Source organism: Pleurodeles waltl, chromosome 3_1 (genome assembly GCF_031143425.1).
Source record: "Pleurodeles waltl isolate 20211129_DDA chromosome 3_1, aPleWal1.hap1.20221129, whole genome shotgun sequence".
Classification (NCBI taxonomy): domain Eukaryota; kingdom Metazoa; phylum Chordata; class Amphibia; order Caudata; family Salamandridae; genus Pleurodeles; species Pleurodeles waltl.
The window spans coordinates 121,367,430-121,511,608 of NC_090440.1; positions in this window are offsets into that span (position 1 = coordinate 121,367,430).

A 144,179-nucleotide genomic window follows, 5' to 3' on the forward strand; every position below is an offset into this window, starting at 1 on the left:
CTTGGCACGAGCAGTCAGGCTTAACTTAGAAGGCAATGTGTAAAGCATTTGTGCAATAAATCATACAACACCATAGCATAACACCACAAAAATACACCACACAGTGTTTAGAAAAATATATAATATTTATCTGGGTATCTTCAGGTCAAAACGATCAAAGTTGCAATACGAATTTGTAAAGATATCACTGAAAAGTGATATAAAGGCCCTCATTCTGACCTTGGCGGGCGGCGGAGGCCGCCCGCCAAAGTCCCGCCGTCAGGTTACCGTTCCGCGGTCAAAAGACCGCGGCGGTAATTCTGACTTTCCCGCTGGGCTGGCGGGCGGTCGCCTTCAGACCGCCAGCCAGCCCAGCGGGAAAGAGGCTTCCACGATGAAGCCGGCTCGGAATCGAGCCGGCGGAGTGGAAGCTGTGCGACGGGTGCAGTTGCACCCGTCGCGTATTTCACTGTCTGCGCAGCAGACAGTGAAATACATGTAGGGGCCCTCTTACGGGGGCCCCTGCAATGCCCATGCCAGTGGCATGGGCAATGCAGGGGCCCCCAGGGGCCCCGCGACCCCCCCTACCGCCATCCGGATCTCGGCGGTCCGACCGCCGGGATCTGGATGGCGGAAGGGGGGTCGGAATCCCCGCGGCGGTGCAGCAAGCTGCGCCGCCGCGGAGGATTCAATGGGGCCGCGGTACACTGGCGGGACCCCGCCAGTGGTGCCGGTCCGACCGCGGCTTTACCGCCGCGGTCGGAATCCCCATTGGAGCACCGCCGGCCTGTCGGCGGTGCTCCCGCGGTCCTCCGCCCTGGCGGTCAAAGACCGCCAGGGTCAGAATGACCACCAAAGTGTCTTAAGTCTTTAGAAAGTAAACAAAGTCTCTTTCAAACACAAAGTACCTGGTTTCTGGTGGAAAATCTCCTCAGAGGGCCACAGGAGAAGAGGTACGTGGAAAACTGGTGTGTGCGTCGATTTCTCCTCAGCACACACGGACCTGCGTTGTTATTTTCCACGGGGGGAGTCGTGCGTCGTTTTCCGGCGCGCGGACAGTCTCTTACTGTGGTTTGCGGGGAGTACCAGATGTCCCGGGTCTGTGCGTGGATTTTCCTGCTTGTTTTCCGGCTGCGCGTCGTTCTGCGGGGCTGCGCGTCGAAATTTCGATCTCACGGCAGGCGTCGTGTTGATTTCTCCTGCGGAGTCGGGCGGCGTTGTCCTTGCGAGGTGGTGCGTCAAAGTTTTGATCTCACGGCAGGCGTCGCGTCGATTTCTCCTGGGAAGTCGGGCGGCGTTGTCCTTGCGAGGCGTTGCGTCGATCAGCGTCGGTGTGCGGCGTTTTTATTGCCGCGGAACAAGCTGTGCGTCGAAAAGTTCGGCGCACGGAGCGCCCAAGAGGAAGAGAGAAGTCTTTTTGGTCCTGAGACTTCAGGGAACAGGAGGCAAGCTCTATCCAAGCCGTTGGAGAGCACTTTTACAGCCAGACAAGAGTTCAGCAAGGCAGCAGGCCAACAGCAAGGCAGCAGTCCTTTGTAGAAAAGCAGACAGGTGAGTCCTTTGAGCAGCCAGGCAGTTCTTCTTGGCAGGATGTAGTTTCTGGTTCAGGTTTCTTCTCCAGTAAGTGTCTGATGAGGTAGGGCAGAAGCCCTGTTTTATACTAAGTTGTGCCTTTGAAGTGGGGGTGACTTCAAAGAGTGTCTAAGAAATGCACCAAGCCCCCTTTCAGTTCAATCCTGTCTGCCAGAGTCCCAGTAGTGGGTGTGGCAGTCCTTTGTGTGAGGGCAGGCCCTCCACCCTCCCAGCCCAGGAAGACCCATTCAAAATGCAGATGTATGCAAGTGAGGCTGAGTACCCTGTGTTTGGGGTGTGTCTGAGTGAATGCACAAGAAGCTGTCAACTAAACCTAGCCAGACGTGGATTGAAGGGCACAACAAGATTTTAGTGCAAAGAAATGCTCACTTTCTAAAAGTGGCATTTCTAGAATAGTAATATTAAATCCGACTTCACCAGTCAGCAGGATTTTGTATTACCATTCTGGCCATACTAAATATGACCTTCCTGCTTCTTTCAGATCAGCAGCTGCCACTTCAACAGTGTATGAGGGCAGCCCCAATGTTAGCCTATGAAGGGAGCAGGCCTCACAGTAGTGTAAAAACGAATTTAGGAGTTTTACACTACCAGGACATATAACTACACAGGTACATGTCCTGCCTTTTACCTACACAGCACCCTGCTCTAGGGGTTACCTAGGGCACACATTAGGGATGACTTATATGTAGAAAAAGGGGAGTTCTAGGCTTGGCAAGTACCTTTAAATGCCAAGTCGAAGTGGCAGTTAAACTGCACACGCAGGCCTTGCAATGGCAGGCCTGAGACAAGGTTAAGGGGCTACTGAGGTGGGTGGCACAACCAGTGCTGCAGGCCCACTAGTAGCATTTAATCTACCTGCCCTAGGCACATGTAGTGCACTCTACCAGGGACTTACAAGTAAATTAAATAGTCAATCATGGATAAACCAATCGGTAGTACAATTTACACAGAGAGCATATGCACTTTAGCACTGGTTAGCAGCGGTAAAGTGCCCAGAGGTCAAAAGCCAACAACAACAGGTCAGAAAAAATAGGAGGAAGGAGGCAAAAGGTTTGGGGATGTCCCTGTCAAAAAGCCAGGTCCAACAAGCACTATTTGAGTCTCAGGTGCAGTGTAAGAGTGCAGTTCTATGGCTCTCATTCACCAGAGAGACAGTCTCATTGTGATTTTGCAGTAGTGTGTCTGATGCACTGTTCACAAACTGGATGATTACCTCACTCTTCTGAAATAGTACATACTGCCATATGTTGTCCCTTAGAAGGGACAGTGATGTGATACTAACCATGGTTTTACATCCATATGTTTCAGGTGGCCCTCCCCCCTACACCATAGGCAAGGTGGGAAGATTTGAGGACCCCAGATTTATCCAGTAGATATGATGTTGTCTGCCCTGTGTAGTGTTCAAGTGTTTAGTGTGAGTAAGTCATGAGTTCTGCACCCAATGCTAGAAGTGATGAGCAGTAAAATGATCAGAATTCAAAGTAGGCTGGATGGTGACACTGTGTCACATTTAAGTGGTTCCCCATGCACGTGCAGAGAGTCATATCTTGTGAGGCTTCTGGTGTTCAATGGCCAGCACTGTGTAAACAATGTGATGACAAGACACATGTAGCTCCATATGTGACTCTGATGTGCACCATTGTGTACATGATGGCACTGGAACACACCATCATTCCCACAACACAGTGATGCACCATTTTAGACACAAATTGGTGCATCCCTGTATTGTAATGTACATGTAGGATTGCGTAGGCATTTTCCCCTCAGCATGGTGCCAATTATTTTGTAGTCCACTTACGTGACAACTATATGGAATGTAATAGGCATGCATGCATGTGCACTCATGGACCTGGAAGAGTACTGTTTCAACTCCTGTCGGTGTAGGATGTTTACCTTACTAAACACCTCTGTACTCCCCATCAATGCAGCCCCCCTTGTACTATGACACATGAGTGCAGCATGGTCATAGTACAGCTCATGTGACAAAAGTACAGGGTTGAACCTAGGGATGGGCAATATGGGTATGACATTTCTGCTATGTACATCATTTTGTATGTGACAGTGTCTGATGGTAAGTGTGTCAATGGATGTTGCTAATTCAGAGGAGTTGTACTTCAGGGCCTGAGGTAGGTTAATATTTCATGTGGATCAGTCCAAGGGGCACCTGACTGCCACTGTGTAGTTGACCACCCCCACACACAGGTGGTAGCAGCAACCATTGTCAATGTGTAATGCCCCATGGGCCAATGGCCTGGACATGGCAGGTTACAAGCAGATGACAGACTGGCTATGCCTGGAGGGTTGAATACCCTCCAGGCATAATATACCTGGAGGGTATTCAACACTACCCTCCAGGTATGTTACCAAATTTCCTGACATGGTTGTTGGTGAAGTGGTGTGGTGTGGCCCTGGATGCCCCTACACAGCCCATGCACTTGGCATGGGCAGTGCCGGGTGTCCCATACCTTTACCCTTTGCCCTTTCCACTGCCTGATTTACAGGGCTGAGTGCAGTGTGACCTGTTTCACACAATGCAGGCCATAACTGGCACAGACTTTATTTGATACATCTATAATGTCTAGTAAGTGTCCCATGGAGCTACCATGTGCAGACATATTACAACGCACCATCCCAACATGTGGAACACTGCACTGGCAGTCTTACCAACACCCGGCTTGCCCTTGCACCATCCCCCACCCATTGTTGTGGAATTAAGCTCCATTATGTGACAGCCATACCCCATGTGTGGTATATGTGTGTTTATTCCCCATTCTCATGTGTCTGACATGGTTGCACAAATAGTTGTTGGCTCAGCCTGTGACTGTTTTGACCTACTGTTTGCTATCTGTGGTACATATTTTCTGTAGTGGCACATTTCAGTTCTGCATCAATATGTGTGGTTGAACACAACTTCAGTTTAGTTGGTCTGGGTAGTGACATGTTACCAATGATACCAGTCCAGCCTACTATTCCCCCAGCATTTGTTGAATTAATTGTTCCATGCACTCAGGGGACACCCTGACTGTGTGATGTAGGGATGGCTGCCTCATGTGGATGTGTTGTTTAAGTGTGGAGGTGCTACCGGCACATGCCTGGGTGGACAGTTGCAAAGACTGGTGTGCTGTGAGATGCAGCACACATGTGTTTGGGCAATAAGGCCTGGCTGTTGCAAAATTTTACAGAAAGGGACACCATTGTGTAGTTACCACAGGAATTGTGTTGACTGACTACCTGGTCTCTGAGGTCTTGGTCTGTTTGTGGTGTTGATGTGACTACATGCAAGGGATATTGTGATGTCACAACCATTAGCACAGTGATTACGCATGCCATCCATCCCATGTGCTGCATTTGTTCATGTGGGAATTTAGGCCTGGTGTTCTTGAAAGGTCCAGGTTGTGTATGTTCCAATGGTGCATGGCACTCCCAAGGCATAGGTACAAGGGTAGGCTTACGTTGGCATGGTGCAACTTGTTTAATGTGCATTTGATCTCTCTGTGCTCCTTAAACATAAATTCTGTGAGTCCTATGTGCCTCCCCCTTCTTGCACTTGACATTTATGCATATATTTCCCTCATGCAGCTTACCCTGCATGTGTGCTGTTTCTTTGTATTCTGCGCTGTCCTGACCTTGTATCCCTGTGACGATTTCTTCCAGGATGACCCCTGCAACCATCTCTTCCTTCTCATCCATGTCCTTTTGTGGTGCTGGACTCCCACCTCCTGTTTGCAGTGCTGCCTTCCTGTTCCATGCCACTTTTACCTTGGTCCTTCTCTTGCAGTCATGCCAGTGTTTCTTGAACTCAGTCACTGTTCTCCTAACCTCTGCCACACTCTTGATCTTATCCACTATCTGCTGCCATATTGCCTTTCTCTTGCCAATTCTCAATTCAGAGGTGACGAAGAGTTTATTTTGATGCTCGTCACCTATGCACCAGTATTTCATTCTCCTTTGTGCTAAAACAACACTTCCTCTTTTTCTTCTCCCTCCCCTGGGTCTTGTCTGTGTCCTGCTGGCTGGTTCCTGGTTGAATAGAGTCTCCCTGGGGTCTCTCCCGGCTGCTGGGATCCATTTTGGGGGTACTTTGCACTGTTTGCTCTGTTTGTGTCTGTTTTTGACGATATTGCGGGCAAAATGGGGCATTTCCGTTTTGAGACGTGTTTTCATGTTGTAAACCGGATTAGAGTCATTTTTCCTCTGTTAACATAATTTTGCCTTATGACAAGCCTCAATGGTTAATGTGGAAAAAAATGACTCTAAACATTTTTTTGCGCTATCCAGCATCAAAGTATTAATTTGGCGCCCGAGTGGCGTTAAAAAATGGCGCTAGTCAGTGCTAACCTTTTTGACGCACAACTGTGCTAGCTCAGTTTTGTGTCAAAAAGTATAAATCAGGGCCTTAGTTTCCTTGCAGTGTGCTATGACTGTGATTGGTACCTCATGATCTCAGGTGAGGTCCGACAGAGTCACAATAGAGGAGGATGCACACATGTTGCCAAGCAGGGTCATAAGGTTTTTAAGTCTCTTGATCTGCACAAGTCCTGAGGCTGGCACCTCAAGGAAAATGCAGTCTGATACATGCTGTGCTGCCCATGGATTAAAACAAGTTTGACCCAGCCTCTATCGCTCCATTTGTGTTGGTGTGCAATACAGAGGTCCTCATTCACAGTTTTTGGTGACCGGTCACAAGGCCTATGTCTTTTAAAGGCATCTACACTGAACTTTACACAGGTGCTAGCACTGTGGCAATGGGATAGACTGCCAATACTGTCACCACGGCTAGCACACCACATAGCCAGCATCAGAGAGTGAAGCTAATACCACCAAGGAAGTGAGTGCAAGCAGTGGAGAGTTATCATTTTGACTCTCATCATATTACATTGCTGCCGCTTGGTGAGTTCTATCAACCATCAAGTAAGGTGGAGATAACCAAGATTGATAGGAAACTCAAACTTTGGGTGTCTGCCAGGACTGTCCTACTCTGTTCCCATTAAGAACCGATTTGACAGGCTGGCAACATTAGATGGTGTAGAATGCTCGTTATTGAATTTCCCCTGGTTTAAGGATTCAAGGGTAACTGTCCTTTTGATTCTGTTGACTGTAATGGGGAAATGTTTCCATCTACTGAGGGTCACAAAAATACATCTCCAGTGGCAACTTTTTCGCCCACACATAATCCACCCTGATCGTGACACACTGATATTAGCCCTGCTGGAACTCTTGTGCATAGGTCCACTGAGTTTTTATAGTGGAAGATGGAAAGCTTAAGGAATAAAACTGCAGTGGTTGAATAGGTTGAATTTATAACCAACTTCCACATTCTGTGTGTCCAGGAGACTTGGGCGGTGAAGCCTGTACATCTCAATGGGTACAGAATATATCATGCACCAGCTGTGCCATCCAACTCTCGGAGACTCAAGGGGGTTTTATGCATTTATGTTTTGATTTATATGTCTTTTACTAATGTGAACATGGTGGTGTCCAAAGTGTATTATCAGATTGTTGCCATCAATTTTTCCTGTTACTGCTTGCTAGCGATAGTGAATTTTTATAATAACGCTTCAATGCCTGAAATATGTACCGCCCTTCAGCAATTAAACAATGATTTCAAGACCATCTCTAATGGCAGTAAGAAGGAATTGATTATACTTGGGTGTGGGGACTTTAACATCAATTTGTGTTCAAACACTTGGGAAAAGATGTGTGGTTTAAAAGGCATTGATAACACTGATCAAATAATTTTTCCACATGAATGTTTCAGTGAAAAATTAAATGATCTGTTGTTGGCAGTTGAAGTACTCTGCCGGCTCCGTTTTATTGTACCTTTAATAGGAGAGGTGCTAATTCCATTGTAGACTCTGTGCTATTTTCCAATCAACATTCTGCCTGGGTAAAAAATGTAGTTACACATAACAACTCAACAAGTGACCATTTTCTGCAGAGTGTAAATCTTGCTCCTATTGATGATGCTAATTTAACTGTGAACCATAACTCATATAGTGGATAATATTGACATTGTCAGCATAAATGGTTATTCCCTGCGTTGGTCACAAATTAGGCCCAAAACATTTTTAGAATAACTCGTTATTACGCAAAGAGAGGGTGTGCCTAGATAATACAACTGACTATGTTAAAGTCATAGAGGCCTTCCAGCAGTTGGTTTGACTCAATATGTTCAAAGGCCCGTAAGAGATTAAAAGATTCCCTACATAAAAAGCCAAGATGTAAGCAGGAAATTCAGGTACACAGGAGGGAGTACAAGCAAGCATTGAATCAGTGGAGAAGTGGCCTGAGGGTTGAAGAATATGAGTCCCTACACAAAGCAAGCCTTAGTAATGATAATATGGCATTCTGGCATGTGATAAATGCCCCCTTTCTGAGATCAGCAGAAGGCCCCCTATTAGAGATTGCTTTTAGCAAAGCTGCAGCTCATTTCTCCGGCATTTATAAGAAGCTTATGGAGGAGCGGAGAATTCCTGGTCTCTGCATCCTCCACTTATAATATTATACCACTGTATAGTCCAATTAATCTCTAGTTTGCTTTGGAGGAGTTACCAATGCAATAAAAGTGAGCAAAGGGAGGATAGCACCAGGTCCTAATGGTATACCAGCAACCTTTTAAAAGCTAACATCTCTTGTGGGTCCGCTTACTGGTCCCAGAGGCTTGCTGCAGTGTAGGTCTCCAAACAACCTGGGCAGAGTCACTTATAGTACCAATTTATAAGGGAGACTGACTAAATCTTGCCTGAAATTGTCTAGGGACAGTTGAGCAGGGACTTAATATGATGTTCTTAATTGGGAAGTATACCCAGGTTAAGAGTGACAATTTGTTTTTAGCCAGTTTAGATTTAACATCGGCTTTCGATTGTATGGAGGATAAAAAACTGTGGGCTGTCATGATCGATCTTGTAGTTGATCCACCAATAGTACAATTTCTTAGGCAACTATATTCTGGAAGTAACACCAGGGTGTGGTATGGTGTTAAGGGAGAGTGTGCCTGATTGTTCAGCATAGAGAGAAGGGTTAGGGCTGTGTTTTGGCTCTCTTTTTATTGGCACTGTATATTAATAGTTTGGGGAGCCTTTTGGTAGAACATTGTAGAGATTTATCCCAAATTGGTCATCGCTCTATCCCTGCTCTTCTCAATGCTGACCATGCTGTGCTCATGGTCCATTCTCTGGCGGGACTGCAACACTTATTAACAAGCTTTATCAACTATATGCAGAGTCTAGATAAAGGTAAAACTTTTGCTATGATGTGTGAGAAAAGGTCTGTAAAATGTTGTTGTGATTCAAGACACTAAGAGCCAGATGCACAAAACCATTTAGCATTTTTTAACGGACTGAATTGTTATTTCATGTCATTAGCAATGGCCAAATGGGCTTTTCATATGATATGTACAAACCTTTTAAAAGGTCATAAATTGCGATTTCTAACCAGTAGAAATTGCAATTTGTGATCCTCTAAATAGGAAATCGCAAATAAGGATTACCTATTTGCAATTCCTATGTACATGTACAAAGCATTTCCTATATGCGAATTGGGTATTTAGAAAATGCAATCAACTCCAAGTCAATGTAAATCATTTGCAATTTTATAAATATCCCCAAAAGATGTTTTTCTAAAAGTACTATAGAGTAGACACAAAGCCCTAGGAAATATGTGGGCTCCACATGTGCACCACTATTTTTGGGGTGCATCACCAGGGGCCTTATGCCCATTGCCATCCTTGGTTTTGCATGATCAAAATACTGATTTCCTAGTCGGAATGCTAAATCTGCTCACTGGGTCCAATTGCATGGGATATACTATTTGAGATATCCCAATAGCGATTCCTGCTCTGTAGGAATCACTATTAAGAAATTGAATATTTCATATATATCATTTTGCATTTCATAAATATTGATTTCTTAGGAGTCAATATTTATGAAATGCAAAATTGCATTCTCATGCATCTGGCCCTTAGATTGGCTTCACTAAAACCTTTTCCTACTTAGGCATCTTGTTTAAACATGAGGGGTTTTGGAGACAGGCCATTAATACCAGGAAGTTCCAAGTTACAAAACCTTCTACAGCCCTGTGTAACTTCTTGAGGAAACTTGGTGGGAAACCACCCAAGGAGTTACTAACTCTTTATAAATCCAAGGGGCAGATTTAAGTGCCCCTAGCACCATTCTAATGTCACTTTTTACTCTAATGTGGCGTTAGAAGGCCAAAAATGCCACGCCATATTTACAAAGTGGTGCAATGCATGAATTGCCCCCCTTTGAAACCCTTTGCGCTACATTATACCTGTGCCAGGCATCATGTATGCAAGGGGAGCGTTCCCCTGTTAGGGAGGCTGAAAAAATTGCCCAAGAAAATCTAACAGATTTCCTTGCGTCATTTTATTTTTTTGCCACTTTTAACGCCTGCTAAAAGCAGGTGTTAAAAGGGGGCATGCCATTGAATACAATGGGCCCCTATGTACTCTGCAGGAGTAGTGCCAGCATTTTGGTTAAAAAAATGACACTATTGCCTCCTACCCTGCACAATGGTGCGTCGTATTTTTAATACGGTGCACACATGGTGGCGGTGGGGGCGTTAATGGGCACAAGAAAAGTGGCGCTGTACTGTGTGCTGCACTACTTTTAATAAATATGCCCCCAAGTGTTTATCAACCACCTTATATGGGGCAGGTGTTTGGGGGCACATTGATTATTAAGCCTTGCAATAGGTGGAGAACGCATTTTTTAAGGTATCAACTTTCGGTCCCGAAGAGCGGCCCTTCTTATGTATGTCACGCCGAGCTAGGGTTATCCAATTTAGCAGACATAGCTAGGATCCAACCAATTTTACTTTGGCACAATAATTGGTCTAATGAGCAAACTGTTATTTATAGTTAGGGCATTAGGAACTGCCTCAAATCACATTTGACCCTTCAAATACAGTGGCTGTATATTAAACTCTTATGGGTGATTTGGCCATCCTGTATTTTTAGACCAGCTGGAAATTCCAGAAAGTATTAGTAGAAAGAAACTCAAACCAGATTGTTTGACATTATGTAAGGAATTAAGGTTGTTCTCTGAAATGCTGAAGCCTAGCGTTCGTAACAATCACATGACTTTGTTACACACGAAATTCAGCTTTATATAAAAACTGTCCATAATGCCTAACACAGATTTGTTCTAACTCGTTTCAGGCTGGATACATTCCACCTGTTAACTAGTTTGCCCATGATAAACAACTGATCCCTAAGCATAGAAAATTGCTCCTGTGATAATGTGTCAACACAGAGCACAATGCATATTGTTTTACTTTGCAAATGTTATAGTGAACAGAGAAAGCCCTGGAATTTACCACTATTGAGGTCTTAAGGTTTTATGCAACTTCAACCTGCATATTTATTTCTGCAGTCCTTATCTACCGTTTACACTTGTTATATCATGTCAAGGTTTTTATGGGTAGTGAGGAAATGTAGAAAGTATCTGGCTACCTAAAAACTTAGAGCAGATTTAAGCCCCCCTAGCGCCACCTTAGCACTGCCATAGCGTTTTTTTACATGAAGGTGTCGGGCACTAAAGTGACATTTTCACTGTGCCATATTTACAAAGTGGCGCACTGCATGTATTGCACCACTTTGTAAACTTTTGTGCCACATTATGCCTGCGCCAGGGGAGTGAAAAAATGGTGCAAGGAAATCTAAGAGATTTCCTTGTGCCTTTTTTTGGCACTATTAACATCTGCTCAGAGTAGACGTTAAATGGTGGCATACCATTATTTATAATGGCCCCCTATGTACTCTGCAGGAGTACTGCCAAATTGTTGGTGCTACTCCTGCGAGTACATCAATAGCGTCAATCAAAATTACTCTATTGCCCTCAACCCTGCGCCATAGTGCGCCATATTTCCTTACATCTTACTTCTTTGATTTGATTTGACTTCACTTCCTGCATGCTCGTAGACTCCATTAGAAGGCCGATCAGCTTATGGTCGATCACTTCCGGTCAGCAGTGAGCCCCTCAGAGAAAGCCTACCTACTATCAGCTCCACCATCCCAGTAGAAGACAAAATTTAGCAAATTTGCCAGTGGGTGAAAACAGCAGTGGAAAGTAGCCCGCAGTGATAGGCCAGTCCATAATGAGGTAGTTCAGTAAATGACGCAGCAAGACTATATAGCTAATTAGAACATTGGAACGTTGGCAGCTCCATTGAAAACAATGGAGTGCTGTGGGCTTTTACTGGCCAGTAAAAGCCCGCAGCGCCAACATTCCAATGTTCGCTTTGTTCAAGCAACAGCTGTGAACAAAGCCTCACGGAGCCCGAGGGGATTTTAATCCCCTCGGGCTCCGTGAGGAATTTGTTTTATTTAATAGAACATTCTTCCCTGAGTGGCAGAATGTTCTAATAGCCTTAGAACCCACCGTAGCGGGCTCTACCGTCTATTAAAGGCCCTCTCCCATGTTAAAGGCCTTCGCTTGGGCCTTTAATGCGGGAGCGGGCCTTTAATAGCCGGTAGAGCCCGCTATGGCGGGTCCTAAGGCTATAATGTGGCCAGAAAACCCTGTCTCTGGGCCTTATGTTGCAGGCGCTGGGTAGAGGAGTGAGTTGCGTACATACTAAGCGTTTTTGCTGCAGCATTTAGCTAGGTCTTGACATCTAAACTCTGGTGGGGAGGAGGTGTTATGCAGAAGCAGTTGTTCTGCAGAGCAGCATGTCAGGCTACCAAGTGAGTGCACCACCCTTGGACCTTTTTGAAGTGAGAAAGCATGGAAATTACTACTTGGCTTTACTCGCTAGAAATTGTCACTCTACGTCTCACACAGTTGGCAGTAAAATGTCACTCACAAGAACACTAAAACTATGAAAATGTCAGACATAAGGCATAAGACAAAAGCCATCTGAAAGCTATGCACGTGGCCTGCTGCTGTCACTCCCAGGCCCTGCATTTATGATTTACTTAGCATCTACTTTGCAAAAGTATAATATGACTTGGGTGGCCATACAAGTATATTTGTGGGGATAGTTTTGGGCTTGAACTGACTCAAGTTCACATGATAATCCTTCTCGGCCCCTCTACCTGTGCAACCAGCCTATGGATGCCATCTGTCTTCCTTCAGAATACTTTTCTTTCCAAATTTCGATATTTCTTAGTATAACTTACTGATACCTAATATACTTTATTAGTGTTGTAAAATACTGTAAATTAGTCCATTTTTTATTCCGGGTGAGGGTGCTTTCCTTGCTCACTTGTTCCTCTCAGCATGGAGGCTTATATGAGAAAACATACCAGGGCTGCTTTTGTTTCCTAGCCCAGCCCTGGAGAGCTCATTGCAGCTTCAGAGTCACAAAAAAGGGATGTGGGAAAACTGCTTGGCGCTTTGTTACTAGAGAAGGCATGCATCACGTGGTAGCTTTATTCTGTAAAAAATGTTTGTATTTTAACTTGTCAAGTGTGTAATAGTTTTTTATCAAAGGTACGCATTTTTACCTTAAAATACCTAAACATTTCATTTTGGCCGCGGAACGCAGCCCTTCGAGCCACTGAAGGATTTATATTAATAAAAAACCACCACAGAATGTAATTAACAATAACTCTGTTTAACTGAATGCTTGCAACCATTGGAGAGCAGGTTTTTAAGCTGAGATTTATAGGGTCAACTTAAACCTGCAAATTCATTAAAATAAAAATAAGCTGTCTCTGAGATAAGACTTAGTGATAGCACAGCAATCCCCTTTTTTTCTGGTTTACAATTCATGCCTGCCATCTATTTCTCTTAAAGAAGCCCATTCCTGATTTAAACTTGAGACATCAAAGTTTTTAAGCAAAAAGATATATTTTAGCTTTTTGCAACTAAGAATGTCCTGTACTTTAAAGAAGAAATTAAATACTTCTTTGTTCCCCGAATGTAATTGACGATACCTTTGTTTAACTGAATGCTCTGTTTAAATGGAGAGCAGGTCCTTAGGCAGACATTTATAGGGCTAACTTAAACCTGCAACTTCATCGAAATAATACAAAAACTGTCTCTGAGATAAGTCTTTGTGAAAGCACAACACTCCCCTTTTGCTGTTTACAGCCAAGGCCTGTCATCGATGTCTCTTAATGTATCCCTTTCCTGATTTTCTCATTAAATCTCATTACTGAATTATTCAGTAAAAATGTTCAACAAGTTTTCACTTTCTGGGCGCTTATTTCGTGTCCTCCCAAAACCCCCATTCAGTCTGTGAAGGCTTAGATAATTGCCTGGACCCCCCACAATTTGCAGAAATCCCAGATTGTATTACTGGGAGAATAGAATATTCACATTGATGTCTCTAATGACAATGTGGTATTGCAGTTATTGTACTCAATGGGTCTGATTATGAGTTGGGTGGTTGAACCGCTGAAACACCAATATGGTGGTGGTGAGGTGGCCATCAATGCGGGAGCCTTACCACTTGTGTGTTACAATGTTTCCACCAGGCTGACTGGCGGAAATGTCATATTATGACGTTTCTGCCGTTCAGCCCGCTGGGTACAGTTCAGCCGCATTGGCCTAGGCTCCCTCATGGCAGAACCCCCAGATCTTTGGCCACTGAGGTTAGAGGTGGAACTTAGCCCAGTTTTGGAGGCCAGGTAAACAAGACTTCAAATGATATGGTGTCCCAAATGAAAGAATCTTATGGACTCACTTGCAAGGCATGTGGCACCAGGGAGCAAAGGCCAATGCCATCACACACAGCACCCTCGTAATGCACTGTCTGCCATAGCCCATGCACTGGTTGAGGGCAGTTCAGGGGCCCCCTCTGGCCCCCAACATTGACTTTCCTCCAGCATTTTCATGCAGGAAACCCACCACAAAAAGCTGATGGACAAGAAAGTTGTGATCAGCATGGAGGTGCTGTACTCAGTGCCACCGTGACTGACCATGAATTTGACAGCTGCCAACCTGTTGGGAGCATCATCTGGCAGTCGGACTGCCATGACTGCAGCAGTCCAACCGCCACCATGTGTTTTGCAGTCCTAGTCCTGCCAAAGTCGTATTGAGACCCAATGTCTGACATAAACCCTGTACATCACTTCAAGATCATTCAATAAATCAATTGGTATATTTGTAGAGTGCACTACTCACCCACGAGGGTTTCAAGGCACTTGAGGGGGGGAAGCTGCTACTGCTCGAACAGCCAGGTCTTGAGGTGTCTCCTGAAGGACAGCCAGTCCTTGGTCTTCCGTAAGTGGTTGGGAAGGGTGTTCCAGGTCTTGGAGGTGAGGTAGGAGAATGATCTGCCACCGGTTGTTGTCCAGTGGATGTATGGAACGGTGGAGAGGGCGAGGTCAGTGGAGCGGAGCTGTAGGTTCGGGGTGTAGAAGGTGAGTCGTTCATTGAGGTATGCTGGTCCGGTGTTGTGGAGTACTTTGTGGGCGTGGGTGAGGAGCTTGAAGGTGATCCTCTTGTTGACGGGGAGCCAGTGTAGGTCTTTCAGGTAGGCTGAGATGTGGCTGCGGGGGGATGTCGAGGATGAGGCGTGCGGAGGCGTTCTGTATGCATTGCAGTCTTTTCGGGAGATTGGCTGTGGTTCCCGTGTAGAGAGCGTTGCCGTAGTCCAGTCTGCTGCTGACGAGGCCCTAGGTGACCGTCCTTCTGGTTTCGGTGGGGAACCACCTGTAGATCTTCTGGAGCTTGCAGAGGGTGTTGAAGCAGGAGAATGAGACGGCATTGACTTGTTGGTTCATGGAGAGCAATGAGTCTGTGATGAAATCCAGGTTGCATGCATGGTTGGTGGGCATCAGTGTGGCTCCTAGTGTGGTCGGCCACCAGGAGTCATCCCAAGTGGAAGGGGTGGGGTCGAGGATGAGGACCTCTGTCTTGTCCGAGTTCAGTTTTAGGTGACTGTTCTCCAGCCAGTTGGCGACGGGCTTCATTTCTTCATGGAGGTTGGTTTTGGCGGTGGGGGGGTCCTTGGTGAGGGAGAGGGTTAGCTTGGTGTCCTCGGTGTAGGAGATGATGTTGAGGTTGTGAGATCGTACGATGTCGGCGAGCGGTGCCGTGTAGACATTAAAGAGGGTTGGGCTGAGGGAAGATCCTTGGGTTATGCCGCAGATGGTCTTGGGGGTTTCAGATCGGAAAGGAGGGAGGCGGAGTCTCTGGGTTCTGCAGGTGAGGAAGGAGGTGATCCAGTCAAAGGCTTTGTCGCGGATCCCTGCATCGTGGAGGCATGTGCGTAGGGTGTGGTGGCAGATGGTGTAAAAGGCAGTCGGGAGATCCCGGAGGATGAGGGCCGAGGTATCGCCTTTGTCCAGCAGGGTCCTGATGTTGACGGTTGTGGCGATGAGGGCAGTCTCGGTGCTGTGGTTGCTGCGAAAACAGGATTGGGACGGGTCCAGAATGTTGTTTTCCTCAAGGAGGTGGGTCAGTTGCCTGTTGACGATCTTCTCGATTACCTTTGCTGGAAACAGGAGCAGGGAGATGGGCCAGTAGTTTTTGAGGTCCTTTGGGTCCACCTTGGGTTTCTTGAGTAAGGCGTTGATCTCGGCGTGCTTCCAGCTTTCCAGGGTAGGTTGCGGTCTCGAAGGAGCTGTTGATGATCATCTGGAGTTGGGGGGCGATGATGGAGCTCGCTTTGTTGAAGATGTGGTGTGGGCAGGTGTCGGATGGTGAACCGGAGTGAATGGTGTTCATGACTTTGGTGGTGTCATCGTCACTGACATGGGTCCAGGAGAGAAGTAGGTTGGTGTGGCTGGGGGCCAGTGAGTCTGAGGTGTTGGCGACTGCCTGGGGGGTCTTGGTGTTGAAGCTGTTGTGGATGTCTGCGATCTTGTGGTGAAAGAGTCGCAGAGGTCCTGCGAAGGTGGGATGTTGTTGGTGCTGGAGCTGGGGTTGGAGAGTTCCTTCACGATGTTGAAGAGCTCTTTGCTGTTGTGTGCATTGTTGTTGATGTGTTCCTTGAAGGAGGATCTCTTGGTGGTCCGGCTGAGCTGGTGGTCCCTGCGGATGGCATTCTTGAAGGCCGTGTGGGTGGCCGGTGTCTGTTGGCACCACTTCTTCTCGAGTTTTCGGCAAGTCTGTTTGGAGGTCCGGAGGTCGGCAGTGAACCAGGTGGCCTTTCTGACAGTGCGGTTGTAGGAGGATTTACTGATAAAGGCGAGAGCGTTGGCGCAGTCGTCAATCCATTGCCTGAGGTTGCGGGCAGCTGTGTCGGTGTCTGTAGTGTCGGCTGGTGGGGCCTTGGGCGAGGGCGGAGATCAGCTGGTCGTTGGTGACCTTGTTCCAGCTGCGGCGATGGATCCTTTGCGGGTGGTGGTGCGTGCTGGGTTTCTCGAAGATTGCCATATCTTCTCTAGTTTTCCATCATTGCAGTCAGGACCTCATCTTTAACTCACTTAAATTGACTATTTTCTTACCCCCTCAATTAAAATGGCCACCAGGCGGTCTGCATGGACATTTAGGCTCTGATTTATACTTTTGTACTTTATACAATTGTATTTTGTAAGTTTGCGCCACTTTTGTGTCAAAAAATGACGCAACTGCATCACCGAAAAGTATAAATCAGGGCCTTAGAGTGTGGAATTCCATTCTCGAAAGGAGGCCAATGAAACTTCTCTCATATTTTAAAATTGATAAGTAAATGGGAATCAATGCTGTGGTCTTTGATGATTGTTTAGTGCCAGGTTTTGATAAAATGACACTGCTAAAAACCAACACAGGGAAAAGATCTTCCCTCTCTGCCAGTTAGTTTTCACCACGTCTCTGTGGAAAAACAGAATAGCAAAAAATTTGAAAGAAAGTGGACTTTAAGTCACAAGAGCTATAAAAAGCCAGCCTACTCTGCATCTTTAAAATTATTTAGGAAAAATACAAAAAAGTCAAAAAAATACTTTTTGCTCAACAAATTGTTGCCTCTGAAAACGCTCCTAGAGCAGTATTCAAAATTGTGAAGTCATTTTTGAAACCTGTGGCATGTAAATAACATACTCAGGGGCATATTTATACTCTGTTTGCGCCGGAACTGCGTCGTTTTTTTTTACCCAATTCCGACGCAAAACTAACTCCATATTTATACTTTGGCGTTAGACGCGTCTAGCGCCAAAGTCCATGGAGTTTGCGTCATTTTTTAGTGTGGACACCTATTTTGCGTTAATGATATGCAAGGTAGGCGTTCCCGTCTAAAAAATTTACTCCGAAGCATGTGCGCCGTATTTACACTCCCGGGCAAAATTCACGCCCGAGAGAGGGCGGGTCAAAAAAAATGAGGTACGGCCGCTTTTGCGACATTTTTTAGCGCCTGGTCAGGGCAGGCGTTAAGGGACCTGTGGGCTCGGAAGGAGCCCAGAGGTGCCCTCCCAAGCCCCCAGGGACACCCCCTGCCACCCTTGGCCACCCCAGGAGGACACCCAAGGCTGGAGGGACGCATCCCAGGGACATTAAGGTAAGTTCAGGTAAGTTTTTTTTTTTTTTTTTTGTGGCATAGGGGGGCCTGATTTGTGCCCCCCTACATGCCACTATGCCCAATGACCATGCCCAGGGGACATAAGTCCCCTGGGCATGGCCATTGGGCAAGGGGGCATGACTCCTGTCTTTGCTAAGACAGGAGTCATTTCAATGGGGGTTGGGAGTCGAAAAAAATGGCGCAAATCGGGTTGAGGCGAAAAATTTGCCTCAGCCTGACTTGCCCCATTTTTTGGCGCCCAAGCTCCATATCCCCCTACGCCGGCGCTGCCTGGTGTATGTCGTTTTTTTTCACGCACACCAGGCAGCGCCGGCGGCTAACGCCGGCTAACGTCATTGAATAAATACGGCGCCCGCATGGCGCTTCAGAATGGCATTAGCCGGCGCTAATTTTTTTGACGCAAAACTGTGTTAGCGCAGTTTTTCGTCAAAAAGTATAAATATGGCCCTCAATGCCTCCTTGGAGTTTGCAGAAGATCTATCATACTTCTTAAACAGCAAAGTGGAAAAAATCTGCACTCTGCTCAGTCATATGTACCTCTCCCCTCAAGGCTTTCCACACATCCCTCTCTCATGCAGGAGGACTCATTGTTGGAATCATTCCAAATGATCACTCTGGAAGAATCAGCAGAAATTAAGTATAGAATAAAATCCAGATCTCCTCTTGACCAATGTCCTCCCATTTGTATTATCAAAGGCAGGTTCCAGCATTAATCCACTGATTAATCTTCTTTTTAATTTACCCCTTGAACAGGGTATAATACCTCTCTCTTGGAAAAGGGCACTTGTTGTTCCAATTTAAAAAAAGGTAAATGCTGATTCACTGTCTCTCTTCGTCCTATTGTATGAAAGCTGTAGGAAACTTTGGTGAACAGCGAAATTAACAGCTTTTTTGTGAACAATAAAATCCTTCACCCTGGTTTCTGTGCCGGGTTCAGCACGGAATCTGCTCTTATCCGAATACATCTAAAGCAATCTTCATCTGGAACACAAGGCTGTGATTGTTTTATTAAATCAGTTTGCTGCCTTCAACAAGGTGTCCCACAAAATTCTTATTCAGAGATTGGAGAAGATTGTAGTAGTGGGCAGAGCTTTTGATTGGCTGCATTCCTTCGAAAGACACCAAGCTGTATTTCTATATCCTTTTACGTACCAGTTCATACCTGTTAGACCTGACAGCCTTAGGGTGGTCACCCCTAACTTTTTGCCTGCCTCCCTCCACATTTTGGACACTGTTTTTGCTGGCATTTAGACTCTGCACACTTTTCCACTGCTAACCAGTGATAAAGTGCATGTGCTCTCTCCCTTTAAACATGGTAACCTTGGATCATACCTGATTGGACTATTTAATTTACTTATAAGTCCCTAGTAATGTGCACTACATGTGCCCAGGTCCTGTAGATTAAATGCTACTAGTGGGCCTGCAGCACTGGTTGTGCCACCCACTTCAGTAGCCCCTTTACCTTGTCTCAGGCCTGCCATTGCAAGGCCTGTGAGTGCAGTTTCACTGTCACTTCGATTTGGCATTTAAAAGTACTTGCCAAGCCTAAAACCCTTTTCTACATATAAGTCACCTCTAATGTGTGCCCTAGGTAACCCCTAGAGCAGGGTGCTGTGTGGGTAAAAGGCAGGACATGTACCTGTGTAGGTTACATGTCCTGGTAGTGTAAAACTCCTAAATTCGTTTTTACACTACTGTGAGGCCTGCTCCCTTCGTAGGCTAACATTGGGGCTGCCTTCATACATTATTGAAGTGGTAGCTGCTGATCTGAAAGGAGTAGGAAGGTCATATTTAGTATCGGCAGAATGGTAATACAAAATCCTGCTGACTGGTGAAGTCGGATTTAATATTACTATTCTAGAAATGCCACTTTTAGAAAGTGAGCATTTCTTTGCACTTAAATCTTTCTGTGCCTTACAATCCACGTCTGGCTGGGTTTAGTTGACAGCTCCTTGTGCATTCACTCAGACACACCCCAAACACAGGGTACTCAGCCTCCCTTGCATGCATCTGCATTTTGAATGGGTCTTCCTGGGCTGGGAGGGTGGAGGGCCTGCTCTCACACAAAGGACTGCCACACCCCCTACTGGGACCCTGGCAGACAGGATCGAACTGAAAGGGGACCTGGTGCACTTCTTAGCCACTCTTTGAAGTCTCCTCCACTTCAAATGCACATTTGGGTATAAAACAGGGCCTCTGCCCTACCACCTCAGACACTTGCTGGAGAAGAAACCTGAACCAGAACCTGCATCCTGCCAAGAAGAACTGCCTGGCTGCCTAAAGGACTCACCTGACTGCTTTCTACAAAGGACTGCTGCCTTGCTGTTGCCCTGCTGCCTTGCTGAACTCTTGCCTTGCTGCTGAAGTGCTCTCCAAGGGCTTGGATAGAGCTTGCCTCCTGTTCCCTGAAGTCTCATGACCAAAAAGACTTCTCTTTTTCAGCTGGACGCCTTGTGCGCTGAAAAATTTGACGCACAGCTTGCTCTGCGGTGAAAAATTCACCGCACGCCGACCCGGAAAGACACCGCTCGACGCGACGCCTGCGGTGCGACCGGAACTTCGCTGCACGGCCTCGCCTGGACAACGCAGACCGACTTCCAGAGAGGAAATCGACGCAACGCCGGCCGTGAGGGAGAAGATTCCACGCAGAGCCCACCGGAACTACGCGCAGCTGGATAACAAGCCTAGGATTCCACGCACAGACCCTGGGACATCTGGTAAACCCACAGAAGGAGACGGCCCGCGTGCCGGAAAATGATGCACATCTTCCCTGAGTGAAAAAGAACGACGCAAGTCCGTGTGTGAAGGGGCGAAACCGACGCACATGCCATTTTTCTTCCTGTAGAACGATGCATGTCTCCCCGCCTGGAAAATAATGACACAAGTCCGTGTGAGAAGGGGCAAAACCGATGCACACACCATTTTTCCACGCATCTTCTCCTCTGCGGCCCTCTGCAAAGATTTTCCCTTCCAAACCAGGTACTTTGTGCTTGAAAGAGACTTTGTTTGCTTTTTAAAAACTTAAGACACTTTGGGGGTCATTCTGACCCCGGCGGTCCTTGACCGCCGGGGCCAGGGTCGACGGGAGCACAGCCAACAGGCTGGCGGTGCCCCTCAGGGCATTCTGACCGCGGCGGTTTGGCCGCGGTCAGAAGAGGAAAACCGGCGGTCTCCCGCCGGTTTTCCGCTGCCCAGATGAATCCTCCATGGCAAGCTGCGCCGCCATGGGGATTCAGACACCCCATACCGCCATCCTGTTCCTGGCGGTTCGCTCGCCAGGAACAGGATGGCGGTAAGGGGTGTCATTGGGGCCCCCGTAAGAGGGCCCCACAAAGAATTTCAGTGTCTGCTTTGCAGACACTGAAATTCGCGACGGGTGCAACTGCACCCGTCGCACCTTCCCACTCCGCCGGCTCCATTCGGAGCCGGCTTCCTCGTGGGAAGGGTGTTTCCCACTGGGCTGGCGGGCGGCCTTTTGGCGGTCGCCAGCCAGCCCAGTGGGAAAGCCAGAATAACCGCAGCGGTCTTCTGACCGCCGCCCGCCAGGGTTAGAATCACCCCCTTTATATCACTTTTCAGTGATATCTCTACAATTTCATATTGCATCTTTTATCGTTTTGACCTGCAAATATCCAGATAAATATTATTTATTTTTCTAAACACTATGTGGTGTATTTTTGTGGTGCTATATTGTGTTATTTGTATGATTTATTGCACAAATACTTTACACATTGCCTTCTAAGTTGAGCCTGATTGCTTGTGCCAAGCTACCAGAGGGTGGGCACAGGATCATTTGGATTGTGTGTGACTTACCATGACTAGAGTGAGGGTTCTTGCTTGGACAGAGGGTAACCTGACTGCCAACCAAAAACCCCATTTCTAAAATTGGTGGCAGCGGTGGGATAGGACTTGTATTTGTGCAGTGACATACGGTAGCTAAGTATTTCACTACCTACCCACAGTTGAAGGTCAACTTGATTTTTATCTCTTTTGCAAATTTGTTTTTTTCCTGACAATTTTCTAAATCTAAACCCTCACTCAACATGTCTCTGGCTGGGTCTCAAGCAGGAGATTTAAACCTAGCCATGTTGGAGACATATACTGTTAAACAGCTAAAAGGGTTCTGCAAGGCAATGAGAGTACCCACCCAAGAGGGCCTCCAAAAAGGAGCACTTTCAAGTGGCGCTGAGGGCCTGGGTAGAAGCCCATTTAGAGGAGGATGATGAGTAAGAGGAGCCAGAAAATGGCCCCTCAGAGGATTTGTTGCCATCAGTGGGTGATGTTACCACTGTAGTTGTGCCCCCTTCCAGACCAAGGAGCAGCGTCTCTGAGCAAGGCCTGACCGCAGAGGAAAGGAGAGAAGAGAGGGAGCTCCAATTGCAAATGGCAAGGTTGAAAATTGAGGCTCAACAGGAGGAAAGAAGGGCAGAGAGAGAAGCCCAAACAGCTGAGAGAGCCTTGGCTGAAAAGAAACTTTTGTTGGCTCATGAACTGAGTCTCAAGGAGCTGGATCTCAAGGCAAAGCAGTCTGAATCCAGCAGTAATGGTGGCAGCATACAAACAGGACCTGCTGGAGAAAAGAAGGTTCGTATACCCAAAAATGTGGTGCCCAGTTTTGTGGTGGGAGATGACATAGTTAACAGCTTATGAAGTTGCACTAAGGGCCATGAGGTTCCTGAAGGGCAATGGAGTACAGCTATGTGGAGTTATGTGCCACCTTTGGGGAGGGACACACTTCTCACATTGGACAAACCAGATCAAAACACATGCCCATGTCAGAAAGCCATTTTAATTGCCAAGTTTGGACTGACCCCTGAGAAATACCGTCAGAGGTTTAGGGACAGCACCAAACTATCCACACAAACATGGGTAGACTTCTTTGACTTTTCCAGTAAGTCACTGAATGGATGGGTGCGGGGCTGCAAAGTAGATTATCACATATGATTGTATAATCTGATTCTGAGAGAGCATATGCTCAATATTTGCTTTACAGAGTTGCGCCAGCACCTAGTTGACAGTAAGCTGACTAATCCCAGGAAGCTTGCTGAGGAGGCGGACCTATGGACTAGTACCAGAGTGTCCAAAAAGGTATCTGGGGGGGACACCCACAAAGGTGGTCAGGGTTCCCATCAGAAGAAAGAGGAGGGAGAAAAACTTAAAAACAAGGAGTTCTCTAAAGGCCCCCAAAATAGTTCCCAAGGGAGTAATGGTAACCAGTCCCGGTCTGATTCTCAAAAGAATGGTTTCACTGACCATAAGACAGGGAGGTTTGTACCCCACTGTTCAGAGTGCAATAAGTATGGGCACTCGGAGGGCGACTTCAAGTGCCCCAAGAGGGCACAGCCCCCCAAAGGAGGGCAGACACCTGGGTTGGCTAGCGTAGCACTCGGGGAGGAGATGGTCCCAGACAGTTTTGGGGTGCAGACAGAGGTAACCCTAGTGTCCCTGGGGGATGCTGAGATGGTGCCAAAAGCCTGCATGCCTGCCAATACTTCCAAGTATAGACAGTGGGTCACCATCAATGGGCAAAGGGTGGAGGCTCTGCGTGACACAGGAGCCAGCATGACTACTGTCAAGGGTCAGCTGGTGTCAGCAGAGCAGGTCATCCCAAAACATTTCACCAGGTCATAGTCGCTGACAATCGTGAGAGCCACCTACCGGTAGCTCTGGTTCCCTTTGAGTGGAGGGGGTCTCTGGTACTCTGAAAGTAGCTGTGAGTCCTGCCATGCCTGTAGATTGTCTGTTAGGCAACAACCTTGAGAACACTACCTGGAAGGAGGTAAAGCTAAGGTCTCACTTGGAAATGTTAGGATTGCCTGAGTGGGTCTCCATGACCACACGATCCATGGCTGACCGAGAGGGAAGTCAAGGGCGTCTGGAGCCTGGAACCATAGACCACACAACTGCCAAGAGGTGGGGCATGGGGCGCGGGAAACTGGTCCCAGAAGTTCCCGCAGTGGTTGACAGGGTTCCTGAGGAGGAGGCCCCCGGGCCAACTGGGGAAGACATTGCTACCCTAGGTGACCTACCTGAGCTTGCTGGCTGGCAAGTTGAGGGTGGACCCACCAGGGAGGAATTCTGCAAGGCGCAGAAAGAATGTCCCACTCTAGAGGGCATGAGGAAGCAAGCCTCAGCCCATGCAGCAGGTGAAGCCTCTGGCGATCACCACGTATATTGGGAGAATGATCTCCTCTACAGTGAGCCTAAAGTTCCAGCCATTGGGGCAGCGCGTGCGCTGGTGGTCCCCCAGTGTTACCGAACGTTCCTACTGGGTGTGGCTCACAACATTCCCCTGGCAGGACATTTGGGGCAAGACAAGACCTTTGACAGGCTTGTCACCCACTTTTATTGGCCCAGAATGAGGACAAAGTCAGATACGTTCTGTGGGTCCTGTCCTACTTGCCAGGCCAGTGGTAAAACAGGAAAAAGGGTTAAGGCCCCCCTTATTCCACTTCCTGTCATTGGCACCCCCTTTGAAAGGGTGGGCATCAAAATTGTTGGTCCATTGGACCCCAAAACTGCCCTAGGCAACAGGTTCATCCTGGTTTTGGTGGACCATGCCACCCGTTACCCAGAGGCAATCCCTCTGAGGACCGTAACTGCACCGGTGGTGACCAGAACTCTGATGGGGATATTTACCTGTGTGGGATTCGCAAAGGAGATAGTGTCTGACAGAGGCACTAACTTCATGTCTGCATACATGAAGTCTATGTGGGATGCGTGTGGTGTAACCTACAAGTTCACCACAACCTATCACCCCCAATCTAATGGTCTTGTGGAGAGATTCAACAAGACCTTGAAAGGCATGATTGGTGGCCTCCCTGAGGCCCTGAGGCGTAAGTGGGACGTCCTCTTACCATTACTTCTCTTTGCTTACAGAGAGGTACCCCAGAAGGGGGTAGGGTTCAGTCCCTTTGAGCTTCTCTGGGTACCCTGTCAGGGGACCCTTAAGCATTGTCAAGGAGGGGCTGGAGAAAGCTCCAATGGCACCCCCTCAGGATGTGGTCAGCTACATGTTGGCCCTCCGCAACCAGATGAACCGCTTCTGGAAAGAGGCCAAAAGTAACCTTGAGGCAAGTCAAGAGGTAAGGAAACGCTGGTATGACCAGAAGGCCACCCTGGTAGAGTTTCAACCTGGAGACAAAGTGTGGGTAATGGAGCCAGTAGAGCCTAGAGCTCACCAGGACCACTGGTCTGGCCCATTTGAAGTAAAGGAGCGGAAAGGGGAGGCCACTTACCTAGTGGACCTCAAATCCCCTAGGAACCCCCTAAGGGTGCTCCATGTCAACCGACTGAAGCCTCATTTTGAGAGGTCTGAAGTCAACATGCTTCTGGTCACAGATGAAGGAATGGAAGAGGAGAGTGAACCTCTCTCCAACCTCCTCTCTGCCCAAGAAGGTGATGGGTCAGTGAGAGGTGTCATTCTCTCTGGCTCCCTGACTCTAAACTAGAGAGAAACAGTATAATTTGGATTGTGTGTGACTTACCCTGACTAGAGTGAGTGTTCTTGCTTGGACAGAGGGTAACCTGACTGCCAACCAAAAACCCAATTTCTAACAATACCCATCAGTTGTGGTGTTCCAGAGGGCTCAGCTTTAAGTCCCACGCTATTTAACATCTATAATGCCCCTTTGGTGCAAAAATGGGGTGTGAGCATTGTGTCATATGAAGATGACACTTAATTGATGCTTGACGTTCAACAGCTTGACAATAGCACTATCCCATGAAAATTGAGGACTGGATGTATAACAAACAAACTGAGAGAAACTGAGGGCCTCATTTACGAGGCCCTAGCGACATTCTATGCCACTGGAGCTTCATTTTTTTCTATCCTCTGTAGTTGCAGTGTGGCAGCTCCTATTTACAAGGCCTTCTAAATATGGACCAGTTTCACGCATAACACTGTGTGAAAGGGGTGTTCTGTGCGAGTTGCTTGGGGTGTTCCCACACAACAACCATGGAAACCACCCTATACCGCCTATGGGGTGGTGTAAGAGTGTCACAACAGGGATAAATACCTATTATTCTCCCTGTTTTTTCCACCTTCTATGTGGCTGTATTTTGAACCACTCATAGTAAGATGAAAACACCTCTTGTGATTGTTTTTGTACAGGAAGTTACCACCTCCTACACAAAAACAATCATCCCCACAACACAGGCACCCCTGCACCATGGTGCAAGGGTGCCTGCTTTGGCCTCTGACAGCAATTTGTACACCCGCTCAAGGGGCGAGGACACAAATGCACCATATCTGGTAGATACGGTGCATTTCTGTCCTTTCCCTGTAGCACAAGGTGAAGAAAGGCACTGGCTACACAACCCTGCATCATGGGCCTTGTAAATGAGGCCCTGAAATTCTTTCATTTGGGACATGATATGCTTTAAGGTGTTCTTTACTTTTGCGTCCCAAACTGAGGGTTCTGCTGGATTATGCTTTATTCTTCAAACCACAAGTAAGGACCACAGTTGCTACTTGTCTTGGCTTTTTGAATTTTTTTAAAAAGTTCTTAAAATATCTTCCTTTAGCTTCCCAGAAGAAGATTATTCACAGCCTGATTACCTCCAGACTGGACTATGGAAATGTCCTTCATCTGGGCTTCTTTCTAGAGCTCAACTTGTTCAACATGCCACTGCTTGTCTAATACTAAATATCCCTAAAAGACTTTCCATCAGTTCTGGTCTAAAATTGCTTCTCGGTTTACCAATCCAATTAAATCCAGAACTAAGTTTAAAGGTCTATCCTATATTCAAAGTAGGGTAAAAAAAAATTCCTTCTAGGGTGCTTCGCTCTGGAAATCAAAACCTGCTTTTCATCCCGGAAGTGCGTGAAGCTAAATTTGGTGGCAGAGCTTTTTCCTTTCTTTCTCCCATTATTTGGGACTCTCTTTCATTCCACCTTCGCACTATCTCTATTGAAATTGTATTTAGAGCCCATCTGACTTTCCCTTTCCATGAACCTTAGTACCTCTCTTCTTCATTGTTGTATTTCAATGCCAGATGCTCCTCATGAAGCAGCAGGACTTTATAAATATAACTTCACTCATTAATTTTTTTTCACCTGAGACATGTAAGGTTTTAAGCAAAAAAATAGCTCTTTGCAGCTAAGAAAATCCTTAATTTGTTCCCAAATATTGGCAGATTTTTCCCTCTGTTACACTGTCTTTTTTCAAAATTGATATATATATAAGCTGTCTGTCACTCTGATGTAACTGAACTGATGTGCCGACATAGCTTGGATATTGCAACCCTCATTAGAATACAATGCGCTTCTCCCGGAAGATACAGTAGTCTCTATGCTTTTGCATGAGCACAGGACTCCAAGGGAATTTTCTATATGTCAGTAACTGGCTTTAATTAATTTAATTGCAAAATATTAACTTTTTGTATAGTCTCTCCACATTGATAAAAAGATGTTTTTTTATTACACAACTTAATCGCACATATTCTATCAACCTCAGAACATGTAAGTCTAAGAGCAGCCACGAGAATGTCAACGTGTCATTCAGTCAGTCAAATATCTTTATTCACATAAATGCATTACAGAATAAATAGAAAACACATTACAAATAATACATTAGAAATAGAACACCCCCAACCAAGCAGGACTACTAATATAGCTATACATAATTGCCTAGAGCACAATGGCTTTTTGCGGTTGCACATTTACCATCTGCCCAATAAAAGAGTCCACAGTAGCATATCAGGGGACTATGGAACTGTTGTAAGAACAACAAAGCAGGTCTGCACTGACTACATTTAAAATCTTTAAAAAAGTGGTGCAAAATCCTTCCTTCTAAGCATCTGATTAAAAGGCACAAAAGAACATAGGCCAATATTTATACTTTTTTAGTACTGCGATTGTGTCAAAAATGACACATATGCAGTACTAAAAAAGTAAAAATATGGGCCATAATATATAAGGCTGGCGGATATACCATTGCAAGGGCAAGGGCTCAAATCCATTAAGGTGCTACTATTACCTAAGTAGCCCACCAATAAGGGTAAAAGATTAAAACAAAAACTGGAAAGAACAAAACACTGTTGTCTGTTATGGATAAAAGATAGGCAATATTGAAGACCCTCATACATATGCACCAAGTGCTTTAGGATCACCTATTGTTGATGATTATCGGCAAACATCCCAACCTAGCAATTTCCGCTTATGCACAAATCTCTACAATGAATATATTGCTCCATTGGTCTACCTTATCCGGTTTTGACTATTCGTATATGGGTCATTTTTTTAGATCTAAGAGTGGCTGCCCTCCATAACTATTGTGCCTGTATTCATGTGATAAAAGGTTACCATATTGTAGTGGTTGGAGTGTTAATATAATTTTTGCAAAGCTGCAGTAAATGTATTTAAAACAGTAATGCTTGAATGGGACACAATGTGTTATGGCTGGTCCATACTGCAATTGCCCGAAGTCAGGATGTTGCAATTAATCAGGAATTCCATGATTATATAGGAGTTTATATTTCTGAGGGGGTTTCCTATATCTTTATCATGTAATTCATCTCTTTACATGACATTCTGTTGATTACAGTGCTCATAAACTGCAAGCTTCCTTCTTGCAGCTAATGTGGCCCTTGCGTTTTTATTATCCACTTCAATCTTTCTAATTTCTTTCTAATTTCATTGACCTCTGAATGATTTGAGAATGTGGAGATTCACGGGAATTTGTACCTATGAATGCAGACAGAAGACCAATTATTACAGTAGGTGCGAAACTCAATGAGCTACCTTGTCAACAATGCATGCAAAGCAAATGACAATTGCTCCACAGTGAGTCTCTTCCCACCTTAAAATATTCATTGCAAAGCCACATCGGCCAGTGTTAGCAGAAGCCAGTTACTATATGCAGGGGCATGAAGACCGCACATACCATTCTGCCAAGCACTACTGCCAAAATACTAACTTGAGGTCCAGTTAGCTTTTTTCCCATCTCGATGGATGTGCAGCTTCAGCCAGCAGCTTGTCTTTGTGTATGAGAAACAGTAATGCTAAGCAGTATTAGCCTTCTCTTGATTTCCTGCCATCCAATCAACATCGTGCTGTCCCGTGCATCTTCAAGAGAGTCAGAGAGTGAAGAAGAGTCTGTTCTAAAACTATGCATTGCAACAGCCTACTAAGGCCATGAGCCATGACCCCAAACTTTTTTGCAAGTCATCACTCTATGCCTTTTGTCTGATAATATTGGATTAGCAATCATTCCTGAAACAAATAACGCTTTTCATGTTTTTGATGAATAGCATACAAATTCATCATAATATGTGGAAAACTAAATGTAATTCCACCAGATTGGTTACATTCAATATAATTTAAAATAATTATGGTTATTGATTGTAATAATAACAATATAGCCCTCAAAATAATAACAATAAAACGTCATTGTATTCCTCACATATTGAAATAGGTCCTATGTCTAAGTTTCTCTTACAATTTAAAATAATGATAGTTGTCACATCTTACATAGGCAGTATATGCCATGAATGAACCTAAACACTATTTTACCATTAACATTCATCATCATCTTCTTCTTCTGAAAAGGTGTCATCATTCTCTGCATCTGTTTGATTTTCACAGGTGGAAAATTTGCACATGTCAGTGCACTTAAGGTCATTTAGACAGCAGACACATGTTGGTAGTTTGCAGTTCCTACTACAGATGGAAGCTAGTAGATCTAACACAGACTGAGGTGCTGGCTGCCCCTCTATCCAGGCCACTGCCAGTTGCTCTGCTCCCTTGTGTTTTTCCAACTTCCTGTCTCTTCCAATTGGACTAGGTGTAGGTGGATCATTCAGAAAACATCTCTTGCTTATAATCCGAACATTTGGCATCTTTCTTTGAATAGTCCTTGCAAGGTGGAAGTTGATGACTGTCTAGCTCACCCTTCTTTATGCAGAATAGGTGATATCTCAAATCATTGACGTGATGAACCAAATATTTTGGTGCATACAGCAACCATAAGAATTGCTAGAATTTGTCTGTTAGTTCTTCAGAGAGATACCATTTGTCTCTGAGCTGCAAAAATCTTTCCTGTGTATGTCTGTTGGCAGACAGGATTTTGAATGCACTTACTTTTCCTTTTCCTGCAAATGTACTTATTGTGTCACATCCGGTAAACATATGGAGACCTGTCATAGCTCAGCAAACATTTTCACTAAAAGTTAAAGCTATTTTCTCAATGTCAAGGACTCACCTGCATATTTTAGTACCACATTTCAGAAACTATTGAGCCATGATTCTGTCAGGAAATCCCAAACACATAAAAAAACACATTGGTGTTATCTGAGCTTTTCATTACTGACTCATAACCCACATTAGCACGTTTGCCACATGCAGTAACAAGCGACCATCTGCTTCTTTGTGTGTACTGTTGAGATTGGGCACTTTGTGGCTCCCTTCAGGTGAGATTTTGTCAACTGAATCTTTACAGTCTGCAAACAGTGTTTTATTCCCAAGTTTCACAAAATACTCAGGTTTCCTCCATTAAATAACAAGTAATGCGATGAGAGTTGTTTTATTCCTTACGTGGCTTACGAATTTCCTCCACTGTCTGATAGTCTGGGAAGGTAAGATGCTCTGTAACTGGTGCCCGAGTTCTTACCCTCTGATTATCCTTTCCCTATTCTTAATAAACGTCTCATTGTACATATCAAACACAACATCAAGACGTTGACTCCTATTTTCTTGCCACAAACCATGGACAAGACAGACATAGCCACCTCACTAAAGTTTGATTCTTGGCCTTGTATCTGAACAAGAACCATAATGTCAATCAGTGTGGCTGAATTTCCCGGTATTTCCTCAGCAACTGTAACATTTTTTTGCAAGTACATTGCTAAACAACATTGTTTGTCTTTTGCAACAAACTTTCTGGAGTTGCTACTGCCCATAGTAAAGGTCCTAAGGGATGAGAAAGCACATCCACCATTTGAAGGTTCTGATACTGTGCTGTCACAGTGATTCAACCAAAAATGCTTTGTCTTCTTTCATGATGATTGTTCTGCCATTGCTGTTCACTGCCTTCTTCTTGGAAATGTTAGTGAAGGTTTTTAGTTTGTTCATTTTGATTGGGTCATGAAACTTCTTAATAGGTGGATTATTCTCAAGTCGCTCAATTTTTGAGTCTGCATAGCACTGTTCGCCTATGTCATGCACCTTTATTATGTTGTATACTATGTCTTGAGATGCTCTTTTTGCAGTGGAGAGACTAATGAGATCATATGGCCCAACAAATGGGTTTATCCAGCTTTCAACCAGATTTACAGCTCTTGAACAGTATCTTCATCTTATGTAGGTGTGCATGAGTAAGATGTGATCTTTTGTCATGAACCTTTTCACCTATCAGACCCAAAAAGGCGCTTCTTTGCTTAGCCATCATACAATATATTTTCACAGCACCTGCTTTGAGGTTAAACCTTGTCATACCACCCGGAGTCTATGTGTTTTTGATGACTGTTACCTCCATTGCTCGATCGAGTGGAATTAGTCCATACAGATTCACGTCTGTCAGTTGAACTGAAAAGCATATGGCAATGAAGTTGTGGTGCATCTCTGGATCTTTCTCGGCAAGCAATTTCATTTCGGAGTAGCATACAGGAAGTTATCTTGCGTAGTTCATCCTGTCATACCCCAAAACACCATGGATTAATAGAGCGTATGGCAGCAAGACGTAAATGTGAATTGTGAGGTATGAAAAGGAGTCTGGGTGAATCCTGGATTCCCCTAGGTGTCTACTTTCCGAAAAAGGTACAGGTTTGGTAGGATTCCCTAGGTGCCGGCTAAGCTAGAGGTCAAAATCCACAGCTAGGCACTTTGCAAAAAACACATCTGTTTAGTTTGGAAAAATGTGATGTGTCCACAATGCGTTGTGGGGCATTTCCTGTCGCAGGCACTAGGCCTACCCAGACAAGTGAGGTGCCTTTTATTGGGAGACTTGGGGGAATGCTGGGTGGAAGGAAGTTTGTGGCTCCCTGTAGGAAACTAGCCTATTTCTAGCTTGGTTACCCCCACGTCATCCAGATCCTGAAGACTAGAATTACTGTCATCACTGTGGGCCTTTTCAGTTGGGGGACTGGATATTGCTGGCATCTCCTCACCATTGACACCTGCGGGGATGTAAATGATGTGTTATGGTTTCTGTGTCTGACATATTGTGCATCCGTGGCTTGCCCTCTTTGGTTGGGTTTGCCCTCGCAGCTTTCACTTGTGTTTGTTGATGTATAGTGGGATTGTTAGTTCTCTATAGTGTGCATGTTTTAGTGATAAGTGTCCATGCAGGGCTGTGAGTGGTGTCTGTGCATTGGTAGAGCATGCAGGGCTTGGCATTGGGATGAGTGAGATGTGATGGTAGGGTGTGTTGGAAGTGGTGGAGTGATGCACGACCAGGAAACAGTTGGAGTTGCTGGCAGGAGCTGAAGATGCAATGTTGCAAAAGTAATCTTCGCTTCTTTGTTGCAGTTGTAGAATTCCTGGAGGGTCCAGATGCAGTTTCTGTGGTAAGAAGATGAAGTAAAGGCTGCAGAGAATTCCTGCTGGAGTCTTGCAATCTGAATCTGAGGAAACACCCAGGAGAGAGACCCTAAATAGCCCTTAAAGGGGGATTGGTCAGCTAACAGGTAAGCACCTATCAGAGGAGGGCTCTGATGTCACCTTCTGGCACTGGCCACTCAGATGCTCCAAGAGTGCCCTGCAAACTTGGAATCCAAGATGGCAAACCCCAGTGACACTCTAGAGGAGCTCTGAGCAGCACCCCTGGGGTGGTGATGGACAGGGGAGTGGTCACTTCCATTTCCTTTGTTCAGTTTTGTGCAAGAGCAGGTATTGGAGGTCCCTGAACTAGTGTAGACTGGATTTTGCAAGGAGGGCACCATTTGTGCCCTTCAAAGCATTTCCAGAGGCTCTGGGAGGCTACCCCTCCCATGCCTGTAGCACCTATTTCCAAAGGGAGAGGGTGTAACACCCCTCTCCCAAAGTAAATTCTTTGTTCTGCCTTCCTGGGCTCGAGCTGCTTGAGCAACAGGAGGGCAGACACCTGTCTGTGAGGTGGCAGCAGCTGGGTCTGCCTGGAAAACCTCAGAAGGCTGGCATGGCAGTACTGGTTGTCAACTGTGGAGCTCCCAGAGTGCATGGATTCATACAACCAATACTAGAATCAGCATTGGGGTATAATTCTGAGATGTTAGACACCTTACATGGCCATATTCGAAGTTTCCATTGTGAAGCTGGACATAGGTATTGTCAGGTGCACTCTTAAAGTACCCTCCCCGCACTCACACAATCCGGGAAAACGGTCCTGGATGATGTGGGGGCACCTCTGCTAGTGCAGGGGTGCCCTCACACACAGGTACTCTGCACCCAGCCTTCAGGGTTGGAAGGCCTGGTATGTAGGGGACTTGCAAGTGACCATTTCACACAGGCTGCACTGGCAGTCCTGTAGATGCCTATGGAAATGAAATGCAAAAGAAATGCTGCAGCCCATAGTGATCCTCTGGACCCCCAATGCCCTGGGTACCTATGTAGCATATACTAGGGACATATAAGGGGTGAATAGTATGCCAATTTGGGACGAAATATTGGGTTACCTGTATGCATTGACAACATTTAGAGGAGAGAGAGCATAAGCATACAAGAATAGCATACAAATTCATCATAATATGTGGAAAACTAAATGTAATTCCACCAGATTGGTTACATTCAATATAATTTAAAAATAATTATGGTTATTGATTGTAATAATAACAATATAGCCCTCAAAATAATAACAATAAAACGTCATTGTATTCCTCACATATTGATATAGGTGCTATGTCTAACTTTCTCTTACAATTTAAAATAATAATAGTTGTCACATCTTACATAGGCAGTATATGCCATGAATGAACCTAAACACTATTTTACCATTAACATTCGTCATCATCTTCTTCTTCTGAAAATGTGTCATCATTCTCTGCATCTGTTAGATTTTCACAGGTGGAAAATTTGCACGTCAGTGCACTTAAGGTCATTTAGACAGCAGACACATGTTGGTAGTTTGCAGTTCCTACTGCAGATGGAAGCTAGTAGATTAACACAGACTGAGGTGCTGGCTGCCCCTCCATCCAGGCCACTGTCAGTTGCTCTGCTCCCTTGTGTTTTTCCAACTTCCAGCCTCTTCCAATTGGACTAGGTGTAGGTGGATCATTCAGGAAACATCTCTTGCTTATAATCCGAACATTTGGCATCTTTCTTTGAATAGTCCTTGCAAGGTGGAAGTTGATGACTGTCTAGCTCACCCTTCTTTATGCAGAATAGGTGATATCTCAAATCATTGACGTGATGAACCAAATATTTTGGTGCATACAGCAACCATGAGAATTGCTAGAATTTGTCCGTTAGTTCTTCAGAGAGATACCATTTGTCTATGAGCTGCAAAAATCTTTCCTGTGTATGTCTGTTGGCAGAAAGGATTTTGAATGCACTTACTTTTCCTTTTCCTGCAAATGTACTTATTGTGTTACATCTGGTAAACATATGGAAACCTGTCATAGCTCAGCAAACATTTTCACTAAAAGTTAAAGCCATTTTCCCAATGTCAAGGACTCGCCTGCATATTTTAGTACCACATTTCAGAAACTATTGAGCCATGATTCTGTCAGGAAATCCCAAACACATAAAAAAACACATTGGTGTTATCTGAGCTTTTCATTACTGACTCATGACCCACATTAGCACATTTGCCACATGCAGTAATAAGCGACCATCTGCTTCTTTGTGTGTACTGTTGAGATTAGGCACTTCATGGCTCCCTTCAGATGAGATTTTGTCAAATTTATCTTTACAGTTTGCAAACAGTGTTTTATTCCCAAGTTTCACAAAATACTCAGGTTTCCTCCATTAAATAACATGTAATGCGATGAGAGTTGTTTTATTCCTTACGCGGCTTACGGATTTCCTCCACTGTCTGACAGTCTGGGAAGGTGAGATGCTCTGTAACTGGTGCCCGAGTTCTTACTCTCTGATTATCCTTTCCCTATTCTTAATAGACGTCTCATTGTACATATCAAACACAACATCAAGACTTTGACTCCTATTTTCTTTCCACAAACCATGGACAAGACAGACATAGCCACCTCACTAAAGTTTGATTCCTGGCCTTCTCTCTGAACAAGAACCATAATGTCAATCAGTGTGGCTGAATTTCCAGGTATTTCCTCAGCAACTATAACATTTTTCTGCAAGTACATTGCTAAACAACATTGTTTGTTTTTTGCAACAGACTTTCTGGAGTTGCTACAGCCCATGGTAAAGGTCCTAAGGGATGAGAAAGCACATCCACCATTTGAAGGTTCTGATACTGTGCTGTCACAGTGATTCAACCAAAAGTGCTTTGTCTGCTTTCATGATGATTGTCCTGCCATTGCTGTTCACTGCCTTCTTCTTGGAAATGTTAGTGAAGGTTTTTAGTTTGTTCATTTTGATTGGGTCATGAAACTTCTTAATAGGTGGATTATTCTCAAGTTGCTCAATTTTTGAGTCTGTATAGCACTGTTCGCCTATGTCATGCACCTTTATTATGTTGTATACTATGTCTTGAGACGCTCTTTTTGCAGTGGAGAGACTAATGAGATCATATGGCCCAACAAATGGGTTTATCCAGCTTTCAACCAGATTAACAGCTCTTGTAACAGTATCTTCGTCTTATGTAGGTGTGCATGAGTAAGATGTGATGTTTTGTCATGAACCTTTTCACCTATCAGACCCAAAAAGGTGCTTCTTTGCTTAGCCATCATACAATATCCTTTCACAGCATCTGCTTTGAGGAGAAACCTTGTCATACCACCCGGAGTCTATGTGTCTTTGATGACTGTTACCTCCATTGATTGATCGAGTGGAATTAGTCCATACAGATTCACGTCTGTCAGTTGAACTGAAAAGCATATGGCAATGAAGTTGTGGTGCATCTCTGGATCTTTCACTGCAAGCAGTGTAATTTCGGAGTAGCATACAGGAAGTTATCTTGCGTAGTTCATCCTGTCATACCCAAAAACACCATGGATTAATAGAGAGTATGGCAGCAAGACGTAAATATGAATTGTGAGGTATGAAAAGGAGTCTGGGTGAATCCTGGATTCGCCTAGGTGTCTACTTTCCCAAAAAGGTACAGGTTTGGTAGGGTTCCCTAGGTGCCGGCTGAGCTAGAGGTCAAAATCCACAGCTAGGCACTTTGCAAAAAACACATCTGTTTTCTTTGGGCAAATGGGATGTGTCCACGATGTGTTGTGGGGCATTTCCTGTCGCAGGCACTAGGTCCACCCAGACAAGTGAGGTACCTTTTTTTGGGAGACTTGGGGGAATGCTGGGTGGAAGGAAGTTTGTGGCTCCCTGTAGGAAACTAGCCTCTTTCTAGCTTGGTTACCCCCACGTCATCCAGATCTTGAATACTAGAGTTACTGTCATCACTGTGGGCCTTTTCAGTTGGGGGACTGGATATTGCTGGCATCTCCTCACCACTGACACCTGTGGGGATGTAAATGATGTGTTATGGTTTCTGTGTCTGACACATTGTGCATCCGTGGCTTGCGCTCTTTGGTTGGGTTTGTCCTCGCAGCTTTCACTTGTGTTTGTTGGTGTGTAGTGTGATTGTTAGTTCTCTATAGTGTGCATGTTTTAGTGATAAGTATCCAGGCAGAGCTGTGAGTGGTGTCTGTGCATTGGTAGAGCATACAGGGCTTGGCATTGGGATGAGTGAGATGTGATGGTAGGGTGTGTGGGAAGTGGTGGAGTGATGCATGACCAGGAAACAGTTGCAGTTGCTGGCAGGAGCTGAAGATACAATGTTGCAAAAGTAATCTTTGCTTCTTTGTTGCAGTTGTAGAGCTCCTGGAGGGTCCAGATGCAGTTTCTTCGGTAAGAAGATGAAGTAAAGGCTGCAGAGAATTCCTGTTGGAGTCTTGCAATCAGAATCTGAGGAAACACCCAGGAGAGAGACCCTAAATAGCCCTTAAAGGGGGATTGGTCAGCTAACAGGTAAACACCTATCAGGGGAGGGCTCTGATGTCACCTTCTGGCACTGGCCACTCAGATGCTCCAAGAGTGCCCTGCAAACATGGAATCCAAGATGGCAAACCCCAGTGACACTCTAGAGGAGCTCTGAGCAGCACCCCTGGGGTGGTGATGGACAGGGGAGTGGTCACTTCCATTTCCTTTGTTCAGTTTTGTGCAAGAGCAGGTATTGGAGGTCCCTGAACTAGTGTAGACTGGATTTTGCAAGGAGGGCACCATCTGTGCCCTTCAAAGCATTTCCAGAGGCTCTGGGAGGCTACCCCTCCCATGCCTGTAGCACCTATTTCCAAAGGGAAAGGTTGTAACGCCACTCTCCCAAAGGAAATTCTTTGTTCTGCCTTCCTAGGCTCGAACTGCTTGAGCAACAGGAGGGCAGACACCTGTCTGTGAGGTGGCAGCAGCTGGGTCTGCCTGGAAAACCTTCAAAGGTTGGCATGGCAGTACTGGTTGTCCACTGTGGAGCTCCCAGAGTGCATGGATCCATATAACCAATACTAGAATCAGCATTGGGGTATAATTCTGAGATGTTAGACACCTTACATGGCCATATTCGGAGTTTCCATTGTAAAGCTGGACATAGGTATTGTCCAGTGCACTCTTAAAGTACCGTCCCTGCACTCACAAAATCCGGGAAAATGGTCCTGGTTGATTTGGGGGCACCTCTGCTAGTGCAGGGGTGCCCTCACACACAGGTGCTCTGCACCCAGCCTTCAGGGTTGGAAGGCCTGGTATATGGGGGACTTGCAAGTGGCCATTTCACAAAGGCTGCACTGGCAGTCCTGTAGATGCCTATGGAAATGAAATGCAAAAGAAATGCTGCAGCCCATAGTGATCCTCTGGAATCCCAATGCCCTGGGTACCTAGGTACCATATACTAGGGACATATAAGGGGTGAATAGTATGCCAATGTGGGATGAAATACTGGGTTACCAGTTTGCAGTGACAACATTTAGAGGAGAGAGAGCATAAGCATACAAGAATAGCATACAAATTCATCATAATATGTGGAAAACTAAATGTAATTCCACCAGATTGGTTACATTCAATATAATTTAAAAATATTTATGGTTATTGATTGTAATAATAACAATATAGCCCTCAAAATAATAACAATAAAACATCATTGTATTCCTCACATATTGATATAGGTGCTATGTCTAACTTTCTCTTACAATTTAAAATAATAATAGTTGTCACATCTTACATAGGCAGTATATGCCATGAATGAACCTAAACACCATTTTACCATTAACATTCGTCATCATCTTCTTCTTCTGAAAAGGTGTCATCATTCTCTGCATCTGTTTGATTTTCACAGGTGGAAAATGTGCACATGTCAGTGCACTTAAGGTCATTTAGATAGCAGACACATGCTGGTAGTTTGCAGTTCCTACTACAGATGGAAGCTAGTAGATCTAACACAGACTGAGGTGCTGGCTGCCCCTCCATCCAGGCCACTGCCAGTTGCTCTGCTCCCTTGTGTTTTTCCAACTTCCAGGCTCTTCCAATTGGACTAGGTGTAGGTGGATCATTCAGAAGACATCTCTTGCTTATAATCAGAATATTTGGCATCTTTCTTTGGATAGTCCTTGCAAGGTGGAAGATGATGACTGTCTAGCTCACCCTTCTTTGTGCAGAATAGGTGATATTTCAAATCATTGACGTGATGAACCAAAGATTTTGGTGCATACAGCAACCATGAGAATTGCTAGAATTTGTCCATTAGTTATTCAGAGAGATACCATTTGTCTCTGAGCTGCAAAAATCTTTCATGTGTATGTCTGTTGGCAGACAGGAATTTGAATGCACTTACTTTTCCTTTTCCTGCAAATGTACTTATTGTGTCACATCCGGTAAACATATGGAGACCTGTCATAGCTCAGCAAACATTTTCACTAAAAGTTAAAGACATTTTCTCAATGTCAAGGACACGCCTGCATATTTTAGTACCACATTTCAGAAACTATTGAGCCATGATTCTGTCAGGAAATCCCAAACACATAAAAAAACACATTGGTGTTATCTGAGCTTTTCATTACTGACTCATAACCCACATTAGCACGTTTGCCACATGCAGTAACAAGCGACCATCTGCTTCTTTGTGTGTGCTGTTGAGATTGGGCACTTCGTGGCTCCCTTCAAATGAGATTTTGTCAAATGTATCTTTACAGTTTGCAAACAGTGTTTTATTCCCAAGTTTCACAAAATACTCAGGTTTCCTCCATTAAAAAACAAGTCATGCAATGAGAGTTGTTTTATTCCTTACGCGGCTTACGAATTTCCTCCACTGTCGGACAGTCTGGGAAGGCGAGATGCTCTGTAACTGGTGCCCGAGTTCTTACCCTCTGATTATCCTTTCCCTATTCTTAATAGACGTCTCATTGTACATATCAAACACAACATCAATACTTTGACTCCTATTTTCTTGCCACAAACCATGGACAAGACAGACATAGCCACCTCACTAAAGTTTGATTCCTGGCCTTCGCTCTGAACAAGAACCATAATGTCAATCAGTGTGGCTGAATTTCCAGGTATTTCCTCAGCAACTGTAACATTTTTCTGCAAGTATGTTGCTAAACAACATTGTTTGTCTTTTGCAACAGACTTTCTGGAGTTGCTACAGCCCATGGTAAAGGTCCTAAGGGATGAGAAAGCACATCCACCATTTGAAGGTTCTGATACTGTGCTGTCACAGTGATTCAACCAAAAGTGCTTTGTCTGCTCTCATGATGATTGTCCTTCCATTGCTGTTCACTGCCTTCTTCTTGGAAATGTTAGTGAAGGTTTTTAGTTTGTTCATTTTGATTGGGTCATGAAACTTCTTAATAGGTGGATTATTCTCAAGTTGCTCAATTTTTGAGTCTGTATAGCACTGTTCGCCTATGTCATGCACCTTTATTATGTTGTATACTATGTCTTGAGACGCTCTTTTTGCAGTGGAGAGACTAATGAGATCATATGGCCCAACAAATGGGTTTATCCAGCTTTCAACCAGATTAACAGCTCTTGTAACAGTATCTTCGTCTTATGTAGGTGTGCATGAGTAAGATGTGATGTTTTGTCATGAACCTTTTCACCTATCAGACCCAAAAAGGTGCTTCTTTGCTTAGCCATCATACAATATCCTTTCACAGCATCTGCTTTGAGGTGAAACCTTGTCATACCACCCGGAGTCTATGTGTCTTTGATGACTGTTACCTCCATTGCTTGATCGAGTGGAATTAGTCCATACAGATTCACGTCTGTCAGTTGAACTGAAAAGCATATGGCAATGAAGTTGTGGTGCATCTCTGGATCTTTCACTGCAAGCAGTGTAATTTCGGAGTAGCATACAGGAAGTTATCTTGCGTAGTTCATCCTGTCATACCCAAAAACACCATGGATTAATAGAGAGTATGGCAGCAAGACGTAAATGTGAATTGTGAGGTATGAAAAGGAGTCTGGGTGAATCCTGGATTCGCCTAGGTGTCTACTTTCCCAAAAAGGTACAGGTTTGGTAGGGTTCCCTAGGTGCCGGCTGAGCTAGAGGTCAAAATCCACAGCTAGGCACTTTGCAAAAAACACATCTGTTTTCTTTGGGCAAATGGGATGTGTCCACGATGTGTTGTGGGGCATTTCCTGTCGCAGGCACTAGGTCCACCCAGACAAGTGAGGTACCTTTTTTTGGGAGACTTGGGGGAATGCTGGGTGGAAGGAAGTTTGTGGCTCCCTGTAGGAAACTAGCCTCTTTCTAGCTTGGTTACCCCCACGTCATCCAGATCTTGAATACTAGAGTTACTGTCATCACTGTGGGCCTTTTCAGTTGGGGGACTGGATATTGCTGGCATCTCCTCACCACTGACACCTGTGGGGATGTAAATGATGTGTTATGGTTTCTGTGTCTGACACATTGTGCATCCGTGGCTTGCGCTCTTTGGTTGGTTTTGTCCTCGCAGCTTTCACTTGTGTTTGTTGGTGTGTAGTGTGATTGTTAGTTCTCTATAGTGTGCATGTTTTAGTGATAAGTATCCAGGCAGAGCTGTGAGTGGTGTCTGTGCATTGGTAGAGCATACAGGGCTTGGCATTGGGATGAGTGAGATGTGATGGTAGGGTGTGTGGGAAGTGGTGGAGTGATGCATGACCAGGAAACAGTTGCAGTTGCTGGCAGGAGCTGAAGATACAATGTTGCAAAAGTAATCTTTGCTTCTTTGTTGCAGTTGTAGAGCTCCTGGAGGGTCCAGATGCAGTTTCTTCGGTAAGAAGATGAAGTAAAGGCTGCAGAGAATTCCTGTTGGAGTCTTGCAATCTGAATCTGAGGAAACACCCAGGAGAGAGACCCTAAATAGCCCTTAAAGGGGGATTGGTCAGCTAACAGGTAAACACCTATCAGGGGAGGGCTCTGATGTCACCTTCTGGCACTGGCCACTCAGATGCTCCAAGAGTGCCCTGCAAACATGGAATCCAAGATGGCAAACCCCAGTGACACTCTAGAGGAGCTCTGAGCAGCACCCCTGGGGTGGTGATGGACAGGGGAGTGGTCACTTCCATTTCCTTTGTTCAGTTTTGTGCAAGAGCAGGTATTGGGGGTCCCTGAACTAGTGTAGACTGGATTTTGCAAGGAGGGCACCATCTGTGCCCTTCAAAGCATTTCCAGAGGCTCTGGGAGGCTACCCCTCCCATGCCTGTAGCACCTATTTCCAAAGGGAGAGGTTGTAACGCCACTCTCCCAAAGGAAATTCTTTGTTCTGCCTTCCTGGGCTCGAACTGCTTGAGCAACAGGAGGGCAGACACCTGTCTGTGAGGTGGCAGCAGCTGGGTCTGCCTGGAAAACCTCCGAAGGTTGGCACAGCAGTACTGGTTGTCCACTGTGGAGCTCCCAGAGTGCATGGATCCATACAACCAATACTAGAATCAGCATTGGGGTATAATTCTGAGATGTTAGACACCTTACATGGCCATATTCGGAGTTTCCATTGTAAAGCTGGACATAGGTATTGTCCAGTGCACTCCTAAAGTACCGTCCCTGCACTCACAAAATCCGGGAAAATGGTCCTGGTTGATTTGGGGGCACCTCTGCTAGTGCAGGGGTGCCCTCACACACAGGTGCTCTGCACCCAGCCTTCAGGGTTGGAAGGCCTGGTATATGGGGGACTTGCAAGTGACCATTTCACAAAGGCTGCACTGGCAGTCCTGTAGATGCCTATGGAAATGAAATGCAAAAGAAATGCTGCAGCCCATAGTGATCCTCTGGAATCCCAATGCCCTGGGTACCTAGGTACCATATACTAGGGACATATAAGGGGTGAATAGTATGCCAATGTGGGATGAAATACTGGGTTACCAGTTTGCAGTGACAACATTTAGAGGAGAGAGAGCATAAGCATACAAGAATAGCATACAAATTCATCATAATATGTGGAAAACTAAATGTAACTCCACCAGATTGGTTACATTCAATATAATTTAAAAATATTTATGGTTATTGATTGTAATAATAACAATATAGCCCTCAAAATAATAACAATAAAACGTCATTGTATTCCTCACATATTGATATAGGTGCTATGTCTAACTTTCTCTTACAATTTAAAATAATAATAGTTGTCACATCTTACATAGGCAGTATATGCCATGAATGAACCTAAACACCATTTTACCATTAACATTCGTCATCATCTTCTTCTTCTGAAAAGGTGTCATCATTCTCTGCATCTGTTTGATTTTCACAGGTGGAAAATGTGCACATGTCAGTGCACTTAAGGTCATTTAGATAGCAGACACATGTTGGTAGTTTGCAGTTCCTACTACTGATGGAAGCTAGTAGATCTAACACAGACTGAGGTGCTGGCTGCCCCTCCATCCAAGCCACTGCCAGTTGCTCTGCTCCCTTGTGTTTTTCCAACTTCCAGGCTCTTCCAATTGGACTAGGTGTAGGTGGATCATTCAGAAGACATCTCTTGCTTATAATCAGAATATTTGGCATCTTTCTTTGGATAGTCCTTGCAAGGTGGAAGATGATGACTGTCTAGCTCACCCTTCTTTGTGCAGAATAGGTGATATCTCAAATCATTGACGTGATGAACCAAAGATTTTGGTGCATACAGCAACCATGACAATTGCTAGAATTTGTCCATTAGTTATTCAGAGAGATACCATTTGTCTCTGAGCTGCAAAAATCTTTCATGTGTATGTCTGTTGGCAGACAGGAATTTGAATGCACTTACATTTCCTTTTCCTGCAAATGTACTTATTGTGTCACATCCGGTAAACATATGGAGACCTGTCATAGCTCAGCAAACATTTTCACTAAAAGTTAAAGACATTTTCTCAATGTCAAGGACACGCCTGCATATTTTAGTACCACATTTCGGAAACTATTGAGCCATGATTCTGTCAGGAAATCCCAAACACATAAAAAAACACATTGGTGTTATCTGAGCTTTTCATTACTGACTCATAACCCACATTAGCACGTTTGCCACATGCAGTAACAAGCGACCATCTGCTTCTTTGTGTGTGCTGTTGAGATTGGGCACTTCGTGGCTCCCTTCAAATGAGATTTTGTCAAATGTATCTTTACAGTTTGCAAACAGTGTTTTATTCCCAAGTTTCACAAAATACTCAGGTTTCCTCCATTAAAAAACAAGTCATGCAATGAGAGTTGTTTTATTCCTTACGCGGCTTACGAATTTCCTCCACTGTCGGACAGTCTGGGAAGGCGAGATGCTCTGTAACTGGTGCCCGAGTTCTTACCCTCTGATTATCCTTTCCCTATTCTTAATAGACGTCTCATTGTACATATCAAACACAACATCAATACTTTGACTCCTATTTTCTTGCCACAAACCATGGACAAGACAGACATAGCCACCTCACTAAAGTTTGATTCCTGGCCTTCGCTCTGAACAAGAACCATAATGTCAATCAGTGTGGCTGAATTTCCAGGTATTTCCTCAGCAACTGTAACATTTTTCTGCAAGTATGTTGCTAAACAACATTGTTTGTCTTTTGCAACAGACTTTCTGGAGTTGCTACAGCCCATGGTAAAGGTCCTAAGGGATGAGAAAGCACATCCACCATTTGAAGATTCTGATACTGTGCTGTCACAGTGATTCAACCAAAAGTGCTTTGTCTGCTTTCATGATGATTGTCCTGCCATTGCTGTTCACTGCCTTCTTCTTGGAAATGTTAGTGAATGTTTTTAGTTTGTTAATTTTGATTGGGTCATGAAACTTCTTAATAGATGGATTATTCTCAAGTTGCTCAATTTTTGAGTCTCTATAGCACTGTTCGCCTATGTCATGCACCTTTATTATGTTGTATACTATGCCTTGAGATGCTCTTTTTGCAGAGGGGAGACTAATGAGATCATATGGCCCAACAAATGGGTTTATCCAGCTTTTAACCAGATTAACAGCTCTTGAACAGTATCTCTGTTTTATGTAGGTGTGCATGAGTAAGATGTGATGTTTTGTCATGAACCTTTTCACCTATCAGACCTAAAAAGGCGCTTCTTTGCTTAGCCATCATACAGTATCTTTTCACAGCACCTGCTTTGAGGTTAACCCTTGTCATACCACCAGGAGTCTATGTGTTTTTGATGACTGTTACCTCCATTGCTTGATCGAGTGGAATTAGTCCATACAGATTCACGTCTGTCAGTTGAACTGAAAAGCATAGGGCAATGAAGTTGTGGTGCATCTCTGGATCTTTCACTGCAAGCAATGTCATTTCGGAGTAGCATACAGGAAGTTATCTTGCGTAGTTCATCCTGTCATACCCAAGAACACCATGGATTAATAGAGCGTATGGCAGCAAGACGTAAATGTCAATTTCTTTCTCAAGCAGCGGGCAGCAGAGCCGGCAAGACATTTTCAACAATATCCACATACAACATCCAAAATGCAGAAAGATCTCTTTTGTCATGATGAAGATGTTCCTGTAAAACATCCCAAAGCTGTTTTAGTACGGCAATGGCAGCATTCTGCAAGAGGTCATCTAATCTCTGTTGGCATAGGTCTTTTGAAAAACCATTAACATTCCCAGTAAAAGAGTAGACTACCTGAATGTCCTCTTCCTAATTCTTCTCCACCCATGAGATAAATTCCAACCAAGTGAGTCTCAACATAGCTTCATACAAACACTTGGGTACTCGAACTGCATGATTGTACACATGAACTTCTAGTACTGATGATAAATCATAATTCTACTATCATGTCTGCTTCAATGCAAAGGTCGCAAAGACCAACATCTTGAAAGCGTTTTCCAAGAATGGATGACATTGCAGAGGGTGTTAAAGGTGCATGTTAGACCTGGCATCCTTGGCATGGTCTCCCCTAAAGTTTTGCCTTTACTTCCCAGGTTGTTGCTGTGTGCTTGTTGGAAAGTACCCTCTTTTTGGCATGTTACCCCCAATTTCTGCCTGATGTCAGTGTGTTTGCCTGTGTCACTGGGATCCTGCTGACTACGACCCCAGTGCTTATGCTCTCTCTCCTCTAAATGTTGTCACTGCATACTGGTAACTCAGTATTTCGTCCCAAATTGGCATACTATTCACCCCTTAAATGTCCCTAGTATATGGTACCTAGGTACCCATGGCATTGGGGTTCCAGAGGATCACTATGGGCTGCAGCATTTCTTTTGCATTTCATTTCCATATGCATCCACAGGACTGCCAGTGCAGCCTGTGTGAAATGGTCACTTGCAAGTCCCCCAGATACCAGGCCTTCCAATCCTGAAGGCTGGATGCAGAGTACCTGTGTGTGAGGGCACCCCTGCACTAGCAGAGGTGCCCCCACATCATCCAGGACCATTTTCCCGGATTTTGTGAGTGCGCGGACGGTACTTTAAGAGTGCACTGGACAATACCTATGTCCAGCTTCACAATGGAAACCCCGAATATGGCCATGTAAGGTGTCTAACATCTCAGAATTATACCCCAATGCTGATTCTAGTATTGGTTGTATGAATCCATGCACTCTGGGAGCTCCACAGTGGACAACCAGAACTGCCATGCCAACCTTCTGAGGTTTTCCAGGCAGACCCAGCTGCTGCCACCTCACAGACAGGTGTCTGCCCTCCTGTTGCTCAAGCAGCTCGAGCCCAGGAAGGCAGAACAAAGAATTTCCTTTGGGAGAGTGGCGTTACACCCTCTCCCTTAGGAAATAGGTGCTACTGGCATGGGAGGGGTAGCCTCCCAGAGCCTCTGGAAATGCTTTGAAGGGCACAGATGGTGCCCTCCTTGCAAAACCCAGTCTACACTAGTTCAGGGACCTCCAATACCTGCTCTTGCACAAAACTGAACAAAGGAAATGGAAGTGACCACTCCCCTGTCCATCACCACCCCAGGGGTGCTGCTCAGAGCTCCTCTAGAGTGTCACTGGGGTTTGCCATCTTGCATTCCAAGTTTGCAGGGCACTCTTGGAGCATCTGAGTGGCCAGTACCAGAAGGCGACATCAGAGCCCTCCCCTGATAGGTGCTTACCTGTTAGCTGACCAATCCATCTTTAAGGGCTATTTAGGGTCTCTCTCCTGGGTGTTTCCTCAGATTCAGATTGCAAGACTCCAGCAGGAATTCTCTGCAGCCTTTACTTCATCTTCTTACCACAGAAACTGCATCTGGACCCTCAAGGAACTCTACAACTGCAACAAAGAAGCGAAGATTACTTTTGCAACATTGTATCTTCAGCTTCTGCCAGCAACTGCAACTGTTTCCTGGTCGTGCATCACTCCACCACTTCCCACACACCCCACCATCACATCTCACTCATCCCAATGCCAAGCCCTGCATGCTCTACCAATGCACAGACACCACTCACAGCCCTGCATGGACACTTATCACTAAAAAATGCACACTATAGAGAACTAACAATCCCACTATACACCAACAAACACAAGTGAAAGCTGCGAGGGCAATCCCAACCAAAGAGGGCAAGCCACGGATGCACAATATGTCACACACAGAAACCATAACACATCATTTACATCCCCACAGGTATCCCAGCCAATGTCAGTGGTGAGGAGATGCCAGCAATATCCAGTCCCCCAACTGAAAAGGCCCACAGTGATGACAGTAACTCTAGTCTTCAGGATCTGGATGACGTGGGGGTAACCAAGCTAGAAAGAGGCTAGTTTCCTACAGGGAGCCACAAACTTCCTTCCACCCAGCATTCCCCCAAGTCTCCCCAAAAAAGGTACCTCACTTGTCTGGGTAGGCCTAGTGCTTGCGACAGGAAATGCCCCACAACACATCGTGGGCACATCACATTTTCCCAAAGAAAACAGATGTGTTTTTTGCACAGATGTACAATATGTCAGACACAGAAACCATAACACATCATTTACATCCCCACAGGTGTCAGTGTCAGTGGTGAGGAGATGCCAGCAATATCCAGTCCCCCAACTGAAAAGGCCCACAGTGATGACAGTAACTCTAGTCTTCAGGATCTGGATGACGTGGGGGTAACCAAGCTAGAAATAAGCTAGTTTCCTACAGGGAGCCACAAACTTCCTTCCACCCAGCATTCACCCAAGTCTCCCAATAAAAGGTACCTCACTTGTCTAGGTAGGCCTAGTGCCTGCGACAGGAAATGCCCCACAACACATCGTGGACACATCACATTTTTCCAAACTAAACAGATGTGTTTTTTGCAAAGTGCCTAGCTGTGGATTTTGACCTCTAGCTCAGCTGGCACCTAGGGAACCCTACCAAACCTGTACCTTTTTTGGAAAGTAGACACCTAGGGGAATCCTGGATTCACCCAGACTCCTTTTCATACCTCACAATTGGGCTAAAAATCACCTTTTCTTTATATTTCCGTGCTGCAAAAGTTCTGGAATCTGAGGGGAGCCACAAACGTCCTTCCTCTTAGCATTCCGCTAAGTCAACCGATAAAAATGGTACCTCACTTGTGTGGCTAGGCCTAGTGCTCGCAACTAGAAACCCCTTACAACACAATGTGGATACATAACATTTTTCAATGAAAATTGATGTTTTTTTTTTTTTCAAAGTGCCTAGCTGTGGATTTTGGGCTCTAGCTGAGCTGGAACATAGGGAAACCTACCAAACCTATATATTAAAACTAGACACCTAGGGAAATCCAGAATAGAGTGACTTGTGGGGCTCTCATTAGGTTCCGTCACCCAGAACCTTTTGAAAACCTCTACATGTGACTTAAAAAACACTTTTCCGCACAATTCGGTGATGGATAGTTCTGGAATCCTAGGGGAGCCACAGACTTCCTTCCCTCCTATAAAAATGTTACCTCACTTGTGTGGGTAGCCCAAGTAACCCGCGATAGGGAGGATCCCAAAACCTATTGTGGCGATAATGATAACTAAGGTGAGTGTACTAATCAGTCCTCAGGAAGCAGGTACCATTTAGGGAAACCTATCAAACCAATGCATTTCTGCAAATTATACAACAAGGGGAGTACAGGGAGGTATCACTTGTGCAGATTTCACTAAGAATGCCTTGCAGAGGTAAACCATGGAATAAAAACACTATTTTCCCCTGCATTTCTGTGATGTAATCTACAGAAGGGATCCACAAACTGCTTACCACCCAGCATTCCTCAACTTGTCCCGATAAAAACGCTACCTCACTGGTGTGCCTGAACTTACTGCCCATGACTGAAATGGGTCACACAACGGACAATGGTAGTCCTTCATAAGGGCTACTGTTGACCATGTGGTAATCCACTCCTGATGCAGGCACTATGCACAGGCACACAAGTGGCGTTGAATTTTTATCAGGACAAGTAGGGAAACACTGGGTGGTAGGAATTTTGTGGATGCCTGCATATTCCTGTAGTTTATGTGACAGAAAAGTGAGGGCAAATAGTATTTTATTCATAGTTTCACCTTTGCAGGGTATTCTTGGTAAGAAAACATTGGGGAATCCACACAAGCCACACCTCCATAGACTCCCCCGGGTGTCTACTTTTCAGAAATGTCTGGGTTCGAAAGGTTTTCCTATATGGCCACCGAGCCTTAAAAAACCAGGTTGATTGTCCACAATACAATTTGGGTCTTCCCTGTCACGTCATTGTGTGACGATAGGAGTTACCCAAAATATGATAGTCGTCCAGCAGGACTGCAAGGTGGGTTTCTGTACTAACCCCATTTTGAGCATAAGGCCCAAAACCATCTTCAACTCCACCAGCAAAGTGGGAGTCAACTTGCTTGCCTTAGACCGGGGAACTAGAGTGCCTCAATCCTCCCTCAGGAATAGTTTGGAACAGAGAGTTGGTTGCCTCACTATTTCCTAAAGGACGTCAACAACCAAAAAGAGATGGACATAGTCAATTGGCAAAAAGTTAGCTGTACCTACTTTATTTCCAGCGTCACCATTAAAATGTGTAATATGGGGCTGTACTAAATTGAGGGGCTGCCAAGAAAGCATTCTTTGTACTTGCAGCAGCGCGTGCCTGCTCTCTGGTTTGGACTAACCCACTGTTGTCCCTCTGCACAGACTGCGCTTGCGAAGGGACAGCACAACTGTCGTCTCCTTCAGAATAACTGGATGAGGTGTCTTCAGATGGAACTCTGCTGAATAAAAAAATCACTCCCATATTCTGCTCCATTGTCCTCTCTCTCAGATGCATTCTCAGTATCTGCTGTCTCAGTCACTAATCTTGCCTCAGAGCTGTCTGCCATAACCCTAATTACGGCTTCAGCAGCAGTCTTCCAATGGGATGCCATATCTGTTACGGTCTAAACTGTCACTCTAAAACAATAGCCTACATCGGTGGCAGATATGGTGACAGAATTGCTAGTGTGTTTGTGTGTGTGTGTGCATGTGTCTGTGTGTGTGTGATATGTGTGCAACAGTAAATGTCAGTCACCTTACCTTCCCTTCTTCACTCCATCAGCAGGTTCTCTGAAGACACCGAAAACCCACCAAAAAAAGACACACTATTACTTCACCTTTAGCGCTGGTAGAGTCCAGTGCAACAAGCTTTTTTGCTGCTCCCAATCCCATGACCTCCTCCTTGGATTCCCTCACTACCACTGGGCAAAATTACACTTTATCTCTCCATAGCCCCACTTGCACATATATTTCATTTATTTTAAAGTGCAGGTAACAGCTGGCTTTACTAATCCACTCAGCAATTCAAATAAATAAAATACAGATCTCTTCTTTGCAGCAGGCATAGAAGCCTTCTGCACTACTTTATGCTGTCAAAACTGCCACTAGACAAAAGTCTGATCTCTTTCTCTAGCAGAAACATAATCACAAGAGTTATTTTTATTGCTACCTAAAAGATATATATATATATATATATATATATATATATATATATATATATATATATATATATATATATATAAATAAATAACACCTGTACACATAAATAGGGAGTGTATCTCTCCATATGTATATATAAAGAGGTCACTTTTATATGTGTGTGGTTTCCCTGGGGGCCGATCATAGCTCCCAGGGAAACCACACATGCAATGACAAAAGAGACACATATATATATATATATATATATATATATATATATATATATATATATATATATATATGTATTCAAGAAAACTGGTGCATTATAATCGCACACCAAGGGCTGCACATCATCCAAAGACAGGCTCGCAAAAATAGTCAAAAGCCACTAACGAATAATTTCATCGGCTGCTATTTATTGAAAAGAATTTAAATGCAGGTAATTTCGACCCGCAAAAAGTGGTACAGAGGCACAAAAAGAAAATCAATAATGTGCCCACCATAAACAAACAAACACACGCAGTCCCAACCAAATGTCTACGCGTTTCGGCCGAAGCCTTCAAGAGGACATTGGCAACCATTTTTACACTCAACTATTTAAACCATAGGGTCCTTCTTTGTTGTTAACTGCATAACTCAAGAGAAGTACAAACAGAGCGGCCATTTTGTAACGTGGCAATTCTAAGTTTGAAAATAAGAGACTGCTAATCCTGTGCTCTGATTGCGATAAAAACTTCAAATATGACATTATATATTTCTTTCTTGTTATACTGCAATATCACATATATGGTCTGGTCACCTATAAATACATGAAAAGTAATTATAATCACAATTGATGATTGTTAAATACAAGGAAAGGAATGTCCTATATATGAGGTTTTTTCTCTTTTTCTCTTCCTTTTTCCTTTTTACTCTTAATATCAACATATTATCCACTTTTTACCTAATAGTTTTAAAGGCCTGATATATAAATAAATAAATATATAAATATATATACTGTCAATTAATTACAATACATTCAATCTATATACAAGCTCTAAATAGGTGACTAAATAGATGGAATACATTCAATCAATTCTAAGAGGGAGATACCAATAAAAGTCATGTCCAGGACGGACAAATATATAAATAGATATTAATAACCAAAATTCTGTATAATTTATATAAATATCTCCATTACTCTTAATAACAATATCAAATTTCATTTTAAATAGATCATAATACAATTCATTAAATTAATCCTAATCCTCTGAATGTTAATATATTCTAAAATGGAAAAAAGTTAATATATCCATATCATAGGCAAACCTATCATTAATTAGAAAATTGCAAACAAACCCAAAAAATTCAGCAACAGGAAAATATATATACACACCGCTAGCCTCCCCCAGGGGCATATATTACAGTATAAAGATAAATTAGATGAGTGTAACACTCTAAAGTGAATTAATATATAAAAATTTAAATAACAAAATAAACTAAATTACAATCCGGAAATGTCATAAACCAATAGGGGATCCTAAAAAGCAATATTTAAAAAATCAAATGAATTTCATATTTTCTACTAGAAAAAATATATATATATAGAAATCTATATATATATATAAAGAGATCAAAAGTCTCACAGATGGACATGAAGCTCTGCGTCCAAATTGTGACCCCAGGGGTGTTCTGTGCCTAAAAGTAAAATCATTTTCGACTCAGTTTGTCTCAAATGCGCAGTCCTGTTCCCTCCCCGGGGATGGGCAGCAATGGTTTTGACACCATAGAATATTAAAGAGCTGCAATTACCTTCATGTACATCCCAAAAATGTTTAGCTAAGGGGTAAGATGGATCACGATTCTTGATAGCTCTAAGATGTTGTAAGAACCTGACTTTCAATTTGTGAATGGTACTGCCTACATATTTTTTGTGACAACCACATTCAATGACATATACGACGTATTCAGTTTCGCATGTGATACGGTCTATTATATCACAGATTTGCCCTTCAAAGGTGGTATATGTGTGAGTGTTTTGTGCATATAAACAGGATTTACAATGTCCACATTTACAAAAGCACAAGCTTTTCTTAGCTAGCCAAGACACATTAGCTTTGGGACTCTGAAATAAGCTTCTGGTGAGATGGTCAACCAATGATTGAGTTTTACGATATGTAATATGTGGATGAGGACCTATACTGTCCTTTATGGCAGAATCATGTCTCAAAACATGCCAATTTTTTTGTATGATGTTATTTAAATGTGAATGTTGGGAATTGAATTCCAGAAACAATCTAGGTGACGATCCCTCATTTTGATCTTGATTATTGATACTACCAGATTTAAAGAGCAGTTTTTCTCTGGACATACTCAAGACCCTCAAATGGGAATCTTTGAGAATCTTCAAGGGATACCCTCTCTCCAGAAATCTCTGAGTCATAGTGACAATTTCAGTATTGAAGCATTCATCGTTAGAACAGATTCTACGAGCCCGTAAGAATTGACTATATGGAATGCTCCATTTCAAAGCTTTTGGATGGCCGCTATTACCATGCAGGATAGAATTGCAGGCTGTTGGTTTGCGGAAGATGGTTGTCTGTAAACCATCCTTTTGTACAGAAATCTGGACATCAAGAAATTCTATAGTTTGGGCACTATATTTTAAATCTAAATGAATATTAAACTCATTGTTGTTCAAAATGCTGACATATTGTTTGAGGGAACCTTCATCACCATCCCAAATAAGAAAAAGATCATCAATATATCTGACCCATAGTATCACTTGTTCCATATATTTACTATTGGAGTCAGACCAAGCTATCTCCTTCTCCCACCAGCCCATATAAAGGTTAGCGTACGTGGGAGCAAATGAAGCTCCCATTGCAGTCCCTTGTTTTTGCAGATAATATTGATTATCAAATAGAAAGGCATTGTGGGTGAGACAGAATCTTAACATGCTAACTAGCATGTTGGTGTGTTGAAGGAATTCAATTTTACGAGTACCCAAAAAATGACAACATGCTTGAATACCATACTCATGTTTGATGGAGGTATAGAGTGCAGCCACATCCATGGTTACCAATAAATAATTGGATTGCCATGGAACATTGTGAATCTTAGCTAGAAAATCATTGGTGTCTCAAAGATATGAGGGTAATTCAGTGACAAAAGGACATAGGAAGAGGTCCAAAAAGCGGGAAGTATTTTCTAATAGAGATGAATTCAAGCTAACTATAGGTCGACCAGGGGGATGTTTTACATTTTTATGAATTTTTGGTAGAAAATAAATACAGGGAGTTCTAGGAAACATGACTTTGAGATAAAGGTATTCATTTTGGTCAATTAAATCATCAGTGTGCCAGCTATCAAGCATCTCCCAGTAGATGGTTTGATATTCATTAGTAGGATTTGTAGTTAGTTTTTGATAATGCTGTTTGTTGGACAGTTGATGGTTAGCCTCCTTCATATAGCTATTAATATCCATAATTACAATATTCCCTCCTTTATCGGAGGGTTTGATGACAATTGTATTATTGGATTTGAGCTCATTTAGATCTTTCCAATCTGAGGCTGAGAAATTCATTCTCTGAGCTTTTTTCGTTTTCATACTTTTCCAATTATTCCGAAAATGATCAATATCATCAACAACCAATTCATAGAACATATCACATATATATATATAAACAAATCCCTTTCAGGGTTAGAGTGCCGCATAAATTATGCACAAAAAAAATAGAGAACTCTGGGTAATTCCCAAGTTTAGGTGGAAAGCAGCTCTAGTAAGTAGCACCCTGCAACACCAGCGACACTCTAGATTTGATCAGCTAAAATGTCTTTTTATCTAGCAAAGTTTTGAAGCATTGGATCAGCACAGTGCTATCCATGGCGAGCTAGATAGTGACAAAGGGGGTCATTCCGACCCTGGCGGTCATGGACCGCCAGGGCCGGGGACGGAGGAAGCACCGCCAACAGGCTGGCGGTGCATCAGGGGCAATTCTGACCGCGGTGGTAAAGCCGCGGTCAGAAAAGGGAACCGCCGGTTTTCCCCTGCCCCAGGGAATCCTCCACGGCGGCGCTGCAAGCAGCGCCGCCATGGGGATTCCGACCCCCTTCCCGCCAGCCGGTTCCTGGCGGTTTACACCGCCAGGAAGAAGCTGGCGGGAACGGGTGTCGTGGGCACTGCAGGGGTCCCCTAACAGGGCCCCATTAAGATTTTCAGTGTCTGCAAAGCAGACACTGAAAATCGCGACGGGTGCCACTGCACCCGTCGCACACCAGCAACTCCGCCGGCTCCATTCGGAGCTGGCTTCATCGTTGCTGGGGCTTTCCCGCTGGGCGGGCGGGCGGCCTTTTGGCGGTCGCCCGCCCGCCCAGCGGGAAAGTCAGAATGACCGCCGCGGTCATTTGACCGCGGTACGGTCTTCTGGCGGGGGAACTTTGGCGGGCGGCCTCCGCCGCCCGCCGAAGTTGGAATGACCCCCAAAGTCTTTAAGCATAGGTTTGACACAGTGTCAACCTTGCAGAGCTGTAAAATGACAAAAGCCATTTACCACTCCAGGCACAGTATTACAGCTTTGGACTGGTAAAATACCGTCCAAGCCAACCTGGAATGAGTAAAAGCAATCCCTGACACGTGGTTTGCTCTCATTACAGCTCATCAGAGAGGTTTAGCTTTGTCCAGACACAGGGGAGCACCCAGTAAAAGTCAAAACAAATCCCTTTCAGGGTTAGAGTGTCGCATAAATTATGCAAAAAAAATAAAAAATACATGTATATATATATATATATACATATATATATATACATATATATAAGAGGTTCCTCTCCCTCCATAGTCTCTCTTAATCTATATGTATAGACATATATATGTCTATACATATATATATATAGAGAGAGATTTTTAAATAGCTGTGTGGTGTTCTTGGGGACAATTGTGGCCCCCAGAAAAAACACACATCTATTAAATAAAATGTGCCCTGCTCATGAGCGACCCCTTGTCAATTCATTTTTTTTTTTAACCCCTAGAGGGATGTGATTGCTGCCCCAGGGGTAAACACACGTATTTTTTTTTAATGACTGGGGTTGGGGGGTGGACCATTTTCTAAAGGGCTGACCCCCCAATCAATATCATATTTTTTTAACCTCTCCCCAGGAGTAAACAGTTTCGTTCTAAAAGGGGTTTTTCAAGGGGGCCAACCCTCCCATATGACATCCTTAATGTCTAGTGGTGATTACCGAGCATTTGAGATCCACGACCAGGAAAAACTTTCAGGAAGGCCTTGTTTGAAAGGGGAGAATCTCCCCTTTAAAATGAGGCCTACTTGAAGGCTGGGGATGCACTTTCGGGTCTGTTTTCCCCACCAAGGCAGAAAGCGCCCTTACCGCTGCTTCCTTCTCCAGTGTGGAAAACAAACTGTTATGTCAGCGCACCTCATGGTGCACTGACGTCACTGAGGAGCGGGTGGTGGGGCTGAGGGAGACATGCAAGCTCTTCCGTGTCTCCAGAAGGAGTTTTAAATTTAAAAATATCCTCCAGTGTGAAGAATTTTAAAACCTCTCCCTGGCACCAGCACCAGGGAGGGTGTGCCTGCGTCCGCCAGTGGCCGACACACGCACCGATGGGGCAAAAAAAAGTTTAAAAATATACATTTCATTTGGTGTACTTAATATATCCATATTACTATTATAATTATTACCAATTTCTACAATCACATTTACTGTTTTTTATAATAAAATTCACAATGATAAAAATGATGAAAACATTAACATCAAGGTATCTTGGGAGTAGAGTGGTAACTCACAAAAGGCAAAGAGTTATAAATTGCTATCCTATGTTTTCCATTTCTATGTGTTGATGTCTTGCCAATAAATCATATTAAAGCCATCCCCCCAAGTGGTACTGATAAAATGGTTGGCTCAAGGCCTTACTTATAAATACTATAAAGTACACTTGGCAGTGCTGTCACTTTTTCATGATTTGTGTAAGTCAAGCACTGACTTCCTCTCTGTCAGTCTTTATCACAATAAGCAATCAGCAACAGCACCCTAGTTATTTATAGCAGAATCCAGTATGCTGTCTTCACACACATAAACAGGATTCACCACTCATTCATGTACTGAAATTTGTCTGTTTCCTGATAGTGATGCAATGATTTGCTTGTTATCCAGTCAGTTCTTCCTGTCAAGCTGAGCAAGTAGCATAGGTAGTACCATTATTCAATGTACCCAGAAAAACCATCCACAGACATGAAAACAACAACTACCATGTGGCCAAACCCTACTGACCTCCTCTGGATTTCCTGCCAGACAAACAACATGTGCTGGCCACGGAGTGTCAAGCAAATCTACAATACCATTCTTTGTACCAACCATCATAATATTCAGGTATATGTAAATGATATATGGTGCACTATCAGCAGACTCATTGATTTAATACTAATCAAGCATCAATGTATTCTTTGGCAGGCATCTTTAAAGCAGGATACCCAATTATCATCGTAATCACAGCTACTCATGATTGCATACAATAGTGTGTATGAGGACATTTGAACTTGTGCCTTCTTTGTTTCCCCCAAGCCAGACAACAATTTACCATGTATTAACCACCTTTTCCTGTTGAAAAAAGCCAAGCTGCAGCACCATGCCATCCACGTCTGTCAGCTTCTTGATTTCCTCCTTCAAAGTACTACTTCGCACCCGCTAATCTTTTCTAATCAGTCATGCAGTATCAGCTTGGCACTAGTATCTTTTTCCATGAGAGTAACCTCTGCCTTCCTACGTGTCAAACAACTATTAACTCTAAATCCAAAGCTTTACAACTCAATCTGGTGCCTATCTATTCTGAACACTCACAAATACTGTCAGAACACTGAGGGCCCGAATTAGATCTTGGCGGTCTTACCGCCAATCTGCCATTGCTGTGCTCCCAAGAACACGGTCAAGATGACGGTGATCTGCCCACTACATTTAGATGTATTGCAGCTTAGCCACGTCTGCCACAATGGAGTGCTGTTCCTAAGCATCAGGCAGGGGGGTTCCCCAACCATATTTACATGTTACAATCCCACAGCCGGTGTACTGTGGGTAGAGTGCTGACGGAGGGAGACCATCGCTTGACTCAATGGACATCAGTCAAGTATGGGTGCCCTTGCAATGTGCATATTTGGACACAGTTGTCAAGTGTGACTGTACTATCATTGTGGTGCCAGCATTCACTTGGATATGGATACTGACACCAAAATGACAGTTGTGTATGTGTGCAATATGTGTGATGAGCCAGTGTGCCCCCATCCATGCCTGACCCAAATTGTGTCACTGACATATGTATATCACAATATTTTTCAAAAATTACTGTGACATGTATATGACTGCAATGTCCTAGATCTCATATGCGGTGTCCCCACAACATACATAGGCAATGCAGATTCCCTACCTTTGAGTCCGGTGATGGGGGGGGGGGTCATGCTTTCTCCATGGCCCAGTGGCAGTAGTGACTGAAGGCTTTGTCCAGTCATGTCCAGTCAAAAACTGAAGTAGATTCTGGAAACAAAGGTAAGTTTTCACCCAAGCCCCCCAATCCGGCAAATGAGATGTGGAGGTCAGACCACCACAGATGGCTTGACGGTAAGGCACATCCAAATCTGCATGGCACTACGGGTTGCTGGAGTCCCGCCGTTAGTCACAATATCCTATAGTGCCGTCAATGTGAAGGGGAATCCTTGGCGGAGTCGAAAGGAGGCGGACTGGTTTTCTCCTATGGGACCACCAACATCTAAGTTGGACGGGTGGACCGCCAAGGTGGAAGATGGGTTTCAGTTGAAAAACCAACAGCTCGACCATTACCGCCAAGGTGTTAATCATGCCCTTTATGTGGAACAAGGTGAATACTAAAAATCAAAAGATCTTTACTGGTGATGTGTGCTTTTATTCGTAGATTAAAGTAGATATGGGAAATCTGGAACAGTGCAAAGGCTCCTCAGCTGGGGAAAAATGCATGCATTGTCATGTAAATGAAGAAAATTCACTTATAGAACATGATGTACATACAATTACACTGTGACCTACTTCCAATGATTGGGGGCATATTTTTGAGCCCCTTGCACCACCAATGTTTTAATTATTATGATGCCCCGGGGGCGCAGAGTGCAGACCCATATCTACAAGGTCATGTAAAGCCACTTTGTGTGGCTTTTCATGGCCTTGCATATACGGTATAAGGCAATGCAGAAAAAGTTACTGCATTACCTTACACTTCGTCAGTGAGGCATTCCCTGGACATTGAGGTGGGTGTCCCCACACAACACCCATGGATTTTGATGAATTTCTAGATTTAGAAGATTGTCTAAACCTGCGAATGGGTCAAAACTGCATGCTTCCCCAAGGCAAACGCAACAAGGAGAAATATCTTTATTTCTTCTCACTTTTTCCTCTTTCTATGTGCATTCTGCAGCACACATAGAAAGAGGAAAACAACTCTCTGGATTGTTTTTGTGCAGTAAGGTGCCCCTTCCTACACAACAACAATCCTGCCAACAATGCAGACACCTTGCACCATGGTTCAACAATGCCTATATTGGCGCTAGGCAGCAAATTGTGCACCAGAGCAGAGGGAAAAGGACAGAAATGCACTATATCTTGTATATGTGGAGCATTTCAGTCCTTTCTAATTGGTGTAGAGTAGCACAGCTAAAAGACTTGTGTCACTGACCTACGTCAATTCCTTGAAACTGTGTCTCAGGATTTCCATTACATGGTACTCTTGGTTTCTAAAACAAATAGCAAAGTAATTGTGGTAGGCTGGACGGTATAAACAAGACTGAGACCGAGCAGTAAGGTAAGTAAGGATTTTTATTTTTAATCTTCTTTTGTTCTGAGTGATTACAGTCTACTATAGGGGTCTTTGGCTGGGTTTTTTTTAGTTCTCTTTTAACTCCGTCTTCTTCTTCTTCTCCTTGCTTCCTAGGTCGGTGGATTCTGGGGAACTTGGGCGGCTCCAGTGGATTACCGGCAAGAGAAACAGAAGAACGCCAAGGTAAGTGACTGAGTATTTCTGGGGTTTTCTTTACTGTAGAGGAGGGGAAGGGGTTGTAGAGAGACAGGGATAGAGTGACGATACACCAGTGCAGGGGACAGCAGATAGTGGTGAAGGGTATCTAGTTTAACACATCGTGCTCCCGGGTTGGGCAAGATAACCAGTCTTCCCTCGATTACTGGGACTGTGCCCCTCCCCTTTTCTCCTCTCCCAACTCCCCTGTTCCCTTCCCCTGTGCCCCTTTTGTTCTAGGTTCCCGTGTTCCCAAGAGGGACCGTACCTTTGCAAGCCACGACCCTCCTGGGTCGTGGCTGGCTCCTCGGCGTTCCTGCTCCGGTTCTTCTCCGTGGGTGGTCTCCTCCTCATCTCCTGCTACAGCTGTTTCCTCGTCCGTCCCGTCGCGCTGCTCTTCTTCGGTTCGTCCTGCTCCACAATTGTTTGTTCCTCCGACTCCTTGCCCCCTCGTTACGCTCTCCTTCCCCTTTTCACCCTCTATGTCCCGGAAGTCTTTGAGCGTTTCCCTGGAAACAGGGAAATGCGTCACCGACGCCTGGAGCGTTCCCATGTTGCCATGGGAACGCGGAAAGGACGTGTCGGGTTTGCCCGACAAGGAGTTAGGTGACGCTGGCGTGGACGTGGTCGGGGTAGACCGTTCACACACCCCATCCCAAGAACGGTCCTGGTCGAGGACCGAAGAGGAGCATGGGAACTGGGACAAGTAATCCGCAGGGCCCTGTTGCCACCCAGGGACATGGCAGACCTGGAAGGTAAAAGGTTGTAGCTCAAGGAACCACCGTAACACCCTAGAGTTGGAATCCTTGTGGGAGGCAAGCCAGGTAAGAGGAGCGTGATCAGTATACAGTATAAAAGGCCTGCCCAGAAGATAATATTGCAAGTTTTCCACCGCCCATTTAATGGCCAAACACTCCTTCTCAATGATAGGGTAGTGACATTCGCAGGGAAGAAGTTTCCTGCTGATAAATACAACCGGGTGGTCCCGACCCTCCTTATCAGGCTGAGCGAGCACCGCCCGAGACCCACGTTAGAAGCATCAGTGTACAGATGAAAAGGTTTAGAGAAATCAGGACATTGTAAGACAGGATCCGATGTAAGGTAGGACTTTAAACGCTCAAAACTAGCCTTTTGACATACTGTAAAGGGTTCTAACCTGCTAGGGTGATGTTTGGCCAATAGATCAGTAAGTGGAGCCGCAATAGTGGAATATCCCTGTATAAATCTACGGTAATAGCCCACTAAACCTAAGAAAGAACGCAAGTCTTTTTTCGTTTTTGGGGTTTGGGCTTGGTTAATGGCATCAATTTTAGTTGTTTGCGGTTGTAGGGTACCATTGCCTATCTTATAGCCTTGATACGATATGTTGGTATTCCCTAAGATGCACTTCTTGGGGTTAGCCGTCAAACCGGCTTCTGCCAGGGTGGTAAAGATTTGGTTGAGATGGTGCAGATGGTTCGCCCAAGTATCGCTAAAAATGACAACATCATCTAGATAGGCTGCAGAGAATGTGTGAAAGGGTTTTAGTAGCCTGTCCATTAATATCTGAAAGGTAGCCGGGGCTCCGTGAAGACCAAAGGGTAGAACTGTGAATTGATAAAGACCGGATTGTGTCGAGAAGGCTGTTTTCTCTTTGTCTTCAGGGGAATCTGCCAATAACCTTTAGTGAGGTCCAACGTAGACAAATATTTGGCTCTCCCTAACTTCTCGAGGACATCATCCACTCGGGGAATAGGATATGTGTCGAACAGGGATATTGCATTGAGTTTGCGGAAGTCGATACAAAATCGGACCGATCCGTCAGGCTTTGGAACCAAAACTACTGGAGAGCTCCAAGGGCTACTAGAGGGTTCAATTACTCCTAAGGTTATCATTTTCTCTATTTCCGCTTCTATGACATGTTTCCTAGCCTCGGGAATGTGATAGGGTCGTAGTCGGATAGTTTGTCCTGGTGGTGTTTTTATTTTGTGACAGATCAGGGAAGTTCTTCTGGGTATCTCCGAAAAGAAATGTGGGTATTGTTTTAACAGGGAGAATAGCTGCCCCCTCTCTGACATTGTCAGAGAGGTGTTGATACAGGGAATATTTTCCCTTTGTCGGTTTTCCAAGGGAAATAGTTCTATGTCCAACTCCTTACTGGGAGAGACAAAACGCCCCATCTCCACTTGGCCGCCGAACTCTTCTACGGCTTCCCATTTCTTGAGGAGATTTACATGGTAGATTTGTTTTTTTTGGGGGTTGACACTCAGTTCTATGAGATAGGTGACGGGGAGACTGCTCTAATAACCCTATAGGGTCCCTGCCATCTAGCCAATAATTTCTGTTCAGACGTGGGTCGCATTATCAAGACTTGATCATTCGGAAGAAATGTACGTAATTTACTTCCCTTGTCATAATAGTGTTTTTGTGTCTCTTGGGCCCTCTCAAGATGTTGCCTTACATCCTCCCATAATTCTCGTAAGTGTGATTTAAGTTTTTGGACATACTCTAACAATGGCCTTCCTTCCTCTTCCTCTTCTTCCTCCCAAGTTTCTATGGCCATATCCAAAAGACAACGTGGTTGCCTTCCGAAAACCAGTTCGAACGGACTATGGGGGTCATTCTGACCCCGGCGGTCTCAGACCGCCGGGGCCAGGGTCGGCGGGAGCACCGCCGACAGACCGGCGGTGCCCCGCAGGGCATTCTGGCCGCGGCGGTTCGGCCGCGGTCAGACAAGGAAAACCGGCGGTCTCCCGCCGGTTTTCCGCTGCCCTTGGAATCCCCCATGGCGGCGCAGCTTGCTGCGCCGCCATGGGGGATTCTGACACCCCCTACCGCCATCCTGTTCCTGGCGGTTCGCCCGCCAGGAACAGGATGGCGGTAGGGGGTGCCACGGGCCCCTGGGGGCCCCTGCAGTGCCCATGCAATTGGCATGGGCACTGCAGGGGCCCCCGTAAGAGGGCCCCACTGTGTATTTCAGTGTCTGCAATGCAGACACTGAAATACGCGACGGGTGCAAACTGCACCCGTCGCACCCCTGCAACTACGCCGGCTCAATTCTGAGCCGGCGTCCTCGTTGCAGGGGCATTTCCTCTGGGCCGGCGGGCGCTCTTTTGGAGAGCGCCCGCCGGCCCAGAGGAAATGTCTGAATGGCCGCTGCGGTCTTTTGACCTCGGTGCGGTCATTTGGCGGCTCCCTCCAGGCGGGCGGCTCCCGCCGCCCGCCGGGCTCAGAATGAGCCCCTATGTCCCGTTGAGGCCTGTTCATGGGTTCTAATGGCATAAAGAACTAAGGGTAATTTCTGGTCCCAATCCCTCCCAGAGTCGTCTACTACCTTCCTCAATAATGTTTTAATGGTCCGGTTATAGCGTTCCACTAAACCGTCCGTCTGTGGATGATAAACTGAGGTTTTTATTTGGGTAATTCCTAATAACCTACATATCTGTTTCATGAGGTTCGACATGAATGGTGTACCTTGGTCAGTGAGGATCTCTTGGGGAAACCCTGTCCAAGTGAAGACCGTTATCATGGCTTGTGCTACTGTTTTAGTCGTCATGCTTGCTAAGGGGAGGGCTTCTGGGTACCTCGTAGCATAGTCTACGATAACCAAAATATATGTGTGTCCTCTAGATGAGGGAAGTAGGGGTCCAATTAAATCCATACCCACCCTGCTAAACGGAATGTCAATGATGGGAAGAGGTAGTAGGGGTGCTTTCCTGGGCATACCTGGTTCTGTGAGCTGACACCTAGGACATTGTAAGCAATATTTCCTAATGTGGGCGAAGACCCCTGGCCAATAGAACTTCCGGAGGAGATATTCCTCTGTCTTTTCTCTACCGAAATGGCCCCCTCCCGGTTGATTGTGTGCTAGGAAGAGTACTTGGTTTCTGTAGGTTTCTGGAACTACTAATTGGTGTTTGCGTTCCCCTGTTTTGGTCGTGGTAACCCTGTAAAGAAGGTTTCTTTGTACGAGGAAATAGGGACCCACCTCATCTGTTTCTTCAGTTTTCGCTGTTCTCCAAGCATGAGTGAGGGTAGGGTCTTCTCTCTGATGGTGGCGGAAGCTTATAGGTGCGCTACAATTCTCTGCTACAACTCTTATAGGGTGGTTGCTCTCTTTGGTCTCCTGAAATTTCAATTTCTTGTATCTTTTTTCCCTTCTGGAGAGTTTCCTGCGGTGTGGGGGACACTCAATGGGGCTACTAGAAAAGGGAGCCTCAGTCCACCATTCGGGGTTCTCCTTCTGGGTTTGGGTGTGATCTAAGAGATGTTGAAACCGCATATAGTCTGTGCCGATAATACAATCTTCAATCAGTTGGTCCATAACTCCCATGGGAAGGAAGTCTCTATATTCACCCCACTCGGGCTCAACTACCGTTAGGGGATATTGCTCCTTATTCCCATGTATACAGCAGATAGTGACCCATTGACTGGAGGTCGTACCAACAGGGCCTACTAAATTTTGTCGTATGACGGATTGACTACAACCCGAATCTATGAGGGCAGAGAGGAAGCGTCCATTTATTTTTACGATTTGTTTAAATTTGGCGTTCCCGCCTCCAGTACATAGGACTCTGCGTCGGGTTACCCCTATCTCCATAGGTTCAACTCCTTCTATTTTGCTGGGGCATACTCGTGCTATGTGACCCCATTCGCCACAGTTAAAACATTGTGGTCCCTGCATCGGGTGACCCTCCCCTTGCTTACGGGGGTTCGGGTCTTCCAAAGGATATCTCGGGACGGGTTTTGGTGGTGGTGCGAGGGGTTTTGTGTTGAGTCTGGGTTGTTGTGGTCTCACATCGGTGGACCTGTGGTAGGCACAGGCCAAATCTATGGCAAGCTCTGTATCCACCTTTGGATGTTGCCTTATCCAATTTTTAGTACTGGTGGGTAGGGAGTCCAAGTACTGTTCAAGGATGTTTGTCTTTATAACATCTTCTCTGCTGGTTCCTATAGGGCCCAACCATTTAAGTGCTAAATCTTTAACCCGGAAGTAAAAGGTACGGGGGTCCTCATTCTGTCCCCATTTCACTTTCCGGAATTTTACTCTATAGTACTCAGCATCATGGCCAACCCTTTCCAAAATGCTCCTCTTTATGTCCTTATATGACGTGGTACCACCCGGATTAGCCGCTTGATAAGCCGCCTGCATAAGTCCTGTGAGCAAAGGGGCGATATATTGTCCCCACCTTTCCTCCGGCCATTGGGCGGAGGAAGCCACCCGTTCGAAGTTGGTAAAGAAAGAGTCCGGGTCTTCCCCCTCCTGGAATTTTTGTAGAACCGAACTGGGGACATTAGGGTGAACTTTACTGGCGGCTATTGTATCTGTTAACTTCTGCAGCGCCGTCTCATGCACAAGTTGATTGTTCGCCAAGATAGTAGCTTGGCTTTTTAGGGCGGACTGCAAGGCCTCCCTATCTTCCTTGGCCTCTCGTTGGTGGGCTTCCCATACCAACTGTAAATGGCGCTGGCCTTCCGCCAGCTGTTTAATCATGTCCTCCAGAGTGGGGCTCTCGCTCATTGTCTATACCGTTCCTCAGCCTTAGGACGGGTTTTGATCCCACTTCTGACACCACTGTGGTAGGCTGGACGGTATAAACAAGACTGAGACCGAGCAGTAAGGTAAGTAAGGATTTTTATTTTTAATCTTCTTTTGTTCTGAGTGATTACAGTCTACTATAGGGGTCTTTGGCTGGGGTTTTTTTAGTTCTCTTTTAACTCCGTCTTCTTCTTCTTCTCCTTGCTTCCTAGGTCGGTGGATTCTGGGGAACTCGGGCGGCTCCAGTGGATTACCGGCAAGAGAAACAGAAGAACGCCAAGGTAAGTGACTGGGTATTTCTGGGGTTTTCTTTACTGTAGAGGAGGGGAAGGGGTTGTAGAGAGACAGGGATAGAGTGACGATACACCAGTGCAGGGGACAGCAGATAGTGGTGAAGGGTATCTAGTTTAACACATCGTGCTCCCGGGTTGGGCAAGATAACCAGTCTTCCTTAGATTACTGGGACTGTGCCCCTCCCCTTTTCTCCTCTCCCAACTCCCCTGTTCCCTTCCCCATTGCCCCTTTTGTTCTAGGTTCCCGTGTTCCCAAGAGGGACCGTACCTTTGCAAGCCACGACCCTCCTGGGTCGTGGCTGGCTCCTCGGCGTTCCTGCTCCGGTTCTTCTCCGTGGGTGGTCTCCTTCTCCTCGTCTCCTGCTACAGCTGTTTCCTCGTCCGTCCCATTGTGCTGCTCTTCTTCGGTTCATCCTGCTCCACAATTGTTTGTTCCTCCGACTCCTTGCCCCCTCGTTACGCTCTCCTTCCCCTTTTCACCCTCTATGTCCCTGAAGTCTTCGAGCGTTTCCCTGAAAACAGGGAACGCGTCACCGACGCCTGGAGCGTTCCCATGTTGCCATGGGAACGCGGAACGGACGTGTCGGGTTTGCCCGACAAGGTGTTAGGTGACGCTGGCGTGGACGTGGTCGGGGCGGCCCGTTCACAGTAATCTTATGCCAAGCATTCTATGCCGATCAACCTTCCTATTATAAAATCATATAGGATCATAAACAACTCACCATTATCTCAACCTTGTATCTGAAGTTAATGCCTGGTACGGATAATGTATGTGGAAGAATTTTCAACAGGATTTGAATACTGTTTATTACTGCTTATAGTATTATTATATATATATGTATATATATATTTACATATACATAAACAAATCAACCCAGCGTTAGCAGATCATCACACGATAAATACTCCGCTATAAAAAGCAACAAGCCAGGACTCAGTGCAGAAAAACGTGCTTTACTTAAGCAAAAGAAAAGAGAATACTAACGCGGTTCGGAGAATTAACTCCTTGTTCACAGATCGAACCAATCTCTGCTTTTGCATGCATTTAAATGTCCGAGACCCAGACAACATAAAATCAACATAGAAAACGGACTCATACAAAAATTCAACAAACAAGTGTTGTAAAAGGTGTCAGCCATTTTGAAATGGGCATGTCTACTTATATTCAATCATGTTATTTTTCAAACTTATATTTCAAACATAAGTTATACTTATATTCAAACATGTTATTTTTATACATATTTAAGCATAGTTAAACATAATTCCACATATACTAAATATACCTGGTTTTTAGAATTCATTAATTCTCTGATAAACACATTGCACTATTGTAATGCAACATTATTTTTAAATTTGCATTCTGTTACTTATCTCAAATATGAATTATTACTCCTCATAGATTAGTTGATATAATAGCTCCTTGCATTTCACCGACACCTCAATAATATTTCTGATATACCAATTAAAAAAAGAACAGAAAAACATATATATTTATACATATAAGCAAACATAAGAAGCAAAAACGGACAGGAAATGGTTAGTTCTCTATACTATGTTAATCCTCAATACGATCTTATTCTAAATACAATTTTTATCATGGTATAAACAGGGTTAAGATGGACCCAAAATTCCTCATCTTGATTAAAACCATAAGGAGCGATGGTTGTGTACTTCATAATGAATCTAGATTCTAACTGCCTAAGTTCCAATTCTCTATTTCCACCCCTTATCTTCACTGGATTACTATCTAATACACAGAATTTCAAGAAATCCCTGTATTTTGACGTATACTAGCAAAATGTGTTGCACTTGGATATGATTTGTCTTCATTAGTTATAGCTCTCATATGTTCTAGTATCCTCTTTTTGGTTTTATGAATCATGCTGCCGACATATTATTTATCACATAGGCAGCTCAAGGCATAAACAAAAAATTCAGTATTACAAAAAAATCTGTATTACAGTTCACATGTTTTCTAATAATAAAGGGAGCTGTATTCTTAGATAATTGAATTTTGTGGCAATTTGTGCTGCCCTTACAAGCTTTACACTTTCCACATATAAAAAAAGCACGGACAAGTGCTCTCTTTATTTGCCTGAGGTGATTGAATTAAGCTTTTACATAAGTGATCTTTCAAAGATGCACATCTTTTGAAAGTCACTTGAGGTTGCTGGCCAACCACATTTACTAGATGTTTATCAGTTTGAAGAATATTCCAAAGTTTCATCAAAATGCGTTTAACATCCCATGCTTGAGTGTTAAAAGTTGTAATAAACTTAACTGTTTCATTAACTTCCATATTAATATTCTTTTGTGATATTAGTAGTTTTTCTCGATCTAATGGTAGAACATTTTCACAAACATTATCAATTAAGTTATCAGAAAAACCTCTTTCTAGAAATCTCTTTTTCATCGTTTGCAATTCTACCATAAAGTCACCATGCTCACTACAATTCCTTTTTGCTCTTAAATGTTCACCATATGGGATACTACGAATAAGGTTTTTTGGATGGCGGCTGCTGGCGTGGAGGATGCTATTCCCTGCTGTTTTTTTACAGAACAGGGTACTCGTGAGTTTATCATTTTTTTATTTTTAACTTCTGATCTAAGAATTCAATTTCCTTTTCATGTATCTGTGATGTTAACCTCAAATTCATCTGGTTTATGTTTAATGCTTTCATGAATTCTACTGCCTGATCTTCGTTGCCACTCCAAATAACAAAGGTATCATCAATAAAACGTACCCATAGTATTACATGTTCATCAAAAGCCTACATTTCATAAACTACTTGTTCCTCCCACCAGTCAAGAAAAAGTCCTGCATAGCTAGAACCAAAACAAGTCCCCATGGAGGTCCCTTGTAATTGTTTATATACTTGATTGTTGAAGATAAAAAAGTTGTTGGTTAAACATCTTTTCATCATAAATAATAGCATTTCAGTATGTTGTAAATAAGATAATGATCTCACTCTAAGAAAGTGCTTGCATGCAGCAATACCTAGATTATGTGGAATGCATGTATATAAACTTTCAACATCCAGTGTCATGAGAAGGAATTATTTATCCCAGGGCATCTCGTGAATCTTTTTTTAAAAATCACTAGTATCTTTTATGTATGATGGTAATGCTTCAACAAATGGCCTTAGAAAAAAGTCAATATATTTGGATGTATTTTCCAACATACTGCCTCTTGAAGAGACAATTGGTCTCCCCGGTGGGCTAATAGGCTCCTTATGTAACTTAGGTAACAAATATAACACTGGCAATCTAGGATGAGTGCATTTTAGAAATAAATACTCCTCCTTAACAATAATCTGATCATTTAGCCACTCATTTAATTTTTCCCCGTATTCCTTGTTTGCCACAAAGTATTGATTTTACATGTTGTTTCATATTGTCTTTTGTCACTCAGCTGCCTAAGGCCTTTCTCCAAATATTTCGACAAAGGCCAGATTACAACATTCCCACCCTTGTCAGAAGGTTTGATGACTATGGCCCTCATTCTGACCTTGGCGGTCTTTTCGCAAGACCGCTGAGTTACCGCCGCGGTGAAGACCGCCGACCGCGGCGGTGTGCCGCTGTGCGCATTCTGACCGCTGGGAGCGTTCCGCCGGAAAACCGCCAGCAGCCACACTGGCGGTCGGCGGGAAAGTGGAGACTGGTCAACCTCCACCGCCACGCCAGCAGAACACCGCCCACAGAATTACGACCCACATTTCTGTGTGGCGGTCTTCTGTTGGCGGTCTTCTGTTGGCGGTCACGTCCCTATGGCTCCCGTCGCCTCCCGGAGGACCAACGCACAAGGTAAGTTGATCGTCCGTGAGGGGAGGGGGTGGGGGGGTGTTGTGTGATGTGGGCGTGCATGGGGGTGTGCGTGTGAGTGTGTAGAGGGGGTGTGTGAGTGCGTGTATGCGGGCGGGGGGTGCTGCTGTGTCTATGGGTAATGTGTGCTGTTCGGCAGGTGCGCATGTCGGCATGTATGTGTGCGGGTATGTGTCCCCGTTGTGTATGTGTGTGTAGGGGGTGTGTATATGTGCATGTTGGGGGTGTGTGCATGTCGGGGTACATGTATGTGCATGTCGGGGTGGGGGTGGGGAGGGGGTTCGTACCACCTCTGGGGGGTGGCAGGGGGGTGGAGGGTGTGGGGGGAGGACTCGGGTGGGTAGTGGGGGGTGGGGGAGACCCCTATCAGTGCCAGGGAAGGAATTCCCTGGCCCCGATAGTGCTTACCGCCATGGTTCGCACGGCGGTTCCCGCCCGCAAGAAACCGCGGCGGTAGGCAGGGTCATAATACCCTTGGCGGTCTTGGGACGACCGCCGGGCCGGAGTGCGCAAACTCAAGCCCCGCGGTCATGACCGCCGTGGCGGTCGGAGTGGAGAAGTAGCGGTCGGTCGCGGCGGGGACCGCCGCGGTCAGAATGCCATTTTTAATACCGCCGGTCTGTTCGCGGTCCGACCGCCGTCTCTCCGCCGACCGCCAGGGTCAGAATGAGGGCCTATATCTGTATTATTTTCCAAATCATGAATAGCCTGAAACTGTTTTGTATGAAGGTTATAATAACCCAAGCTGTTAGTCTTGCTCTTGTTCAATCTTTTGAATTCACCAATAACACATTTTTCAAAAATATCAATTGACGCTGATGTCACTTGGGGACAAAAGGTGGATCTAGGTCTGAAAACATTGGTGACTGCACAATCTAAGTTTGTCTAAAAACCTTCCCTTTCCAAACAAGCTTTAGGATCACTGTCCCAACCATTGTCCCCCACCAACTGACGAATTGTTTGAAGTATATCAATGTCCACAATTTGTAACGAGGATAAAATTGTCTTTTTCTCTTTAATTTGTTGCTCCACAGGTCCTTTAGTAGCAAACCAGTACTTATGTTTAAATTTTCTAGTGAAATGGAATAGGTCTATTCTACTACGACATACAAATTTATCTGAGTCGGAGGGAGTAAAATCCCAAATTTTAAAGGAGTTCAATCTGCTAACATAGGGAATAGTGAAGGGCCAACGCGGAAGAGGCGCAACAGGCTTCAGAGCTCGTGGAAAAGGAGGCAGAGGAGAAACAAAGTCAAGTAGAATCCGTCAAAGAGACATCGAAAGTGTTTGGGGAATCCGCACCAGGGGCCAGACAGCCGTGAACCCCTGAGGGGAGCAGTGGTAAATTTATCGAATATAGTTTTATCCATGACACAAGAAAGAGTACTATTGTTAGGTGTATCTTTCTGTCCCACAACACCCTTTGACTACACGCGTCGTTCGACTCATTTCCTTTTGTTCTTGCGTTCTTCCAGTGGGGTTGGGGGGATGTTAATGTAATGTTTCAGCATATATTTGTGTGTGTGTTGTTGTGGGTGAGGGTGGGGGTGGGGGTGTTGCATGCTGCGTGTGTCACTTCCTCCCCCCTCCCCTGTGTCGTACGTGCAGTACTCACTGTGGTCGTCGCCGCCATCTGTCGTGCACCTGGTAGAGGAGCAGGAAGACAAGCTCAGAGAGTATTTGGAGTTCAGGCTCCATGGTGTCCTGGTTCCTGGTGGAATGTGTAGAGGTGAGTGTTTTTGTTCGCGTTGAATCCGCCCCGGAGAAGGTGGTGGATTGGCCTGTCATAATAGTGTGGGCGGTACATTGTCTTCCATCTGTCTGTTGGCGGTGACCGCCATGCTGTTTGTTTGTACCGCCGTGGTGGTCGGAGTGTTAAAGTGGCTGTCTATGTTGGCTGTTTCCGCCACAGTCATAATTCCATTTTTTTTACCGCCGGCCTGTTGGAGGTTTTACCGCCGCTTTACCACCGACCGCCAGGGTTGTAATGAGGGCCCAAATGTCTACTCAGTGACCCTTCTTGTCCTCCCATGAGCCTCATTGTATTGATTCTCCACCCCTGGTCCTTGGATTCCTCATCCGTGTCAGCTGTCAGGACAGATTTTGATACCATGAATCACCTGTGGGTAGTGGATACATCTATTACAGTTCTGCTACATTCAGAGTGGAAAGTGTAGGCTTGCTGAGGTCACATTGATTGTATATATTAGACGTTTGAGTTTATGCAGGGTCATCCCCAATCTTTTTGCCTTCTGACTCCTATTTTTTCTGACCTGTTGCTGTTGGCTTTTGAACTTTTAGCACTTTACCACTGCTAACCAGTGCTAAAGTGCATAAGCTCTCTGTGTAAATTGCATGTAATTGGTTTATCCATGATTGGCATATTTGATTTACTAGTAAGTCCCTAGTAAAGTGCACTAGATGTGCCAGGGCCAGTAAATCAAATGCTACTAGTGGGCATGCAGCACTGGTTGTGCCACCCACATAAGTAGCTCTGTAATCATGTCTCAGACCTGCCACTGCAGTCTCTGTGCGCAGTTTTAACTGTAAATTCGACTTGGCAATTGTACTCACTTGCCAGGCCTAAACCTTCCCTTTTCTTACATGTAAGACACCCCTAAGGTAGGCCCTAGGTAGCCCCAAGGGCAGGGTGCAGTGTATGGTTAAGGTAGGACATATAGTAATGTCTTTTATAGGTCCTGACAGTGAAATATTGCTAAATTCATTTTTCACTGTTGCAAGGCCTGTCCCTCTCATAGGTTAACATTGGGTCTACCTTTAAACCTGATTAAAGTGTAGATTCCCTTTGGGAGCAGATGGATATCTGGAGTTTGGGGTCTCTGAGCTCACAATTTAAAAATACATATTTTAGTAAAATTGATTTTAAGATTGTGTACTTGAAAATGCCACTTTTGGAAAGTGAGCATTTTCTTGCATATACCATTTCTGTGACTTTGACTGTTTGTGGATTCCCTGTCTGGGTCAGTTTGTCAGTTGGGCTGGTTGCACCTTCATATCCCGATGAGCCATCTGTACTAGGAGGGAGGGGAGGAGTGGTCACTCACACCTGAAAGGGCTGTGCCTGCCCTCACACAATGCAGTATCCAACTCCCTGGTGAGTGTCTGGGGCCTGGCCTGGGCAAGGCAGGATTTCACATTCAAAAGAGACTTTACTTTGAAGTAGGCCTACTTCAAAGGAGAAAATGGGTATAGGAAGGGCACCCAAAACCACAGACTTTAGAACACTTCTGGAAACCAAGAGGAAACTCTGCCTGGAAAAGACATGAAGAGCTGAGGAAGAAAAGCTAGCCTGCCTGTGACCGTGCTTTGTGGAGCTATCCTGCAATTGCTGCTTCCGCCAGAGTAAGAGGGAAAAGACTGGACTTTGCGTACCTTCCACCTTGTGAAGATCTCCAAGGGCTTGATTTAGAGCTTGCCTCCTGTTGTTTGAAGTCTCAGGGACAGCAAAGACTTCTCTCTGCCAGCGCCTGGAGTCTCTGGAGAGACTCCTACGCTGCCCTGTGGTGCCCATCCAGTTCCTGGGACCCTGAAAGGAGAAGCTGGCAGCCTAAGAGGAAGAAATCCACGCAGAGCACGCTGTGCTGGGGAAAAGATTGACGCATCTTCGACCTGTGGCTGGAAAATTACCACGCCACCGAATTCGCGTCTGAAAATCGATGCTCGCCTAAAACGCGACCGAAGAACCGATGCACGGAGCTAGAGAAACGGCATGCAACATCGCTGATGGAGGCTGGTGAGATCGCAACCCGCACTGTGTGGTATTCGGATCATCGTGCGGCTAGATTTCCGACGCAAGCATTGCTGGGCATGTAAAAACAATGCAAGACCTGCCCGGACCCAAGAGTGTTGATCGGATCGACACATCGCTCTCCTGCGGAGAGAAGAAACGATGCGCCCGACCCAATGAAAGGAGAAACAGCACAAAGTCTCGCTCGTGATTAAAATCAACGCATCCCAAGCCCTTTTTGATGCACACTTGCCCTTGTGGGGTTATTTTTGACACACCCAAGGTACATTTTCACACTAACAGTGTCAGTGTGTGTTTTAAACTACTTAAATACTCTTTTTGCTTTTTAATTGATAACTTGACTTGTGTATTGTGGATTTTTGTTGTTTTGGTCTTGTATTGTTTAGATAAATATTCTCTATTGTTCAAAACCTGTGTTGTGTCATTTTGTAGTGTTTTCAGTGAGTTACTGGGTGTGTTGGTACAAATACTTTACACCTAGCACTCTGAAGTTAAGCCTACTGCTTGTGCCAAGCTACCAAGGGGGTAAGCAGGAAGTTAGCTGAGGGTGATTCTCTTTTACCCTGACTAGAGTGAGGGTCCTTGCTTGGATGGGGGTAACCTGACTGCCAACCAAAGACCCAATTTCTAAGAATATTCACAATCATCATACTCACCAATGAAGAAGCCTCTCTCCCTCTGTAGATGTGTCATCATATGTAGGACTCTGCTCTTCCTGAGGATGTGGGCTTCATGTACAGAGCCAGTAAACTTTGCTGCCACCTGTGAGATGTATTGGTCCGCTAAAAAGTCTGCACATTAACAGAGTGATAGCTCTTCCTATTTCTATAAACTTGCTCGTTGTCCCTGGCTGGTACCAATGCAATATGGGTACCATCTATGACCCCTATTAGATGAGGGATATGCCCCATTGCATAGAAGAGAGCATTTTCATTGGGGAAATCTTCTGTATGGGGAAATTTTAAGTAGCTGTCAACATGTTTCAGCAGGGCAGACAAGACATTGCACAACACATGACTGAACATAGGTTGAGACATACCTGCTGCCAATCCCACAGTCCCTTGGAAAGGGCCAGTGGCCAAAAAGTGGAGGATGGAAAGCATATGCACAGTTTGAGGAATGGCTGAAGGTTGTTGGCAACAGATCTGACTCCAACTGGCTACACAGTTCCAAGATAATTGCACGGTTGAGACAACAGGTGAGTATGATGTGTGTGTCTTCCATGGTGGCAAGGCCAGCCAGGGGCTGGTACACAGGTGCATTTCTCTGCCTCCACAGTGGTCTGTATCTAGGTTTAACAAACAACACATGTATAAGTACGATTGTACTTCATTTGTCCCTATTGTGACAATAGACTGCCAATATGCATCACACCTGCAAAAAGGTTCCTGACTCGGACCTGAATATTTGATAAAAGACTGTTCCAACAATATGACAATCCACTGATATCATCTGGAGCACATACACCATATATAAGTGGCATCTGGTGTCAGGCATTATAGGCTGTTTTTGTGTCTGCAACATATTCCACATTACTCTGAAGGTACAACTGACAAGATATGACTGATATTGTTCACAACCATTTCTGCTTGGCTTGTACATTGCCTGTACGAGCTATGACTGACATGTGTAGCTATACTCTGGACAATAGATGTGTAAAATGGCTGCTGCCTGTCTTGCATGCAGAGGAATATGACAGTGAGCTCATTCTGCCAGCGTATGTCGTCATGGGGTGAGGCGGTCAAAACCAATGTGCAACTCCTCACTGGTTAACAATGATATCTATGGGAAACGGGGGCCAATGATGATGACCGCCGGAGGTGATGGTGCAGACCGCCGGACACCCATGCTGGAAAAGGAAGTATACGTGTCCTGTCATGGATGCTTAATATTTCTGCTTAATGTGTCTACATGACTGTGCCCTTCTTACTATGGTGGTCATTCTGACCCTGGCGGTCTTTGACCGCCAGGGCGGAGGACCGCGGGAGCACCGCCGACAGGCCGGCGGTGCTCCAATGGGGATTCCGACCGCGGCGGTAAAGCCGCGGTCGGACCGGCACCACTGGCGGGGTCCCGCCAGTGTACCGCGGCCCCATTGAATCCTCCGCGGCGGCGCAGCTTGCTGCACCGCCGCGGGGATTCCGACCCCCCCTACCGCCATCCAGATCCCGGCGGTCGGACCGCCGAGATCCGGATGGCGGTAGGGGGGGTCGCGGGGCCCCTGGGGGCCCCTGCAGTGCCCATGCCACTGGCATGGGCATTGCAGGGGCCCCCGTAAGAGGGCCCCTACATGTATTTCACTGTCTGCTGCGCAGACAGTGAAATACGCGACGGGTGCAACTGCACCCGTCGCACAGCTTCCACTCTGCCGGCTCGATTCCGAGCCGGCTTCATCGTGGAAGCCTCTTTCCCGCTGGGCTGGCTGGCGGTCTGAGGGCGACCGCCCGCCAGCCCAGCGGGAAAGTCAGAATTACCGCCGCGGTCTTTCGACCGCGGAACGGTAACCTGACGGCGGGACTTTGGCGGGCGGCCTCCGCCGCCCGCCAAGGTCAGAATGAGGGCCTATGTCTCCCATCCAGATCAGCGCCCACCAGAAAAAATCCTTGTGGAAATCCATCACCAAGGAAGTGCTGACTCTGGGGGTCCATGGCCGGCTGAGCACCCACTGCAGGAAGTGGTGGGAGGACGTGAGGCGCTGGACCCAGAAGATCGCAGAGGCCCAGGTGGGGATGGCCTCCCAACGAGGAAGGGGTGCCCATCGGACTGTGACCACCCTAATGGCCTGCATACTGGCGGTGGCACACCCAGAGTTGGATGGGTGCTTGGGGGCAACACAGCAGCCACAAGGGGGAGAGTAGCAGAGTGTAGTTCATGTGTAATTTCACTCTGAATGGAAAGGATGAGTGAGATGGACAAAGGGAGACGTCTATTGTACATATGATAGAGTATGAAGCTAGGATATTTGTGTAAAAGGTGTGTTGGTATGTTAGATTGGTAGTATATGTCCCTAAGGATGCCTGGTATCCTCCATGAAGGAATGAAGGGTATCACCGAATGGATGAAGAACAGCAAACTGAAGTTGAACTCAGATAAGACAGAAATCCTCATCCTCGGCGCAAACCCCTCAGCCTGGGACGACTCCTGGTTGCCGACCACTCTGGGAGCAGCCCCGAAACCCACCAACCACGCACGCAACCTGGGCGTCATCCTCGACTCAACACTTTCCATGACCAAGCAACTCAGCGCCGTCTCCTCATCCTGCTTCAAAACCCTCTGCATGCTTCACAAGATTTACCGATGGATCCCCACAGATACAAGAAGAACAGCCACCCAGGCCCTCGTCAAGCTCCTCACCCACGCACACAAGGTGCTCCATAACATTGGTCCAGCCTACCTGAACAGATGACTCACCTTGTACACCCGTCCCGTCAACTCTGCTCAGCAGACCTCGCCCTCGCCAGCTTCCCCTGCATCCGGAGAGAGACTACCGGAGGCAGATCCTTCTCCCACCTCGCCGCCAAGACCTGGAACACCCTTCCCTTGCCCCTTACGACAGACCGAAGACCTGCTGACTTTCAGGAAGCGGCTCAAAACTTGGCTATTTAAGCAGTAGCAGCACCCGCCCGCCCTCCTCAGCGCCTAGCGGGTGGTAGTGCGCTCTACAAATACACTGATTGATTGATTGGTTGTAGATGTGTGTGGTGTGTGTCTATAAACTTGTGTGTGTATCAGTAAGGTGTAAGCATTGCAGTCCATTCCGGATGTGTGTGTGTGGCATATGAGACTCTCCCCTTCCCTCCATTGTGTCGTTAGGTGGGTATACATACTGATGCTTCTTCATCAGTGTTGCTGGTCTTGTAGGAGGATGGAGAAGAATAGTGCTGGGAAGACTTGTAGTGCATGTTCCATTGCATCCGCTGACTCGTCAGTGTCCCTGGAGGTGAGTGTCTCCTTCTTTCAGTTCATTTCCGCCAGATTTTTGTGGTGTTCTTACTGCCCTGGAAATCATAGCGGTCTGCTGACTCGTTATAGGGTGGGCATTACTGTGCTTTCCGCCGGCCTGGATGGCTATTGCCTTCGGCGGTGGTCATACCACACTGGCGGTACTGGTCGGTAACTGGCTGTTTTGCTGTGGTTCACTGGCAGTTTCGTTATTTGGCGTGGCAATATTGTGACCGTCAAAGTTGTCATGAGGGCCTATATGTCAAAATTAATGTTCCTGCTAGAGAGAGATCAAGGTTTTGTCTAGTGGCATTTTTGACTTGCCATGAAAGGAGCACAGAGGGTTAATATGCCTTCTGCAAAGAACATATCTGATTTTTATTTGGATATCTGGGTGGATTAGTAAAGCCAGACTTTACCAGTACCTTAGAACAAATGAAATGCATGTGAGTGATGGGCTGTGGAGAGATGAGGGACACTTTTGCCAGGTGGTAGTAAGGGAATCCAAGGATGAGGTTATGGGGATGCCAAAAAAGATTGTTGCAGTGGGCGCCACCAGCACTAAAGCTGGCCCTGATCGATGCAGTAGGAGTAAGGCAGAGATAAATATAAAGCTGTGATCAAGTTGCCTGTGGTTCTCATTAGAACAGGTGTCCTTGCTGGTGACTAACTACACCCAACACTTAGCTGTTCAGACTGCTGATCAGTGCATGCTACAATAGTTGATTTAGTGAGCATGGACACACTGGATGTATCTTGGGTTTCAGGCTTCCAGGGATATGTTTAGTGCTCTGAATGGAGTGATTAGGTAATGACATGGATTTTGGTTGAGGTTAGAATACAGGGCATGACAAAAGCTTTGGAAAAAGAACTCCCTGTATGTATCAGAACTGTCCCAACTCTGCTCCAATTTTACAAAGAATGGAATTCTCATCTCTTTTACACAAATTCTATTTAAACAGTAAACACTGTCTCACACAGGAGGCACACTGGTGATGCCCCAAAAGAAACACCACAGGCAAGACTGTCTGCTCCCGTCCACACCTCAGGTGCCGTAGGGCCAACTACCTTACTGCAACAGCTGTCATGAATCATCACGCTTACAGTCACAACTTTCTTCCACCATGCAACCTACTAACATCTGCCCAACACACTGTGGTAAACATTGACTCCTACACACACACTCAGGCAGCCTGCTTTGTACAGTTATATTGGTTGCCCATCACACAGCCCAGTTTACTCTTTCTTGGTTTGTTCTAGGGTTGTGTAAAATTCACCAAATCTTCTAATCCATCCACTGTATTACAAGTTTCATTGGATATTTGCACTTGTAATATGCTGAATGGGATAGCTGTCACATTTAAGAATGAGTAACCCAGTCATCAAACTCTAAATCAGGTTCTGAGTAATTTTTTCAAACCCAGTGTTAGAAATGGGGTTTCTGGTTGGCAAGGGTATTCACCTAAGCCAGGCAGAACCCACCCACTCTAGTCAGGGCAAGGGAGTTACACGTCCAAGATAACCCCTGCTCACCCCCTTGGTAGCTTGGCACGAGCAGTCAGGCCTAACCTGGAGGCAATGTGTAAAGCATTTGCACAACACACGCAACACACCTGATGCTATATGTACACCACAAAGTAAACACAACACTGAGCTATGTAAAAATAGACTGTATTGCACAAAACATAATTAAACCAAACATTACATGTCGAAAATACCCTGCTACCTTAGCAGTTTGTCAGAACGTTACACAGGTTACTAATGCTCTGCAAGAATAAGCAGTAGTCACATTAGAACACGTTAGTACGCAGGATTCTGGAACATAAGCAGTAGTCAGGAATCACAGTAAAGAAATATATGTACTTATCATAAGCATATCATACATATCCATAAAAGGAACATTAGAGAATATATGGCAAGTCATAAACACGTATATCTGCATGTCACGCTCGTAAAAGGATCATCAGCACATATTTATAGCTGTTTTCTGGTGCAGTGATGCTACATGCTATGTGCTACATGCGGAGATCGGATCGGAGCAGGTAGCAAGGTGCTCCTAGGCTGTTGGGTTGGGTTCCAGCCCCGGAGCATGGAACATGGTGCTGGGCCGCAGCAGGAGAGCGGAGGGGCTGAGAAAGCCCAGTGACGCCGTGATATATCTTATGCCTCTGACTCGTCACTGGACCACTGGAGACAGGGGTGCAGATCAGCGGTCCGCAGTCAGCGGTCCGTGGGTGCCCCACAAGCGTAGTCTTTGCTGGGGGCCGCCCCATCATTTTGCTGCTACCTTGTTGCCCTACCATTCTGCCACAGGTTCCGTCGAGGGGGGGAGTGGTCCGAGAGCGACCCATGAGCGGCCATTGAGGGTGGTATCCCACTGCTCCCTTGCCTGCCTTGCCAGGGGGCCGACTCCCCACGTTTCCCTGCCATCTTGCCGCTCTGCTGTTTGTGCTGTTTCGCTGTTTTGCTGTTGGGACCTGTGGCGGGGACTGCGGACTTTGTGAGTAAGGGCTCTGCGAGGGTTCTGCAAGGCCTAGTCTCTCTCCCCCGCTGGGGGCCATTTGGAGGTCATTCCTTTGTCCTGCCACCTTGTACTCTAAAGGCACTTTGCCCCCTGCTATCTCGCCCAGGAGACTATTTGGAGGGCGAAGAGCTGAGGTAGAGGCACTGTGGAGGTGCTGTGAAGGTGTGGCTGTTTTGTGTGGCACATTTTGTCCCTGGAAAGCACCAGTAAGCATCAGACAAGGTTCAGAAAAGCCGAAGGCCTTTAGGGGATCCCCCCCAGACGCTGCATGTAGACGCACCCTGAATCAGCCCTGAAATCACCCTGATCTATCCTGAGACGGAGTGGGGTTAGTATTACCGATGACATGAAGAATGATGAAGCCCTTTCCAACTCTACCCCAGTCATAGAGCCCTCTAAAGGGACTTTAAGGAACCCTTCAAAGGAATCATATCAGGAGGAAGTAAGCCAAAAAAAAGCAGTTAAGGTCCTGGAGCAGGGCCTTTTGATGTCCCTTGCAGAGACTGTGGAGAACGTTTGGCCTGCTCGGAGTACGCTGGAGCCACAGTCCTGTCCCCTCTCTTCCTCCACCTCCAACCGCTGTCAGTTAGTCCGCTCTCTTTAGCTGATATGGCCCTAAAAGATCCTAAAAAAGTGGCGCCATTTTATCAACAGTGTCTGTAGCTATTGATTTTACGCTGCTGGATTTTAATCCAGAACTATTTCAGAAATGTGGCCCCCAGGCTAATGATCTCTCGCCTTCGCATGTGGACCCCAGGTCCGAATGTTTACCAACGTCAACTGGCCTGCAGTTGATTAATAGCACACCCTCGTTACATGATTCATTATACCTCCATTCTCATTTGTCAGTGATGCTGGCCTTAGAAGTAAGTGGAATTCAGCCCATTCCACCTTCGGAATCTGAGGCTAGGCTTTCAGCCTCTTTGTTCTATCTGGAAAGCCTTCTTGCTTCAATCTTAAAGCTCTTGGAAAAATGTGTAGGTGGCTCAGATTGTATTTTTGACTCTGTTACAGCAATTTTAATGGAGATGACTAAAGATAAAAGGGGAGTCGAAATTTTAGATCCTATTCAGACTAATGCAGCCTCTTTGCAACTTTGTAAAGATCAGAGGTCTTCTTGTATGACCCCCAGGGAACCACCGCAGGAGCGCCAGTGTGAGGTTGTGAGCACTCAAGCTGGTAGAGCCTATTACAATTACCCAGCGAGGCAAAAACATTTTCGGTTAGTCCTGTGGATTTCATTTGATTTATCTTTGATACGCCTCCGACGAATGGTAATCAATCTTCACAGAGCAACCAGCCCCCATTGTAGGTATTCCCCATCTGTGAAAGAACTGCCATCCAAAAGAGTGGGCCCATCGCTTCTCTTCTTACGCAACCCTAGGGAGACAAATCAAAGAAGGAAAATAATGTTAAAGGTGAGAAAAAACCCAAGAGATCGAAGAAATTAAACCAACGGATTAGCAGGAAAAAACGAAGGAAAGTTCTTTCCCCTGATGTGATAACTGATGTGACAACTTGAAGCAATGTTATTTACCTTCATCGTGAAGGCATAGTGTTTCTAGAAGGGGGCTTGAAACTGAGCATAATACTGACTTTTTTACCACTTCTGTCTTGAATCCAACTGCCTCACCTTTCTTGCCTCCATACGGGAGGTTGCCCCTAACAATTCCTCCACTTTTTTGGCTAGGGAAGGAGCACCTACAACAGGTTCTAATGTGGACTCCCAGATAGTAGACTTTTTACCTATCTTTGATGCAGATTTAATTTTAACAAGATCCACTCTATTAAGATGCTTCTCAGAATCCAGTTATCTGAAACACATTTCTAATTATGACATTGATCTTGTTTCCCTAATGATGATTAATGGTGGTTTTAGGGCTAGAGTCGCCTTTCGCTCCTTGCGCTCGGTGAACCTGGTCCTCTCACATGCAGATTTTTTGCAGTGTTGGAGGATTGATGTGTTTTTGTTTCTGTCTCACACTGTTCCTTGTGGGGATAAGGCCTTGATTAATGCCCCTAATAGGTCGCAACCTCCTGATCATTTTAAAGGCACTGACCGTTCTGTGTTTAGAACTAGAATAGATTTACAGGCTCTTAAAGTCTCCCTTACAGGGAATGATAGGCAGGTGTTACTGCAGGAGTTACGATCCGTACCAAATCAACTAGTCACTTATGCCCAGGAAGATTGGGGTTGGCTTCCGGGTGGCCTTTCTCATGGTATCGTACCATCCCTTGTCCTAGCAAAGGATTAAAACTAATTTCCTGGAATGCAGCAGGGGTAAAAGTTAGCAGGGAAAATTATCTTATCTTAATTTGCTTAAGCCAGATTTCATTTGCTTACAGGAGACTTGGTCAGACACGGATTTATTATGGGACAACTACTTTGTCATTGATTGTAAGGCCTCCTCATCGTTAAGGGGACATGCTAAAGGGGGGGTAGCTTTCCTACTGTCTAATACACTTAAATGGGATTATACCTGTTATAAAGATGCCAGTAACCTCATCATGGCCTTAACCATTCAATTGCATAACATTGCACAAGGCCCTACATCATTGTTATTAACTAACATTTATGTTCCCCCTGAGGCAGCATATGATTTTTATTACAAAGGGTTTTCGCCTATCTTGAAAATACCCTAGGCACTTAGGCGGTCATTACAACATTGGCAGTAAAAGCCTCTTACCACCGTGCAGAAGACCGCCAACACACCGCCGCGGCTGCGGAATTCCGCCACAGCTATTCTGACCCACATCTCGGAACCCGCCAAAATTCAGACACCCACATAAGTCCGCCACACCAAAGGTCAGTGATAAACTGGCGAAAACAAAACCGACACCGTCACGCCAACAGAAATACGCCCACACTATCACGACACACGAATCCATGTGGCGGTCTTTCAACCGCGGTATTCCATTGGCGGTACACACCGCTGTGCTCAAAATACACACACTCGTACAAAACACAGCCACATTGGACAATTCAAAATACACACACCTGATACACATACACACACCACTCCCACACACCCAATACAATAGAAAACACACACCCACATCACCCACAAACCCCTACGACCAAAAATTGAGAATGAAGCACAGAGAGAGACACCACCAGCAAGTACAACAGCATCCACAGGCACATAACACATCACCCACACAACTTCCACGCACCTCACACAACATACCACTACATATCACCACACTTATCACCACACACACCACCCCACACATCACCTACACCACCCCATGGCACGGCAAAGACACCCCAGGTTCTCGGAGGAGGAGCTCAGGGTCATGGTGGAGGAAATCTTCTGGGTAGAGCCACAGCTATTTGGATCACAGGTGCAGCACACCTCAATTGCAAGGAAGATGGAGCTATGGCGAAGAATAGTGGACAGGGTCAACGCAGTGGGACAACACCCAAGAAATCGGGAGGACCTCAGGAAAAGGTGGAACGACCTACGGGGGAAAGTGCGTTCCGTGGTCTCAAGACACCACCAGGCAGTTTAGCGGACTGGCGGCGGACCCCCACCTCCTCAACCACAAATAACAACATGGGAGGAGCAGGTCTTGGCGATTCTGCATCCTGAGGGCCTCGCAGGAGTTGGTGGAGGAATGGACTCTGGTAAGTCAAATCTTAACTATTACATCCCCCACCCTGCCTGCATGCTATCACATACCCCCACCCTCGCCCTCACCCCTATCACTCCAACTCCTCACAAATGTACCAATATCACAAACCACACATCCCAACACCAAGCCCTGCATGCAACGACAAAGCATGGACATCCATCACTAAAGCATTCCCACTGCACATACCCATACACCTCCCTAAACCATCCTCACACAAGCTCACACACAGGAATGCCAGCACTGGGGTACACGGTCACCCACCCATTGCACTCCATGACACACACAGATGCAATAATCATGCCTTTCCACCCCTGCAGGACAACTACCCAACGTCACCAGACAGGAGGGTCGAGACATGTCCACTCCACCCACAGAAGAGGCCCACAGTGATGACAGCACCTCTGTCCAACTGGATCTAGATGAACAGCCCGGACCATCGTGGGCCTCGGGACAGTCGGTTCCCCTCACACAGGCACAGGCCACCACAGACCTTCCCCCCTCTGGAAACACCAGCACAGCACCCACCCAGCGGGCCCATACCTCCGTCCCCAGGACACGTCAATCAGCTGTGTGTCCACCACTACAGGGAACCCAGGATAACCAACCACCCCAACAACAACAGGGACCTGGGGACAGTTGTAGTGGGCACATGGTCCAGGGGACGGAGGCCCAGGACACAGGGGAACTGGGAGGGCTGCTGTGCAACAGGGTGTGGACAGGCCAAGGGAACCCACTCTCCATGAGGCCCTCTCCTCCATCATGGGAGCATACCACCACTCCCAGGAGACGATGGCAACGGTACTGGCCAAGTTTCAGGAGACCCAGCGCATGCAGGAGGAACAGTATATTGGCTTCAGGGAGGAACTCAGAACCATCAGCTCCACCCTGGGCACCATCGCAGGGGTGCTGAAGGAAGTACTCAACATCAGGAGGAACACTGTGGCACTACAAGGGGCCCCTAACACTAGCATGGACAATGAACTGCCCACCACCTCCGCTGGCGCTAGTGGACAGGGCGCCCCACCACAGGACCACCACACCAGCACCCCACCCCCTGCAGAGGGAGAACCACCCCGCAAACGGTCCCTGAGATCCAGGAACAAGAGAGAGCACGATGCCAAGACCCACGCCAAGAAATGAGACCACCCTGATTGTCATCCCACTGTCCCACTTTGTCACCCTGTCCATAATTAAACTGCCCCAGCTCCACTTCCTATGCCCATATAGGCAATGCACCTGTGAGACTAATAGACATGGACACTCCTCCGTCATCACCCCTCACCATTTAACTCCCCCCTCCAATATTTTTCATTTAAATAAACACACCAAAAGCACAAAATGATTTGGAGTCTGTCTGTGATTTCAAAATGGTGTATTTGCAATTACAGTGACAAAATGTTCTTGAAATAGTAATGTCAACATACCTATGTCACACAGCTCTAGTCCATGAGGAATCTAAGCAGATGACAAACATTGGGACCCACATCTGTGAAACCGTAAGGGAGAGTGACAACTCAGTGACCATACACTGGGTGAAAACGACAGACAGTAGAGAGGTAGTAGTGTAAAAGTACATGTAGTAGGCAGGAATGTATTCTCACCTGTGTTTCACTGGAAGTTTTGCTGGATCACTGAGTCCCTGTTCTGCATGTCTTCTTCCTCTGCTTCCTCCTCATCACTGTCCACAGGCTCCACAGCTGCCACAACACCGCCATCTGGACCATCCTCCTGCAGAAAAGGCACTGCTGCACTGTGGTCAGTAGCCATGACCGGTTGGGGTAACCAGAGTCACCTGCATATGGCTAGGGACAACTGTTAGACACACACTAACCTGTAGGGATAACCCCAGCCAACCATTCCCACTGTCTTGCTTCCAGGGGCACACCTAATAGCCACACACGGTGCTTCTGGAGTTGACCTATCACATAAGGGATGCTGCTATTCCGCAGGATGTAGGCGTCATGCACTGAGCCAGGAAACATGGCATTCACATGGGAGATGTACTGGTCTGCCAAACATACCATCTGTACATTCATGGAATGATAACTCTTCCGGTTTCTGTACACCTGTTCACTCCTGTGGGGGGGAACAAAGCACGTGGGTCCTATCAATAGCACCTATGATGTTGGGGATATGTCCAAGGGCATAGAATCACCTTTCACTGTAGGCAAATCCTCCACCTGAGGGAAAACGATGTAGCTCCGCATGTGTTTCAGCAGGGCAGACAACACTCTGGACAATACGTTGGAAAACATAGGCTGGGACATCTCTGATGCCATGGCCACAGTTGTTTGAAAAGACCCACTTGCAAGGAAATGGAGCACTGATAGCACCTGCACTTGAGGGGGGATTCCTGTGGGATGGCGGATTGCTGACATCAGGTCTGGCTCCAACTGGGTACACAGTTACTGGATTGTGGCACGGTCAAACCTGTAGTTGAATATCAAATGTCTTTCCTCCATTGTCCACAGGTCCACCAGCGGTCGGTACACCGGAGGATTCCGCCATCTCCTTACATGTCCCAGCAGACGGTGCCTATGAAGGACAACAGCGAGCACAGAGTCAAACAACTCAGAGGTGCGTACCCACAGTTTACCCAGAACACCAATCATACACAAAAGGTGGCCTGTATATGTGTTGAGACTAGGCCTAGGTATGTGTGACGCAGTTGGAAATTAGGCCATGTGGGCCCCTGAAATGGCGGCTGTCTGACCTCTAAAGTGGGACAATGGGATGTGAGGTAAATGCGCTGGCATTGTACACCGTCGCGGTAGGCGGTTGGTTGATGGTACGCACCGCCGCGGACGTGACCGCCGCAGACGTAACCGCCATTTTCTATCTGTTCAAACACTCGATACCTGATCTTCAACAGGAGAGGACCTACACTGCAAGTGCTGCTGTGACCTCGGTCTGGAAGAGACAATGGCTCGTGCATCTGGGGAAAGGGCCCCTGCCTTCACATCGGAGGAGTTGGAGAAGCTCGTTGATGGGGTCCTCCCCCAGTACACGCTACTCTACGGTCCTCCAGACAAACAGGTAAGTACACAGGGAGCATGTTGTATGGGCTATGCCTGTGTGGAGAGGGCTGGATGTAAGAAGGAAGGGGGCAGAGTTCTGCATGCATGAAAGACAGTGGGTGCATGTGCCACACGGAAAGGGTTGGGATGGGGGCCACTCACTTTGACGATGCAGTTGTTAATGACGTCTCTTCTTCCCCTGTACATTTCATGTAGGTCAGCGCCCACCAGAAGAAAGATATTTGGCGTGCCATCGCCAAGGACGTCCGGACCCTGGGGGTCTACCACAGACGGAGCACCCACTGCCGGAAAAGATGGGAGGACATTTGCCGCTGGAGCAAGAAGACGGCAGAGGCTCAGCTGGGGATGGCCTCCCAACTTGGGAGGGGTGCCCATCGAACCATGACACCCCTGATGTTCAGGATCCTGGCGGTGGCCTACCCGGAGTTGGATAGGCGCTTGAGGGCATCACAGCAGACACAAGGGAGTGAGTACACTCTTATTCAGCTGACTTTGCGTGCAGTGGAGTTGTCTGGGTGGGGGAGGAGGGCTGTGGGTTTCCCCAGGCCAGGGCGAGTTCCGTAGGCTAGGCCCCTCCATAAGGCATGGCCCTGTGGTCCCCCACCCCACCTCTGTAGACTGCCAAGTACAGCTATTCATGCCCCTGTGTCATCTATGTGTGCAGATGTCGTCCATAACCTTGTAGGCCATTTCCCAGGAATTGCACTGTAGAGCCCAATTGTGGTCTCCCTGTTCTTGTGTGCATTAGCATCATCAGGCACGAGGGAGCTGCATCCCACATGGCCATGGAGGGCCACACTACGGACTCAGAATTCACCAATGGGACGGAGGACGAGGGGAGCTCCACGGCGAGGAAAGGAGCTGACACTAGCGACACGGACTCGTCCTCTGATGGGAGCTCCCTTGTGGTGGCGGCAACATCTGTGCCACCCGCATCTACAGGTACAGCCGCCACCCCCCCTACCAGCACCGCCCTCCCAGCAGCCCCTCAGCCTTCGTCCGTGCCCGCTCTCCCAGGAGGGTGGGCATCACCTTCGCCCCAGGCACCTCAGGCCATTGAACTCCTCAGGTCACTCACTGTTGGGCAGTCTACCATTTTGAATGCCATCCAGGGTGTAGAAAGGCAGTTGCAACAAACTAATGCATTCCTGGAGGACATTCATTCTGGTCAGGCGGCCCTTTACCGAGCCTTTCAAACTCTGGCCTCAGCACTGATGGCAGCCATTGTCCCTGTGTCTAGCATCCCCACTCCAACTTCCTCCACCCAGACCCAATCCCCTGTACCTCTGCATATCCGCAGGCACACTAACAGACCAGCCTGCACACACCTAACCACACAAGGGAAGCTCAGGCAAACATAAGCACCACACATCCCACAGGCACTCACGCAAGCATCAGACACATGCAGACACACCAACATCCACTGCCTCCACTGTGTCCCCCTCCTCGTTGTCTCCCTCCTCCCTCCCAGTCTCGTCTACACACACACCTGCATGCACTACCTCTACAGCCACTACGTACTTAACCAGCACCCCCACCGGCACACCCCGCTCATGTGCAGTCACCACCCCCACTACCATTCACACGTCCCCCGTGTCCTCTCCCAGTGTGTCTGTGACACACCCTTCCAAGATACACAAACGCAGGCACACACCCACCCAACAGCCATCCACTTCACAACAGCCTCCAGCGCATGCACCTGCACCCAAAGTCACCAAATGTACACCTCCAACTACCACCACCTCTTCCTCCACTCCCAAACTCCCTCTAGATACCCTTCCCAGTGTGTCCCAAAAACTTTTCCTGTCCAGCCTTGACCTTTTTCCCACACCGCCCCCGTCCATCTCATAGATCCCGAACTAGCACCTCAACCACAACATCTCCGGGACCACTGGTGCCTGTAGTCACAGGTATGTGAAGTGCACCGTCCACCAGGACAGCCAGTGTGGCACGGAGCCACAGCACAGCCAGTCCCCCCCGTGAAGCATCAGAAGTTGGCCAGTGCCCGGCGGGAGCGGGGGAAGACTCCAGCCATCCAAGCCACTCCCAGGGGTCCTGGTGGGAGTGTGCAGTCAGCTGTGACACCTCCCAAGGTGGGGAAGGGCCACAAGAAACCCAGCAAGTCTGGGAAGAGCAGCACGGTGGAGAAGACCGCCATCATCCCGCTGCCCAGGAGGCCACCGCCAGCCCCATCCCCGCTGTCTAGGAGGCCACCACCAGCCCCATCCCAGCTGCCCAGGAGGGTCCCGCCAGCCCCATCCCAGCTGCCCGGGAGGGCCTCGCCAGCCCCATCCCAGCTGCCCAGGAGGGCCCCGCCAGCCCCAGCCCAGCTGCCCAGGAGGGCCCCACCAGCCCCAGCCCAGCTGCCCAGGAGGGCTCCACCAGCCCCAGCCCCAGCCCAGCTGCCCAGGAGGGCCCCATCAGCCCCAGTCCAGCTGCCCCATGAAGGACCGCCAGCCCCAGCCCAGCTGGGCCATGAAGGCCCCCCAACTCAAGCACGTCTGGGCCATGAAGGACCGCCAACTCAAGCACAGCTGAACAGGGCACCGCCAACTCAAGCACCGCTGAACAGGGCACCGCCAACCCAAGCATCGCTGAACAGGGCACCGCCAACTCAAGCACCGCTGAACAGGGCACCGCCAACTCAAGCACCGCTGAACAGGGCACCGCCAACTCAGGAACCGCTGAACAGGGCACTGCCAACTCAAGCACTGCTGAACAGGGCACCGCCAACTCAAGCACTGCTAGCCCATGAGCGGCAGGGGCACTGACTCAACTGGGTCCATCACAGGGTGAGTGATGCACTCTGGGCACCAGTCCCCCTCCAGAACCAGTGGAGACATGCATCCACTACCTCTGTCCTTCACAGGATGAAGCACTCTGGGCACCAGTCTCCCTCCAGAACCAGTGGAGACATGCATCCACTACCTCTGTCCTTCACAGGATGAAGCATGAAGCACTCTGGGCAGCAGTCCCCCTCCAGAACCAGTGGAGACTTGCATCCACTACCTCTGTCCTTCACAGGATGAAGCAGTCTGGGCACCAGTCCCCCTCCAGAACCAGTGGAGACTGTTATCCACTTGAGAGACTGTGGATTTGCACTCCCCAGGATAATGCAGTGGGAAAACCACCCACTGGAGAGACTTGAGAGACTGTGGCTTTGCACTCCCCAGGATAATGAAGTGGGCAAACCACCCACCAGAGAGACTTGAGAGACTGTGGCTTTTCACTCCCCAGGATTGAACAATGGGCAACCCACCTACTGTATAGACTTGAAAGACTGTGGCTTTGCACTCCCCAGGATTGAACAGTTGGCATTGAGCCCCCTCATGGATCTGGTGTCGTGCACTCATCCGGCTGAGGTGCCCCCCCTTAACTTCCCCCTGAGGTGCCTGTTGTATTTCTATCTTATACCCCTGCAGTGTTCTCTCTGTTTTGATCTGGTATCCAGTGTGGGCCTCGCCCATGCATTTTGGGCCCAGTGGTCCACGGACTATAAATGGTGCAATACCTGGACTAATATTCTTGGTGTATATTTTGTTAATAGTGTATATAGGTATATTTTTGCGTACTGCATTTCAATAGATTACAATGGTTACACTCATTTCCCTTTGTCTTGTCTTTCTTCCTGGGGGGTTTGGGGGTGTAACTATAATGTATAGATATGTATTAGTGTGTGTGTTGTAGTGGGTGAGGGTGGGGGTGTGTGTCCCTGTTTTTTGCCTCCCCCTCCCCTGTGTCGTAGGTGCAGTACTCACCGTGGTCTTCGCCGCCAGCGTTCGTGCTTCTGGTACAGGAGCAGGAAGACTATCGCAGGTAGGATTTGGAGTTCCGGGTCCATGGTGTCCTCCTTCCTCGTGGAGTGTGTAGAGGTGAGCATTTTTCCTTCGAAATTCCTGTTTCTGCCGTGTTTTTATCCGTGGTGAATCCGCCCCGGAAAAGGTGGCGGATTGGCCTGTCATAATAGTGTGGGCGGTACATTGTCTTCCGCCTGTCTGTTGGCGGTGACCGCCGTGCTGTTTGTTTGTACCGCCATGGCGGTCGGAGTGTTAAAGTGGCTGTCTTTGTTGGCAGTTTCCGCCACGGTCGTAATTGCAAATTTTTTACCGCTGGCCTGTTGGCGGTCTTACCGTCGCTTTAACACCGTCCACCAGGGTTGTAATGACCACCTTAGTTTCCCCCATTAATAGCACTAATGGGAGACCTAAACTGCAAAATTTCCAATTTTGCTTTATGTCAAATGTGTAAAGCTGAGAGAGAAATAGTGCTTTGAATTCCAGCCTGCGTTTTTCCCCCTTTAATTAAAACTCACAAAAGAGGAAAACTTCTCCTCAGCCTTCTTAAGAAAAATGACTGCATTATTGCCAATGGTAGGTCCTCCTCTGCTTCTCCTGATTCATTCACACATATATCCCTGGGGGAAAAGGCCATTATAGATTACTTTGTACTTGGATATTCTTGGAAGATTTTAGGATTATAAGTACACCCTACAGTGACCATAATTTGCTTCTTATCACTCTAGAAACAAACATACCATCACTAGATTCTTGGAAGTGTGGCGGGTTTACCCAGAGTTTTGATAAAAAGACAGAGAGAACCCAGTGGAATTTTAAGAGGGTAGCAGGCATTTCGGCAATGCTAGCACCCGTGGTTGCTGACTTGATTAATTGAGAGGAGATGGAACTACAAAGTTTCTCTAATTTAGCAAAAAGTAGCTCAAAAAACTATTCCCTGCACACTGTTTGATTTAAATAGAGATATAAATATTTTGGTCAGGGCCCAGTATTTAGTTTATTTGGAGGTTAGGAAATTCAGGGTTGCCCTATTAAAAAGAAGGAAGCAGAGGGTAACATTTTCACCAAATGCCTGCTTTTCAGACAAACGTCTTTGCAATCATAGCACCCTGGATAACATCGCTGTGCTACAAGTTATCTCGGAAAAATATGTAAAATTCAGACGCAGGATAGTATATGCCAAAGTAGATAGAGATCTAATATGGTCTAAGCTCTCTAGTCTGGGGATACCTCAATCCCTCCTCGAGTTAATTATAGCTCTTCACACTAACACCTGGTGTAGAATCCTTCTGGGGGGCGATAGAGGTTTATCCCATAAGAAATCTACTTTTAATTGGTTAAAACAGGGTTGCCTGTTGGCTCCCTTGCTTATTTCCCTCTACATTTCAGATCTTTCCTCCTCCTTGGCTCAGGGCAAGGGTTTCCCACCGCTATTAGGTGGGCTCCCAATTTACTTTCTGATATACGCTGATGACATTGTCATTTTTGATTGAACCCCTAAGCGTCTAAAGGATTGTCAGCTGTGTTTATAAAAATATTCCGACTTGCACTATTTAAAGATCAATGTTTTAAAAAGTAAGGTTCTCTGCTTTCTGGGTAAAAAAAAAGATGATTCCTCCCGATTACCACTGGACATTGGGAAAGCAAAAACGTGAAATAGTGAAATCATATCCCTTTTTAGGGAAAATAGTTAGTGGGAACCTTATTGATGTTGTCCACATTGCCTCAAATAAATCTAAGGCCAAATGTCAGGCAAGAGGCTTAGGGGCCCTATACACAGCTACAGGGAGAAGGCATTTTTTAATATCTTTTATCTGCTTACTGTGTCAAAATTCCTGCATCCCTTTAATATGGGCTAGAACTTAGAGATACTTCTAAATGGGGGTTCTTGAATCAGTCAGAAGGAAAAATTCATAGAAAATTAATGTCTGTTAATACAGTCGCTGCAGTGGAGGCTTTGAGGTTGGAATTGGGGCTTAGAAGTGCGTATGTTCATGGGTTATTCGGTTGGCTGCTTCAATTTTGAAGAGCGAGGAAAACACCATAATATCTATATTTAAGAAAGAACTCTTTTCAGAAAATAGTATGGCTAAATATGCCTTTTGTAAGAACTTTTCCTATGCCCTTGAAAGGCTGGAGCTAGATCGTAGGCTTGTCCTGGAACTATCCCCATTGCATTTGAAAGTTATTTTGAAGAAAGCATTGTGAGCATTGAGTTATCGTTTAGATCTTGAGAGCTGAAAAAAACTAAATATTTTGTGAATGTAGTAAATACTCTAGTAATACCAAAATCACGACCTTACATGACATGGAATATTACTCATACTGTTTGGCGCTTTTTAATGCTGCTTCGCCAGGGATTGCTCCCTTTGAATACCTTATTGGCGAAATGGCTTGGAACAGCTAAAGAGTGTAATTTCTGCCTGGCTGAATCCCAAGACCCAACCCCTGAATTATTTGTTTGTCCATCTCTTGCTTCATTGCGGCGCAAATTGCTAAAACCAATTTCTCTTCAGCTATCTTTGTTGTCAGCACCTGAGTTCCTCCGATCCTTGTATGATCCCCCTAATGAAAGATTTTGTTTAAACTTTTTTCAAATGTTTTTTAAATTTATTTTATGATTATTTGTTGAATTGTAAGTCGGGTGGTAAGGTCTAACTAGATGAATGTTGTCCCAATATTATATATGTGTGGCAGAGGAAGCGAGGCATCTCATGTTAAAATTCAAAACGAAGAGTCAAGTTTACCCCATGAAAATATTGTTGTATGCATATGTGTTTATTTGTAATATTATGGTCAGGCTGGCCCCGTTTTAGACAGTCGGTATTTGTATTTACAGTACTCCTTTTCTACATTTACTGTGTTTTAGTTATACTTTGGCACTCTGCACTTTTCTGTTAAATAAAGTAGTCAATGAATTTAGAAGCCTAATACTTTCGTATTTTATGATATTTTAATTGCGCTGATGTGAGCTTTTGCACTTTTTTCATCCCTTTGTATTTTTATAAGTGCAATGTAGTGGTGTAATTTTGAGTTTGGAAAACATTGTGATGTGTTTCGATACAACTTTTATGGTATACGTTTTTTTATTTTGTCCAAATAGATTTTAGGTGTAAATAGTGGTAGAGATTAAAGTATTGTTGTATTGTCTATTTTTATGTGGACCTCAATTGAGTTCTGAATCATAAATAAAGTAAAATTGAAATTGAATTGAAATTGATGTGACATCATAAAAATAGGCAGGGAACATATAACCCCCTAATGTCCATATCAGAATGAACATGTCCCCAAAAGTACCTGTTGTATGATGAAAAGGGCACTCCTAGTGTCAAGAAGATGAGCGTGGGGCCCCCGGCGCTCCTATGTGCGAAACGGGGGCCATGTGTTGCTCTTGGGGGAGAGGGGCAGTCTGCACCCTCTCTGGTATTTATAATGGGTCCCTCCTTGGGCCCGTAATCTAAGGAGGGGCCCTCCCTGGGCCTTCACTGGCCGTCAAATGAGGCAGGGGGCAAGACAAGCCCAACAAAACAATGGGGGCAAAAGGAAGGGGCCTCCGGTGAGTCCTCCCTCTCCTGTTCCACAAAGCCAAAGTGCAGGGCAAAAGGGAGTGAGGCTCGCGGCTGGGGACCTCGGATGAGGTTTCCCTCCCCAGTCCGTGAGCCCAGCTGGTGCTTTTAGACCCTTCCAGGCACCTGGGGGATCAGGTGGGTCCCTCCGATGATGCTTCCCCTCTGCTCACAACTTGGCTGCACCCGACACGGTGCACGAGTCGCTCTGCTGCCTTTCCCGGGCTGCGGTGAGAGAAGCAACAAAGCAGGTGCCTGTGTGTCCCCTGGGGGCGTTCCTGAGAGCGAGTCTCGCCCTAGGGGCACAGTAGGAGCGCGCTTGCTCTTTTTCACTAATCCAGGGTGCCTGGGTGGTCCCAAGCGCAGTGCGGCACTCGCTATTGGAGAAGGCAGTCTCCCGGGCTGCGGCAGTGATTGTTTAAAGGCAATAACAATGCACTTACTAGTGCAGGAAATTCCTGAAGAGACCGGGTCGTGGCAGTGATTCCAGGCAATGGTGAAGAGCTTACGAAGCGCTGTAGCAGTAAGCAATGCAATTTCCAAGCGCTTGGTCAACCCTAGGCAGAGCAACACGCTTTCAGAGGGCCAGATAACTCATCAGAAGAGAAGCGCTTTCCAGGTGTTTTTGAGTAGATGATGGCAGGGGTTAGGGGCCACAGCACCCAGCCACTGGTGGATAACAGCAGAATGAAGCACAGGGCAGCAGGACCTAGCAGCAGGCAAGCACAAGGTGAATGCAGGTGGTTTCCCTAAGTGACCAGGCAGCACAGCAGCAGCAGTCCAAGGTGGTTCCTGGGGAGTCCCTCCAGCATTCGGTGTCCAGTTACACGTAAGTCCCAAAGTGCCTTCAACTTGTGGGGAAAATTCCCCTGTACTTATACTCAGCTTACAGTGGGTTTTCAATGAGGAGGAGAGGGGGTTTCAACCAGTTACAACTGGCTCTAGGAGTGTCCCTCTCTCCTCCAGCACAGACTCCAAACATCAGTTGGTGCTAAACGACTCTATTGTGTCAGGCCAGGGCACAGTCTTTACAAATGCAGGTGTGCCCCGCCTCTCCCTTCTCTCAGCTCAGGAAGACTACTCAGTATGTAGAGGTACCTCTGTCACACCTCCACCCTCCCTGTGTACAGGCTGTCTCAAAAGTTTGCACAAAGCCCAACTGTCACTCTGCCCACACATGGACTGGAGTGAAGCTACAAAACAGCAGATTCATAAGCACAGAGAAATGCTTACTTTCTGGAAGTGGCATTTCTGTAATGATGACAAAAAATCCACCAATACCAGTAAGCAGCATTTCTCACTACCATTACAACCATACCAAACATGCCTACACTACCCCTCATAAATCAGACAATACCCCTTACACTTAAGGCAGGGTATTTCCAATGCAATCCTATCAGAAGGCAGCACTCTCAGCAGTGAGAAACCAAATACGCTGTTTGTCACTACGAGGACAGGCCACATTACTAGGCACAAGTCCTGCCCTCTACATACATGGCACCCTACCCATAGGCTAGCTAGGGTGTGTCTTACAGATGACTCACATGTAGTAAACAGGGAGTTCTGGGACTGGCAATTAAATTTAGATGCTAGGTCCCTGTGGCAGAAAACTGCGCACACAGGCCCTGTGCTAGCAGGCCAGAGACAGGTTTGAAAGGCTACTTCAGTGGGTGGCGCAAGCAGTGCTGCAGGCCCACAAGTAGCATTTAATTTACAGGCCCTGGTGTAGGGATACCACTTTACAAGGGATTTATAGGTAAATTAAATATGCCAATTAGGTATAAGCCACTCATACCAAGTTCACTAGGGAGAGCACATGCACTTTATCACTGATCAGCAGTGGAAAAGTGCTCAGAGTCATAACGTCAGCCCACAAGGGTCAGACAAATAAGGATGAAAAAGGCAAAACGTTTGGGGAATGACCCTGTAAAAGGGCCAGGTCCAACACCCAGGACAACTGGGACAAGTAGCTCCAGCTATGCCAGAAATGTTCTATTGAAGGCATTCAAGAAATATAGGGGGTCATTCTGACTCCCGCCGGCCACGGTAACCGCAGGGCCGGCGGGAGCCGCCAGAATACCGCTGCGCGGTCAGAAGACCGCCGCGGTTATTCTGAGTTTCCCGCTGGGCGGGCGGGCGACCGCCAGAAGGCCGCCCGCCCACCCAGCGGGAAACCCCTTCCCACGAGGATGCCGGCTCCGAATGGAGCCGGCGGAGTGGGAAGGGTGCGACGGGTGCAGTTGCACCCGTCGCGATTTTCAGTGTCTGCATGGCAGACACTGAAAATCTTGGTGGGGCCCTGTTAAGGGGGCCCCTGCAGTGCCCATGCCATTGGCATGGGCACTGCAGGGGCCCCCAGGGGCCACATGACACCCTTTACCGCCATCCTGTTCCTGGCGGGCAAAACCGCCAGGAACAGGATGGCGGTAAGGGGGTCGGAATCCCCATGGCTGCGCAGCAAGCTGCGCAGCAAGCTGCGCCGCCGTGGAGGATTCCCCAGGGCAGCGGGGAACCGGCGGTACACCGCCGGTTTCCCGTTTCTGACCGCGGCTGTACCGCCGCGGTCAGAATGCCCATGGGAGCACCGCCAGCCTGTTGGCGGTGCTCCTGCGGTCGTTGGCCCTGGCGGTAGTCTACCGCCAGGGTCAGAATGACCCCCATAGTTTTTCCCCACTCAGAGCTCTTTACTACATGTTGTTCAGCAGGACCTCCATGTGAAGATATTCAGACTTGTGGAGCTGTGCCCAGCTACATCGTCCAGCCTTCTCACACTGGCAGATTTCAATGTCATAAAAATCAACTAATAGCACATAAAAGCTTGGATTATAACAAGGATGCAGAACTATCTCACTGATAAGCAGTCACAAAATCCAGGTTTCTCCAGCTTGGAGCTTTTGGGGCCAAAAGCAATGTCTTCAGCCAGAGTGGGAGCTTGACTATAATGGATATGACTTTGAGATACCTTAGGTAACCATAGTTTTAGGCTTTGTCGAGTAAGACATTTTTGACTTTCCTAACAAATAGTAAGTCTGAAGATAAAAACTTTGAATGAGATACGCCACTCTCTATTATAGTCGGCCGGAAATCATACTTATGCTCCAGTCAACTAGAACAGAGACTTTTGATTAGCTGTCTACTTTGGTGCTTTTGAAAGTGTAAATTTCTTTTGATGATCTGGTTGGTAGTTTTTAGCTATTTTCTACGTTTGGCAACTCCCTGTTAAACCACTTTGTATGTTCTTGGTACCTTATAGGTATGCTCTCACTTAGAAGGTATTCATTGTTTGAATTTGGCAAAATGCCAAATATCAGTCTCAACTGGTGTATATTCTACCAATAATGAGTAAAATATTTCAATTGAATGAGCTCAACAGGCTCTAACTACCAGTATTACTTTTCACGCAGAAGATGAGATCCCCTGTGACCTCAAAGAATCAGGTCAATGGATCCTGCAAGTTCAACCTTCTTTGTATGTAACAACTATATGTATGTCATCCGATTCAGACTGTGATTGAAAGCTTATTAAATTAACAGCAATTTGGTTAGTCAAAAAGTGCCTGGAAAAATTGACTCAGTGGAAACTACAGTATACAAGCAATCTATTAGTCTGCAACTACTGGACATTATTATATAGAAGATTCAAACCTGGATTGGTTCTTGAATAACACAAGTTGGTTGGGTAAGTATGAAATTAATGGCTGAGAGTGGGCCCATTGAATTACCAACCCTTACAGGCCTACACAAGGGGTGTTCCTTTATAGGTCAATCTTAAACTCTACATTCTTTGCTTTCTCAGCCTTCTCACACTGGCAGATTTCAATGTCATAAAAATCACCTAATAGCACATAAAAGCTTGGATTATAGCAAGGATGCAGAACTATCTCACTGATAAGCAGTCACAAAATCCAGTTTTCTCCAGCTTGGAGCTTTTGGGGCCAAAAGCAATGGCTTCAGCCAGAGTGGGAGCTTGACTATGATGGATATGACTTTGAGATATCTTAGGTAACCATAGTTTTAGGCTTTGTCGAGTAAGACATTTTTGACTTTCATAACAAATAGTAAGTCTGAAGATAAAAACTTTGAATGAGATACGCCACTCTCTATTATAGTCGGCCGGAAATCATACTTATGCTCCAGTCAACTAGAACAGCGACTTTTGATTAGCTGTCTACTTTGGTGCTTTTGAAAGTGTAAATTTCTTTTGATGATCTGGTTGGTAGTTTTTAGCTATTTTCTACGTTTGGCAACTCCCTGTTAAACCACTTTGTATGTTCTTGGTACCTTATGGGTATGCTCTCACTTAGAAGGTATTCATTGTTTGAATTTGGCAAAATGCCAAATATCAGTCTCAACTGGTGTATATTCTACCAATAATGAGTAAAATATTTCAATTGAATGAGCTCATCAGGCTCTAACTACCAGTATTACTTTTCACGCAGAAGATGAGATCCCCTGTGACCCCAAAGAATCAGGTCAATGGATCCTGCAAGTTCAACCTTCTTTGTATGTAACAACTATATGTATGTCATCCGATTTAGACTGTGATTTAAAGCTTATTAAATTAACAGCAATTTGGTTAGTCAAAAAGTGCCTGGAAAAATTGACTCAGTGGAAACTTCAGTATACAAGCAATCTATTAGTCTGCAACTACTGGGCATTATTATATAGAAGATTCAAACCTGGATTGGTTCTTGAATAACACAAGTTGGTTGGGTAAGTATGAAATTAATGGCTGAGAGTGGGCCCATTGAATTACCAACCCGTACAGGCCTACACAAGGGGTGTTCCTTTATAGGTCAATATTAAACTCTACATTCTTTGCTTGGATGTGAGGTGCTGTCTGGATGATCTATGAGGGTTTACATAAGGCATGGAAGAGAATCGTTAGGATTAATGAATTGAGGATGTGGGATTTCTTAATTGTGAGTTGATGTTAGTAGGGCAGGAAAGGAAGAGGAAGAGGATGAGAAAGAGAAAGAGGGAAGTATGCTCAATGACAGGCTGATGGTAGTGAAGTGGAGAAAGGACGGACTGTGGAGAGGACTGGAACTGAGTCCACATTAATCAGAATTTGTGGCATATGATGACTACACAGAGGAAACGGGTAGCATAGCATGATATAATCAATGTATCAAAGGTGCAATGCAAATAACATTTAAAGCAGCAGATTGCAAATCAGGTGCTAGGCCACAATATATTGGGCCAGATGTAGCAAGGGTTTTGAGAGTCGCAAACGGCGAAAAACGCCGTTTGCGACTCGCAAAAGCCACTTTGCTATGTTGAAATGCATTTTGCGAGTCGGATCCGACTCGCAAAATGCATTTCCGAATCGCATATAGGAAGGGGTGGTCCCTTCCTATTTGCGATTCGCAATGGTATGCAATTCCATTTGTGACCGCGTATGCGGTCGCAAATGGAGTCGCAGTTACCATCCACTTGAAGTGGATGGTAACCCATTCGCAAACGGGAAGGGGTCCCCATGGGACCCCTTCCCCTTTGTGAATGGACCCCAAAACATTTTTTCAGGGCAGGGAGTGGTCCAAGGGACCACTCCCTGCCCTGAAAAAACCGAAACAAAAGGTTTCGGATTTTTTGAAATGCAGCTCGTTTTCCCCCGGAAAACGGGCTACATTTAAAAAAAAAAAAAACTGCTTTATTTAAAAGCAGGTCGCTAACATGGAGGCCTGCTGACTACAGCAGGCCTCCATGTTAGCGAGTGCCTATACTCGCAATGGGGTCGCAAACTGCGACCCACCTCATAAATATTTATGAGGTGGGTCTTTGCGACCCCATTGCGAGTTGCAGAAGGTGTCTGAGACACCTTTCTGCATAGCAAATTGCGACTTGCAATTTGCGAGTCGCACGGACTCGCAAATTGCAAGTCGCAATTTGCTTTCTTCCTGCATCTGGCCCATTGTTCCTTATTGCAGAATGTCGTGCACTGAAGATGATCGAAGTAGGACCTGATCAGGAGTGTTGCATGACTCTTAGCAGACAGAAGGTTGCTGGCAATCCAAAACTGTGAAGATCAATTAGAAAGGGCATACAGGTTACCTGTGTGAGTCTTTTGAGGATGGACAACTAAAAAATGTTTATAATCAAATATTCACCACAGGTCTGGATATTACCTGGGACAAGTTTACTTTAGTATATAAAATAAACATGCCGTTAATATATTTGACCCCTTTCTACCAGAGGTAGAACTATTGAGGCTCACCTACACAGAAGAAACTGGGAAAGAATAGTATATGCTATGTAGTAAAGACAAATATTCAATAACTATTTAGATACTGTATAATTTGTTCTTTCTGGTATACATTAATATTATTATCAGCACCACTGCTGTGCATTAAAAGAAATATTTTTTTTAATGAAATCAAAATTTACAAATGTAAAGATTCAATTAACTATGAGCAGAGTTCTTGTCAAAGGCTCACACATTGTAAATCTGCACTTGTATACAGATTTATACACATTTAATATTCCTCAGGTATGGCAGGCTTTTCACTGTAAGTCTGTTTACAGGAGGAAATTGTTAGCGTTCCACTGTGGAGACATCTATAACTATATATACATACCTTCAGACATATGATTTTAACAGGTGCATTCACACCCTAAATACTAGTAGAGATTTACTCATCTCAACTGTAATATTGTCTCAGTAAGTGGCAACATAGAGAGAGCAAATATGGGCATAATAAAATTTTGTGATTCAGGTTTTGGACAAGTGAGACAGAGCTCGCAATACCTCTCATCCTTTGGAATACCTTTCCATGTGCATTGTGCAATGGTAATAGATTTAGCCTAATTATTAACATGATTATAAGGACACAAAGTGTAAGGTTCCGTAAAAGATAAGGTTCTGGTTGTTTATGCAAACTACTTCCAATTATGACTTAATTCATCACAGACTGTCTACAAAATGCGATATCCCTATTCCTACTCACTGTATAGAGTGATTTTTTTATCAAACTTTTTAACAAAGATTTTGGGTAAGGGAGAATGTCAGTCTGTATAACTTCAAACATATCCAAAGCTTTAAAATGAGTAGAATAAAAGGAACTTCTTTCTTTCAAAATTTGAACAATTTAAACTTTCAATGCAGCTCATATAGAACCTGATTCACCACCCAATCAGGGCCACAGCTAATATAAGCACATATGTGGGAGATAAGCCAAATTCCAAACAAAGAGCAGCAGAAGAGGCCATCAAATGTAAATTTCAGATCTGTCGTCAAATGTGCCCCTCGGTTTTCTAAAAAAAAATAGCTTTGAACATCTGTCACTTCACAAGCATAGGGGGTATTTTAATCTTATAAACAGATAGGACATGAGCAAAATGCCTCTGATCACAACTTTTATATAATCAACTAAAAGGTGAGACCTGAGAAAGTGTCTTACTTCTACAATGGTTTATGTGCTCAACATCTGAACATTGACTGGGAAAACCTCTGCCAAGATAAGGATGAGCTTCTACTATTTCCATTTCGGAATTCCCCAGAGTCCAATTAAATGTGTTCCTTAGTCTAGCTCTCTTCTTTCTGAAAATCATAACTTTGCTCCTCACAATGCTTATCTTTAAGAGGTGCTTCTCCCCATATTTTTCCAAAGCATGAAGGTGTCTCTGAAGGCAAATTGGAGTTAGGTCCATCAGAATAGCTTCTTCTGTATAATGAAGATAACCCATAGACATAGGACCAAGTTTAGGAGGATCTCCCTTTACTGAGCCATCTCTGCTAGGCTGATCATGAGGGTAAAGAGAAAAAATGAGAGGTGCAAGCAATCAACCTTGGTTTAATCCATTTTGCATCCTCACTCTCTTTGACAGACCTTGGCTGCCCCCCATCAAAATTTGAGTCCAAGTGGAGGAATGCAAGGCAAAGAGTAACCTTAAAGATCCCAAACATAAATAGTTTTCTCCATAGCGTAGCTCAAATCAACACTATCGAACGCTGTTGACAAATCAATAAAAGTGGAGTACAAAGGCATAGTCGTACTCTTAGGGTAATTTTTTAATAGCATTTGGAGTGCAGTGAGATTATTGTGGATACCATAATTCCTGCAGATGTTGGCCTGCTCAGCTGGAATAAGATTATTACCAAAAACCCAATCTTAAAGGTTGGTAAGTAAGCTTTTTGCAAATAATTTGTCTGTTGCATCAAGAAGGTCAATTTGTGGACAGCTGGCAGGAAGGGCCTTGGGACCTTTTTTATATTAAGCTACTATAATGTTCCCCTTCCAAGAGGAAGGAATATCACTGGACAAATACCAACACTGGAATAAGGGACATAGAAAGGAGGACCATAAAGACACATCATGTTTTATGAGAGCAATTAGAAGTTCTTCTGGTCCCATAGCCCAGATGATTGTGACCCTTTGATAAACCCCTTGATCACTTTACAAGAAAGAGGACCAAATAATCCCATATCATCCACATTGACACTTTGATCATACTGAACACAGCTGCTAGAAATGCTGGCATATAGGTGGGAAATGTACTGTGTCCAGACATCATCCGAAATCATAATTGCCAGTGCTACAGCTCTCGAATCAGAATACTTAGCTAATAAAGCCCAATATTTCAGAGAATTAGAGGATGTAACTGCTTCCCTCAAATTAATTCATTTATTGCCCTCCTCCTTCCCACATTCCACTGCCTTCAGTCTCATTCTGTTAATTGCTCACTGTCTTAAATGTGAAAAGAGCTTAAATTGTTCCTGAATAAGGGAATTTATTTCTAGATTTGCCCTTTTCAGAACCAAAGATACCTTAGGGGCAGGTCAAAATCGATTTTATCTTTCTTTACTCTTCAAGGTTCAATAGAGGGCCAACTGTTATCAAACCAAGAAATTGGCCCATCAGAAGGACATAAACTTGCAATTTTCAAACATTGACCCAAGGGCATCATACTTTCCCTGGACCAAAAACTGTGCCCACTGCAATCAACTGTATTCCTTCAAAAATGTCAATCCTCAAGGGCTACAAATTCTAGATTAACAAACGCAGAAAGTATACAATGATCACTGAAGTCAGTCTGCAATATCTGGAATTGAGAACAGACATTAAACATTTTATAAGACACAACCATATAATCAAGTAAGGACTGCCCACGAGGTGAATAAAACATGTAAGAAGTAGAATAATCTTCAGGTCATCCGTCGTTCAGAAAACAAAGTTTGTTAAATTTTAGGCTTTCTAAGAGGCTAATTCCCCTCTTGTCTGGAAGGACTACATCAGGAATATGCCAGGCCTCATCCAGCTCAGAGTTCCAAAAAGTCAAAAGAGCTGAGTTACACACCTTGGTGTTAAAATCCCCTACCATAATTATCAAGGGACAATCCTCCAGCTCATTGATATTACGAACAAAAGAAAGCATAGAATTGACTAAGGAATCTTTTGCCTTACCAGGGGGAATATAAGCATTTAGTAACATGAATGATGATGGCCCTCCATACTCAATAGATCTGGCAAGTTTTAAATGAAGACAGAAGTGCGGGGTGTACAAATACCATTGGATTCCAATCAATGTTATTTTGTAGTAAAATTGCAATCTCTCCAATGGCGGTAACCTTTTCTTGAGGGGACTTTTCAACTGTAAATTCAGAACAAACCCATGTTTCCTGAAGATATAATTTATGGAGAATGTCAAATTACCCAATTAAATTTTAGATTAGATTGGCCCAAACCAGCTATATTCCAGGAAACTAATTTACACCCAGGGTTAACTCTGGAACATCGGGAACTTTGCATTAATTCAAGTTCCATTCAGTGTGCCAGCTACCCAACACCAATTAAATGAGTCATCACCCCTCTCAATCGCCCAATCGCTTACGACATCCATTCCTATGCTGCTTATAACTCTTCTCCCTGTATCCTTCCCCAAGGAGATGGTGATATCCTTCCTTCATATTAGACAACTCCCTCAAATGCAGATTCAAAACTTCACCCTGTGAGTTTGGATACAGCTAAAGCAATTTGACTCCTTAATAGTATCTATGTAGAAGGTATTGATTCCTCCTTTCCTGAAGAAGTCAGCATTCTCTAAAATCAGTGTGACCATACTCTTAGAACAGGATGTTACCCTAGAACTTGGGAACATAGTGGAGGACTGTATATAAACTATATTAATTTCTTGTCTTGTAACTAATATCTGGGCCAAACCAAATTCCCCTTCAAACAAAAATACAAATTCCAGCATATTGGAAATTGGACCATTTCCATTCACGCCCTCTATTGGGTTAATATACATCATCACTGAACCAAATATGGTGTTTGATGAGAAGGGGAAAAGGGCTGTGCCTCCCCATTAAACAGTCTTGAGGACATTGATTTATGCAATGAGGGCATCTTCCTGTTAGTCTTGGCATCATTGGCGTGTACTCCCCTAACTTTGTGCCTCTGTTTCCCACGTTGTTGATGTGTGCTGGACTCTGTTTCTGCTGTTTTTATTACTCTGGCCACTTTACTACTGCTATCCAGTGCTAAAGTGCAAGTGCTTCTATGTAAAATGTAGGTGTAATTGGATTTCCATGATTGGCATAGTTGATTTACTGGTAAGTCCCTAGGACAGTGATCTAGAGGTGCACAGGGCCTGTAAATCAAAAGCTACTAGTGGGCCTGCAGCACTTTTTGTGCCACCCACATTAGTAACCCTGTAAACATGGCTCAGACCTGCCACTGCAGCGTCTGTGTGTGCATTTTTAAAATGACACTTCGACTTGGCAAGTGCACCGACTTGCCAGGCCTAAACCTTCCCTTTTCTTATATGTAAGACACCCCTAAGCTAGGTCCTAGATAGCCCCATGGGCAGGGTGCAGTGAATGTTTAAGGTAGGACATATACATATGTGTTATATATGTCCTGACAGTTAAATACTGTCAAATTCTTTTTTTCACTGTTGCAAGGCCTATCTCTCTCATAGGTTAACATGGGGGCTACCTTAAAATATGATTAAAGTGCAGATTCCTTTTGGGAGCAGATAGACGTGCAGTTTTGGGTCTCTAAGCTCACAATTTAATATATATTTTAGTGAAGTTGGTTTTGAGATTGTGTGTTTGAAAATGCCACTTTTAGAAAGTTAGAATTTTCTTGCTTAAACCATTCTGTGACTCTGCCTGTTTGTGGATTTTCTGTCTGGGTCAGTTTCACAGTTGGGCTGTTTGCACCTCTCTCTAGACAGTGACACAAAGGGAGCTGGGGTGTAGCCTGCATATCCTGATGAGCCATCTGTGCTAGGAGGGAGGGGAGGGGTGGTCACTTACACCTGAAAGGGCTGTGCCTGCCCTCACATAATGCAGTCTCCAACCCCCTGGTGAGTGTCTGGGGCCCGTCCTGGGCAAGGCAGGATCTCACAAACAAGAGAAACTTTCCTTTGAAGTAGGTCTACTTCAAAGGCCAAAATCGGCATAGGAAGAGCTCCCAAACCGTTGAAAATTTAGATCACTTCTGGAAACCAAGAGGAACCTCTGCCTGGAGAAGAGCTGAAGATCTGAGGAGTAGTGCTGCCCTGCCAGTGACTGTGCTTTGTGGAGCTATCCTGCAGTTGCTGCTTCTGCCTGTGCAAGGGGACAAAGACTGGAATTTGTTGTGCATTCCTGCTTGTGAAGAAATCTCCAAGGGCTTGTCCTGAGCTTGCGTCCTGTTGTTGAAGTCTCAGGGCCATCAAAGACTTCCCCTGCCAACACCTGGACTCTCTGCTGAGACTCCTGCCCTGCCAAGTGGTGCCCTATCTGGTTCCTGGGGCCTTGAAAGGTAAAGCTGGCAGACCAAGACTGAAAATTCACGCACAGACCGCCGTGCAGGGAAATTTTCAACGCACCTACTGAGACGCGGCTGAGAAATTACCCGCCCCCAGCCTTGTGGCTGAAACGAACGCTTCACTTGCATCACGGCTGGAAGATCAATGAACATGGCTGGAGAAACAACGCACAACACCTACAGACGGAGGATGATAATGGCGCATCCCACATAGCGTGTTTTTTCTGATAACATGCAGCAGGATTTTCAACACAAACCTCGCTGGGAGTGGAAAAACGACACAAAGCCTGCCAGGACCCGAGGTGCTTGTCCGGATCAACGCATCGCTCTCCCGCAGAGAGGAAAAATGACGCATGCCGAGTGTGAGTGTGAAATCGACGCATCGCTGGCCTTTTCCGATGCACACTCGCCTATGTGGTGTTATTTTGACGCAACCCAGTTCATGCTAACAGCTTTAGCACTGTTTTCTAAAGGATTTAAGAGTCTTGTTGCTTTTTAATTCATACCTTGACTTGTGTATGCTGGATGTTTGTCATTTCGGTCTTGTTTTGTTTAGATAAATATTACCTATTTTTCTAAACCTATGTTGTGTCATTTTGTAGTGTTTTCACTGAGTTACTGTGTGTGTTGGTACAAATACTTTATGCCTAGACTCTGAAGTTAAGCCTGCCTGCTTGTGCCAAGCTACCAAGGGGGTGAGTGGGGGTTAACTGAGGGTGATTCTCCTTTGCACTGACTAGAGTGAGGGTCCTTGCATGGACAAGGGGTAACCTGACTGCTAACCAAAGACCCCATTTCTAACACTTCCCCAAACGGAAAGCTAGAAGGGGACATACTTTGTCCTGTTTCTCCTCATTTGACCCTATTTCCACCAGCTTCTAGGTGGAACTGAAATGGTAGACATTTCTGAACCACTGGGTGCAGAGCTGGAATTAGGAGGAGCATCAATTATCTTTACAGCATTTGTATGGGAAAATGAGGAAAACCATAGATGCATCCACCGGAACAGACTCAACAGGACTACTTGCAAAGTTTAACTTTCTGGGCTTACATTTCATAATGCACCATTTCCTTTTTCATTTCCCTTTTCCCCTTTACACTAGAGCTCTAGAGCAGTACCTCTCCCAAGATATCCCTCACCGGGAGGCTCCATTACAGTTGCAGCAGCAACGGCTACACCAGAACACGTCAAAAGGGAACAGACACCATCAGCAGAAGAAACTCTTGTATCAAAGATCAGAATAGGGGGTAAAACTGTCCCTGGCAGATGGGCTTTTGGTTACTTCGGCTCAGGCCCCTGGAATATGTATTTAGTGAGTACACAATGTCCTTTTCCAATTGAGTATATGGATCTATATTAGTCAATTTAGGGAAAAGAACCCCACAAAGCTTGCCCGCCTGAATACCAATATCTTCAAGCTCTCACTTATCACATTACTAACTTGGGTGGCTTGAGATTCAGACACTGTTGCATGTTGGCTCTGCAAATGACCCAGGCCTGAGGTGGTGAGTTGTGGTACCCCTGAAAGGATAGAAGACAGCACATCTAACATGTGATCAAAATAAGAAAAAACGATCTTTCCAGCGAAGATAGGATAGAAGATAACTCTTTCACAATGCAGCGAAGGAATCTTCTCGCGCCTCCACGCCCTTCCATATCAGGGCACTGGCCAATTGGTACATTACAAAATTCCCATTTACGGCATTCATTAAGTTTGATAAATATATTGAGTCCAGTAAAGCTGTAGAATGCCTCAATGAGGGTGTACTACAATACAATGCAGGCAGGCAAGTGTGGCTGGGTGAGCGCTGGTGAACCTGGCCCAACTCTAACCCCCCCAAAACAACAGATAATTTGAAATCTAACTCCCTCTGATGAATGTTGTCTTTGATAGTACCAATGTCAGGTAAGGTGTAGTCCTCTGGCATGCTAGGCCCTTCACCAAGTTCTTGACCACCTGGACCAGAAGGATTTCCCAGCCAGACAGATTACATAAAGGTATGTTACACTGGCTTTTCATGAGACCACCATGGGCTGATATTAAGCCCAGCTCCTGTGATTTAAGCATAATGTTTACAGGAGCAAGAGCAGAACAACTGTCCAAAAGAGAATCAGGAATTACAACTCCCAGATCCACAAGGTTTAACTCTTGGACACCACTTAAATTGGGATCTTGTGGACCAGCTCCCTCTTCTACTTCACCCACAGGACCACACTGAGAGTAAAAGGACAAAAAATTGTCAAACTGGGCCCCCACACTCATAAGGGAACTCTGAGAAGGCAGAGTAACAGTTGCCATCATATTTCCTTCTTCCCCGCATTGTTTATCAGTCATTGATAGGAATCCCGATATGGAGGGTAAGACTTTAAATGGGACAGCTGAGGCTTTCTTCCAAGCATGGGTTTTTCAAAGGTAATAATTTATCAGCCAGATTATGTAAATTAGAAGCACCAGTGATACATTTCAAAATGACTGGATCAAAGCTTCTTCGATGTCATTTTATCTCCATATACAAAGAAAAATGAAAAATTCCACAATCCCAAATCTTCTCCTGCCTTATTGAGCCCTATTTAGCATCTGTACCATGGGGGAGTAATTTAAAATGCTTAGTGTTGTGCAATAGATTGCCAGTTTGGCTCAGCGACAAAACAATCAGCTCATTCTGGACTATTTCTGATGAGTCAGGACAAGCTAACAATTTTCAGTCCACACATTACTCAAGCAAGCTTCCAACAAATTCCAACAAATTCTAACAGATTATTCTGCAAGGCTCAGCAGAATTCAGAGAGGTTCAATGCAGTTTGACAAGTCGGGCCACAAACTTTCCAGCTATGAATCGCAGGCCTCAAGCTTCATGTGTCATTATGGAGACAGACAAACGCTGAGGGCCCAAGGGCACTTTCAGCACTAAGAGGCACCTCATTCACAAGCTGCACCCGGTCGGCCCCTCCCAACATCCGCCTCTGCACTCCTTCAATGCTCCAGAAAACCCCCAAATGACCAATGCATCTGCTAAAACTGCACTGTCGATATACCAACCCAGCCCCACCAGAGCGCACCCAACTTAACCCCACTCACCACTCCTTTGAGACGTGAGCAAGGGGACACTTAGGCAGGGAAAATAGATCTCATGGGTAAAAGTAGGGTAACCAGATGTTGAAAAGAAAAACACTGGAACAAGTTAGACATAAAAGTAGGTCTAAAGCCTTTAGTCTCATTTTTATATCTGGCCTGGCCTGTAAAAGAGAGAGAGAGTGTGTGTGTGGGTGTGTATATAAATATATATATCAAAACCAACAATTGTCAAACAATTGATTCGTTTCACTCCAGGAGAGTTTTATTGCTTCTATCCAAAGAAGTATAAAAAGACACCACCAACACGTTTCAACCTCTCGGTCTTGATCACAGTTTCAAAAGAAAACCTTGCCCCTCCCCAATAACCCTTGATCAATCCCTTCCCCATCTGTCCTGCTGACCACCTTCTGTAGTTCCGCTTGCCTTTCCTCCCTTGTAATCCTTGAGAAAACCTGCCTGCCCTCTAATCTTTCTGCATCAAGCCTTCATGTGAAAATCCCCTCCCCACCAGACCTGCCTACCAGCGGCATGAAGGATATCTAAACAAAGCATATAAACATAAACTAACATAGCCCTAACCACAGACCTGTCTTATTAGAGTCTATTTAAGCCCAGACAACAACCAATATTGTGACCAACTCTCACCCAACTACCAACAACAAACACCCACGTAACTAAACCAAACAAAATGATCCATGATACCATGGGAGGGCGGGTGGGCCCAAAAAACAGTACCGCCTCCTGGGTGTGACAACGGCCAAAGAGGCCACCCACACCCCGCCCTTATCTTATACATCCACCCCTAAATCCCACCCCATCCTGTAAACCCAGCCAATTATGATTCGCCCCCTCGTGGTTCCTACCATCGCCCAATAAGCCTGGAGGGAGACCGGGCAAGCCCTCTGCTCCCCCAAGCCCTCATTCTAAAGGTGCATGCAAAAGGAGAGCATACCTTTCGCTTCTGATTCACAGGCTGACCTGACCTTTGTCCCAAAAATCAGGACATGTATTTCAAAACCACTGCCCCAAAAATGGGGACATTTATGTGAAATGAACAAAAGCGTCAAGACAGTGGGACAGTCCACTAAAAACCGGGACACTGTATGGGGAAATCCGGGACGTCTGGTCACCCTATGTAAAAGGCAAGCTCCGCACAGCAGAGGGCAACACATGGAGGTCAGAGAGGGGGAGGTGGGACTACGAAAAGTGAAAGTGCAGTGGGGCAGAAGTGGCTGTGGCACACACACCCAAGCTGCTTCCTCAGGCCGTCACTATGGCGTCTACGTCATGTCCAACACAGTCACTGCCAATGCTATAAATGCGGGGAATGCTGGAAATGAACTAAATTAAACAAATCAGTCTTTTCCTCTCTCCAGCTGGCGTTAAAAGAAATAAAAACTGTCTTGCTATGTCCTACCGGAAAAAACGAGGCTATAAGCTGTAGACTGCATCCCAGAGGCTGCGCTCGGGCTACCTAGGACAGCTTGTGGCGTGGTTCAAGGCTGCTTCCTCCTTGCCGCTCCGTGCCGCTTGCTGCCACCTTGCGGCATGCAGCATACAGAGACGGAAGTGCTGCAGTAGGGCAGTGGAACACGCAATAACACAGTTTTCCCAAACCATGCTCAGAACCTGAAACTGATCCAAGTTTGTTAACCTGTGTAAATATACGTTTCTGACTGCTTATTTAGATGTTGTGTGAATTGTAAGTTGCCAATCTGTTTTTCCAGTCTGAATTAGGATTTTGCCAAAAGTAGACACGTTGTTGGAATAATGACCACATTCACTGGAAAAGTCACTGGGTCTGACTATTTTATACATGAACATCCTCCATGATCGACTGACAAATTTGCATGCAGATTTCTTGAGCTTCTAACCAGTAATCTTAAGAATATTGTCATTCTAATTCTTGTCTGATGGGATACACGGTGCTGATAGCTATGACAGCCCTCATTACTTGATGTAAATTCTAAAGACCACAATATTTTTTGTGTGCTAACTATTAAGAAAGTTCTAAGCATAGGTTACAGGTAAGCCATGTCCACAGTGGATGTCAATATTGACACAAAGGGATGAATCAAAGGATCAAAGGAGTCTGCAGCACAACCTGTGTTACCTCACTCGAGTCACTGTTGGATCCAAATTTAGAACTCTGCATGCCCCCCAAGCAAGAAAGCCAATGGATGATGAAGACTAACCCATTGCCCACTCTGTGGGGCAAATTATAAGCTCCTTAATAAATCCGTTACCAGTAGTTACAGACCTCAAAAACATTATGAGATTAGCAGGAACACTGGGGATCTCTTTAATTTCATCAGAAAGCAGTCAACATCTCAGGGAAAGCTCCAGCGTAAAATGAGATACCCAAAAACAATGGATTACCTCATAATGCCTCATGTCTAATATTACCCTCAGGATCCCATTTGTAATCCTATCCCTGGAGTTAGCGGTATCTGCAGTATCAGTAAGTCTAGGCAATATTACAAGGAAGATTACTGTGTGATTCATAATGATGTCTATGTATTTAAATTGGACTGATCTAGAACATGAATGACAATTGAAGCATGCAGTTGTTGAAGAGGGTATGAAAAGAAATAAAAATATATTCATAGAGCGCAACAAATACCTGAAGGTGTCATAGCGCTAGAGGACCAGAAACAACAGCACTAGAAAATGATGGTAGTAAACTGAAAGAGAGAAAAGCATTCTCCTGGGTTCAAAACACAAGATGATCTATTTCTGAGATAAGGGGAGCAAGGTGTTTAATGATTTGGCTGTGGCGAAGGAAAAGGATCTGCCACCCCATCTATCTCTTCAAATTCTAGGTGCTACTACCAATCTGTTCAAAACTGAGCACAGCATCCTTTTGGGCACATTTCATTGGAGGTGTCAGGCTTGTTGGCAGCTGTCTCTGAGCCACGCACACATTGAAGGCCTGGCCGAGCTTTATCATAATCAATGAGGGCATGCCGCGCTGTCCTTAAAACACACACTGTCCTCCAGGAAGCTGCTTGCCATTCTAGTCTATCGACTGCTGATTTCTGGCATTGCACCACTTCCTTGTTTGCCCGGGCACTCACCTGTCTCCTTTCTCTGGTTCTCGTCCGTTGACTGCTATGAAGCAAGTACCTTTTCCTGAATACTCTGTTGTGTTCCGCGTTCTCAAGCAATTCCTGCATGAGCAATGGGTTTAAACCGGATTTCTCTCAGCGACCAGGGAACTTTCTTCTGTGAAATCCTGTAAAACAAGAAAACGGCCAAGCATTAAAGACCTGTAACATAAACACTTACCTGATTACTTCATTGCGTCTCACCGCCCCGAACAGCATTGTGCTCGGAGTGAATTCTCCTTGGCGTGCATGGAGTATCTTCCGTAAATTCCTGCAAGACAAGAAAATAAAATGCATTAAAGTCTGGTAACATAATTGGGGGAAACACACAGGGCAAAAGACACAATATAATCACAGTATATACTTATCTATTCTTAAGATGATTGTTGGAATTTTCCTTTGAACTGCAATCATCCAAATCAGTCGTAACATTGATGAACTATAAATCAAAGGAATAGAAAGCATTAGAATAAATTTACAATTCAATTTAAATTGAGTTCTTTAGAGAGTGGGACTAACTAAGGTCAGACATGATTTATAATGCTTTTTCCCGAGTTAGCTGTATGTTATGTTCAGTTATAGAATGCTGCTATTGTGCAAGAAGTGTGACAAGAAGACTAATAAGGCTTCAAGGTATGTCTTATAGTCACACGCATATAGAGACATTTGAATAAGCCTCTGTTATAACGGGTTTGGAATGACCCCTTATATAATTCTATTTGTTTTTGTAGCATATTTGCAGTATCTTAATGGTCTAATCCTGACACATGCAGGAAAAGGGGAATTGCCAGGCATTTACTGTGGTTTTTTCACACATAATCGGAGGACAGACTTTAGGGGAAATATTCACAGTACCTTATATTAATGTCAATTTGTTTTTCAAATACAGGGAGGTCAGCAAGTAAACAAACCATAGTGTGAAGTGCAGCACTCTCCTCCGTAGGCATTCTCCTATTCCTTATCTCCCTTCCCCTTTTCCCTGTTGGATGAATTGTGACTTTGACCTTGTTGGGCCCTTTCAGCCAACAGGGAGGTGGGGATTATACTGTGTGCCCTCGGTCTTTACTCCTGTGGTCCATACTCATGGTGAGAACCTGTCAGGAGTTTAGATCTGATGAGTCGAGGACCGGATTTGTGTAGTGCCTTATGTGCATTACATAAGACTTTAAACATACTTTGTTCCCTCACAGGGAGTCAGTGCCGGATCCTCAGCCTCTACAAAACTGATTGATGTTTGGAAATGTTCAAATTGAGATGAGCAGAAGCATTCTGGGTCCCTTGTAGTTTGATAAGCAATATCTGGTTGATTTTGAGATGCATCACACTGCAGTAGTCCAACCTGAAATACACAGTGCAAGAACAACTGCTTTGCACAAGTCATTAGGCATGAAAGGGAAAGCTTATTTTTATATCAATTTAATAACATGTTATGTTATGTTATGTTATGTCATGTTATATTAAGCTATGTTAGTGCACATGTCACTCCTTGAGGGTATCCAGGTGCTTGGGCAGGTGTGTAGTCCTAGCAGTGTTTATTCGAAGATCCAAGTCTTCAGTTTTTTGTGGAACTCAGGAAGTGAGGAGCAGGCTATGATGTGTTGAAGGAAGTTGTTCCATGTTTTGGGTGTGATGGTGGAGAATGAGCACCCTCCCTCTTTGCTTTTGTAGATGCCAGAATGTGTGTGAGTGAGAGTGATGTAGATAATAGGTGTCTGGTGGGCTGGTGAAAGTGTATGTGGTAATTCAAGTATGCTGGTCCTGTGTAGAGCTTGAAAGTTATATTGGCTGTGCTTGTGAATGGGGAGCCATTGAAGCTTCGGGGGGTGTGTTGTGGGGTTTGCCTGGGCGGTCTTGTATGAGTCTTACAGCAACGTTCTGGATGGTCTGGAGTCAGTGTATTTGTTTGAAGATTCTGGCATAGTCAGTGTTGCTTTAGTCTAGCCTACTGGTGATGAGTGCTTGCCTGATGGTTTGTCTGGTGTTCTGTGGCACACATGTGTGAATTGACTTGAAAAAAAGACCAGGTAGTTCTACTCACTTATCAAAAGATACATTTTCATTGAAAATAGCCCTAAGATTTGTTACCGAACTCACCGAGGTTTGGTTGCCAAAAGTCTCATTCCACCAAAAAAAGAAGCAAATAGAGTGACAGCAATAATGTTTAAACAGTTATTTTTCATCATGCAGCGGATTTCCAACAGTCTCGCCTGCATGCATTGTTAATTATTGTAGAATTAACGTCTTTCTTTAAAGACAAAGGTCGAAAGCGTGCATCAGTAACACAGAGTGTCAGAGATGATGTAGTGGATTACAAGTATTAGATATGAAGAACTTGAAGAAAGTTGCAAGAGTCCAATTAATTCACAAGATAGGAATTACTTGCGTAAATTGGTTCATTAGTTGTCTGAAATGGTTTGTCATATTATTATTGTCTATGTATTGAAGTATAGGAAACGCGGTGCTTTAACAATCCATGCTAATGCCATGTTAATTAGTAAACCTAATTGATGGGAAAAACGTGCATTTAATTGCCAAACGTCACACATGTAATCGGAGTTGCCAAGAGCCATGATAATTGGGGAGATTAATTGACCTTAGTTTGCTGCGTTATGTAGTTATCAGTTTTCAAATGGTCTGCACTGCTTTATCAATCAGATTCTTCTTAGCAGATACAACGTGACCGGACTGTATTGAAAGTTATTGTTTTAACTCTATTCATCATGGTAAATAAGGAGGATGCTGAGATGTAAATTACTTGATGAGTGGCAAATGTAAACATGTTTATAGAAGTAGAAATGATTGGTTAGGAGACAATAGGGCATATTTAAGAAAAGTGGCTTTGCACCCAGTGCAGTGTCACTTTCCTTGCACCCCTTAGTGCTCCCCTAATGCCACCATGTGTGTGATACATTTAACATACGGTGCACCATGGCGGTAGTTAGGGACCTGGTGTCAAAAATTTTTATGCTAGTTTGTCGCTTTGCCGGAAGAGCATCCAAAATTTTGACCGTAATCGTGCAAAGCACCCAGAGGCTTATTGAAAACAATGGGAGCCTCATTTTAACCCCTGCTCTGTGCAGGCATTAAAATGCCAAAAAAATGGTGCAAAGAAATCTTTTAGATCTCTTTGCACCATTTTTTGTTCCCCCCTAATGGGGAATGACCCCCATGCATTCATTATGCCTGGCACAGGCATAATGTGGCACATGGGGTTGCAAAGTGGCACAATGCATACATTGTGCCAATTTGTAAGTATGACGTGTGGAAAAAGTCACTTTAGCGTTGCATTAGCGTAGAAAAAATGATGCTATGGCGGTGCTAAAGTGGTGCTAGAGGCTCTTAAATATGCCCCAGTATATTGAAGATAAGGCACCAGTCATTTACTGACTTAAAATAATAGGTGATTGCAATGAAAAATTTGCCCCTGCAAATAGGCATTGGAGCACAAACAAAGAAGCTGTTTGGGGGCTCAAAGCTAGTCTGCCCCAATAAGGGCCACTCTTAAAAGGGAGGAGGAGGGTTCCCATGTACATCTTTCTACAGGCAGCTGCAGTCACTCACTGAACACACCTGCAGAGGAATCTCTTTTCCCCTTTGTTATACAGGCTAGGTTCCACTTGCAAAGTGAAAGACTGATCTGTCGCTACAATGAAGGCAGGTGCTAGTTTGTGGCTAAGCTGGTGGCATCGCCACCTGACTAAAATATGGCACAGTGACATTGTCTACACTAGTACACCTACTTAAAAATGTTTCCCAACACAGACTGTCGCACTGTGACTTATACCTCATATAGCTCCAGTTGGTCTCTTTGAAATCTTGCTGCTCCAGACGCTGTTCCAGACGCTTTTCCAGACGCTGCCATTAGGCAATAGGATGCTTGCCCATAAAGTCAATCAAACTGCAGGCACATGTAGGAGTTTCAGCAACATCCAGTGGCAGATTTCCACTAGGGCCCCAGGGCTACACCCTGTGTTATAGCAAGAGTGAATATTAGCCTTTTATTCACTCTTGGTATGAAAAGAAAATGCAGTCCAGCAACAGCAGAAGACAGCTGTGCCAGTGAGAACGTCTGATGTCTGGTGCAGGTGCTCAAGGATGCCTGCACCAGTGATAGAGCGTTCCGTACTAATAATTTACCTGTATTTGGACGCTCTTTAGGCCGATGAATCTTTTGGCTAAGTGGGACTCTCCTTACTCTATATCGGTCAATTTAATCAAATCAATAATCAATAACGAACATAAGCAATACCCTGATCAACATAACACTTAACAATTAATCCAGAATACATTTCGGCGAACCCTGACCTTTCAGTCAGGAATAACCACACCAGTTTATTCAAAGTTAGTGAATTTATTTCCCTATATTAACAAAGCTAGCACAATATAGATGTGTCTCAACACCAAATGATAAACGTAAATGAACATTAATAGCTGTCCATAACGGCGAAACAGGTGCAATCTATGCAGCATTTGAATAACAAGGCATTCGATAATAGCAATGCAAATCACTAAAACTATAATCTGTAATGAGCTAATTGCATACATTTAGTCAGCATAACAAGGTCTCAAATTGCATCGTGCAACAAAAGGAATCCTCATCTAACCTCAAATTAGCATCGGCATGTGGGACTTCATGCAAAAACAATTTAGCAACATTAATTTGGAAACTCCTAACTAGGGCTCTTATCAAAAATCAGCAGTTGGTTACCTAAAAGAAACACAATGCAATTGTACAATTTCCTTTCATATTTACCAATTACAATCAGCATTCAAGGAAGTCTTCGTCTCACAGGTACCGTTTCTCGATCAGCATGGGTACCGTTTCGATCAGCATGGGACGGGGCAAAGGGGCAGGGGTGGACGGGGCAATTGCCTCACGGCGGCAAAATAAAACTACTACTTCATGTAAAGGGATCAAAGTTAAAGTCTCTAGGGCAAGAATCATTAAAGTCTCTTTCTCTCGATTAGAGAAAGCATCAAAGTCTCTTTCAAAATGGCGTCGCAGCAAGGTGGGCCATAATAGCTGCAATGTCCTGCAAAATGGCGGGTACCGGGCTGGTAATGGCCGCAATGTCCGGGTAATGGCTGCAAAAGGCAACCTTCTTCTTGTGCACCTGGTTTAAATAGACAACAGTTCAAATCCAGTAGGGTCTTCCATTGGAGGGTCCATAGGTTAGCTTCAAATTGTCCAATCAAAAACGACAGTTCTCAAGCTTTTACTTAAGCATACATTATCCTTGGAGACGGGTACGCAAGTTGCAACATTTTATACCAATTAACTCACTTTCAGAGCTTCCATTGTCCGCACCTGCAGATCGACCTTGGAGCAAAGAGAAAATGTGCCAGGCTGGCACGAAACCTTAAGATAAGCATGTGAACGATCTCAGTGGAAAAGTACAGCTTCAAGCAAAAATACACGTTTATTAGCACATTGGAAAAATACGAGCATCTAAATCGTGAGACCGGGCAACTAGGCCAAAGCCTGCACTAAAGCAATGCTAAGCTAAAACATTTCAAACAAGCAAATCATAGCACGCGTTTACGATTATGTCGGATTAGTGCACTTCTAATACATCACGTTATATAAAGCACGCTTATAAATGTTGGCAAACTACTCTGAGGGCACATTTTGTCCCCGTACAATCTTTATTAGTTCGGTTAAAGTCACACATGATTATTGCTACACTACGTTTAAGCGCTAATAAATGTAAAACCTTCATTTCAGCTTCATCACCAGCCATCAGAAAATATTCAGGGCTGGTGAAACCCACAGCCCTGGCCTCAGGTCCCAATCTGTGATGTGGTAAAATGTCATAGCTAAAGTAAGCCTGTGCCATTGCAGGCTTAAACCGTGCAGCACCCCTGGCTACATGTCAATCAGCCAGTCACCCCACACTTTCCCAACTTGTCACAGAGCTGGAAAAGTGTGTGTTGAAAGAGCAGAAACTAAAACCATGAAAATGCTACTGTGCAGGCTTAAGGTTTTAGTTTCAAGTGTCTGAAGCTGAAAGAAGCAGTAGGTGTCGAAACACGACCTGCAGAGGCAGCAAGCTAGGTAAAAATGCTTTCAAATGCTTTGTATGTCTATGTATATGTGAGAGTGTGTGTGTCCGTGGGAGAGTGTGTGTAAATGTGAGCATGTATGTGTGTTTATGGGTGAGTAATAGTAAGAGTGTCAGTGAACGAGTCAGTCAAAGTGAGGACAGTAAGTGAGAATAGTGAGTACAAGTGAGAATGAATGAGTGAGGGGGAATGACAGCAATTGCAACTGAATGTTACCACGTGTGAGACTGAGTGAGTCATAACTGAGTGAGTCAAAGAATAGGTGAGACATAATAAGTCAGTGTGAGAGTGAGGGAGCCTGATTGAGTCAGACAGAGTGAGAAGCATTGTGTCTGAGTGTGTTTGATCCTAAATGGTTGAGTGTGATTCAGTATGAGTTAGTCAGAGTAATATTAAGAGAATCATAATGAGTGTGGCTGAGTGGCTTAATGAGAATGAGTGAGACTGAGTGAGAATGACTGATGCTGTCCATGAATGAGTAAGACTGAGTCACACTGTGATTGAGTGAGTCAGAACCGAGTGTGAATGAATGAGACTGATTGAGTATGAGTGAGTCACTGTGAGATTTAATCAGAATAAGTAGGAGTCAATGAATCAGGGGGGACAAATTAGTTCTTGGGAGACTCAGTGAAACTAGATGAGAATATGTGAGACTAAGCGAGAATGAGTGAGTCAGAGTGAGACAGAGTGAAACTGAGTGAGCCTAAGTGAGAATGAGTCAGAGTGAGATTGAGTGCATTAGAATGAGTGGGACTGAGAGGAACTAAGTGAGAATGAGTGGGATTGATTCAATATCTGACTGAGTCAGAGTGGATCAGAATTGGAATGAGCAGGACTGAGTGAATTAGGGAGAATTAGTAATTTGTGGGGAGACTCAATGAAACTAGGTGAGAATGAGTAAGACTGAGAAGGAATGAGTGAGTCAGAGTAAGACTGAGGAGACTAAGGGGCTTATTTACAAGCCCCTTGTGTTGGAGGCTAAGAAGGCGCAGAACAATACCCCTCCCATTGCCATATATACAAACTGGTGCAATGGGACCACTGCGCCAGTTTGTAAACTCTTGTGCCACATTATACCTATGCCAGGTATAATGTGCAAGGAGGAGGAGGAGTTACCCCTTAATGCAGCCCTTAGGAATAGCAAAGTCAGCCCGCCAGCCCCATGGTGAAAAGATCACCGTGGTCTTGGAGGTCTTCCTACCGGCCCATTAAAACGTTCCCACTGGGCTGACCAAAGTTCTCGCCGGTCAGCCCAGTGGAAAAGAAGCAGCAGATGCACACCGTCTGCACAGCAGTCAGTGTGCAGACGGTGTGCATTTCAAGAGTGCTGGGCAGGGGGACCCCCGCAGTGTCTATGCCAGGGGCATGGGCAGTGCAGGGCCCCACTCTGTAACACCCTGCTCCTGTTCTCCACCAGTCTTTTCATGGTGGTCAGACCACCATGAAAAGGCTGGCGGAGAACAAGGTTGTAATCAGCAGAGCAGCTCTGAGTTCAGCACCGCCTGGGCTTATTACAACCAAGACTGTCATCACCACGTTGGGATCTCGGATCCGGGTGGAGATGTCGGTCAGTTGTCAGGTCTTTTCTCCAACCTTGTACTGTGGCGTTCGGACCGTCACAGCCACGGTGGTCCAGAACATCTGTCTGGAGACGAGGCCAGGAGGGAATAAGTAGTGTAAATATGCATAACTGATTATTTCTATGAAGTCCCTCCTCTTCAGTTGTAAGATACTGTTTCAAGAAAGCTGCACCAGGCTGTTGACTTAGCTGCTATAACCCTGGCTGCCTCAAGACCAGTTAGCATTTTCTTTCTGAGGGCCAGATTTCACACCTATTTTCATCATTGCCAAATAAATCAGCGGGGCTCATCGGATGAGATGTTATTTATATGAAATACAAAGCCTGAGCTTTGCTTCTTTAAGTCTTGCAATGCATGACGCCTCTTATATTGAGGTCTGACATACCAGACTATTATTGTACTGAGTAGCCAGGGAGGAAGTGCTCTTCACATTTAATTGTTTAATTATATCTCCCGTCAGAAGATTGATAAAAATAGTGACAATACAGGAGTGAGTGCTAAAGATAAACACCTTATCCAGCTCACAAGGATGACTTTGATATCGAAATCCCTTTTAGTCTCAAGATATTCTTATAAAGAAGCAATTTAAGAGATTAAGAAGGTGCACTGAGATGGTCACTCCAGCACTGGAACCTCTGTCACTCTGATCTACTGGTTAAAGAGATTGTGATATTTCAGGTGGCTAAATGGAACTGTGAGCCTGTGTATTGGGAAACATAGTCCAGTCAGGAAATTGATCTACAGGAAGGAAATGGTGCTGAATATACAGGGACATTGGCAAGTTCCAGTGAGGGTAACCTTCATCTCTCAAACAATTTACTTAAGTGCATGCTAATTTAAAATATTTTACTGCATTTTGTGTGGTGCCCATTAAGGTTCTATCTATAGGTAAATTAATATAGCATCCCATGACATTGAGCCAAAACCAATGTGCCCTTGATGTAGTGATATTATTCATAGGTTAAATAAGCTTGAGGGTGAAATTAGTTTCAATCAATAATTAATCAAGCCTCTAGATAGATAGTCTGTCTCAAAAGAGACCACAATAACAATATATCTTGTGAATCATGACAGTAAACAATGCCACAAATCCTAATGATCATTTAAAGAAGGAACTGATTTGATTTTTCACATCTTGGGGCATATTTATACTCCGTTTGCGCTGGAATTGCGTCATTTTTTTTGACGCAATTCCGACGCTAAACTAACTCCATATTTATACTTTGGCGTTAGACGCGTCTAGCGCCAAAGTCCATGGAGTTTGCGTCATTTTTTTGCGTGTACACCTACTTTGCGTTAATTATATGCAAGGTAGGCATTCCCGTCTAAAAAATCGACTCCGAGGCATGTGCGCCGTATTTACACTCCCGGGCAAAAATCATGCCCGGGAGTGGGCGGGTCAAAAAAAATGACGTACGCCCGCTTTTGCGCCGTTTTTTAGCGCCTGCAAAAGGCAGGCGTTAAGGGACCTGTGGGCTCGGTAGGAGCCCAGAGGTGCCCTCCCATGCCCCCAGGGACACCCCCTGTCACCCTTGCCCACCCCAGGAGGACACCCAAGGATGGAGGGACCCATCCCAGGGACACTAAGGTAAGTTCAGGTAAGTATAGATATATTTTTTTTTGGGTGGCATAGGGGGGCCTGATTTGTGCCCCCCTACATGCCACTATGCCCAAGGACCATGCCCAGGGGACAGAAGTCCCCTGGGCATGGCCATTGGGCAAGGGGGCATGACTCCTGTCTTTGCTAAGACAGGAGTCATTTCTATGGGGGTTGGGAGTAAAAATAAAATGGCGCAAATTGGGTTGCGGCGCAAAATTTGCCTCAGCCTGACTTGCCCCATTTTTTGGCGCCCAAGCTCCATTTTCCCCTACGCCGGCGCTGCCTGGTGTACGTCGTTTTTTTTAACGCACACCAGATGGTGCCGGCGGGTAACGCCGGCTAACGTCATTCAATAAATACGGCGCCCGCATGGCGCTTCAGAATGGCGTTAGCCGGCGCTAATTTTTTTGGCGCAAAACTGCGTTGGTGTTGCTTACTTAGAAAGGTGCATTCTTGGGCAGGCTGTGGCCCTTCCTGAAGTTGAGGTTTTACATGTAGTTTGTAATGTCATACCCTAAAAAAAACTGGAATGTGGTATATGCTATACAGACTTATGATATGCTTCAGCTGTTTCTTTAGATAAACTTTGCTTATTTCACAACTGCAGTGAGTAAATAGTGGATATCAAGTAGTGGCTTTATATTTTGACAGGCTACAGAATGGGAACATGGGCCTAGATTAACAAAGATTTTGGGCCTGATTTGAGGATAGTGGCACTCCACCCAATGCAGCGCCGCTTACCTTGCACCTCTTAGTGTCCCCTAATGCCACCATGTGTGCGCCGTATCTAAGATAAGGCGCACAATAGGGGTAGTTAGGGATGCAAGCCTCAAAATATTTGATGCTAGTTCAGAGCTTTGCAGGACTAGCATAAACAATGTTGATGCTACTCCCACAAAGCCCATTGAGGCACTCTGAAAACAATGGTGTACCTCCTTTTAACACCTACTTACTAAGCCAAGTAAAGTCGATTTGAATTAGCTTTGTGTGATTTAGTCAATATAAGGTAACGTATGTCAGTGCATAGCACTGCCTTCCATCACTTTGGGTCAGGTAGACTTTATATGGGTGGAGCGTGGGTGTTCCCATGCATCAAACCGTAATTTTTGTGATGCAAAACCAAATTTATCAAAACTTGTAAATCTTGTTGTCACCAACATGGTGAACCTACCTGACAGAGGAAGAGCAAGGAGAAATATATTTATTTTTGCTTATTACTTCCTACTTATTACTTAGTGAAAGCGTAATATTCCTCTAAGGAATGCTTTGTGCAGGAAGGCATCCCTTCAAGCATAAAAAACTATCATACCTGTAACACAGGCACCCTTGCATACAACAAGCCAGTTCTGGGTGAGAGCAGATGTTCATCATATTTTAGCAGATATGGCGCATTTCTGTTCTCTCCGTCTCGCGCAAAGCAGTGCAGCAAGTCGCTTGCTACGTTATGTTGCATGATAAAAAATTAAATCTGGCCCATGGTGTCAAACAGATTCATGCAAACTATTGGTTTCTTCTAGATCTACAGTTTTTGAACTTGTTACAAGTGGAAGATATAAGTATGTGTTATTGGTCAGCTATATATCACTTATATATTTCATCTGGCCCATATGAAACATAGGCCCTCATTATGACCTTGGCGGTAAAAAACGCCAACCGGCGCAGCAACGGCCGCCAAAAGACTGTTGCTGCGGCTACCAGCCATCTGCCGTATTACGACCACAGATGTATTTCTGCCACAAGAATGGCGGAATACCGACTATAGCCATGGCGCCGGATGGCGGTAAGGTGGCGCTACTTCCAGCAGCAGCACCATGCCAGTAGACCACCGCCAGCCGTATTATGAGAAATAATACGGCCTGGCGTTGTTCTGCTGGTGGACGCTGTTGCTGGCAGCAGCGCCCCGTCCAATCTCCTGCTGGAGGACCCCTTGGATCCAGGTAAGTCAGGTCTCCTGTAGGGGAGGTGGTGGGGGTGTTGTGTGTGAGTGTGGGGGTATGTGTGAATGTTTGTGCGTGCATGAATGCGGGTGTGTGTTGCGTGTTGAATGCATGTGTGCACATATGGAGGTGAGAGTGCGTGAATGTTGTGTGATGTGAATGCATGTCTGGGTGTATGTTTGAAAGTGTGTACGGATGTGTGTGTGAATGGATGTATGCATGCATGGATGCATGCGGGAATGGGTGTGTGTATGTGTGTGTGTGTCTGTGAAGGGGGCGTGAATTTCTGTGGAGTGGTAGAGGGGGTCGGGGGGCTAACTGGAGAGGGATGGGGGAGGTGGAAGACCCATATCAGTGACAGGGAAGGAATTCACCGTTACTGATAGTGCCTACCGCCATGGTTTTCGTGGCTTTAAGGAAGCCATGAAAACCATGGCGGTAGGTGGGAGCATAATCCCGCAGGCGGAACAGTGACATTAGATTTCAGTTTGAACATGAAAATGTTCAACGGTAATTGAGCAAATATACACTTTCCTACAAATACATTCATTGTGCAATCAGTTGAGAATAATGGAAGGAATTTGGTTAACTTTCAAAAATTTTAATATAATTTAAGTCAATTGTCAACCTACATGGGATATTCCCATCCACAGTACATGTCATTCTTTGAGTAGAAATCCAGTTTTAGCTTTTACATTTGTATCTTTTCCTTTTTGAAGGGTTGATCAAATATCGTGACATACTCAAGATTATGAAGCCCCCACTTCTGTCAACTGCATACCATGAACTTTATATATATATATATCTCATCAAACTCTGGTATGAATTCTTTAAGTTCTGTGGTCCCTACAAGTGTTTAGATAGTCTAATACCTCACTCTTAAACTGGGCTCCAAGAGAGATTCACAAGTACATGGTCCATAGACTTCCCCCTTTAAGTACAGCCTAAAACCTTCCTGGGTAACTCCAACAAGTCTCCGTGGCCTTTTGGAGGATGTTTGATACGTGGGGGATGGTGCACCAAAGCCCTTTTCCAGTCCCTTTCCTGGCCCAGCCACTCTTTATTCCACTGTTGGCTGCCAGTCCTGGGACACCTACCCTGACAGATCTACTTCTTCTTCCTGACTGCAAAGACCAGTGGTGTAGGGGGGCTTCCCCTTTCCCATGCTGCATGTGATGGCACTTTCTTGGAGTTCTAGGGGATTTCAGTGTTCGAGACACTACAGAGGTGATCACAGAATGGTCAACTGGGGTGCAATGGCATGCTTTAACCTAGTCACAGCTTCACAAAGAAATGTGGGATGGCTATTGTTCTCTGTTGGAACCTTTCCTGAAAGACCCCAAGACATGGATGGATAAGGAAGGCTGCTGGGTCTTTGCCAAAACCCGCATCCCAGATAAGACGTTAGTACTTGGCTCTATCTATGTTTCCATCACTGAGAAGACAAGATTTTTGAAGGCCTCTCCTGAATGCTTTTGTCCTTTGGCTGAACATCTCTCCTCCTGAGAGGGGACCGGTCTTTGCCATCAGACCAGTTTCTGCATAGTACTGATAGACCTGGAACCCTGACAAGCACAGATAGAGCAGTTCTCAGTGATCTTTTATCTGACCATGCTTTTGTGGACATTTGGCATCACTTAAATCCCATGAACAGGGACTTTACTTTCTTTTCCTGTCCGAATACCACGCAGTCACACATTGATTATTTCCTGCTGCAACACCAACTCATAACCTTTGTCACAGACTGCACAATTTAGGAGTTGGCAGAGATCTAGCTCGGCTCAACTGAACCACTGCCAGCACACTGGTCAATGCGGGCCTTGGCCTACTCCTTCCTAGAACGCAAAGAAGCCTTGAATGGGCACATTACTGCTTACCTACAGGATAATGCACATTCTGTGGCCTCACTTAGGACCATTCGGGCCAAGGGGAAATGCATCCTTCGAGGGGTCCTGATAAAGGATGCCACTGTTGCTCAAAACAAGGCCCAAGATGACCTCGGGGGGAGCAGAAGATGAGGATCAAAATCTCTCCTGCTACACGGTGCCTCCGACAGAGCCCACCCACAGAGATTTGGAGATGGTCTAGTCTCAACTGAATGGCCTCTATATTGTGGTAACTATTAAAGATCTGGTGAAACTTCAATGGCGTGAGTACAGCCAGGGTGAAAAGGCTGGACACCTGCTTGCTGCCCATCTGTGTCAACGTGATTCACAGTAAGTGCCCAGCCCCTAGAGACATATCAGGATCCCTCCCAACTCATCCCCAGGATATAGTTAACCAGTTTTCAGAGTTATACTACTCGTTTTACCACTCAGAATTTACCACCTATGTGGCTGAGATAGATGATTTAATTGCACCACTTTGTCGTGTCTGGAGGTGATTTTACTCAGGATGAGGTGGCAGAGGCCATAATGGCCCTATCCATCAGTAAATCCTCGGGTAAGGATGCTTACCCAGAGAAATTTACAAGACAGGTAAAGCAGCACTGACTCTCCTCCTGACACAAGTATTCAAGGAAGTCACAGATCACGGTTCTCTAGAATTTATTTCCAATAAGGCCTCCACTGCTGTCATTCCCAAGAAGGAGAAAGAATCTCTAGAACTTGCCAGCTACTGCCCGATCTCATTGAATAATGCAGATCTTAAAATTATATTCAAAATCCTGGTGGCCAGAAAGGTCATCTCCCAAAGGATACACAACTCGCAGGTTGCTTTTCTCCTGGGTCATACTTCCTGTGATCCTTTGCAGGCTCTTACTCACCTTTTGTGGCATATCTAAAATGATCAGGCGAAGCAATTAGTGATCTTGTGCGATACAGAGAAGACATTCAATCAGGTGGAGTGGCCCTACCTCTTTCGGTTAATGGCTAAGAGGGAATTTAGGTTTATATCCCAGGCCAGGGTCCTGTATAACTCCTATGGCAGAGGCGAAGTTTGAAGGCTTTTTGTCTGAGATGTTTTAACTTCACAGGATCAACCACAAAGGCTGTCAGTTCTTCTCTGTGCTGTTCCTGATAGCTGTGAAACCCTTGGTGGCAGCCGTACGCCTCTCTGTAAATGTAAGCGGTGTAACCATCAGCACCTCAGAGGTGAAGGGGCTTCTATACCCCAATTATATTTTTCTCCTTTCTTGTGCTGCCTTCTCTCTGACCGAGGTTGTTAGACTTTGCCTTCTCTGCAGAGTCACCACCAAACCTTTTGCCTTCACTCATCCTATTTTTGTGACTTCGTATTTGTTCGCCTTAGGAGTCTCTGCACTTTTCCTCGGCTAACCACTGCTGAATTGTTTGTATACTTTCCCCTAAACATGGTACAGTTGGCTTACACCTGATTGACATATTTAATTTACTTATACGTCCCTAATAAAGTGATATACCATATACACAAATGTAAATTAAATGCTACCAGTTAGCATATCGAATGTATTGTTCCACCCACTTAAGTAGCCCCATAAAACATGTCCCAGGTTTGCCATTGAAGCCTGAATGTAGTTTTCAACTGCCAATTTGACTTGATACTATAACCCCCTTGCCAAGCCCTAAACTCTTCTTTAATTACATTTGTCACCCCCTAACTTAGGCCCTAGGTAGCCTATAGGGCAAGGTGCAATGTAATTAAAAGGCTGGACTTGTACTTTTGAGTTTTACAAGACCTGGTAGTGGTAGTTTTCACTACTATGAGGCCTACCCGTCCCTTAGGATAACAATGGGTTGCCTTATTAAATATAATAAGGGCTAACTTTTGATTTGGAACAGGTGACCATTTCATGTTTGGTGTCTGAGAAATTGTAATTAGAAAGCTGGCAATTCTGCCCTAAACTATTTGGTGCCTGCAACCTCTCCTGAGGGACATGATTGTGCAGTTTGACATTGGTTATTCCTCAAAGACAGCCATATAGTAGAGGGATTAGGTGTGCTTGCATGGGCCCTCAACTGGCAAGATGGGGGCAGAGCTGGACCCAGCCCCACTTGCAACTAAATAGTCTGTGCTCTGCCTTTTCATAAAGGACTTGTCATCCTATGATTGTTCATGCAACCAGCTTGAATTCAGGACAGGAAAGTCAGGAAATTTCAAGGACTTCAAAGGAAATTGTCTAGAAACTTCTACTTCAAAGAAGGCAACAGGCATAAAAATATGACCCTCAGACCCTCTGATCAGTTCACTTTCTGGACCTGCAGAAGGACTGCCTGCTGCTGTGGCCTGCTGTGCATTGCTGCACCTGGAAGGACTGCTTTGTTGCCTGGAACCTGCCTTGAACCCTCAGAGCCCTGTGCTGCTGCTTGAGCCATGCTTTCTCTCTTAAACCTAGGACTACATGAGTAATTTGAAGAGCTAGTTTGCTGGCCTCCTCTTCAGAGCCACAGGGACATACCTGTCCTGAACCTGCAAGTGTGGCCTTCCAGTCTTGGTCCCTTGGTTGTGGCATTTAATGTGCCCCAATAGCCAAAATTCATAACTTTGGAGTTGAAACAGTTTGGGCTTTAAACTGCTATGAGAACTGAGTGAAGACTGGGAACAACCTGCTCACTTATCCGCCCAAGGTGCATCACCAGTCAGCCTGACTTGGCGGCTGTTCCCTCTATGTTCTTCTCTGCATCAGTAAATCTTGTTCAGTGGTCCCTGGGTGAAGGGATGTCTGGACTCCTGGTACCTTTGTTGACTACCTACCTAGTCCCGCTGGAGATTTTTGAGTTCCCAAAAAGCGACTATTTGACCTCATTACGAGGCTGGCGGTTCATGGACCCGGAGCCTTGCGATGACGGTTGGACTGCTGCAACTGTGGCGGAGCGACCACCACAGTATGACCCTGGTGGTTGGACCATCAGGGGACCACATGGTTCCGGACGGTCCGATTGCAGTCAGAGCTGTACTCAGCCAGGAGGGTGCTAAGTTCAATGCTGCCTGGCTGATTACAACTCTACTTACTGACAGCCTCTCCATGGCGGTCTGACCACCATGGAAAGGCTGGCAGTAAGACAGTGCTGGGGCCCACAGGGGGGTCCCTGAACTGCCCATGGCTTGGGCAGTGCAGGGCCCCCCCCACCCAGCCCTGTCAGAAAGCGCACTGTCTGCAGACATTGAGCATTCCGAGGGTGCTGGGAGACCCCCCTGTGCTACGGTATTGGCCTTGGCCATGTGGAGCCCAGACCAATGCTGCAGCACAGTTTGTTACCACTAGGTTGAGGTTTCTGCCGGTCAGCCCAGTGGAAACCTTGTAATGGGGCTGGTGGAGAGACTGCCAGCTCTGCAGCAGTCTCCTCACTGCGAATCTGGTGGTCAGGTTGTCCAATTGGCAGATTCATAATGAGGCCCTTAGAATTCAGCAGCCGGGTCACTCCGTCACAACATAGTATATAATGGGATTTAGATTCTGGCAGATGGGCTATCTGTCACTGTTGCATGGAATATCCCCATCTCTGAAATCTGAATCAGGCCCCAAATCCAAACATAGAACTCTCCACTTCAACTTCAGCCAGTGGCTCCCTGATCATGACTCTGCCTCCTCAGACACCACATACAGCTTTGCCCTACAGAACTTTACCTTCTCAGAATAATTTCTTTAAAATGTCTTTGAAATTCAAAGGTGAGCACCTACCAGACCCAATCCACTTCTTGTATACGACCCACACTCCATCACGGTCAGTCATATTTTTCAACTTTGACCTGTGTCGAATGACTTGATGTTCTCAGTTGCCACTTTGATCTTTTAGACGCTAGTTTTTACTTAAATGTTTAAAATTTATAACTCCTATTCCACTGATCGGATTTTCATCATTTTGGTGTCTCATGTTTTATTAAAATGTACTATTTTTCCAAATGGTGTTTTTCTTGTGTTTTCACTTTATAACTATGTGCTACATAAATACTTTAGACATCACCTATAAGTAAAGTCTGACTGCTTTTGTGTCAAACTTTCAGAGGGTTTGTTGTGTGGACCTTTTGGACTCGAGTTGGTCCCCCTGTTTTAGCTTCATTTTATATTTCATATTTTAGATATTTTAGCTCATTGCTTTTAGCAATGACATGCTACACACTTTCCTTGCATGATATTCTTCTAGGAATATGTTGTACATTTTGCTTGTTTAGTTTTTCTCAACATGTAATCAGTACATTCTGTTCAAGGTTAGGAACACAAGCACAAAATCCTAGTGCTTAGGTATGTCTTCAGGAGACAGCTTCTAACATCCAGACATAGCATTACATCAGAGCTGTGCTTCCAATACAGTATGGCTATATTATATAAATGGTGCACTGACCCGGATGGCTGAGAGGGGCATTCCAGCCAAAACTATTCTGGGATGAATAATGTGTTTGATATATAATGCTGCTGGCGCTTACTACCAGCATCCCAAAGGAATTGCCATCTACACTACAGGATGACTTATGGCACTGTTTCCAGGCATTGGGCTAGGGCTAACCATTTACACCGGGTCAGGCAGAAGGGTACACCCTTTATGCTCTCAGTATAGTCTTAGTGTTAGGTAAGAACCTCTAGAACTTCTAGAACACACTCACCATGGTTGGATTGTTTATTATCTTTAACATGTTTGTAATGCTGGTAACCTTCCTTTGTTCCATCAGCCTAATTACCGCAGCTCATTCTCTCTATGAAGACTGCGATTATTTCAATAAATGTATTGAAAACTTATTTTGTATCTCTCTTGTGCTTTTGGCTGGGCATGCAACGAAAGGGTGAGATCTGTTTCCACTACTTCCCTGAGGAGTCAGAGGCTCAGATTTAAGAGGGCATAGTGCCTCCTTGTGCCACATTAGCGCCATTTTTTTACGCTAATGTGGCCCAACAAGGCCACAATTGCCACAACAGATTCACAAAGTGGCGCAATGCATGCATTGTAACCCCTTGCACCACATTATGCCTGCACCAGGCATACTGTATGCAAGGGGGGAGTTCCCCATTAGAAGATAGCTTTGCAACATTATTTGTGGCATTGTCAACGTCTGCACAGAGCAGGTGCTAAAAAGAGGCTCACCATTATTTATAATGGACCTCAATGTGCTTTGCAGGATTAGTGTCAACATTTTTGATGATAATCCTGTAAAGAGCCAAACTAGCGTTGAACATTTTTATGCTAATTCTCTAACGACCGCCATGGTGCTCCGTGTATCAAATATGATGTACACATGGTGGTATTAAGGGGGTGCTGAGGGGCACAAAAAAAGTGGCGCTGCAGTAGATGCAACACCACTTTTCTTAAGTCAAGCCCAGAGTGTCATATTTAAATTACCATAATCACCTTCCACCCCGGTAGGTTGAGGGGTTTAGGTGAGGCATTGTGAGCTGGCCAGGAATTGGGCGCACAGTCCTATTATCTTAGTAGTAACCTTATACCAGATGAAGCACAAGTTAATTTAGTGACTTTTGAGGGTTCACCCTGACAGGGACTGTGGCTGTGGTTTGACCAGTATAAACACCCCCAGTAAACCAACAACCCAATTTCTCAAAGAAGTCATATTTATTAGAGACTATTTGTCAGGCCTTTTGGGCTACAGAATTTCTTCACCTAAGATCATAGCCCTCCACTGTCCACAGGGACTATCAGGACATGTCTTGGTGGCAGGAACAGGTCGTGGGAATCAAAGGGTCTCTGAAATCATGGCATAGAGATTCACAGAGGCCTTGAGAAAATGACAGAGGACAACCTCTTGCCCCTTCGAGAGCGATCAGAGCAGGTCTTTCTTAAATGGCAGCACCAGAATTTCTCTATGTGAGGCCGTGTTCAGACTGTAAAAATGATGGTAGAACTTGGCTATAAATATTTCCTCGGCAAGCTGCCCCTGAGAGCCCCCTGTGCACTCCTATTGGGGACTGAGGCCAACCTACAGTCTTATACCTGGCGCAGTCATCGCCCAGACTGAGAGTCTCTAGACTGTGGACAGACACCAAGGCAGACAGTCTACGATTCCCACTCCTGTCCCTTTACAACCTGACCCTCCACTTCTCCCAGTTGGCTCCTTATTGGCATACCTCACCAAAAGATCTGACGTAGGTGCACATTAAGTAGCACATCACACGGGGTCCGATTCACAAAGGTAAACCTAGACATTTGGTCTAAACTTAGACCAAAAGTCTAAATTTACGACTGTGGGAATTCATTAAGGTAATTTACGATTAGTAGCTTTAGGTCTGCATGTGGGGCGGATTCAACCTCCCCTCTTTTCTTATTCCGTCAATTGCCATGTAGGAACATTAAGAACAGCAGTCCTACTAGACTGTACAATAGGTGTAAACGTTTGAACTTCTTGGCTGGACAGGTCTAATACCATGAAGATTTGCATCTCACTTGCTTCTACTTACCTGCAACGCCTTTCAGCTATCCCCTCTCTAACGGTATTGTTACCTTATTTTGAACTGGAGTACCTGACAAGACTGTTTATATTGTATTTTTGACATTGAAAATGAACAGGAATAAATACATGTTGCAAGATGAAGCTGATACTGCCATTCAGAAATATTTCATTTTCTCCTTAAGATGGCTCCTTATTTATTTGGGCCAACTGATTTTGTGTCATGTGCAAGATGTTGAAATGATATGGGCAAATACTATTATAATGTTACAACATACCTGACATAATATTTTTTAATTTGATTTCCCAGGAGATTTGTATGCTCATTGAATATAAAAATATGAACCACCTTCATGAGATTTAGATCTTCATGGTGCAAATGGGACAACTGGAGAAGAATATGTAGTTCCATGATAAAGAACATATACATTTTTTGTCTTCAAGGGGGATTTAGGTAATAGCAACTCCATACCCAGAGTGCTGCACAATAATTTTTCGAATTCATGACCAACTAGATTTGCTCTGTGATTACAAATGTTATAGAGATAGCATTCCAATTATTAAACCATGAATTCCAAAAACGCACTCCATTTTTATGTGCAGTTATTTTTAACTATGAATTTGCTACTTACCCATATGTATGGAAATGTTAACTGCCTTGAAGTGTTTTTGTGTGAATTGTTATAGCACTCTGAGTGATCCATTTTTAGATTTTTAAAAGTAGGACATTTAGAAATGTAAAGCTCATTTGTCCTCATAGTTACTGGCTTCCAAAATCTACTTTCACTGTAGGAAGTCCGGCTGGCCCATGGTGAAACCCTGAAAGGCAATATAAAATATTATTTATCCATAATGAAGTGTGAAAACTGCTTCCAGAGCAGAAACAGAGGACTTGTTGCGGGGTTGTTTGTACAAAATATTGCTTAAAAAAATATTGTGAGAAAGAAATATCAGAAATTAAACATTGTGACACAAATATTGTAATAAACAATATCTTATTATTCTTTGAGGTACGTATTATAATTTTCAGTAACATTGATGTATTTAATATTGTTTCCACTAATATAGTGGTTAAAGCGCACTGTCTGCAGACATTGAGCATTCCGAGGGTGCTGGGAGACCCCCCTGTGCTACGGTATTGGCCTTGGCCATGTGGAGCCCAGACCAATGCTGCAGCACAGTTTGTTACCACTAGGTTGAGGTTTCTGCCGGTCAGCCCAGTGGAAACCTTGTAATGGGGCTGGTGGAGAGACTGCCAGCTCTGCAGCAGTCTCCTCACTGCGAATCTGGTGGTCAGGTTGTCCAATTGGCAGATTCATAATGAGGCCCTTAGAATTCAGCAGCCGGGTCACTCCGTCACAACATAGTATATAATGGGATTTAGATTCTGGCAGATGGGCTATCTGTCACTGTTGCATGGAATATCCCCATCTCTGAAATCTGAATCAGGCCCCAAATCCAAACATAGAACTCTCCACTTCAACTTCAGCCAGTGGCTCCCTGATCATGACTCTGCCTCCTCAGACACCACATACAGCTTTGCCCTACAGAACTTTACCTTCTCAGAATAATTTCTTTAAAATGTCTTTGAAATTCAAAGGTGAGCACCTACCAGACCCAATCCACTTCTTGTATACGACCCACACTCCATCACGGTCAGTCATATTTTTCAACTTTGACCTGTGTCGAATGACTTGATGTTCTCAGTTGCCACTTTGATCTTTTAGACGCTAGTTTTTACTTAAATGTTTAAAATTTATAACTCCTATTCCACTGATCGGATTTTCATCATTTTGGTGTCTCATGTTTTATTAAAATGTACTATTTTTCCAAATGGTGTTTTTCTTGTGTTTTCACTTTATAACTATGTGCTACATAAATACTTTAGACATCACCTATAAGTAAAGTCTGACTGCTTTTGTGTCAAACTTTCAGAGGGTTTGTTGTGTGGACCTTTTGGACTCGAGTTGGTCCCCCTGTTTTAGCTTCATTTTATATTTCATATTTTAGATATTTTAGCTCATTGCTTTTAGCAATGACATGCTACACACTTTCCTTGCATGATATTCTTCTAGGAATATGTTGTACATTTTGCTTGTTTAGTTTTTCTCAACATGTAATCAGTACATTCTGTTCAAGGTTAGGAACACAAGCACAAAATCCTAGTGCTTAGGTATGTCTTCAGGAGACAGCTTCTAACATCCAGACATAGCATTACATCAGAGCTGTGCTTCCAATACAGTATGGCTATATTATATAAATGGTGCACTGACCCGGATGGCTGAGAGGGGCATTCCAGCCAAAACTATTCTGGGATGAATAATGTGTTTGATATATAATGCTGCTGGCGCTTACTACCAGCATCCCAAAGGAATTGCCATCTACACTACAGGATGACTTATGGCACTGTTTCCAGGCATTGGGCTAGGGCTAACCATTTACACCGGGTCAGGCAGAAGGGTACACCCTTTATGCTCTCAGTATAGTCTTAGTGTTAGGTAAGAACCTCTAGAACTTCTAGAACACACTCACCATGGTTGGATTGTTTATTATCTTTAACATGTTTGTAATGCTGGTAACCTTCCTTTGTTCCATCAGCCTAATTACCGCAGCTCATTCTCTCTATGAAGACTGCGATTATTTCAATAAATGTATTGAAAACTTATTTTGTATCTCTCTTGTGCTTTTGGCTGGGCATGCAACGAAAGGGTGAGATCTGTTTCCACTACTTCCCTGAGGAGTCAGAGGCTCAGATTTAAGAGGGCATAGTGCCTCCTTGTGCCACATTAGCGCCATTTTTTTACGCTAATGTGGCCCAACAAGGCCACAATTGCCACAACAGATTCACAAAGTGGCGCAATGCATGCATTGTAACCCCTTGCACCACATTATGCCTGCACCAGGCATACTGTATGCAAGGGGGGAGTTCCCCATTAGAAGATAGCTTTGCAACATTATTTGTGGCATTGTCAACGTCTGCACAGAGCAGGTGTTAAAAAGAGGCTCACCATTATTTATAATGGACCTCAATGTGCTTTGCAGGATTAGTGTCAACATTTTTGATGATAATCCTGTAAAGAGCCAAACTAGCGTTGAACATTTTTATGCTAATTCTCTAACGACCGCCATGGTGCTCCGTGTATCAAATATGATGTACACATGGTGGTATTAAGGGGGTGCTGAGGGGCACAAAAAAAGTGGCGCTGCAGTAGATGCAACACCACTTTTCTTAAGTCAAGCCCAGAGTGTCATATTTAAATTACCATAATCACCTTCCACCCCGGTAGGTTGAGGGGTTTAGGTGAGGCATTGTGAGCTGGCCAGGAATTGGGCGCACAGTCCTATTATCTTAGTAGTAACCTTATACCAGATGAAGCACAAGTTAATTTAGTGACTTTTGAGGGTTCACCCTGACAGGGACTGTGGCTGTGGTTTGACCAGTATAAACACCCCCAGTAAACCAACAACCAATTTCTCAAAGAAGTCATATTTATTAGAGACTATTTGTCAGGCCTTTTGGGCTACAGAATTTCTTCACCTAAGATCATAGCCCTCCACTGTCCACAGGGACTATCAGGACATGTCTTGGTGGCAGGAACAGGTCGTGGGAATCAAAGGGTCTCTGAAATCATGGCATAGAGATTCACAGAGGCCTTGAGAAAATGACAGAGGACAACCTCTTGCCCCTTCGAGAGCGATCAGAGCAGGTCTTTCTTAAATGGCAGCACCAGAATTTCTCTATGTGAGGCCGTGTTCAGACTGTAAAAATGATGGTAGAACTTGGCTATAAATATTTCCTCGGCAAGCTGCCCCTGAGAGCCCCCTGTGCACTCCTATTGGGGACTGAGGCCAACCTACAGTCTTATACCTGGCGCAGTCATCGCCCAGACTGAGAGTCTCTAGACTGTGGACAGACACCAAGGCAGACAGTCTACGATTCCCACTCCTGTCCCTTTACAACCTGACCCTCCACCTCTCCCAGTTGGCTCCTTATTGGCATACCTCACCAAAAGATCTGACGTAGGTGCACATTAAGTAGCACATCACACGGGGTCCGATTCACAAAGGTAAACCTAGACATTTGGTCTAAACTTAGACCAAAAGTCTAAATTTACGACTGTGGGAATTCATTAAGGTAATTTACGATTAGTAGCTTTAGGTCTGCATGTGGGGCGGATTCAACCTCCCCTCTTTTCTTATTCCGTCAATTGCCATGTAGGAACATTAAGAACAGCAGTCCTACTAGACTGTACAATAGGTGTAAACGTTTGAACTTCTTGGCTGGACAGGTCTAATACCATGAAGATTTGCATCTCACTTGCTTCTACTTACCTGCAACGCCTTTCAGCTATCCCCTCTCTAACGGTATTGTTACCTTATTTTGAACTGGAGTACCTGACAAGACTGTTTATATTGTATTTTTGACATTGAAAATGAACAGGAATAAATACATGTTGCAAGATGAAGCTGATACTGCCATTCAGAAATATTTCATTTTCTCCTTAAGATGGCTCCTTATTTATTTGGGCCAACTGATTTTGTGTCATGTGCAAGATGTTGAAATGATATGGGCAAATACTATTATAATGTTACAACATACCTGACATAATATTTTTTAATTTGATTTCCCAGGAGATTTGTATGCTCATTGAATATAAAAATATGAACCACCTTCATGAGATTTAGATCTTCATAGTGCAAATGGGACAACTGGAGAAGAATATGTAGTTCCATGATAAAGAACATATACATTTTTTGTCTTCAAGGGGGATTTAGGTAATAGCAACTCCATACCCAGAGTGCTGCACAATAATTTTTCGAATTCATGACCAACTAGATTTGCTCTGTGATTACAAATGTTATAGAGATAGCATTCCAATTATTAAACCATGAATTCCAAAAACGCACTCCATTTTTATGTGCAGTTATTTTTAACTATGAATTTGCTACTTACCCATATGTATGGAAATGTTAACTGCCTTGAAGTGTTTTTGTGTGAATTGTTATAGCACTCTGAGTGATCCATTTTTAGATTTTTAAAAGTAGGACATTTAGAAATGTAAAGCTCATTTGTCCTCATAGTTACTGGCTTCCAAAATCTACTTTCACTGTAGGAAGTCCGGCTGGCCCATGGTGAAACCCTGAAAGGCAATATAAAATATTATTTATCCATAATGAAGTGTGAAAACTGCTTCCAGAGCAGAAACAGAGGACTTGTTGCGGGGTTGTTTGTACAAAATATTGCTTAAAAAAATATTGTGAGAAAGAAATATCAGAAATTAAACATTGTGACACAAATATTGTAATAAACAATATCTTATTATTCTTTGAGGTACGTATTATAATTTTCAGTAACATTGATGTATTTAATATTGTTTCCACTAATATAGTGGTTAAATATATAGGGGGTCATTCTGACCCCCGCCGGAGGCGCCGGCCTGGCTGGGACCGTCAGAAGACCGTCCCACAGTCAGAAGACCGCTGTGGTCATTCTGGGTTTCCCACTGGGCTGGCGGGCGACCGCCAAAAGGCCGCCCGCCAGCCCAGTGGGAAACACCCTTCCACGAGGAAGCCGGCTCCGAATGGAGCCGGCGGAGTGGAAGGTGTGCGACGGGTGCAGTGGCACCCGTCGCGAATTTCAGTGTCTGCAAAGCAGACACTGTAATTCAAAGTGGGGCCCTTTTACGGGGGCCCCACGACACCCCTCACCGCCATCCTGTTCCTGGCGGTCGGAACCGCCAGGAACAGGATGGCGATGAGGGGGTCGGAATCCCCCATGGCGGCGCAGCAAGCTGTGCCGCCATGGGGGATTCCCAGGGCAGCGGAAAACCGGCGGGACACCGCCGGTTTTCCTGTTCTGACCGCGGCCAAACCCCCGCGGTCAGAATGCCCTGTGGGGCACCACCAGCCTGTTGGCGGTGCTCCCGCCGACCCCGGCCCCGGCGGTCCTTGACCGCCGGGGTCGGAATAACCCCCATAGTGGTTAAAAGTGTTGTATTAACTATTTTAATTTGTTTTAGTTGATATCATCATTTGAAGTGTTACTATAGTTTAAATATATGTTATTACTTGCTTTTAAAGTATAGCTTTTAATTGTAAGTGATTCCGAATTTTTTATTGAATTTTTTATAGTAATTTATAATGTTTTAGTGGGTTGTTGGGTTTGTAGGGGATAGGTTGGGACGTTAGTTAGAAAATAATTAATTTAAAAAACTTAATACATTTTATTTTGTTATATGATTGATATTTGTTATGTACATTTTGTAATACTGATTTATTTTCGTTATATGTTAAATGCATCCTGTTAGGTTTGTAGGGGGATGTAGTGTACCAAGTTAATTATGTAAAAGTTGATTAGCAATTCACTATTAATTGTTAATTATTACTTAACTGAATTGAAATATTTAAAATATGAAATTCTAATATATTGTATTTATGTTCAGTTGTAGGATGCAAGGTTTGTGGGAGTAAAATATACATTTTTTTTTATTAGTAAATAAACCATTTATTTGAATTCTAAGTCTGTAGGTTGTGGACTCTTTATTTTCATTTTGCTTTAAATGGGGGATTCTGGGTTAGTAGGGCCCTACAGTGGAAAGTGTATTAAATTAATTATAAATTAATTATATAATTAACAGTTATTTTTTAATTGTTAAGTATTATTTAACTACTCAGCTACCAGGTTTGTGGGAGTGCAATTTAGCTATTGAATAATTGAATAACAATTATTTAATAATTGATAACTTATTTATGAATAAATAATATATATACGTATATACACACACACACACACACAAATATATATATATATATATATATATACATCAACACACACTTATATATATTTTTTTACACAGAAAAAAATAATGGTTATTGGGACGTTATAGTTAGGCTCAGATTTTAAACATACAAAACTATAGAAATTCACCTGTTATAGTTAGAGTTATCTTGAGTAACGATAACTTGTGCACTTGCCATGCACTGCTAATTACCCCACAAATTACAGCACTCTTGACATCTTTGATGACATCATTGATAATATCAATGTAATATGTGCAGTAATAAAGTTTATGAAAAAAATATACAAGGCGAGGTGCGAGTTAAAGTTTCTTTAGGGCACATGCCCTAAAGTACTTTCGCCATTCGGCATTTATCTTGGGCTGTGCACGGCTGGGGTTAGACACAGGGTCTGGCCTGTGGCCAGCAGCCAACCCCCATAAAAACCCAAACCCCACACAGTCTGTCCCTATTTGTGTGAGAATAGGTGTCTCTGGGTGTGAGAGTAACACAAAAGGATGATGGATGGAGTGCTGAAACTTTTCAACCACTCACCCCTAGTGACAGATCTCGGTTTAATCTATCGTTCTTTTGCTCACCATGCCACCCCAGTTTAGACCCAGCCGTATGCAAATCAGTCTTGACTCTATTCCCATGGGAACAGTCCAGCACGAACTGCCAGGCCAGGTCCTCCCTGGACCGGAAACAAGCATCCTGGGACTGGTCTGGGTATGAGAGTGTCTGTCTGTGTGTGAAAGTGGGTGCATGAGGGTCTGAGTGGTTCTGCGAGAGGGTGCATGAGGGTCTGAGTGGGTCTGTGAATGGGTGTGTAACTGTCTGAGTGGGTCTGTGAGTGGGTGTGTCAGTGTCAGTGTCTGAGCGGTTCTGTGAGAGGGTGCATGAGGGTCTGTATTGGTCTGTGAGTGGGTGTGTCAGTGTCCGCATAATGAGTTACAGCTTCAGGGAGGTGGTAGGCCCCTGGGCTGTGGGGGAGGACATTGAGCCTCTCCAGATATAAAAAACATTTATGCCCAAAGGGTTGTTGGTCCCTGGTGCATGGGGACGTGGGGGCACGTGGCCCCCTGCTCATAATTCGTTGCAGCCCCGGGGAGGTGGCTGTCCCTAAAGCAGCATGAGGGGGCCAGGAGGCCACTTTTTTGATTAACAAATAGTAATGAATAAATTAATACTGTAAAAATCATAGAAATTGACTGAAAAGGCCAAAGGTTACAGCGGCATTAGAGTTAGGAAATAGAATTTTTTTAAAAAATAGAAATTCACTTAACAACCAAAGGTTACTTGGACATTATAGTTAGGCCCACATTTTAATTGTACAAAACCATTACAATTCACCAGTTGTAGCTAGAATTACCTCAAGTAATGATAACTTGTGCTCTAAGATAACTATAACTCGCACCCTCGCCATGCATTGCTAATTACTCCACAAATAAAGGCACTCATGATATCTTTGATATTATCATTGATAATATCAATGTAATATTTGCAGTAACAAGTTATAGTTACCTTTATTGCATTATATTACATTTATATATTATTTATAACTTGATGTTTTTTTTCTGATGTGCTTATAGCAGCACAATATTGTGGTAAATGCTACTTTTGACACAATGTTTTTGCCAACGACATTGTGTACCACACTACTGTGTCAGTTATTCGATGTGGGGAGGTGGTTTGGTCTTAATTGACTTCAAAGGGACATTTCCTGTAACAAGCCCTGTAAGTCAAACAGGCACTACACCCAATAGGGGGAAAACTGCCTCCAGAACTGATTTGGAGTTAATAAAGGAGAGAGGATCTGGTTATTACCCTTCAACACTCTTGAGGGGTACACAGGCTTTGCGCATTGGGAGAAGGGTGTCTCCATCTTGGATTTAGTGAGGTTGCGGAACTGTAGAATTGTGTGCAGTAGGGTACACAAAGGGTACTGCAAAGGTGTGTAGCGTTATACCTTGGAACAATTTTCTTTTCGGTTAGGGACAGGCCAAGAGTTATCCCCACCCACAAGCGAGTGCCAAGCATAAATGTGACATCCCCTAACAACCTCCTGAGAAGTACTCAGATGAACAGTAACAACTGGATATGACCTGAACCCTGCCAGCATGCTCTGCTGGAGTGAGTCTTGACTCCCAAGTTGTGTTCCTGAGGTCTCGGAACCCTGGGCTGTGTCAACCTGGAATTCTCCTCACATACCCTAAAATCTGAGACTGAGGGCCTCATTACAAGGTTAGTCGGCTTACAGCTGGCCCACCAGTCCCGTGGAGGGGAGACCACCATGGAGCTGGCAGTCTCCCCCAGCCCTATTACAAGGTTTGTACTGGGCTGATCAGCGGAAACCTAAAAAATCTGTGGTTTCTGCTGGTCAGCCCGTGGAAACCATGCAGCTCCTCATAGAGTCGAGGCCAATGCTGTCCAACAGAGGGTGCTAAAAGCAGCCTCGAAATATACACTGTCTGCTGTGGCAGCAAATGTGCATTCCAAGGGTGCTAGGCAGAGGGGCCCTGCACTGCCCATGGGTCCTGTGACCCCCAGCACTGGTTTTCTGTCAGCACTTTAAGAGGCTATCTGCACATTGGGTACACAAGTGAGGACGTCCTTTTATACATGACATTTTGACTTTTGAGTAATTTGGGATCTGCGATTAAGGAGTGTTGACTGTTACTTTCTAATCCCTAAATTAACTAATTAGGGCAGTGTGTTGTAGTGGACTGGCTAGCTAATTCAATTGGTATTTTTTTGTCTTATCCTACCACCCATATTGGAATAAGTCGGTACCACACAAAATATGGGTAAAAGGAAGCATTCAAAATTGGATCACCCTTCAAATCTAAAAGATAGTACATCTATATTAAAATATATTTCAGGGGCGATGGGGATGATAGATAAACAGATCGCTACTGTGGAAGGGGAACTGTTGACGCCTAACAAATACATTTCCGTATCATTAAAACATATCTGGAATGCCTAAAAATCCTTTGCCTGCTGTCCATGGGGTTGCGAACATAGAAGTGAGGCACGCAAATGGATGTATTAAAGATACCTCGAATTTAATTCACCCCCTAGATGATCTTTCCCCTGTAGTTAAACGCCCAAGGAAAATGGCGGCAGGAACGGTAGATAAGATTCCAGAAAAACTGCCAAAGAAAGATTTAATAACCACGCTAGTTAAGAAGCCATTAAAGAAATTACCTCGAAAGAAATCTCCAAGTAATGTAGGAGATACGACTCGATCCCTCCTCATAAATCTTCATGAAGTAGTAAATACTTTGAAATCATCTATCGGGGCAACTTTGGATTCTATGTCAGAGCGCTTAAAAGTGGTCGAGAGTAATCTCGAGGCAGGTCTAGGAATTATAAAGTCTTTGCAACCTGAAGACATATATTATGCGAAAAAAGATTCCAGTACACCACTGCTGACCCCAGATATGAGAGTAATACCCAACTCGCTACGCAAGATAGGACAAATGATCTATACTCAAATGTAAAGCCCCTGATAAAACTATAACTACCACCATCAGTTCCAAATTCTAATCAATTATATCAGACTACAATGCCTTTGACTAAAGTACAAACACTCTCATCAGAACCAAACGCCAGATCATCAAAGCCAGCAAATAATATCTTACCAAGGATGGTGATAACTCAGCCCCACTTAAATTTAGGAGGGAGTCAACCTAGTAGGACAAGATCCTCAAAGCTTCTATACTCCCCAAGTGACCTTTTACATCTCCCCCGGAGGTAATTCCGTATGTAGTGGTTTTGGCTAATGTTCCACCCATAGATGACCGACAGCGGGAATCATGGTCGGCTTTGAGGAACAAGGCTCTTAACTGGATAGGAACACATTTGGGCTCTGGAATGGTGGAGGGTCCTCTTTGATGATAGAAAAATGGTCAGAAGAGTAACGTGGATAGGAAGTAGTAAGAAAGCAGTGGAAGGAGATTGTGTGATCCTTTCATTTTGATCTCCAGATTTAGTAGATAGAATTATCCGCGATTTAGGAGCAAAGCAAGCCACACTTCAAGGAATTTCATTATTACCTCTGGGTTTCTTTTACCAAAGACCAGTGGGGTATAAATTTAAGAATTCACAACCAGTAAGAAGAACATCTTTAACCAGTTCAGACCCTATCCCTTCGTATAACAGGGAGATCCCCTCACAACTTTAGAAGATCTAGATTGACTCAGTGTGAAGAAGAAAGACCTCTCCCACGAAATGGCCCAGGAAGTACATACGGAAGGGCCTGGCATGACTAAGGGAGATATATCCTATGAAGTGGTACCTGTAAGAAATAAAATAGGAATCCAGTTAAACCAGAGAAACCTCCCTTCAAATGTAACTTATTCAACAGATGGTGGCATACCTCTCCGAATTCCAAATGACCCGCACTGTCAACCTCAACAGAAAGCGGAAATGGTCTTACTTTATTGGAACATTGCAGGCCTAACTAACAAGATCAGCAATGAGATTTGGGTGAATTTTTTAGAAGATTTCTCATGTATATGTCTCCAGGAGACTTGGCTATTAAATCCTGTCCACATAAACGGCTATAAGACATTCCACACTCCAGCCGTACAGACTAGACATGGCAGGCAAAAAGGAGGCCTATGTACATATATTTCTAATAAGTTATGCTTACAGAACCTAGAAATGCAAACCATGAGATCGTATTACCAAATGATAGAGAGTAATTTGGATCATAAGACTCATTTAGTAATCATTAACTTTTATAATAATGTATCCCCAGGAGAATTTTCTAATATTTTAATGGCGATGGAAGAGGATTTAAAAGAAATATGTGTAAATAATAGACGTGAGATCTTTATTATCTGGGGCAGTGATTTTAAAGTCCATCCTTGTAAAGAAATTTCAGAAAAGGTGTGCGGCTGGGATCATGAAGGCACTAGTTTAAGACTTCATTTCTCACATAATATCCAAGGAGATGCAATGAACTTAATGGCTCAAAATTACAATTTGTCTTTTGTAAATGAATTATACTCTGAACAATCTCAGTTTAAACCAACTTATAATAGGAGGGGTGCTAATACTTTGATTGACTATGTTTTAATGTCAAACCACTTTGCACTCTATCTTACCAACTATATTCTGCATGACATTCCAATTAGTGATCACTTTCCTCAGAGCCTGAATTTCTCACTAACTTCCTTCATTTCGGCTAAAGGTAATAGGGCCAAGCTGGTAAATGACATTGAATTAGTGTCACGCAATGGATACACATTGCGATGGTCTCAGACAGATTCAAAGATTCTATTGAAGCAGTTAATATGGGATTGCAATCAAGCCTTTGTAGACATTCTTAGTGAGAATTTAGACACAGGAAAATACTTAAATGCTTTTACACAGATCACACAAGCCGTAAAAGAAGCTCTTACTACTAGAAGAGGAAAGGTGGGACAGAAAAGGGAAACTGTCTGGTTCGACCATAATTGTACAAAAGCACATAAGAGACTAAAAAAGACTTTAAGTGCCCCAAAAAGATGCATGACTGAAATACGTATGTGAAGACAGGAATACAAGATAGCCATGAAAAAAAGGAACTTGATTTTGAAAGGAACCTTGTGGGAAACTTTACACAAAACAAGCTGTATGGAGGATAATATCCTCTTTTGGAAAACAATAAACTCTCCTGTGCTAGGGGATAGAGATACCCCTAGGATGGAAATTGCAATCTCTGGAGAGGACTGGATTGCATATTTTTCCAAGATATATTCGCAGGCCAGTGATATAAATCCCACTGATTCCATAAAGGTCCCAGGCCCCCAGGAAGGCCCACGTCTGAACATAACCCCTCAGTTCAGCTTATAGGAGGTGGTGGAAGCCATAAATTCAAGTAAAGCAGGGAAAGCGCCGGGTCCCAATGGTGTTCCGATAGATTTATATAGGGCCAATATACAGTTATGGGGTCCCCTACTGATGCAGATACTAAGGGCCATTTGTATTCAAGGACCCCTACCATTGTGGCGAGATTCTATCATTGTCCCTATAAATAAATAAGGTGATCGCCTCAATCCAGCCTGTTACAGGCCAATCTCCCTGCTTGATACATCAGCTAAACTAGCAGGGAGAATTATTCTGAACAGACTGCAAATATGGGCAGAAGAAAAGGGCGTTTTAACTCCAGTACATTATGGCTTCTGCACAGGAATAGGCACAGTGGAACAGAGTCTGAATTTAAGCATTATTATCGGAAAGTATACAAGGATAAGAGCAGGTAATTTGTATTTGGCCTTTATAGACTTATCATCAGCATTTGACTGTGTATTACATGACAAGCTATGGGACATCTTAAGCAACACGGGGGTAGAACCAACTATAATTTAATTCATACGGAACATGTACACAGGGTGTAGAGCTACAGTAAGGTACGGGCTAAGAGGGGAATGCACTCGCCCCTTTGGCATACATAGAGGAGTGCGTCAAGGTTGTGTTCCTGCTCCATTCCGGTTTTCAATGTAGTAAATAACCTAGCAAGTGAATTGATAAGCAAATGCAAAGACCTACCTCAAATAGGTAATCGTGCTGTCCCGGCATTACTCTCTGCAGACGATGCAGTACTTATGGCAAGGACACTATTAGCTCTTCAAAAACTTTTAACCACTTGTATTACTTTTATGTCAGACCTGGGACTCACCGTTAATCATTCCAAAACATTTATCATGAACAGCGGTAGGAAACGCGGTAAGACTTACAACACCACCACCCAGGACGGGAGGGTCGAAATAGCTCAAACATTCTCATATTTAGGCATAATGTTTGAGAAACAGGGT